The 144,179-nt window shown below is 53.6% G+C and overlaps 1 protein-coding gene across 4 annotated transcripts; it reads left to right on the top strand.

Annotated features, from left to right (window-relative positions):
* Positions 1–75,417: 75,417 nt before the first annotated feature.
* On the top strand, positions 75,418–133,803 carry ONECUT1 (one cut homeobox 1). 4 transcript variants are annotated; one of them, XM_061553879.1, is made up of 3 exons: positions 75,418–76,785; positions 127,405–127,464; positions 131,700–133,803. In XM_061553879.1, the coding sequence occupies exons 1-3, from the start codon at positions 75,600–75,602 to the stop codon at positions 132,005–132,007; spliced, it is 1,554 nt and encodes a 517-aa protein (XP_061409863.1). In that variant the 5' UTR covers positions 75,418–75,599; the 3' UTR covers positions 132,008–133,803. The 4 variants fall into 4 exon arrangements, with proteins under 4 accessions (XP_061409863.1, XP_061409862.1, XP_061409865.1 ...); XM_061553878.1 differs by having other exon boundaries at positions 75,418–76,845; XM_061553881.1 differs by lacking the exon at positions 127,405–127,464.
* Positions 133,804–144,179: the final 10,376 nt, after the last annotated feature.

Raw genomic sequence — 144,179 nt, 5'->3', positions numbered from 1 at the left:
CTGTGTCGACATCGCCACCGGGGAGGCAAAGGCGGTCGGATGTTGTGTTGGCCACCCACCCCCTCGTGTGCCGTGCCGGCCTTCGCAGGTGCTCGCTAACAGCACTTGCCCCACCGACTCTAAGGGGGGGGGGGGGTGGGGGGTGGTCTTTGTCGTCGTCTTTTGTGTGAGTATTCTAGCCGACGACTGCAGTGTACCAGCAGTGTCAAGATCGGCCTCTGTGGAGGAGGAGGAGGAGGCAGTCGCCCTACAGCAACGAGGGCGCGTTGCGGTGTGGCGACTCCGCTCACAAACAAACGCAGCGGTGGAGGGCACCGGTGGTGGGTGGGGGGCACTGCCGGATGAAGCGAGTGCGGGGCCTGTTGCATATGTTATAAAGGGGGCCCTATAATAAAAATAAAAAGGTTAATATTAAAACACGTACATTTTTAACTTGCATAATAAAGCAATTGTTATTTGTTTTCATTTGCTATACAGCCAGATAATGCGACAAATCGCTAACCTTAAACACCCAGTCGTTCGTAAAAATGTAAGGCAATATAGTACTATAGTATTAGAGCAAGTGCTGGTCCGTAGCACATGTAGCAACTAGGATAATCCTGCACTGGGTGGGCGGTGCATCGGCCAGTCGTCTCAGTGAGTCGTCTCAGTCAGTCGACCCATGGCACCTGGGTCCGTCCCGTGACCTCCAAGCTAGCAGCGAGCCTTCGACACTTCGCGTGGCCTCAAGGTGAACCTAGCCTGGCACAAGCGGTGTGGTGACGTCACTGTGGCTGAGTGACGACCGGCTGCTGTTGTTGTTGTTGTTTTTGCGCGAGTGACACGGTACGTCACACCTGTGCGTGTGAGCACGAACGCGGCTCTTGTGTAAGAGGGTTTGGGGGCGAGGAGGGGGAGGGGTCGATTGGGGGGGTGTAGGTGGTCACCACCCCCCCCCCCCCCCCCGTGCATTCATCTCGTGGAACTTTTTTTGGGATTTGGACTGAGCCCAGCTGCGCCGTGCTGATGAGATGATCCGTGAAGTCTCATCACGGAAGGAGCCTTCACGTGGCGACTCTCATCCTCGCCGCGTCTCGAACTGCGCGCCCCTGCACCTGAGTCTGTGCCGTGGCCTGCCGCACGCGAGCCTTTCGACACTGCATGCGCCCTCAAGGTGCACCTAGCCTGGCACACGCGTCGTAGTGACGTCGCCGTCGCTAAGTGACGAACGGCGGTTGTTGTTGTTGTGTTTGTCTGTGCGCGTGTGCGGCATCGCGCTGCAAAGCCGACTCTACGTGTGAAGCCCCTTGCCTTGGCTAAGAGCGGTGGCGAGGTGATACCAGAGCCCGACTTGGACTTCCCCTGGTCGGTCTTCCCCGCGCCTCCGATGAGCACGGTTGGCTACGTGCGGTGCAAAAGAAGTTCAACGTGCATGCAAAACGTCAGCTACCGGGGGAGACAAAGGTGGACGGGGAATGGTGATGAGCGCCCCGCCCCTTCCTGCTCACTGACAGCGCTTGCCCCAATAGGCCTCTGCGGAATACAGCGGGGGGGGGTCTTCTTCGGAGGGGGGTTCGATCGCGTAAATATAAATGTCTCGTTAAACCCGCCACCACCCGACACAACCAATTAGTAAGGTTCATATTCACGTGATATAACCCCAAAAAAAACCTCTATTATGGATAATATTGGACGCGAAAGCCTGAACACTCACACACTCGCACACACTGAACGGCCTGTTCAGGCTACACAGGTGACCTTCGTGAGTGTGTGTGCGAGTGTGCCTGAAGAGACTGAACAGTCTTGGACATTCTGTTCAGGCTATACGAAGGGGGATCTTTGTTTTTGTTGAGTGCGCACGCACGCGACCTAGACCGGTGTCGCACCCAACTGCAGTACAGGCAGCGGTCAGCACGTGGCGAGGAGGAGGAGGGGGACGAGGAGGGGGACGAGGGGGCTGCGGGGTTTGTCTTCCGAAGTGCGCCCCGCGCGCCTTGAAGGCGGCGACCGCGTGCCCCAGAAATGTACCCCGTGGGTTCATCGATCGGCCGAGCTGATTAGAAACGAGAAGCGGTGGGGCCCAATGCTCCGGCTCTCTGCTGGAGCACGGCTCCGAGGTGGCCACGCCGCGAGGAAGTGAGAATAAGCAAGGAGCACGGAAGCACTTTACGCAGCGGGACACAAGTGCGCGCTGCAGCGAGGGAAGAGAGAGAGAGAGCGATAGAGAGGGAGAGAGACAAAGAGAGTTCGCGTGGTGACCACTTACCGCGCCACTTGAGAAGTCCTTTCTAGTCGAAGTTACTCACAAAAAACAAAGTCAAGGAATTCTCCGCGCTCTTCGGAAATCAGCCCCCCCACCCCCCCCCCCCCCCCGGCGAGCACTCGCTGATTGCTTTTGTACTTCCCGTTTCGTGTTCTGCCCCCCCCCCCCCGCGTGCACGAGGCTGGAGCTGCGGTGGCGCTGTGGTGAACGCGCTCGTGCCTCGTGAGTCCCGGCCGGGCGAGTTCGGCTCGCGACGACGGCCGCTCCAACGCGAGCTGCGAGCTGCGAGCGATATCGGAACTCCCCCTGGGCCCATCACCTCCTCCTCCTACTCCAAATACACGGAACCAATATAGCACGAGACGATCACGTCAAGCGAGGCAGTGGGGTTTGTTGACACCAGGTGAGGGCTCCCCAGGTGAGAACTCGCCACGAGGAGGAGTCTCATTGGCTGAACTGGGTTGAGGTCATTTGGCAGCCGCTGCGATGCAGTCTCTTCATCGCAAACGAGGTAACGGATTTCAAAGGACCCTTACCTGGATAAATTAAGGGCAATGATCAATGCATTGGTGAATTGATTGACATAACAAATAAGTGGGAAATTAATGAATGACTAAATAAATCAATTGGACATCGATCGAATGCATGCAGACAAAAAATCACATCGGGTCAGAATAACGTCCCAGCTCATGGCAAAGAAACGTTCCAATAATAAAAAAAATCATACAAATTTAAATTTTTAAAGCGGCCTTAAACAATCGTTCTCAGGGCGTTTTGCACGTCAAAGTGGAAAATAGTTTAACAACAACCAAGAGGAGAAGAGGTGAGACTGACGGTTAGATAATAAATAACTAGAGAGAGAGAACGCACCGTGTCCTGCCCGGTGATTGCTTCACGTATGCGCGTTGAACATCTTTCGCGCCGTACGTTAGCCAGGACCGTTGGCGCGGTGAGATCAAGCTTGGGTATAGCAGCGAGACGGATCGTTACATCGCTGGACGGCCACGAGAGACGTCAAACGGCTTTGTTTGGGAGGCCTTCATCAAACAGTGGAGAGTTCATAATCTTGGTTCTTTCGGTAAAGTCACGTAGAAGGGAAATAACAAAATAATGCATTTTTTTTATTCTCACGACGTTTCGATTGCACAATCAATTAAGACCCGAAATATTCTCGCTTACGGTGACTTTCAGACCGCATTCCATTCTCTTTCTCTCCTCACTCATCCGTCCCGAGCATAGATGGACTCATCCGTCTGAACAACCGCAAGTCGCTGTCCGTGGTGCTGACGTTAAGAAAAAACCGCCACTTTTTTCAAATTTTCTTGCCGTGGTTTTCACACCTGATGATGAGTTGCTTGTGTTGCAATCGAAACGTCGTGAGAATGTTATTGTTTTATTTTTATTATTTTATTATTTCCCTTCTAACGTGACTTTATCGAAAGAACCAAGAATATGAATCCCTGCAGTCGCGAAAGCTTTCAATCGAAAAGTAGAGAGATCATGGCTGATGATGATGACGACGACGACGAATGTGATATTTGTATGGAGGTGTTCCTGTCTGAGAAGCAACGTTCACCATCCCAGTGCCACTGCGATAAAGCACTCCCGCCCACAAATAATCGCGCAGCCGCGAGTTCAATCGATCTCGGTTTGGGCGAACTGTCCCTGTCACAGGAACGTCCAATTTCCAGCACTGGCTAAGGATGGGCAACCAGATGAGCACGTGCCGAGCGCGCTCGAGCATCACGGGGGCTGTGACGTTTTGGGTCGTGGCTTCATATTTTGTTGTCATTAATTTGAATCATTCTTAAAGGAACACATGCCCTGGCCACGATTGAAAAACGTTCAAATAAACTCTGTCGGTGTTTTCGCGCCGTGTATTTTAGTCTCTAAGCTGCGTACGCGACGACAGAGGTGAAAAGTCATCACCTCCATCATTATCCTCGGACAGCGATGCGCTTCTCAATGTGACGTGGACGGCGCCGTTCAACGAGCGAGAGCGACCATTGGACGCTCCCGGTCCAATCGGAAAGGGTGAACACGAGACGCATTCGTCTCGAGCACTTGGGCCGCAAAAGGAAATGTATCGTTAGGGGCCGTCCATAAATGACGTCAAGCATCTGGGAGGGGGGGGGGGGTCAGACATTTGTGACGATGTGTGACGAGGGGGGGAGGGGTTGAGAGATGTAACGTTACATCAAAATGCGCAACTTTAAATTAATATAGACAACACCTTCTACTTAATAAAATATACATTTTTTATAAATGTTTTCTCCTACAACATCAGAGTGCAGCGCCACATTAAATACGCACTACAATGACAATAGTTTAAAGCGATTTGAAGCATGTTTTATTTGGGGGGGGGGGGCAGAGCTTTGTGACGTCATATGTAGTATATATGTAGTATATGTAGTAGCTACGGGCCCCGCACTTTCAAGGGCCCCGCGCTAAATACTTTCAGGCTATCAATTCCGGTTCAGTGATTCTGCATTTGCTCTATTAGCTATAGTACTATACTGCCTTCAACTTTTATGAACGTCTGGGTGTTTAAGGTTAGCAATTTGTCGTATTATTTGGCTGTATAGCAAATTAAAAAAAAATCACTTCACTATGCAAGTTAAAAACGAGTGTGTTTTCATATTTATGTGTTTTTTTTATCTAAGGCCCCTTTATAACATCATGCTTTAGGCCCCCGCACGAGCTTCATCCGGTACTGGGTGGTGGTGGTGTGATGATTCATTAAGAGTGGGTTTTGATTGACTGCGGTCAACATTATCACACCGTCCACGTACTCCAGACTTCCTCGCTCGTGGCTGAGCAATGGTCACGGCACGGCGCGAGAGGGAGGGAGGTAGAGAGGGAGGCAGGGAGGGAGGCAGGGAGGGAGGGACGGAGGGAGACGAGCCCTCGTCTCGCGGAGAAATCTATGCAGCGGGACGTTTTCATTTTGCTTCTAGATTAATTGCCCGCTGCAATAAATTTGGAGAGATTTATACGCGCGTATATATTGCCCAAATAAAATACAAAATTAAATCAAGTAAACTATCCAATGCGGTGGGTGGTGGTGGGAGGCTGTGATTGCGGCTTTCACAAAATGTGCACTCGGTTTAAAATGTGTACTCTTTGTTTCTAATATAACACATACAACACACACGAGTACTCAACGCGCAAGTGTGGACTGCCCATTCACAGCGTGTCGACGGAAAACGATTGTGAATCATTTATCCCGGTGAGGTTCTGATAACGAACAAATAATTCACGGAACATGTGTCTATCCACTGCTGGACGAGAGGCCTCTCTCTTCACGCCGTGTCGGCCATGCTGGTGGTTTGACCATACTTCACCCTTCCTGGTTCGTGAAGGCATGGACGGCCCAGGACCGGTTCCGACATTACTCGCCATTGATGTTAGCCGTGACCGGGCATCGAACTCGCGCCGCCGATTTTGTTTGGCGGTGTGCTAATCACTGCTCCACCACGACACCCACCCCAAGTGAGATCTTCATCATTGACGAACGTATGGCGATTACTGTGTGCTAGCTAATGCAGGCTAGGATACGCACAAGCTCGAGTGAGCTTTTCACAGCCACCGCAGGAGATGGAGCGATGCGATCAGCTTTGGGAGCAGGTGCCGAGTGGATCGCAAGATCGTGAGAGATGGCGGCGGCTCGCGGAGAGAGGCCTTCATCCAGCAGTGGATTGCCCATGGCTAATACGCACATGTCTAGGACTGTGTATATATGTAGACGTGTGTGTGTGTAAATATATATGTACACACACGCGCGTGTACATGCAGATTTCATATTCCCGTGCGCGTTATTTAATGCGACGCATTAAGTCTCTGTGAGAGTGTGTGTGTGTAACGGTGAGTGTGTGTGTGTAACTGTGAGTGTGTGTGTAACGATGAGTGAGTGTGTGTGTAGCGGTGAGTGTGCGTGTAACGGTGAGTGTGCGTGTGTGTAACGGTGAGTGAGCGTGTGTGTGTAACGGTGAGTGTGTGTGTGTAACGATGAGTGAGTGTGTGTGTAACGGTGAGTGTGCGTGTGTGTAATGGTGAGTGAGTTTGTAACGGGGCGTGTGTGTGTAACGGTGAGTGTGCGTGTGTGTAACGGTGAGTGAGCGTGTGTGTATAACGGTGAGTGTGTGTAAAGGTGAGTGTGTGTGTATAACGGTGAGTGTGCGTGTATGTAACGGTGGGTGCGTGTGTGTGTAATGGTGAGTGTGCGTGTGTGTAACGGTGAGGGTGCGTGTGTGTGTAACGGTGAGTGAGTGTGTGTAACGGTGAGTATGTGTGTAACTGTGAGTGTGCGAGCGTGTGTGTAACGGTGAGTGTGTAACGGTGAGTGTGTGTAACGGTGAGTGAGTGCGTGTGTGTAACGCTGAGTGTGTGTGTGTAACGGTGAGTGAGTGTGTGTAACGATGAGTGTGTGTAACGGTGAGTGAGTGTGTGTAACGGTGAGTGTGTGTGTGTAACGGTTAGTGAGTGTGTGTGTGTGTAACGATGAGTGTGTGTAACGGTGAGTGAGTGTGTGTAACGGTGAGTGTGTGTGTGTAACGGTTAGTGAGTGTGTGTGTGTGTAACGATGAGTGTGTGTAACGGTGAGTGAGTGTGTGTAACGGTGAGTGTGTGTGTGTAACGGTTAGTGAGTGTGTGTGTGTGTAACGATGAGTGTGTGTAACGGTGAGTGAGTGTGTGTAACGGTGAGTGTGTGTGTGTAACGGTTAGTGAGTGTGTGTGTGTGTAACGATGAGTGTGTGTAACGGTGAGTGAGTGTGTGTAACGGTGAGTGTGTGTGTGTAACGGTGAGTGAGTGTGTGTGTGTGTAACGATGAGTGTGTGTAACGGTGAGCGTGCATGCACTCCCTCGCCTCCTTTGTTGTGAGCGGCCGCGTGTCCTCGCGTGAGTACACATGCGTGTGTGTGTGCGTGTGTGTGTGCGTGTGTGTGTGCGTGTGTGTGTGCGTGCGCGTGTGGGTATCGATCCGCTCCAGAGAGAGAAAGCGAGTGAGTGAGCGAGCGAGAGAGACACGAGTCTGATGCAGCTTCCAAGTGGCTCATCAAAGGGGAGGCAAGGGCTGCGCCATGCAGCCTCCAAAAGCCCTCCACCCCTACCCCCTCCATCCCTCCCCCCACCCAACTCAGCCCCCCCCCCCCCGATCCCCCCCTTCCCTCTTCTCCCCATCGCGGCCCATTTGCAGCAATAAACGGCGACCGTGAACAGCAGCACTTGCCAGCCTCATTAGTGTAATACACAATCAACTTTACAGCACACTTCAATCTTATGGCCTCTGCCGGCACAGGAGGCGAGATGAAGGCGGTGGTGGCGAGGGTGGAGTGCGGGGGTCGTGTCCAGGAGGAGGAGGAGGAGGCGATCCCGGACCGCCCGCATCTCGCACCTTTGCGCCTCGCCCTCCCGGGCCGCTCGCTCGCTGCTCGCAGCCGCCGGCAGAGCAGCCGTGAGCGGCGGGATCCACACCGCGAGGTCTCGTCGCGCAGCGCGCTAACCACTGCGCCACCGCTCCATGAAGACAAATACAATGATCCCCCACCACCTCCATCCACCAACTCCAAAAAGAAATAGCCGTAGGCTGTTGGGGCACGTGCTCTTTGCGAGCACTTGCTCACCGCCAACAACAGCGGTGATGATTGTCTGAACCCTTCCTGGGTCTCTCCTAGGTCGACTCAACCTCAAATGAGTACCTGGTGCGATGTGTAAACGTCGTCACTGGGGAGACAAAGGCGGCCGGGCGTGGTGCTGGCCACTCCACTCGCTCGTGTGCCGTGCTGGCCTACATAGGTGCTACTCGCTAACAGCACTTGCCCCGAAAATATATGAAGGGTTCAGGGGGAATCTTTGCATTTGTATATCTATATATAACTTGACTATACCACTACACACACACGCACCTTCTCAAATAACGACACAATCTGACGGGGTCTGGTTTAATATCTCTAAACACTCATCTCTGGATGTGAATGCTGTTATATCTGTGCGTCTATCCTTTTTTTACGATTTTTTACCGCAGTATCTGCGGGGTTTCAGCGCTCCATACGAGAGAGACGGAGACACAGGGGGAGAGAGAGGGAGAGAGACAAGATCACTGTTGGACCCCACGCGTCTCCCTGTAGTGCTCAGCCATATACTGTGACCGCTGTGTCGCCCAAAGCCGCTGATATGCCCCATCCTCGCGCTACGGATGCATCTCCACGCCACGCGTTGTCACAGCACAAAGCCACTGCAGGAGAAACATTGAAACAACTCCCAATGTCGCTGTGGTCTGCCTGCCTACCTGCCGATGGCCCTGCATGTTCGTACGTTTCACTCCCCTCGCAATATCACCCACCACCGCCCAGCAAGTACGGTCACGGCCAAGCCAGCGCGTGCCAAGCGACATGCAGTTGCCATAAAACGACGCGCACGTGAGACGCCGACACCGAACAACTTGGATTTTGATCAACGTTCACATGTACATGTTTGTGAACACACGTGTGCGTAAGCGCGTTGAACTTCTTTCGCACCGTACGTAGCAGCCAACCGGGGAAGGACAACAAACGCGAGACACAAACGAGCACTGCCTCTCGGGGGGAGCTCTGAAACGTCGTTCACTGAACCGAGTCGCCCCGTGTGCCGGCATCCATCCGATCGGCCTCGCCACGCAGGCTTAACCAAAGCGCGTGGAGCCGACGTTAAAGACCCCGGTCGCGTCATTGTGCGTATATACCGTTTAGCACTGTTGGCCACGTGCAGTGCGAATGAAGTTCAACACAACAGACACAAAGGTTTGAAAGGAGCGGTGACTTCATTAAGTCAGAGTATGTAATTATCGCCGTTGTGTACTCGGGAAATCGACTTCTGATTCTAAAGAAGCAGCGAGTGCGCGCATCGCAGAGGCGACGCGGCACTGGTGGCAGTGCACGTGTGGCTGATGAGATGCGTGAACCCATGGTTACATTTGTTCTCGCGGCGCGAAATGAGAGACCTGTGCAGGAGGAATGCGGCCCGGTGTGATTATTGATTTCGCCACCGATATTTTACGCGCCGTGTATTGCTCGAGAGAGTTCTGCGTCGGGCCACAAAGACAAAGATCCCCCCGATAGCCTTGACCGACTATAGAGGACAAGTGCTGCAAGCGAGCACCTACAGAATGAAGGCCGACACGGGCCACGCGAGAAATTATCGAACCCCGGCGACCCGAGTTCGATCCCCGCTCACGGCAATTTTAAATATTTAACAACAAAAACAACTCACTCCGGATGATATCCCAACCGTTACGATGGCCGTTCAAGAATGAATGTTTAGTGTCCATATTTGCGCGTTTGACTTGCGTGTAACGCTCATAGTATGAACGCATTATCTGTATAAGTGATAGATTTGCATGTAGTTGTGTTCGTGTCAATCGGAACCGGGACATCCTTGCAAACGAGATCTTCCGTCTCAAGGGGGTTTTCCGAGGTGAAATATTTTAATTAATTAGAAGGAAAAAAAATAAAAAAATAAAAAGTAATTAAAGACGCTGTCCGGAAACCGTGAGCATGTTTATTGCAAAGAGAAAAAAGGCGGTCATAGGAGACCCACGTAACAAAGACAAAGATCCCCCGTATAGCCTTAACAGACTGTTGGGGCAAGTGCTGTTAGTGAGTAGCACCTATGAAAGCCAACTCATGGAGACAAAGATCCCCGTACAGCCCCCCTTCTCCCCCCCACTCTCAGGTTGAAACGGGGACGGGTTTCCGGAGCTCAGCCCCGGCCAGCTCCTTCTGAAATGAATCCCTGCACGTAAGTAACCCGAGGCACGCCGCTCATCCGCTGCTGCTCAGAGGCTGGATGTGTGTCTACATCGGTCGCGCGCGCCGAGCAGCCGCTCGACGCGCTATCGGTTTCCCGTAAATGCGAAAGATTAACTCGGCCAAACGAACGCCTCCTCAACCTCGTGCCAATTACCGGAGCGCCCCCCCCCCCCCCCCCCCCCCCTTGGTTCACGTGCACGGGGCAGCGGTGATCTCTCTCTCTCTCTGTCTCTCTGTCTCTATCTCTTTGTATCTCTCTGTCTCTATCTCTTTGTCTCTCTCTGTCTCTATCTCTTTGTCTCTCTCTCTGTCTCTATCGCTCTGTCTCTCTCTGTCCCTCTGTGTCTCTCTGTGTGTCTCTGTCTCTCTCTATCCTCTCTGTCTCTCTCTCTCTCTCTGTCTCTCTGTCTCTCTCCGGCAAGCTACTGAAGCTCCGAGGCTGCAGGAACGTGCCCCTGAAGAGTGCCCCGAACACAGCGCTCTACACGTGCTGCGTCAAGGCGCTATACACGTGCTGTGTCAAGGCGCTCTACACGTGGCTGCGTCAAGGCGCTGCATTCCCGGGACCTGGCCGACCTACCGGACACAAAATGGAGAGACCATTTCTCTCCCCTCATTGCGGCCCCCCTTCAGTGGAAACAAATGTACAAGTCTTCCGTAGCCAAACGCTGCGGTGACCTCCAGTGGAGGTTGGCACACTGCACGTTGCCATCGGCCGTGTGGCTCAGCCGAATCTCGCCAGGGGTAACAGACTTTGTGCATTTCCTGCGGTGCCAGGGAGGATCTGCCCCACCGGTACTTACGCTGCCAGCAGCTCAAATCAATGTTCCGACTTTTGGGGGACATCTTCAGGAAACTGTGGGTACCCTTCTACAGCAGCAGCTTCGTATATGGGGTGGTGCCTTACCTGGCTAACAAGCGCCATGACCTCGCCAACTTCGCCTGTGTTCAGGCGAAGATGGCGGTGTACAGAATGAGGAATAAGATGCTGCAAGGTGACACTGACGGCTGCTCTGTGCTGCTTCCAGTGTTCAGGGGCCTGCCCAAGGCGCGGCTCTGGCTGGAGCACGCGTACCACACACATGTCGGTGATGTGCGCGTATTCTTCGAACGCTGGGGAGCCGGAAAAGCCCCTCTCTGTACCAGCGTGGACGGCACCCTCGTGTTCACCTTCTGAAGCGCTCGCTAGTCGCCGTGTCGCGCGTGATGACCACCACCACCATGCGACTTTTCTTTCGTGTTGTGCGCGATGCATTTAGCGCCACAGCGCGTGGATTTATAGTGTTGGTTATTTGCCTGCTGGTTGCTGCTGGCGGCAATAAAAGTAAAAAAAGTAAAAAAAAGTATCTGTCTCTATCTCGTGGGGGATGAATCGGCGGCGCTGTGAGCACGGGACGAGGTCGCACGGGGTGGAGTGAAAGTGTAAAGTGGGCAAAGAATCACGGAGCGAGAGAGATGCCTTCTCGGAAGTGGCACCCAGAGACGGCACTCGGAGCACGCAGGATTCGAGAGGTGCGCGCGGGGGGTTTAGACTGAACATCGTTCAAACACCGGGAGGGCTGAGCGGGCTCGGAGTGAGAGGACAGCTTCGTCGGAAGGGGCCATGGCCGAGACACGACGCGTCCCCGTGGAAGCTCGTCGCCGAGGAGAGGAAGCGATGGAGTCAACTTCATCCAGCAGTGGATTAGACAACGGTTCATGATGGTGATGATGGCGATGACGGTGATGACGGTGATGATGGTGATGACGGTGATGATGGTGATGACGGTGATGATGGTGATGACGGTGATGACGGTGATGATGGTGATGACGGTGATGACGGTGATGATGGTGATGACAGGTGATGATGGTGATGACGGTGATGACGGTGATGATGGTGATGACGGTGATGATGGTGATGATGGTCTTCGCGGAAGTCCGCATTCTCGTGCTTGGCGAGATGTTAACTACCTCGCCTGGTATGAAGGACGTCGTGGGTTCGATCCCGATACTGACGCCTGCTGTATATTTGGAGTTTGCGTGTCTCTCTCTCATCATCACCACGGTGGCTAGGAGATGCTAACTACCTCGCCTGGTATGCAGGGGGTCGTGGGTTTGATCCCGACACTGACGCCCGCTGCTGTATATTTGGAGTGTGTTTGTCTGCTATAAATATCCACGCGACGATAAGCCCACGTCGTTGAGCTATCATTTTTAATCGCCACCTCGCCTTTGAGAAAAGAGCTGCATTGCTCAGTCGGTCTCACCTGGTAAAGTAAAAGAAAAATTGTTACTAATTTGAGTTGTACACGCGTGAGGAGGACGCGTTTTTCCAGTCGTGTCATCTCCGCCTGCGCATGCATCACGCAACCTCGGGTGACGCCTATAATGTGATCACGGGTAATCGGGGAGCGCGGTATCGGAAGCCGCTGTCCAGAAACGCGATCCGCCCAGCTCGGAGCCGCCATTAACGGGGCGCGCGATCCGACGACGCCGCCGCCGCCGCTTAAGTGGCCTCTGACAATGCGGCCCCTTGTTTTTCACGCGCCCGTGGTGGTGGCGGTGGTGGTGGCGGTGGTGGCGGTGGTGGCGGTGGTGGTGGCGGTGGCGGTGGCGGTGGCGGTGGTGGCGGCGGTGGCGGTGGCGGTGGTGGTGGCGGTGGCGGTGGTGGTGGTGGCGGTGGTGGCGGTGGTGGTGGCTGTGGCTGTGGGTGCCCACACCGCACCGTGCCTCGAGCTCCCGTTCGGCCGCAACTCTCTCGGCAATGATATATCAGCGCGTCGCGTTCATCTCTACGTTGCTGGAATGTCGTAGAGACGGGTGCATGGGGATCTACGGGTGAAATGCGCCTTTCGAATGTAAATTATTATTTTATGTAGTTATATGAATATCAATTGGTACAAATAACAGTGTAGGGTTGTTATACATACTGTAAGCGCTACCACCAGAAATATCTGGCACCTTTCCGAAGGCTGGCAAAAGCGATCTCACGACTAAAAATCTATTACGAAATCATAACATTGGTGGCCTAAAGCCCACCAACGTGTTAAATCGTTCACCGTTTGTTTAAAGTTTAACAGAAACTTGGCACCGTTACCCCCTCCCCCTCCTCCTTTCTCTTTCTCTCTCTGCGCAGCGGGGCATTGAGCCCCGAGAAGAAGAAGACGAGATGACGTCACGCCACGAAAGCAATGTCCGTGGGCCATGAGCGGTGGCGCGTGCCGCGCTTCGTGCCCGGGGTCAATGGGGTCACGGCTCGGGGTCACGGCGCGGGGTCACGGCTCGGGGTCACGGCGCGGGGGTGGCGGAGAAGTCCCTCGCGATGCCCTCCCCGTGCCACGGTGGCGAGGAGAATGTTAACTACCTCGCCTGGTATACAGGAGATTGTGGACTCGATCCCGACCTTGACGCCTGTTGTGTATGTGGAGTTTTGCGGTATTTCTCTCCCTGTGATCGTGTGGATTTTTTTCCGGGTCACCGGGTTTTTCCCTCCAGGTTTAGAATGAACATCGTGCGTTTAGAGTATTTGGCTGCTATAAATGTCCACACGATAAGCCACTTCGTTGAGATTTCATTGTGGCCAGGCCGCTTCTACAAAAAAACAATATCGCTCAGTGGACCTCACCTGGTAAGATTTTAAAAAATAGTTTAGTTTCGTTTACAGAGCTCCGTCTTTCCATCCCCGCACCTTCGATTAGCACAATTGGCTACGTACGGTGCGAAGGAAGTCCAGCGTACATGCATACACCTCAGCCTGGGACAGTGCGGAAACGCTGCCCCGAGGATTATCTCTCTGCTTGCCTACGATGGCAGCAGCGCTGCGTTCTCGAGGAGCGCGACGATAATGTTGAGATGTGCTGCTGGCCACGACGAGAGAGGGCTTCAGCAGAGGGAGAGAGTTCGAGTCGCTGCTAAATCCTCCTCTTCCATTGAAGGAGCGCAGACCACAGCGGGTTCGTTATAGGTCCATGATTTGGATTGCATGACCACAATCGCACTACTGTGGCTTGTCTTCGATGTATCTCTACGAGTCTTCATGCATCCCTGTGTGTCTCTGTGTATCCCATTGCGTGCCTATGGGTTTACTTTCCGGCCCCGTGGTTTGGGTGGCATTGACACAACCGCACTGCGACCGTGGCTTGCGTCTTTGATTTTCCTATTTACGGATGAGATGTGGCTCATTGGCCTGTTGTTGGTGATGTCCTGGTGCGGTTGATGGTTACACCAAATATCTTCGAGGGTCGCCGTGGCATTCCACAACCACCTCGCCATATCGTGTCTGCGTGATCTCTAGCCACGTGAATGCGTGTCTATGTTTGCAGAGTTGAACACGAGTTCAGAGACCGCCCACACCCCCCCGCAGTAACTAAGGTGGACCCAGCAACAGCAGCACTATTCAAGCAGCAAAAGATCGGAGCGAGGTTATGCGAGCTCCGTGCTTCCGGCGGCACGCGGAGCGAAACGTCGGAACGGCGCAGCGGCGCAAGCCGAACACGCATGGGAGGGATTTGCGTTGTGCACCACGACCGCGAAAAAAAACCACTGGTGACACAAAACGAATGGGCGTAATTGTTTATTCAATCGCATTAACACCACCTCGTGTTTTGTGAAACGCAAGGCCAACATTCTATGCTATCATCAGTGAGATGTTTGGATGGACAATTCCTGCGTGTGATAACGAGTCACATGAACTCGTTTGAAATCAGTCACACGCGTATATGTGAGTCGCGTGTACATGTGTACACATGTACATGTGAGTCACATGTACATATGTACGCATGTGTATATGAGTCACATATGTATATGTGAGTCACATGTACACATGTGGGTCACGTGTAGACATGTTTATGTGAGTCACATGTACACATGTGGGTCACGCGTAGACATGTATATGTGAGTCACATGTACACATGTGGGTCACGTGTAGACATGTATATGTGAGTCACATGTACACATGTGGGTCACGTGTAGACATGTATATGTGAGTCACATGTACACATGTGGGTCACGTGTAGACATGTATATGTGAGTCACATGTACACATGTGGGTCACGTGTAGACATGTATATGTGAGTCACATGTACACATGTGGATCACGTGTAGACATGTATATGTGAGTCACATGTACATATGTGAGTCACGCGTGTGCCTCATTATTTGCTGCTGCCGTTGCTTTGGCAGTGATGCACACGCGCAGAAAACTTCACAGCCGCACACATTCGTCAATAACCCCGTGGTCTTAATGTAAACATACAATTTACGAACAATGATTCATAGCACTGCGGAGAAAGGAGGTGCTATGAAGAAGGACAATTGCACGAACCGTCGCCTATTGTATATTTGACTTGTAAGGCCACACACACGCGGTGGAATATGTTGTTTCCTTTTGTTGTGCATACGTAGTAGACACTGAGAGAGAGACACGGAGAGGGAGAGACACGGAGAGAGGGACACGGAGAGAGAGACACGGAGAGAGAGACACGGAGAGGGAGAGACACGGAGAGAGGGACACGGAGAGAGAGACACGGAGAGAGAGAGATAGACAGCCATTGATTGAGTTTCACGGTTTTTTCCAAAAATATATTTATTGGAAGAAGGCACCTAGGCACGGGAGGATCTCAGCATTAATGAAGACGCAGTCATTAAGATGCAGTACGGGCGTGGGTACGCGGTAGACAGACCCCACACCCACCCATCCCCAAGTGGAATACCCTTGTTGCATTCACGTGGCTTCACGTTTAATATTTAAAACCCGACTGGGCACGTGCACCTACCAATGTTCAAATATGGATGAGGAGCGCCCGCTCATTACACGGCGACCTGCTCCGCTCTGGAAACGCTGCGCGATTATGACCGGGAGCTAAAACTGGCCCCGGCGACAAGACGTCACCTCCCTCGCCTCGCACGCAGGAGGTCCGTCGGTTCGATCCCGACCCCTTAAACATTGGAACGCGCCCGAGAGGACGGCCCACCGAGGAGGAGAGGGAACGATGAAAATGAGTTTACGTGCAAGGGCTGGGTGCGTTGTCAAATCACGCGACCGCGATAAGCGGCGGCGGCTGTGGTGACACCTTAATCCAATTGATCATGGCTCATGATGATGATGATGGTTACCAGACGTCTCTATGGAGAACCTGTTGCCCACTGGTGCCACAGCTTGCGACCCGCTCGCGTGCGACCTCTGTCACAAGCGCTGCTCGCTCAAAGCACTTGCCCCGACAGTCTGTTGAGGCTATACGGGCGATCTTTGTCTTCTGTCGTCAGGCGCGGCATTGCAGCACCGCTCCGGGTGATGCTGACGGGTCGACTCCTCCGCCACCGCTGGGCCCCTCGCTCCAAGACGCCAAGTTTCGCCTCTCGCCGTCGTCAGTTCCTGCGCAGAAGACGACGGCCACAACAGCAACATTCTCGGCAGCGGTGACGAATCATGAACCACGTGTCGGGGCTCCGTCGCAGCCGGAGCTGTCCGGGGCTGAGCTCCGGATAATAATTGTGGTGCCTTCCCCGCCTCGTCTCTTATTGAGGGATGAGATCCGGGAGATTGGGGGGTGGGGGGGGGCACGTCGGGAGCGGGGGTCCGAAAAATGTTCCACGGTCAACGGTGCCGAGGTGATGCGCGTCTCTGCTGCCCGCGCGTCTCTGCTGGCACCTGAACGCGCGCGTTGCGAGAGTCGTCACTGGGCTCCACGGGACGTGCCGGGGCTGTAACCCGCGGAGATTAGGCTAGAGCTTACGCGTATCGATACATCGATTTCATATTGATCGACACCTCTATCGGCTATAATTAAAACGGCTCCGAAACCCGCGTCTCCAGAGTGTTGAAACGCGTGCGGCTGCGTGGCCTACGCTGGCAGGTGCGGTGGGAGAAAAACACAAGTCAAACCATAGTCAACATTGCGGATGTCATTCTCACGGTGACAATAGAATTTGCTCATCCCGTGAGCGTCTTTCCGTGAGACGTGGCCACCACTCTGTGAGTACCGATGGAGCCGCCGCTGCCGCCGCTAGGTTTTTTTTTGGGGGGGCGAGGCCCAGGACCGGGTCAGATAATCGTCACTGGGTGTTGGACGTGAACGGAAATCGAACTCGGGTCGCGGGTTTGTAGCGCACACACGCGCACACACACACGCGCGCACACACACACGCACGCACACACACACGTCCACATACCTGATTATAAGACGCACCCAACGTCTGCTGTAGTATATATACAGGGAGAAAATGTGCACCGTATAATCCGGAGAACACGGGTGGTGAGTGTGTTTGTAAACAAAACAATTCACAAGCCTTCGTTAATCCACTATACTGGTCTTCTTGGTTCTTTCGGTAAAGTCACGTAGAAGGGAAGTAATAAAATAATAAAAATAAAACATAATAAAATTATTCTCACGACGTTTCGGCCACAACGCAAGCAGCCGTCCTCAGGTGAAAACCTTCAGACTCTGTCGCCTCGACGGACCTGGTTTTCACCTGAGGACGGCTGCTTGCGTTGTGGCCGAAACGTCGTGAGAATAATTTTATTATGTTTTATTTTTATTATTTTATTATTTCCCTTCTATGTGACTTTACCCAAAGAACCAAGAAGATGAATCCCTGCAGTCACGAAAGCTTTAAACCACTATACTGGCTTTAGTCCGCCCCGTGCCGTGGTTGACCTTGGTTGTTGTTGTTGTTGTTTAACCATACTTCACCACGCTTGTTCATGCGGATTGACAAAACGAGAGGGCGGATCACGCTAGAATTATTCAGATTAAAAAAACAAAGTCGCAGCTGATGATGTTCGAGCCGTATCGGGGAATCGAACTCAGGTGACCTGGTTAATATCATCGAGCGCACGCCTGCAAAATTAAATAGCGAGTTGATTACGTGGCGTATAAGATTCATTGTGATGCACCTGCGGGTGGAGCGGTGGCGCAGTGGTTAGCGATCAGAGGCCGATTCCCGACCACAGCTAACATCAGTGGCGAGTGATATCTGAACCGGTCCTGCCCGCCCTTCCCTTTACAACCCATACTGACCAGCGTGGTGAAGTATGGTCAAACAAACCCCTCTAACCGGCACGGCGTCGCTCGGACTAACAGTAGATTAGCCAAAGAGATGTAAATTACTAGAATTAAAATAAATAGCGTTTCAAATATTTTTTTTTTGTTTAAGAAATATGACGCGTACATTCCATCACAGCCGCAATCATCTTCGTTTATCGGGCTGCGTATCGCATTCCCAGTGTCGATACACGCACATTTTTAATTGCAACCGTGCACATTTAACGCGTGGTAGTCGTTGGCGAGGGAGCGAGTGGCCGTGGTGACCACGCTCTGAACATGCTCGAGATGACGCTCCAATTCGGCACAACGTTACATCCCAGCCTTATGATCGTACCCACCGGTGTATGGATACAAAAACAAATCCGATAACCTGCATCTCTGAATCAGAATCACGAAAACAACGAGCAGCATCAGACAGCTGTTTATTGACGTTTTATTGTTGTTGTTGTTGTGTGTGTATGTGTAGTGCAGCGGTTAGCGCGCTGCGCTACGAACCTGGCCACGCGAGTTCGATTCCCACTCACGGCCAACACCAGTGACGATTATGTGAACCGGTCCTGGGCCTCCCCTAGGTCGACTCAGCATCAAATGAGTACCTGGTGCGGTGCGTAATAACATCGCCACTAGGGAGACAAAGGCGGCCGGGCGTGGTGCTGGCCACCCACCCCATCGTGTGCCGTTCTGGCCTTCATAGGTGCTCGCTTAACAGCACTTTCCCCAACAGTCTGTTGAAGGCTATACGGGGGATCTTTGTCTTTTATTGTATGCGTGCCGATCCAACACGTACTTCGAACCTGCAGATTTAAATCAGCACCTCGCACAGTCTAGAGATTAACTATTACAGAAGAGCCATCGCCCGAAACGTCGCCTATCGTTTATTGTTTCCTTGTAGGGCAACGCTTGCCATGGATGATGCGTTGGGATGGAGCATTCTGCGTAACGAGGGGAGGCTCCCCGGGTCCCCGCGACTCCGCAAGGCCTCCGTGTGGGCTTCCCAAGACGCTCGTTCATCATCATCAGCAACATCATCAGCAACAGCATCATCATCATCAGCAGCAGCAGCCGTCATCATTCCACTGCTGGATGAATGCTTCCCCAAGTCGCCAACAAGGCACCCTCCCAGTAAATCATTGCGACGTCTTCCCCAATGTTTTCCCGATGACCGAAAATATCCATAATGGAGGTTTTTGGGTTAGATCGCATGAATATAAATGTGTCGTTAAACCCGCCACCACCCGATACAGCAAAATTAGTAAGGTGTGTCACTTAAATAGAACGTGCCAATTCGTTACAAGTACAGCCACAACATTTACAATACGAGTACGACGTATCACCAGTAATTACAACGTTGGGTACGTCAGTCCAACGTTGGGTCAACGTTAGAGTCTAACGTAGGACCAACGTTGGACCCACGCGGTTCGCTGGGCCCGGCGAATCTCGCGGCTCCGTGGCGAGGATTTGGCGGCGCGTGGAGCCGGGGAATGTCCCGGGTTGGGGGCGCAAAACATCGCGGAGTCGAGCTCGGACTTCGAGTGCCGATTCCCAGACGCGCGCGCAGAGTGAGAGAGTGAGAGAGAGAGTGAGAGTGTGAGTTAGAGAGTAAGTGAGAGAGTGAGAGTGTGAGTGAGAGAGTGAGTGAGAGAGTGAGTGAGAGAGTGAGTGAGAGAGTGAGAGAGAGGGTGAGTAAGAGAGTGAGAGAGGGAGTGAGAGAGTGAGAGAGTGAGTGACAGATTTGCCGGCGAACAGCAATTTGCGTGCTCCATTCCACTTCCGTCGATCGGCGTGACGGCTCCGGTGATTACTCGGTTTTGCTCTGCTGCGGAAGTAGGAAACGCCGTGACACGGTGAAAAACCGAGAGTTTCGGCTTCGTCCGTGCGTGTGGACGATCCACGATCCACTGCTGGATGATGGAAGGGGGGGGGGCTCGTCTCGCATCGCGCGCGTCACGTCGCGGGCTTGAACATTCGTCGGCTCGTTCGCGATGACCATTCAGCGCCAAGGTCTCACTTTCTACACCCCAATGCCACAAGACTCGAATATGCCCGATTCGTGTGGTTGGCTACCCGCGGCGCGAAACAAGTTCGACATGCCGACAAATAGTTAATTCATTGTGTGAAATCACGGTATTGTGGAATATATTTTTTTAAATAAACATTTTGAAACCCCGACGTTTCGGTCGAATGACCTTCGTCAGAAACGATCATCGTTCGGTGAGATCTTCACAATGACGTCATGTCGTGTACGCTCGTGTTTGTCTGGGTTGGAGACAGCACCCATTTGTGTATTCGGCACAAATCATCGCCCTGCACACTGTATGTATGTTGTGTGTAAAGCCTGGCATCAGTACACGTATGTTGTTACATGTACAGGTGTGTGTCCATCCACTGCTGGATGAAGGCCCTCGCGCGCTGTGTCGGCCACGGACAGCTGTCTGGCCATACTTCACCACGCTGGTGGTGCGAGCAGCCGTGATGCACATCCAGCTGTCTGGCCATACTTCACCACGCTGGTGGTGCGAGCAGCGTGATGCACATCCAGCTGCGCCACCGCTCCACCTCCACCTGCGTGAGAGGATGTGGCGCGTTACAGGTGTGTCGTGTGTGTAGTGTAGTGTGTAGTGTAGTGTGTAGTGTAGTGTGTCGTGTAGTGTGTCGTGTGTGTAGTGTAGTGTGTAGTGTAGTGTGTCGTGTGTGTAGTGTAGTGTGTAGAGTGTAGTGTGAGTGTAGTGTGGTGTGTGTGTGTAGTAGTGTGTAGTGTGTGTAGTGTAGTGTGTAGAGTGTAGTGTGAGTGTAGTGTGGTGTGTGTGTGTAGAGTGTAGTGTGTAGAGTGTAGTGTGAGTGTAGTGTGGTGTGTGTGTGTAGTAGTGTGTAGTGTGTAATATGCGTGTGTAGTAGTGTGCGTGTGTGGTGTGTAGTAGTGTGCGTGTGTAGTGTGTGTGTGTAGTGTGTAATATGCGTGTTTAGTAGTGTGCGTGTGTAGAAGTGTGCGTGTGTGGTGTCGAACCCGTGTGTGTTCCCTGCGACTTGGTGCCCCACCAACCGTTGGAGCCACCCGGCCACCACTCCTTGCTTTCGTTTCCAACAAATTCGGCTTTCCACCTTCGGGCAGCGCCCCCCTTAGAATAGGGGCCCGGGGCGCCCTCCCCCCTCCCCACGACCTTGCTACTGCAGCGCGTGTATGTAGTAGATGTGTCTGTGTGTGTGTGTTAAAGACCGTGGTTTATCTGCAGATCATATACCTGCTTATGTGTGGGTGTACTTTGCCTGTGTGTTGAACGTACGCATGTACGCGTGGTGTTGGCCACCCACCGCCTCGTGTGCAGTGCCGGCTTTCATAGGTGCTCGCTAACAGCACTTGCCCCTACAGTATGTTAAGGCTATACGGGGGATCGTTGTATTTGTTTGTGTATATGGGGAGCGGTGGTGTAGCGGTCAGCGCGTTGTGTTTACTAACCCGGCTACCCGAGTTCGATTCCCGGTCACGGCCTAAACCAGAAACAATTATTTTAACCGGTCCTGGGCCTCCCCTAGGTCGACTCAGCCTCAAATGATTGAGTACCTGGTGCGATGTGTAAACATCACCACTAGGGAGACAAAGGCGGCCGGACGTGGTGTTGGCCACCTACACACCCGACCTTCATAGGTGCTACTCGCTAACAGCACTTGCTCCAGAAGTCTGTTAAAGGCTATACGAGGGATCTTTGTCTTTGTGTGCGCGTGTACGTGCACGCATCTATCTCGCGTGCACGTTGGGGGGGGGGCGTAGCGCGACATTTAAAACGCGCAAGTCTCGCTAATAAGAAAACAGCTCTACATCATTGACTCGTCACGTGCCGACAGATTAAAGAATCGACTGATTGATCCATTAAGAGACACTTTGCAAGTATCAGTTAATAAAGGCCCTGCGTGTGACCCACCACCGCCGCCGCCGCCGCTGCTGCTGCTGCACAAGCAACTTCTGTCCACAGACATCGACAAAGACAAAGATCCCCCGTACAGCCTGAACAGACTGTTGGGGCAAGTGCCGTTATCGAGTAGCACCTTTGAAGGCCGGCACGGCACACGAGGAGGTGGGTGGCCAGCACCACGCCCGGCCGCCTTTGTCTCCCATGGTGGCGATGTTTACACATCGCACCAAGTACTCATTTGAGGCTGAGTCGACCTAGGGGAGGCCCAGGAAACGGTTCAGATAATCGTCACCGGCGTTGGTGGCCCTGAGCGGGAATCGAACCCGGGCCGCCGGGGTCTATGTTATGGGTCTCTTAGTTTATTTCTGACTGGGGAGTGGTCGTGTAGCGGTTAAGACCGGCGGCCCGGTCTTTCGGTTTACAAGGGTGCCATGGGCTGGCACCGCGAGTGTAGAATGTTAACAATGTATAACTACGGCTCTGGAGAGAGGCGTGTTGCTACTATCTGTGTGTACCTTCGTGATCATATTGTTTAGTCGCACGCACTCACCTGGCCCTGGTGTGGTGCGGCGTCACGGTTCGACTCCCGTCACCTGCTGGGGTTCGAAACAAACGCAGAGTTCCAGGGAAAGTGACCAAGTTTTGTTTGAATTTCCCCCATCCATGCCGCTGAGCGCTGCCTCTAAACGTCCCCAACACGCCAAGCGGCCAGCAGCAAACAGCGCGATTGGAGGTGTCAATAGACGCGCGCCTTGCGACGCGTCTCGATTCGAGCGAAGGGTTTGCACAGCACTCTGGGAAGAGAGACAGTGCGAGCGGAGTGACAAGAACTGTTCCTGAACAAAAGGCTGCCGGCGGCAAGTGTAGCGAAACGTCGGACATCGTGCCGAAAAACATCCCGTAAACTCATAGTACAGTATATATATGTACGTTCCTATTGTTTACTTTTTTTGCACCGTACGTAGCCAACCGCGCTAATCGGAGGCTCGGGCGAGGGACGACAGCACTAAACACAGAACAATGGCTCTCAAGAAATTCGCTTTTCGACCGAGATGATTCCACAGGGCCCGGCTCCGGCGACCTCCAAACATCGGACGGAAGAGCGTTCCTAGACGGCCGCTGAAGCAGCACCCCGAGCGCGCGCGACGAGGGGGTGGTCGTGGAGTTTCGCGTGAGCGACGATTTCTGTTGCTCCGCGGCTCAAGGCGAGTCGCCGGTGGTTCAGTGTCCCCCGCTGCTCTTCTCGAACAAAAGTGTCCGACTCGAGCCGCTGAGGCACGCGGCCTGAACGCGTCCGCCGGGAAGACGCGCGGCGTTGCGTTCATCCCCGATCCTCGCAAAACGGACGGCGCGACTCCACGCCGTGCATGTGACACCACAGGCGTGAGTTGGCGTTGTAGATGCGAGTTTCGCACGGATGGGGGGGTGAGTCGGTGACGCTGTGGTTTTGCCGGCTACCCGAGTTCTATTCCGTTCGCGACTATCATTAGCGCAGAGCGATACCTCGAGCTGTGCTGGGCCTAGCTCTCCTTCAGAAAATTCGCATTGACCATCGTGGTGAAGTATGGTTGATCACCCCTGTCCCACATCACCCCGCCATGAGCAACACCGCGTGGAGAGAGAGAAGAGAAACCCATAATCCTGTTTGGGATTGACACGAAGCATTTTAAATGATGTATCATCATTATCATATTATTGCATTAACGCATATTGTTCGGGCACAAGGCACGAGTGATGGTGAACGCGGAAGAGGGGGTGAAGAGCTAGTTCTCACGGAGTGCACGCACGCCCGGGTGACGATCTTCTCGTCGTCTCGGACTCGAGTCACTGACAGCGAGGTCCGCTGTTGGCCTCGCTGGAATAAAGCCCCCGCTGGGGTTGGTTGTTAGGGGTTTCTTCAAAGTTAAATTTCGATTTAAAGCTTTCGTGACTGCAGAGATTCATCTTCTTGGTTCTTTCGGTAAAGTCACGTAGAAGGGAAGTCATAAAATATTAAAAATAAAACATAATAAAATAATTCTCACGACGTTTCGGCCACAACGCAAGCAGCCGTCCTCAGGTGGAGATCAGCTCTTCTCCTTCCAACCCAGCTTAAATATACGCTCCAAGCGTGGTGGTGTTTCATTCAGACGCTGTCTCCCCGACAGACCTGGTCTTCACCTGAGGACGTCTGCTTGCGTTGTGGCCGAAACTTCGTGAGAATTATTTTATTATGTTTTATTTTTATTATTTTATTATTTCCCTTCTACGTGAATTTACCGAAAGAACCAAGACGATTCTTCAAAGTTGTTGTTTTGTTTCCTGACGAAGGCCGGCTAGTCGAAACGTCGAAGCTGTTCTGTAGAGAAATTTACGAAAGGGTGTGGGGCGTGAACGATGAATCGATTAATATCGATTATAAAGGCTCGCCATATCACGCGCGTTGACGGTCGACGTTTCTCACTGATCGCGCAAATGCACGTGCGAGTGATCTAGTGAGGCGCACGCGAGTGATGTGCTAAGTGCGACGTGCAGGCCTCGTGGGTGGGACACAGCTGAACTATCGAGAGAGGCAAACAAGCGAGAAGCAATACAAACGAGACTGGGGAAAAGCGAGACGCGACGAGAACAATCAATGCTCGATTCCACCTTGCACCTCCTGGATTTGGGCCAGTGATCCGGATCGTCGGGGATTGGGCGCGGCGGTTGGGGGCAGGGTCGTGCGTGTGAATCGTTCCGATGAGAACGCACGTGGCCCTGTTCCCCACGGTTCTCTCCTTCATTCATTCATTCGCGCGCGGACTGTACGTGTACTGTACGTGTACTGTACGTGTACTGTACGTGTACTGTACGTGTACTGTACGTGTACTGTACGTGTACTGTACGCGTACTGTACGTGTACTGCAGTGCGCTCAGCGACCGCGTTCGAGGGGCCGCGTGCCGCCCCGAATGGGCACCGCGCGAGCCGTCGGTGGCCATCGCGACTGCTTTTGAAGTTTTGGACAAGATGCCTCCAATTGCGTCTCTCACGTGGCTGGTCGCGAGTGTTCGAGTGTGAGTGTCACCCGGTACGCGACCTCCCGGCGCGGACATGAGGCCTCCCGCTGCAGTGTACGTGCGCGTCTGACACATTCGCCGCTCTGTGTCATGACGATGGTGGTGATGGTGGTGATGATAATGATAATGATGGTGGTGGTGGTGATGATGATAATGATGGTGGTGATGATGATGATGGTGGTGGTGGTGATGCTGGTGGTGGTGATGGTGGTGGTGATGGTAATGGTGATGATGATGGTGGTGATGATGATGGTGCTGGTGGTGGTGCTGGTGGTGGTGATGATGATGGTGGTGGTGATGGTGATGCTGGTGGTGCTGGTGGTGATGGTGGTGATGGTGGTGATGGTAGTGGTGATGATGGTGGTGGTGATGATGGTGGTGGTAGTGATGATGATGCTGGTGGTGATGGTGGTGATGATGATGGTGGTGGTGGTGATGGTGGTGATGCTGGTGGGGATGATGATGGTGGTGATGGTGGTGCACTTATCCCGCTCTTTACCCGCTTTAGCGTCGCACTCCTTACGAATCGTGCCCGATAATTGAACGTTCATTAGTCAAACGTCGCGTTTGAAATGAGCGCCGTCACAAAACACAAAAACAAAGAAACGTCATTTAAACTCTCACTTTCGTAGGCCGAGTGCGCACAAGCAAAGAAGCTTTAACACATTTTCTGCCCCACTCCTGTCGGAGGCAAAATCTGAATTGTTGTTAGTTCTATTTGTTGTTGTTGCGAGCGTAGTCCTACGGCTATCGTTGTGTCGTCAAACGTCACCTCCCTCTCGCTCTCTCGCCCTTCTACAACAGCAGCATTGGAGTCGCTCGCGACCAGCCGCGTGAGAGATACAATCGCACCCACCCATGTCACTTCGAAAGTGCACGCAACTTTAATCACGCACTGCCAGTGTGTGCTACGCGTGTACTGTCAGAGTCCTGTGTGTGCAGCGTACTGTCAGTGTAGACACGAGGCGTGTAACCCCATCGAGTGCCGCCGAGGGCAAGCGCTGAGTTAAAGTCCAGGTCGTGGCCACTCGACGCATTTTGACCTCCTGTGGTCGATAAAAGGGGAACTACTTTGCTGACGAATCGTCCGGTGGTTCGAGCGATCTGCGATCATTGTTTTTTATTTTCCAGCAATGCCGCAAAAACCCGACACGAAAACACAAGGGTTTATATTTAAATCAGGACACGCGTCACCGCTGCATGAAGAAGGCCAGTTTCCCGAAACGTCGACTTACATTCTCCCAGTATAAATACATGTTGAAGCAATGTGCACGTACCGACCGTGTTAACATACCTACATATCGGTAAATTTTATGCATAACAATAACCCGGTTCTATATATATGCAGATGCATTCATTTATACATAAACATATATGTACGTGTGCCATGCGTTTCGTGCTGTGTCTGTGTGCTGTGTTATACGCGGGTGAAGCCCTCCGTGCAGGTAAGGAAACTTCGTCCGGATTTATAATCTATTTACTTTGTCGGAGTTTCTTTTGTTATCTAACCGTCGAAGTTAATTATCTTAAACTCCGCGTGTATTGTAGAGCCACGTGTTGTAGTAGACCCACACACGCGTGTGTAGTAGACACACACACGTGTGTGTAGTAGAGCCAGAGCCACGCGTGTGTGTAGTAGACACTACTACACACACGTAGTAGACCCACACGCGTGTTCGTACGGCGCATGTCGTGTTTACTGACGGGCACTGCACCAGACTGGCCGCCCTCTTTTAACGCCTCGGTCTACGGCATATTAACGCTCTTTCTGTACGTGCATTAACAACGCTGGTGTATTCATTATCTTGATTACATTTGCATGTCGGCGCATGTACATCCACATATACGCAATTGTATGTGTGCGCACATTCAATTGTGTGTGTGTGCGCACATTCACGGGGCTTACGTTTCTCCTTCGATATTTTGCCCAAACTTGGCTGGGTTCCTTTGAAAGTGCGGACTTTTGGCGTAAGGCACTACCACTAGAGTATTAAGGTACGTATATCCACAATAATCCTGTTTTGTTGTACCCCATCTCTTTTCATATCATCGTCATATGAGGATGACACATTTAACGTGAGCACAGAACACGAGCAGGTGCATGGAGCGAAGTTCCCGCATTATTTCTGGAGCAGCGGTACGGACTGTTTCGGCTGAAATTGAGCACTGCACATTCATTCGACTCGCGTAGCAGCCTTTCACAGCCGATGTTGTGACTCGTAATTAGAGTTTTTTGGGGGGGGGCGGTGGCGGGGGGTGTCAGATCGCCTAACTAAAATGTGTGTCGTAATTCTTCCTCCACCCGACACGGCGAATTCATCCATTTGGCACGTGATGAACAAAGTTTTAACAGCTTCGGCAGCACCGCCGGTAGTAGCGTTAATAAACAATGTGTGCCAATCTTCTTGGTTCTTTCGGTAAAGTCACGTAGAAGGGAAATAGTAAAATAATAAAAATAAAACATAATAAAATAATTCTCACGAGGTTTCGGCCACAACGCAAGCAGCCATCCTCAGGTGAAAACCAGGTCTGTCGAGGCGACAGCGCTGTTTTCCCTTCTACGTGACTTTACCGAAAGAACCAAGAAGATGAATCCCTGCAGTCACGAAAGCTTTAAATCGAAATTTAATGTGTGCCAAATTGTGGAATGTTGCGAATTGCTCTCCAACACGCCAGTGTGCTGTGTCGGGTGGTGGAGGGGTTTACGGCGCACATTTTGACTTACGCTTTCTTACGCAAAAAAACTACAATATATTACGAATAATTAATAGTAATTTTTACGGGAAAAAATTCATTTCTATTGTATTCTTTGTGAAATAATGCATAACGACTGCGTGAGTTATTAGTCGTGGGTGCGAGCTAATTTGTGGAGTTCAGTGTCCGGGGCGTGAGTCGCCCATCTCGCCACCGCCAAACGGCTCCTTACAGTGCTCGGAGAAAATGTCTCAGGTAAAACTGGTAAAAAAAAGTCACAGGTGAAATTGGTTTACAAAGTCTTAGATAAAACTGGTAAAAATGGTACAGGTAAAACAGCTAAAAATGGCACAGGTAAAACAGGTAAAATGTCACAGGTAAAACTGGTTAAAATGTCACAGGTAAAACTGGTTTAAAAGTCACAGGTAAAACTGGTAAAAATGTCACAGGTAAAATTGGTAAAAACGTCACAGGTAAAATTGGTAAAATGACACAGATAACACAGGTAAAATGTCACAGGTAAAACTGGTAAAAATGTCACAGGTAAAACTGGTAAAAATGTCACAGGTAAAACAGGTAAAAATGTCTCAGGTAAAACTGGTAAAATGTCACAGGTAAAACTGGTTAAAATGTCACAGGTAAAACTGGTTTAAAAGTCACAGGTAAAACTGGTAAAAATGTCACAGGTAAAATTGGTAAAAACGACACAGGTAAAATTGGTAAAATGACACAGATAACACAGGTAAAATGTCACAGGTAAAACTGGTAAAAATGTCACAGGTAAAACTGGTAAAAATGTCACAGGTAAAACAGGTAAAAATGTCACAGGTAACACAGGTAAAATGTCACAGGTAAAACTGGTAAAAATGTCACAGGTAAAACAAGTAAAAATGTCACAGGTAACACAGGTAAAATGTCACAGGTAAAACAGGTAAAATGTCACAGGTAAAACTGGTAAAATGTCACAGGTAAAACTGGTAAAATCTCACAGGTAAAACTGGTAAAAATGTCACAGGTAAAACTAGTAAAAATGTCACAGGTAAAACTGGTTTAAAAGTCACAGGTAAAACTGGTAAAAACGTCACAGGTAAAATTTGTAAAATTACACAGATAACACAGGTAAAATGTCACAGATAAAACTGGTCAAAATTTCATAGGTAAAACTGGTAAAAATGTCACAGGTTAAACAAGTCAAAATTTCACATGTAACACAGGTTAAATGTCACAGGTAAAACAGGTAAAATGTCATAGGTAAAACTGGTCAAATGTCACAGGTAAAACTGGTAAAATCTCACAGGTAAAACTGGTAAAAATGTCACGGGTAAAACTGGTAAAAATGCCACAGGTAAAACAGGTTAAAATGGCACAGGTAAAACTGGTAAAGGAAGTAAAAATGGCACGGGTGATAAATTCGGGAGAGAAAGAACGCACAATGAAATGGGTTCGGGGTTTGGGGTGAATCATCTCTTTCATTCCGATCTGTATACAACTGTCAGTACAGTACTTATAACTGTTAGCACAACACTTTAAACTGTTAGTAGAGTTCCGTTTCATTGCGCATTTTTTTCTCCCGGTGTTCACTTGTGCCATTTGTTCCCGTGCCATGTTTACCAAAGGTCGGCTACTTACACCCCTCGCTTATGTGTCTCCGCACACGAGCATCGAAGCGAGCACGCCACAACTTTCGTCCAACACGGGAGACCCTGGGCCCGACCCGAGCGCTGTTGCGAAATCGCTTCGGAGTTTCGCGCTCGGCCCACTGCACAACTGCGCAGGCGTTCACGTTTCATTCCTTCCCCGTGCCCACGTAGCGGAGGCCTTTGGCTATTGCTTCGCCATCCTCCCCGTATCACACGCTGCCAGTGCACGCGGGTGGGCGAGGCACAGCGCGTGCAAGATGTCACGCCCTTGTCCAGCTGATGTTCCAGTTCGGGAAATCGAACTCGGCTCTCCGGGTCCAGAACGCAAATGCGCTGAAACCACGGCGCCACCGCTCCACCGACGCCCGAACACTTTAAACAGGTGTCTGTGTAGAGCGGCGTTCATCGTGGAGAGGAGCGGTGGTGCAGTGGTTGGCAGGGTGCGCCATGAACCCCGCCGAGTTACGGGTTCGAATCCCGGCCACGCTCGATATGAACGGCGAGTGGCTGCCTGCAGCGACGCTGGCTCCGGGTCCCCCTAACCCGCCACTACCAGCGTGGTGAAGTATGGTCAAACAATCATCCCGGTCAACGACGCGAAGTGGCGAGCACCCCCCCCCCCCCTATCTAGCAGTGGATCGGCAGAGAACCGTGACTGTAATCTTAATTTGATCGTCATTCATATCTGTAGCGTGACGACTTTTAATGAAAAGCAACTGTTTAACATATGCATTTCGCGTATGCCGACGCATGTGTGTACGTATGTATATGTATATCTATTAATTTTGAATACACTGATGTGTTTACGACTATACACCGAGACGTTTAAATTGTACACGTACGGTCGCAGGCTCTGTAATAATGCAAGCGAACATGACACAAGCACGCGTGTGAGACTGGAACAAAGTGTCAATCCACTGCTGGATGAAAACCTCTCCCAACACCGCGTCGATCCGTGCAGTTTGTTTGGCTGTACTTCACCGAGATTTTTCGACGCGTGTTGATGGATATACATTGGCCTGCGTATTATTTCTGCATCGCACGGATACACGGGGGAGCATCAGACATCATCGCCGTGATGGACAGCCGCTCATCATCATGTGTGCGTGTGTGAGAGTCCTATGCCCGACGCTGCAGCAATACCGCGGCGTGCGCAGACTTTCTCACTGCACTGACTGACGGAGGGCACTAACTTAGGTGTGCGGACGTCGTTACGCCGTGGACTAACTTACTGGGCGTGCGACCGACCAAACAGCCCCCCCCCCACCCCCGTGCCCGTGTGCGACTCAACACGTCCGTCTGGAATGACAGCGGTCAACCCCGCCGCTCGCAAGCAGGCGACCGCTCTCGTGCCGTGTACGTTCTGCGTTATAATGCGTTCAGAACACTTGCCCCAACAGTCTGTTACAGGCTATGCGGGGGATCTTTGTCTTTGTTTGGTACATAACGCGTTGCGCTACTAACCAGACGAACCGAGTTCGATTCCCGCTCACGGCCAACACAAGTAGCGATTAACCGAACCGGTCCTGGGCCTTAATGAGTACCTGGTTGCGTCGTCTAAGCGTCAGTATTAAGGAGACAAAGGCGGCCGGGCGTGGTGCTGGCCACCCATCCCCTCGTGTGCCGTGCCGGGATTAATAGGAGTGCTGTGAACAGCACTTTCCCCAACAGTTTGTGAAGGCTACACGGAGCATGTGTGCACTGGTATGCAATGGTATGTTCGCATTTAGCATATATGTACATATCTACGCAGGGATATAATGCGTTGTAGGCACGAGTTTATATCGACAGATCCACACATATTTACCCGCATCAGAGCTGATATTAGAGTAATTACAAGTGATATTCTACACTTATATAAATATTAATAGGCGTGTACATACACTTACAAAAATGCCCGTGTATGTATGTATGCGAATATGCACACATCCCATTAGAAATACACGAGCAGAGTCCAGCGTTTCACTCTACCACCCTGGCCCCTCCACGTGCCGTGAAGGAGGACCATCACCCGAAACGTCGCATATTATTTATTTACATGTTTAGGGGCACAAACCACACGGAGTTGTTGTTGTTTGTGCTTTGTGCACAGCTGCCAACGTAGCAGCAGCAGCGGCAGCATCGCCAGGCTGTGCACGTGTGTTACAGTGCTCTCGCTTGACGCGTGCGATTTCGCGCATATGCGGCTCGACAATACCCACCCAGAATTCGCTTCATGCGGTTCTAATTCACTCTCGGTGCGTCGCGGCGCTCCTCGGCCGGCAGCTGTCTGCTCGTGCTGGGTTCGCTTTGTGCGACTTTTTTGTTGGGACGCGTCGACTACTGCTACCGCTGCTGCCGCATAAAGCGAGGGAGACCTCGACTCTAGGCGATGGAGCTTGCAAAACCGGCGACTTACATTTGATTCCTGACCGCGGTTAACATATCTGAACCACTCCTGGGGGACTCGATTTCATCACGACGACCAGAGTGGTGAAGTATGGTCAAACAACATGACCGATATGTCGTGGATAGGTCTGAATCCACGTTTTGACATTTATAATAAATATATGTATTTACATACATGTAATATAAACCTATTTTATATGTGAACACGTAGACGTGTTACGATGCATAAGCACCACATCACCATTCCGCGGAATGTACACACATATATGTTTATTTGCATAGGTATAGCATGTGCGGCATTCAATAACATGCGCAAAAATGCGCGAATTCCTGAACCCACAAATTACAAATCCCCATTTATTCGCGTGAACTTCCAGCTGTACGTCCTATCCGAGCCTGTCCCTGGGCCTCCTCTAGGTCCACTCAGCCTTAAATTATTCAAACCATACCGGGAGACGCGGCGTGTGAACACCGTCACTTGGGGGAGGTGAAGGCGGTCCGGTGTGGTGGTGGTGGTGGTGTTGGTGGTGGTGGTTGCATCACAACTTATGAGATCGCACTCATCACACAGAGCGCTTGCCACACATGAACCACAATACCTTGCTGATCTCGTCAAAGAGCATGAACCATCACGCCAACTCCGGTCAATCTGGCAGCAGCATCAGCAGCGGCTTTTGGCTAAGCATTCGAACAAAGACGGCCACTGCATCGCGCGCTTTCAGATGCACTTCTGCGGCCGTCTGGAACGCTCTTCTTTCCGATATTAGGAAGCCACTGGAGCTATCCACTTTTAAATCATCGTCTAGATTAAAAGCTCCTTTCTTTAGAACTCCTTTTGTGTTTAGTTTGTTGTCTTTCCTCCACACCTCCAATTAGCGCAGTAGGTCACGTATTGTGCAAAGGAAGTTCAACACACACACACTCTCTCGTTTTACGTGCCAGCATTAATAGGCTATCGCTAACTGCACTTTGCTCGACGCCTGTAGGACTTCACTCACTGCCTGTGTGTCAGCAGCGACCCACCACGTGGGCCACTCACACGGAGTAAACTCAAACTTTATCCACGAACACGTGTGTGCTTGTTTGCAAGTGGAAAGAATACGTAAACATACTTCTCCAGTGTGTTTTTGAGTCGTGTACCGCATGTTCTACGGCATTAATGTCCGACGTTTCGCACCACGTGCTGCGAGATTCTTCCAGTTTCTGAAGATCCACAGCACGATCGCGAAAGGCCACGCAGTTAAAGTGACACGTTGCTTTACTTACGCGACCCATTCTCAAGAGAATTGTTTAATCACAATTTATAAATGAAATATATATAGTGGGAGAGAGAGACGGAATGGTCGGAGAAAAGCCACACACGTGGAGGGGCTTAGACGTCAGAAATGTCTACAGATCGGTCAGCAACCTCCTTCCTCTAGTGCACGCTGAAGGCCACCGCTGCTTTGATGGAGTTAACGTTTAACAAGCGTGGAACAATAGACGGTCTAAGCCACACACATTGTAATTAGCAGTGTAATTAGCATGCTGGGTAACACCTTAAATGAACTACTTCCCTGTCCATATCGACGATTACAATATCACTTTATGTTTCGTCTCTATCGACCAATTGGCCTATTCGGACTTTTGTTGACCATGCAGCCGAAATTATTGAAACACGCAAACTCGTGACCGGTTTCGTCCATCTCGGGCTCATCTGCAGTGCTAAGCTGCATGTGTGAATCGTCAATGCTCACGGACCTGTATGGTTCGTAGCGAGAGTGCACTTACCCGCTGACGCAACACGTTTTAGTTCTTGCTTTATTTAATGCGCCTGACTCTGCTGATGAGCACTGGAAGGGTGAAACCAGTCCGGAGTTTGTGAGCTTAAAGCGAAAGAGGCTGCTTGATGCGATTCTGCAAGGCTGCAAGGCTGATGGACTTGACGAGGAACTGGGTGTTGGTGGCACGGTTTCGCCTTGTTTACTGTGGAAACGGACTCGCTGGGACTCTTCCAAACTCGATGTGCTACTCACAATCGTCACGGTGGCTAGGAGATGTTAACTACCTCGCCTGGTATACAGGAGGTCATGGGTTCGATCCCGACTTTAACGCCTGTTGTATATTTGGAGTTTCCATGTCTCTCTCTCTCATCATCATCACGGTGGCTAGGAGATGTTAACTACCTCGCCTGGTATACAGGAGGTCGTGGGTTCGATCCCGACCTTGACGCCTGTTGTATATTTGGAGTTTGCATGTCTCTCTCTTTCTCTCTCCGTGATCGCGTGGGTTTTTTTCTGCGGGTCTGCCGGGTTTCCCCTCCACATTTAGGATCAACATCATCACCACGCGTTTAGAGTATTTGGCTGCTAGACATCTCCACGTGATGAGCCACTTCGTTGAGCTTTCATTTGTCGCCAGGTCCCTTCCAAACAAGAGCTATATAGCTCAGTGGGCCTTAGCTGGTAAAAACATATTTTTAAATCGAGCGAGCCAGATGTATCTAATGGCCCCTCTCTTTCCGAATCTCTCTCGTGTCTTCTTTACATTCTTTATATTTTGTCTGCATGCGTTTTATGTATTTAAAAAAGTCCTTCATAGACTCACACTATCGGTTACAAAGAATAATACCGTGTAGCTTTATAATCGGGAAGCTTGCTTCGTAGAGGTCGACCTCTAGTTGTAGTGCCTTACGCCGCCGATAACCTCCGACCCCAAGGCAGCCTTGGCAGCGTTCCGGAAAATATTGGTTGATATATATCGGTTGATAAATGTCTAAATATTAATATCGGTTGATTCATATCAGTTGATAAATATCGGGTGATAAATGTATCTTGATAAATATAGGTTGATGAATATCGGTTGATTCGTATAGGTCGATAAATATCGATTGATTAATATCGGTTGATTCATATCGGTTGATAAATATCGGTGAATAAATATCGGTTGATAAAATGAAGCCCGGTTGATGGTGGGAGGGCCAGCCGAGAACGATTTTTCAAGAGGGGGTGGGGTGGGGGGTGATTTATTTACCGAATCTAAAAGATAAAATCTTATGAATAGTGTCACATTGCGTTGTCGTATCGTATGTGAATCGCATCGCACACTCGCTGAGCGGGAACCACGGGCACGAGCTGGAAAGTTGCCAGCCGGCGAGGCGACGCCACCAACACCTCGCTCATAGAGTCAGCGCCACGTTTAAGGCGCGTTCGGTCAACTCTAGTGAGCGTTCGTCAAACACGTGGGAGGAAAGTGGTGAACCCGGAGGAAGCGCCGCACGCACGCGAGAGGGACAACACTCTATCCCCGTACAGAGAGGGGGGGGGCAGATGATGTGAGCGTAGCCCAACGGCGGGTTCGGTCGTAACGGGCGTCCTCGTTGGTGGCGCTCGGAGGTTCGTGAAGGACGCTGCTGGGCAATCGAGGGCAGTCGCCCTCCAACAACATCCGAGGGCAGAGGAGCGACGCTCACGACAACGCAGCACAGATGGCGCATCTGCCAGGCATCTCATCCTCGCAGCAGCGGCTTTTGGCTAAGCCATCGAACAAAGACGACGATCACCGCATCACGCGCTTTTGAATGCGTTTCCGTGGTCGTCTGGAACGCTCTTTCTTCCGATATTAGGAAGCCATTGTAACTGTGCACTTTGAAATCATCACGTAGATTGAGAACCCATTTCTTTACCACTGCTGTTTGGTGTTTAGTTTGTTGTGCTTGCGGAAGAAGTTCAACAGACATATGTCTCAGCGAGTCACGCCAGGGCACCTGGGCCCGTCCCGTGACCTCGTGCCAGCATCGAACCATCGAACCATAGCGGCCCGAGCTCCGCGTCGGCGTCACCGCAATCTTCGTGGCGAACCTGCGGTTAGTTTGTTGTTGTTGCTGCTGTTGTTGACACGATCGCAAGGGCGCTCATGTTGTTAGTATGGATGTAAGCGAGCGCGCGAGCGACGAGGCGAGTTGACGAGCGAGGTGGTGGGGGGGGGGGGTGAGGAGGGTCCCTCACGCCCGGCCGCGCGAGTCTCGATAAATCGTGGGTGGCGTGGCATGGCGAGAGAGCGATTGATCCTCGCGCGCTCGCGACGACTCGCGCACTTGCGTTCGTCCATCCTCCATCCACCATCCTACCCCCCCCCCCTACTCAACACAACGCACACACACACTGACACACACACACTGACACACACACTGACACACACACACTGACACACACACACAATGTCTGTGGCAATGTCACTCGAGCTCACCTTGCCGGGAGGGCTTCTCTAACCCGGCCCCCAAAACAAACGTAGCACAAATAAAAGATACTACAACAACAACAACTGCGGTGGTTAGTGGTGGTAGTGGTGGTTGTGCACGCGCTTATTGTGTGGTGTGTCTCACCCCCCCCCCCCCCGATACTACGAGGGTTGAACACACGCGCGCACATACTCCACAAACGCACACACACCCCATGAACACATACATACCTCCACAAATACACACATACACTTCGCAAACACACACGCACATACTCCACAAACGCACACAAACCCCATGAACACATACATACCTCCACAAATACACACATACACTTCGCAAACACACACGCACATACTCCACAAACGCACACACACCCCATGAACGCATACATACCTCCACAAATACACACATACACTTCGCAAACACACACGCACGTACTCCACAAACGCACACAAACCCCATGAACACATACATACCTCCACAAATACACACATACACTTCGCAAACACACACGCACATACTCCACAAACGCACACAAACCCCATGAACACATACATACCTCCACAAATACACACATACACTTCGCAAACACACACGCACATACTCCACAAACGCACACACACCCCATGAACGCATACATACCTCCACAAATACACACATACACTTCGCAAACACACACGCACGTACTCCACAAACGCACACAAACCCCATGAACACATACATACCTCCACAAATACACACATACACTTCGCAAACACACACGCACATACTCCACAAACGCACACACACCCCATGAACGCATACATACCTCCACAAATACACACATACACTTCGCAAACACACACGCACGTACTCCACAAATGAACAAGTACTCCACAAACATAAACATACTACACGCGCATACTCCACACACACACACACATACTCTGAAACACACACTAACTCACACCACACACATGCTCCACACACACACACATACTCCGGAAACCACACATTCTCCACCACACACATGCTCCACAACACACATACTCCGGAACACACAAACTCCACACACACATTAATCACCCATTTCACACACACACACATTAACTCCACACACACACATGCTCCACACACACACACATACTCCGGAAACACACATTAACTCCACACACACACATGCTCCACACACACACATACGCCGGAAACACACATTAACTCCACACACATACTCCACAAACACACATATCCATACCCACAAATACACACATACTCTACAAACTCCGCACACATATAATCCACAAACACACAGACACATTCACAATCCACAGACACACAAGTAACACTTTCTCAACAAAAATACACACACAGACTCATACGATAAATCCACACACACATACTTTATAAATACGCACATATGCTCCGAAAACATCAACGCACGTGTTCATAAACGTTGTACACACAAACTTATACGCATACAGAAGTATGTAAATATACCATGTAAAAAGTACACGCATATGCAAATGACAAATGTATACACCGAGACACACGCGATTGTCAAACATATACACGTGCACGTACGCGCTCGTTCCCCAAGTACGTACACACTCCACAAATACACACGAGTATCAATGCTAACGCGCATGCACGCATTTTATTCACACACATTTTATATGTACATATATACACACATATACACACACACGTTTTATAACGACAAAGCAAAGACAAAGATTCAAACAGACTGTTGGGGCAAGTGCTGTTAGCGGCAGGGCGCGCGTTGAGTTTTGCCTGGACAAGTCAGGGAGCGATCGCGAAGCGAAACTTTAAAAACTAAAATCAGTAACAGGTCCACGCGGCAAGAGCGAGTGTGTGAGTAGGAGCGGTGGCGCAGCAGTTAGCGCACTGCTCCGTGAACCCGGCCGCCTCGGTGCAGCTCCAAGGCGTCGGTCATCCGGCACTGACCAGCGGGGTGAAGTATGGCTAAACGATCCCATGGGGAGGGTAGGGCATCCGTCCATTCGTGAGTGGACGGGTGAAAAGGCTATGCATTATAATGAGCACGGATAACCCACTTGCGATCTCGATACAATATCACGGAGATAGAAGACAATTCGGTTAAATTCAAATTTCATTATTCAGCCAAGCTACAACCGATCGACGTTCGATACCAACGCCAAATAATAAACTCGTTCCCGCGTAAAGCGATTGTGATATTAGCGTTATCGTCATCAGACATTGTCTATTCACTGCTGGATGAAGGTCCATCTCACTCCTGCACGTGGGGTAATTTCTGGCTCCATCTATTAAACTGTGAAACTCTTTTTTTTAAACTATTTAATTGTACCAGGTAAGACCCCACTGAGCTGCATAGCTCTTTTTCAGAAGCGAACTGGCTATCAAAATTGATAGCTCAACAAAGTGGCTTTTCATCACGTGGACATTTATAGCAGCCAAATACTCTAAAATGCACGTTCATTCTAAATGCGGAAGAAAACACCAAAGGACCCGGAGAAAAATCCACGCGACCACGTCGAGAATACGCAAACTTCAAGCATACAGCAGACAGGCGTCAGGGTCGGGATAGAACCCACGACCTCCTGCATACCCGGCGAGGTAGTTAACATCTCCTCGCCCCCGTGAGTCGAGATAGAACCCACGACCTCCTGCACACCCGGCGAGGTAGTCAACATCTCCTCGCCACCGTGAGTCGGGATAGAACCCACGACCTCCTGCATACCCGGCGAGGTAGTCAACATCTCCTCGCCACCGTGAGTCGGGATAGAACCCACGACCTCCTGCACACCCGGCGAGGTAGTCAACATCTCATAGCCACCGTGAGTCGGGATAGAACCCACGACCTCCTGTATACCCGGCGAGGTAGTCAACATCTCATAGCCACCGTGAGTCGGGATAGAACCCACGACCTCCTGTATACCCGGCGAGGTAGTCAACATCTCATAGCCACCGTGAGTCGGGATAGAACCCACGACCTCCTGCACACCCGGCGAGGTAGTCAACATCTCCTCGCCACCGCGACGTGCTTCACGTTGGTCGAGGAGAGCGCTGCTCGAGTCGAGGGGCGACTTTGAAGATGTCGCGGGTGTCTTGTACGTATGGTGAACTTCTTTCGCACCGTACGTAGCCAATCGTGCTCGTCGCAGGTGCGGGAGAAGGACATCAAACTTGAGCACGCGAGTGGCTGGCGAGAGAATGAGTGCTCAGGCGAAGTCGCTCGTGTTGTTGTTGTTGTTTACACACGCGGTGTGGCGCCTCACTGGCACAAGTCCGCCACTCAGAGAATCGCCATCACCGCAACATTCATGCCCCGACACAAACTGAGAAAATTCTAAACAACGGTAAAATATTTGTGTGTATATATAGTTACAAACTATCCACAGTCGTCGCTGTGAGTTACTCGTCGTTGTCGTCGTTGTTGTGTTCAAAGTGCAAAGAGCTGTGTTGCTGTTGTTGTTGTTGAGTTGTGATCGTAGTGATGTTGATGATGATGGAGTCGGTGTGCGGATTGCCTCGGTGCACGATGTTCCAGCCGTTGTGGCGCTGCAGGCGACAGCGACTGCTCCGTTGCCCCGTGGCTTGTGGTGCCTTTGGTTGTCGGCGATTTGAGGAGTTCAACGCGTCGGTATTTCTCGACCTATACTGTTCATCCTGAAGGGGGTTGTTTCGAGCAGTGCCGGATTATCCTAGTAGTAAAAGTAGCTACATATGTAGCTACGGGCCCCGCACTTTTAAGGGCCCCGCGCTAAATGCTTTCAAGCTATCAATTCCGGTTCAGTGATTCTGAACTTGCTCTATTGCTATAGTACGAAACCGCCTTCGACTTTTATGAACGACTGGATATTTAAGGTTCGCGATTTATCGTACTATCTGGCCTTGTAGCAAATGAAAAAAATACAATAACTTTACTATGCAAGTAAAAAAATTGTGTTTTAATATTTAAGTGTTTTTTTTTGTTTATTTAGGGCCCCTTTATAACATATGCTACAGGCCCCGCACTCGCTAAATCCGGCACTGGTTTTGGGTTAGACATCAATGTCATGGGGGAGCTTTGGTCCAGGAGTAGATTGGTGAAACGTGACTGTGGTAGAAGTAGATACATGTTAGCATCGAGCCTCGTGTGCCGCTGTAGGCCTTGTCAGAAGCCTTGTCGACTCGCTCCAATGACAACTCGCTCCGATGCACCATCACTTCCGATTAGCGCGGTTGACTACGTACGGCGCGAAAGAAGTTCTCCATACGGCACTGACATACACGCAACACACCACGACACATGAAGCCCCGTTCTGAGGTTGGGACGTCACCACGCAGGCGATGCCAGACGCGCACTTATTAAGGTCACAGTGCGACCTTTAGAGATGTTTCAAATCACGTTACTTCCACACGCTGCTTCAGTGCCTCTATGCATCACTTTAGATGGTAATCAAAACAATCATCGTCATATACAGCCCATTGCCAATCCACTGCTGGATGAAGGCCTCGCGTGTCAGTCATGGGGGGGGGGACGGGGGGTTGTTTGACCGTACTTCACCACGCCGGTCAGTGCACGTTTGCAAAGAAGAGGCGGGACAGGGCCAGTTGAGGAATTACTCGCCACTGACGTTCGCCGTCGTCATACTTCACAGGGCAGTGTCTACAACCGCGGCGTCACCGCTCCTCCGTCGATGTATTCATCATCAGCAGCAGGAGCAGCAGCCATGGTCAGTCCGCTGCTGTATGAACGCGTCCCTAATCCGCCGCCATCTCCCACGGATCAAAACAAAAACTACCCACGTCCCGTGGGACGCGTTCAGTGCCTCGTCTGTGTGTGTGTAGTGTGACCTCGAATCGCTGGGGTTGTGTGTGTGTGTTGTGTATAGACGCGTGGCCAGTCACCGCATGCCCAAGCAGCTTTTGTTTGGGCGGATCGAGGAGGTTAAACGGGCGCGCAACGGGCTAGAGAAGAGAAGGGGCTAATGGATGAGTGAGTGGCATGGGCTAGAGAAGAGATGGAGTGATGTGGTACAAGAGGACGTGGAGCTGAGTGGACTTGCCCCAGACCGCTGCCGGCGGTGTCAACATCGGCCTCTGCGGAGGAGGCTCGTGAAGGACGCTGCTACTGGGCAGTTGGAGGCAGTCGCCCTCCAACAACAGCAGAGGAGCAACGCTCACAACAACGAGCGGATAAAACGCAGCGAGTTGGCACCGTGAGCACCACAGATGGTGGTACATCTGCCGCCAGCGAGTCATCCCATGGCAGCTGGGCCTGTTCCGTGACCTGTGAGCAGCGCGACTACGACACTTCACGTGGCCGTCAGGTGCACCTAGCCTGGCACGCGCGCTGTGGTTACGTCACTCCCCCCACTTAGCGGCGAGACGCGGTTGTTGTTGTTGTGCAGCTGCAGTAGCTGCTGCTGCTGTTCCGAGCCTTCATGTAAGTAACGCACGGCAGCACGTTTAGGCTAGATGAATGGAAACGCTCCTCCATTCTTTACTTCTATTGACAGCCCGCTTCGCTGGCGTGGTGTAAGCTATTGCGTATCTTTCCAAATAAATCACTGCTTCCCCCCCCCCCCCCCCCAACATTAACGTTCTCTCGCCTGATCGCAGACTCGCGCGTTGCCTCTGAAGCCGAAGGGACCCTCTCGGTGTCTCTAGAGGTCTTCATCATCATCAGCAGCAGCATCAGCAGGGAAGAGGAGGAGTCGTCGCGTTTGCAGCAGTGGCTCGGTGGTGGACCTCGGCTGGCAGGCTTCGTGAGACGGAGTCTGCGAAGCTTCACGGAACTGGGGCACCCAAGGATCAGCGACCGACCCACGGGAATACGTTAAGGCAAGCTGCTTGGAAGGACTGCAATCCGTCTTTTCCACTGCGTAGCCGAGCCGCGCCGGGGCCGTGTCGTGCCGGTTTGGTGCTGCTCAAGAGGCACGAGCAGTGCGGTTGAACGAGTAGAGATCGACGGCGACGATGTGGGGGCACGGAATCCTCACAGTGTGCCGACTGACGTCACGTGCAATGAAAGCGTCATTAGCCCCCCCCCCTGGCCCTGCTTGGCACCGAGCCTCGTTTAGATACCGCGTGAGGACGACGGCTTCGCTGTTTGTTTCTGGCTCGCCTCGGTAATCGTCAGTGGAAAACCATCAGCGCCGTGATGGTGCTCGCGCTGGCTCGGCTCGGATGCGCCAGTGGAAAATGGTCATGAGAGGCAGAAAGGAGACCTTGGAAGTCAGGTGTGGAGCGTGACACATGGCCGCTGCCGAATCTGGCAGAAGGAAGGAGGGAATGGCGCAGAGTGGTGGTGGCTTTGGTTATCAACGGTATTGACGGCGATGACCTCTTGATCTTTGAAACCCGATCAATAAATCAATTCCCGGTGAAATCTCCCAGCGGCGTTCGAGTGTCCGTTGTTGTGAAGTGAAATGCGCCGCCTCTCGTAAAGTGGACGTCGATCACGCGCAACCGCCTGCGTCTGGAACTCTCCACAGCAGCAGCAGCAGCAGCATGAGGAGCGCGACTCAGAACCTCCTCCTCCTCCTCGTCATCGTCTCTACGCCCGGGACCAGCAGGTCCCTGGTCCCTGCCGGGCGTAGAATCTCCGTGGCAACCCCCCGTCGTCTGGAACGCGGCCATCATCATCATCATCAACCCGCTGCTGCTGCACGTTCACATCAGCAGTGTTCGATCCACACCGACTGCTCAGAGGCACTGGAAGATCCCCCGTCCCTCTTGCGGCCGCCTTTCGGGTTCCATAGGCGACCAACACCACAAGGATGGCGACCACGCGCGACGACGACGACGACGCGATCTCCATGCGCCTGCTTGAGGTCTCTGAATGAAGTCTTCGGACCTCTGGAGCCATGCACGAGGATGGTTCGTCCCTTGCCTCCAGCCTCAGGAAAGATGAAGGCAGGCGTGGGGTGTAAGCGAGCGCCTATTAAGGCGAGCACGACACACGATGGGGCCTGACTGGACATCTGCGGACAAAGAGCTTTATAGCTCATCGGATTCCTCCAGTATAAATACATATTGGGATTGTGCACCCTAGCAGGTGGGGTACTCAGTTGAAGACTGGATCAAGGTCGGGGTGGCCGTGAACAGGTAAACACAAAGACAACGATCCCCAAGTAGAGCCTTCAACAGAATATTGGGGCCAGTACCGTAAGCGAATACCTTACGAAGGCCGTCACGGCATACGTACATGTACATGTATATAAATGCTGCACATATTAAAATATATTAACGTCCCTTTATTTTGAAACAACATTTTGGCGGGTGACCAACACCACGCCCGGCCGCCTTTGTCTCCCGAAGTGCTGACGTTCACACAGACAGCGCGCGAGGTATTCATTTGAGGCTGAGTCGATCTAGGCGAGGTACGGGGCCGGTTCAGACATTCGCCGTCAGTGTGGATTTGCAGTGGGCGCGGAATGGGACTCGGGGATCGGAGCGCCGTGGCGCTAACCACCGCGCCACCGCTTCTCACCGGGCATCTCGAACGAGTCTCGCGCCAAGAAACGGCAAGAATTTGACGAGGGAGCGACACGAACGCCGAAGAGCATTGGGACGACGGGAATTGTGATGTCCGTCCATGAAGCGCTCGATGCCCACGTGTGTGCATGTTGTGTATGTACGTGTGTGCACAGCACTTTACACGTTTTACAAATATATATACGTAGTCCTGTATATATTTAAACTCTAACGCCGTATTCTACGCGATGTAAGACGCAGTTCTTCCCCCCTAATTCAAGTAAACCAACACGTGGATGTACGTCTTGTGCTTGTGTGCAGCCGTTAGGGCGCCGCGCTACGAACCCGGCGAGCGATTCTCTGAATCGGTCCCGGGCCACCCCTAGGTCGACTCAGCCTCAAAAGAATAACCCGGTGCGATGTGAAAACGTCATTTACTGGGGAGACAAAGGCGGCCGAGCGCGTGTGCCGTGCCGGCCTTCACAGGGCCTCACTAAACGGCACTTGCCCCAACAGTCTGTTGAGGCTACACACGGGGGCACCTTTGCCTTTGTAAGCTGGCACACGAGTGCCGTGCCTCCAACTCTCCGAGGGGGGGTGAGGCTCTTGCCAAGTCGTGAAACACGACGGCCCCTCATCCGTTGCGTCTACAAAGGTGCTGCTGTGTTTGTGTTTTGTTTGTTTGTTTGTTTTTGCGCGCTGTCCGCTTGCTGTGGTTTTTTTTGTTCGGGTTTAAGAGGCACCGATTTGTGTGTGTGGGGGGGGGGGGTGGGGTGGGGGGCCACCGTGCTCACGCGGCCCGCGTGAGCTGCCACGTGCGAGTCGCCGTGGGTAACCCTCCCCCCCTACCCCTTACCCCACGCCCGTATTCGGATATAGAAACCCAACCTGAGACCGCTTTCTGTCGCCTTTGGCGTCGCACTCCGGGGGCCCGAGGCGAATTATTTGGGGTCGGGGGGGGGGGGGTCGCTCGTGTGCGGGGTGACGGACTCTTCGGGAGGGGCGCTGGGGGGTGAGGGGGGGGGGGGGACGACCCCCCAGGCTGAGCCTCGTGCTGCGGTGCTAAGCGTCGAATCGCCCAGTGCGTGCTGGCTGGGCAGAAGTTCGCCGTGCTCACACCGATCAGAATTTATATCAGTCGCTATCGGGGTTTTTGTTGTTGTTATAAAGTACTGTGTGTGCGTGTGTAGTCAGTGTGTGTGCGTGTGTAGTCAGTGTGTGTGTGTAGTCAGTGTGTGTGTGTGTATGTGTACTCAGTGTGTGCGTGGTGTTGCGGTTAGCGCGCTGCGCTATGAACCCGGCGACCCGAGTTCGATTCCCGATCGCGGCCAACACCAGTGACGATTATATGTGAACCGGTCCCGGGCCTCCCCTAGGTCGACTCAGCCTCATTAAGAGTACCTGGTGAGATGTATAAAAATCGCCACTGGGGAGACAAAGGCGGTCGGGCATGGTGCTGGCCACCCACCCCGTCGTGTGCCGGCCTTCCTAGGCGCTCGCTAACAGCACTTTCCCCAAAAGTAGCCTAAGGCTCTAAGGGGGATCTTTGTCGGTAGGTCAAGTATCGTGGCTAGCGCACTGCGCTCCGAGTTCGACTCCCGCACGCGGTCAACTTCAGTGTAACCGATGGTGAGGAAACACCTTCCAGGCTCGGATGTGCATGCCTACGTTCGACGTGGAGAGATAACGGCAGTAGGCCTGCGTATTTCATTGTCCGTACGCTGAACAGAACAGCGGATCTTGAGACTCACGTTTCAATATTGTCGTATTCGGATATTAAAACCCAACATCGTGAACATGCCACATATGAACTACAGTGTACTTTGTTTTATACATGTATAACATCACTTGTGCATGATGTTGCGAAGCATTTAAATAGCATAACCTTGACAAACACGCAGCAATATTCACTCGCTTCGAGATATACATACAGTATACTTTCAATGAGTTCGATTCCTGACCACGGCTCGAACCGGTGTCCCCTGCGATATTTGAACTGGTCCTGGGCACGCCTCGGCACTGAGCCGCAGTGGACCAGCGTGGTGAAGTATGGTCACACATGCAGCGTGGAATCGACCGAGGGAACTGTAATATTGTGATTATTGCATGCTTAAATAATTCCTGATCCATGCATAGACGAACACGCTACTAACATCGCATAGATTGACTGCTTCGCAAAAAGAAAGTTTACTTTGAGTCGAAACTTGGTAACCAAATCTGTTTGACGAGAAAATATAAAAGTGGCGACGTTTCTGGCTACGGGCCTTCTTCATAGCCATAAAGAAGGAGCATTAGTTGAAACGTAATAGCTATGAAGGAGACGCATTGCCAGACACATCACCGTTACATGTTTGTGCAGTTCCATTATGTTACTGCGCATGGGTAACAATACATTCAGGAGCTCGGTGCCAATGTCGAGGTCTGATCCGCACAACGAGACGTGCTTCAGCAGAGAGAAAGAGAGAGAGAGTTCGTGTCGCTTTGCTCTTCCTCCCCCTCCTCTGTTGAAGGAGGGCAGAGACGTCACCAGCGGTCGCCTTGTGTGGACCACAGTATTGGTTACACGCACGCGCTCTTGGCGAGTGTGTTGAGTGTGTGTGTGTGCCACTCGATTGTGGGCACCGCTGTCAATGCAGCAGCAGCAAGCAGTAGCATCATTCATCCACGCCAGGCTGATTAACACGGGGGCCCTGGTAGCGAGATGTTATTTGCCTCGCCTGGTATACAGGAGGTCGTCGGTTCGATCCCGACCCTTGACGCCTGCTGTAAATGTGGAGTTTACGTGTCTCTCTCATTACCTTCACGGTGGCTAGGAGATGTTAACTACCTCGCCTGGTATACAGGAGGTCGTGGGTTCGATCCCGACCCTGACGATATTTGGAGTTTGAATGTCTGTCTCCACGTGGTCGCGTGGATTTTTCCCCGAGTTTTTGTCCGGTATAAATGTCCACACGACGATAAGTCAATTCGTCGAGCTATCATTTATGGCCAGCTCGCTTTGAGAATAAGAGCTGGATAGCTCCTAAAACAAAATAAAATGTGTTTATAGTTTAACCCAGTCGCTGATGTGTTAATCCGCGCCAGGCTGGTTAACACAGTGGCGGCGAATGCGTTGATGTCATTGGCTGGGCGCGGTCCGGCTGTGTGCACTGACGCGAACAGCTGATTGGCCGGCTCAACGCTGACGTCTAGACGCGATAGACGAAGACGACTTTGATGATGATGACACATTAATTAATGAGCCGCGTGCTAAACCTGACCGAGTTGACAAGGGTTACTTTACTGTCTGAGGAATTCGAGATGTGTGCATGCGTCCCCACGTCAGCGTTTCTCTCCGCGGGTCCACGGAGGAGGTGGAACATCTCTCGCTTGCAGTCGACATGTCCGTATGCAACTAGAATGTTAACAATTAAACGAAGTATTTGGTGGTGCACAAGCACACGTAATAACAACAACAACAACAACGACGACGACGAACAAAACTCAACTCGCTTCTGAATAACACTGTGGCCTTAAAGAGACACCTATACAAGAGGCGACGTTTCGGTCAATTGCCCTTAATCATAGCACGTGGCGGATGTGTCGAGTTGTTTTGTGTCAAATATGAACTCGGATATTCAGCCCCTTTGGCAGTCCATTGCCGGACGAAGGCCTCCCCTCCCCGTGTCGGCCATAGCGGTCGTTGGCCATACTTCATCACGCTGGTCACTTGGCATTGGTGAAAGGTGGAGGCCCAATACGTGGTCGAGGTATCGGCAACCACAGCAGCCATGGTCAGGAATCGATCTCCCGGGTCGGCAGCTTTATTGCACCGATCGGCAACGGTTGGTTACGTACGGTGCGAAAGAGGTTCAACTTGCCCATGGCCACCGTCGGATGGGTCCGCTCACAATTAGAAAGTTAGTGCACGTACTGATCGCAGATGCGTGATCCATTAGTGCGAGCCCCTCTATGGGATCGTCGCGTTAGGGACGCGTGCCATTCCTCGGGCTCCACGGGGGAGTGATGTCACGTGACCGGCCCCAATTCCCCGTAGAACGAGGTCAGGCGATGGCAGCTGCAGCTGGAGAGGGAGTCGAACCGTCGATCCGGTGAACAACTGGCTCAGAAACTACCTGCCCATAATAATAATAAACTGTGTTGCGCCCGAAACGTCGTACTTTATTTATTTTTATACCGACGTGACTTTACCGAAAGAACCAAAGAGTATATGGATTCCTGGCAGTCACGAACGCTTCAAATAATAATCTTAATAATTATAATTATTAAGATTATAATCTTGATAATTATCACTATCCACATGAAACAGCGTCATCGTGGTCAATGCACCGCTGGGTGAATGTCTCTAGAAACCGACTCAATTTCTCACGATCCTGCGATGAAACCTGCAGGTGAAGACACACTACAGGTGAAGACAATTCTAATTCCCGTGGCTTGTTACGAAGTGACAGTGTTCTAGTAACGAGTAGCTGACTCCACTTTTAAACAAATGCTGCTGGGTCGTACGAGTCTACGGGAGGCAGACAAGCCGATAGAATAAAAACAACCATATCGCGTTCTTCCCCGAAGTGCTGTCTTTCAAAGTAGAAATTCCCCGTGCTGTTCGGCGCGATGTCCGACGTTTTGCTTCAGGCCAAGAAGATACCCGCCCAGTGCATGCGGCGAAATGTCGAACAACACGCGGCTGCAACTCCGCGTTGTGGTTTCTTGAGGAGTAGGTACGGAAGAGAATGTGATTTATTGATATCATTTTATTAACTCGATATGGCTGGTGATACGTGATATCGTCCATACCGCATGCATATTATAAACATACACATATATACATACACACACATTCGCAGTAGTGCATTATGCAATTCCACCATAAGTCACTACAACATTGTCACTGATAGCAAGCAACTAGAGTATGCGGTTTATGATTACATTTCACTTCATATCAACTCGGAACTAAGTTAGATCATGAATACGCAAGCAGATTTTCAAAGTTGTTTAGTGATGGGGCTCGCATGCAAAGACAAAGATCCCCCGTGTAGCCTTTAAAGACTGTCGGGGCAAGTGCTGTCAGGGAGCACCTATGAATGTCGGAACGGCACACGAGGGGGTGGGTGGCCATCACGATGCCCGGCCACCTTTGTCTCCCCAATACTGATGCTTACGCACCGCGCCATGTTAAGGCTGAGTCGACCTAGGCGCGGTTCGGATCATCGTCACCGATGTTTAACTCGAGTCGCGGGGTTCGTAGAGTCGTCAGCCACTGCAACAGAGCACACGCGTACGCACGCGTGCACAATTAAGTGCACGTGTACACACAGACAAAGATCCCCCGTGTAGCCTTGACAGACTGTCGGGGCAAGTGCTGTGAACGAGTAGCACCTATGAAGGCCGGCAAGGCGCACGAGGGAGGGCGGTGGCCAACGCCACGCTCGGCCGCCTTTGTCTCCCCAGCGGCGGTGTTCACACACCCGCACCACGTACTCATTATCAACACGGCAGCCCAAGCGAGGAGCGTCCACTCACTCTGGTCCACACATTCGTCGCTTCTACCGCATACGAACTTTGCGGAGAATTTGTACAGCGGCATTGTCATCTTTAAAGTACAAAGATCTCCCGTGTAGCCTTAACAGATGTCTGGGGGCCATTGCTTGTGAGCGAGTAAAACCTGCGAAGGCTGGCATGGCACACGAGTGAGTGAGTGGGTGGGTGGTCAGTACCACGCCCGGCCGCCTTTGTCTCCCGAGTGGCGATGTCAACACATCGCACCGTTCGCAGGTAAGTTGCATGTGCACATAGACTGTATGCACCCGCGTGAACATCTCTCGTCGCTTGCGTAATCGCGCATTGCCCCGGCAAATTTATGGTGTGACAGTTGGACGATCGTTCGGCCTGGTGTGAGACGCGCAGAGAATAACAAACTTAAAGCGACAATAACAACAATAACAACAACAACAACAAATGATGCACGGCTGCAAATTGCGCGGAAAGAAAGGCGATCGATTCCCGAACGTAAACACGGATCCCAGGCCCCCTTCGTGCCAGAGAGAGAGGGGACGTCAGTGTGCCCTCACCTGGTTAACTAAAGGACGCCAATCAATCAATCAATCCATACGTGGACACGCGGGGTAATGCTATTACACGCGTGATCCGATATGCGCATTATTTTGATGGACCATCTTCCTGCCGTTTCATTACCCCCCCTCCCCACCCGCCCCCACCCCGCAGCACGTCGCGAGATGGTCGCAGTCACGTGGTGGTCACGTGGCGGTCACGTCATAGGTGTGGTGGTGGTGGGGGTGGTGGTTGTGATGATGGGGGTGGTATGTGGTGGTGGGGGTGGTGGTGGTGGGGGTGGTGGTGGTGAGGGTTGTGGTGGTGATGGTGATGGGGGTGGTATGTGGTGGTGGAGGTGGTGGTGGTGGGGGTGGTGGTGGTGGTGGGGGCGGTGGTGGTGGTGGTGGGAGTGGTGGTGGGGGTGATTGTGGTGGGAGTGGAGATGGTGGTGGTGGTGGGGGTGGTGGTGGTGGTGGGGGCGGTGGTGGTGGTGGTGGTGGTGGGAGTGGTGGTGGGGGTGATTGTGGTGGGGGTGGAGGTGGTGGGGGTGGTGGTGGGGGTGGTGGTGGTGGGGGTGGTGATGCTGGAGGTGGAGGTAGTGGTGGGGGTGGTGATGGTGGTGGGGGTGGAGGTGGTGGTGGTTGGTGGGGGTGGTGGTGGGGGTGGAGGTGGTGGTGGGGGTGGTGAAGGTGGTGGTGGTGGGGGTGGTGGTGGGGATGGTGAAGGTGGTGGTGGTAGTGGTGGGGGTGGTGGTGGGGGTGGTGGTGGTGGAGCTGGTGGTGGTGGTGGGGGTGGTGGTGGTGGAGCTGGTGGTGGTGGTGTTGAGTGGTGGTGGTGGCGTGGTTGTGGTTGTCGCATTTTAGCTGTGTAGCGTGTGGTAGATGCACATTCCAACAACATTCATATAATCAAATTGAACTCGCCTTTACGAAATACTGCAGCGTGTTTTATTATTGTTGTTTACCCATGGCAGCCTCATTTCGTCTCATACATAAAATAGTGATACATGTTATGATCACGTTAGAAGTCTGGTAGTGTACACGTAGGCCTATACACAAACACAAGATTTCATTTCTCACTCGATAGTTCCCTGAACTCTGCTATAGGCTGTTATCTTAGGTCGAGTTGGGATCATCGGCATAAGGCACTACCACTGGAGTACAAGGTCCGCCTATCCATCATCATAATAACAATAATAACAATATATTGTTGTGCCCTATAGTGGTATACACTTCGAACAGGTTTCGAACGTTGCGTGACCATAATAATCAATCTCGTAGCCCCGTTCCGCCTTGTCCCAACTGGCACGCAGCCCCAGATTCTAGAGTTCGCGTGACACCTCCGCCGTGGTGCCGAGGCATCCGTGGTGGCTTCGTGCCCTGCGTTTTGGGGTGGGGGGGGGGCTCGATTTATCACAAGCGGCCGCCACGCGAGCGAGTGAGAGAGCGAGAGAGAGTAAATCCCTTCTACATAGCCACACAGTAAAACGGCGATTTGCCTTCCCATTGATAATGGCTCGGCCGAGCGACTAAACACCTCGCTGCTGGACAATTCTGTCGATAGCCAAGCTCTTCATTTGTCCGACACGCTCACACGCACTGACACACACCCATTGACACGCGCGTACACGCAACGCGCACATGCACACGCGCGCATTGACACGCACGCGCGCTCGCCCACATGCACGCGCGCGCGCGCGTGCCATTGTTGGAGCGCGTCGCCTTACGCGTTAAAAAAAGGGGACAAAGCGGCATCTGAACAATGCGGCAACTGGCGGCTTCTTGCGCGGCTGCATTGTAAACACAAACAAAGAGCGGAGGGGTCCGTGCCCAGCCACCAGGCGCGCCCCCCCCCCCCCTCCACTGCACCGCTCTGGGGGGCACCTGGCGGTGCGGGGCCGCGTGCGCATCGAGCGCATCGCTGCCGCAGCGAGTGTCCACCACTTCCTCCTCCTCCTCGTCGTCGTCGTCGTCGTCGTCGCCGCTGCTGCTGCTGCTGCGTGGTTCCAATCGCGGTGCCCCGCACCGCACTCTGCGTCTTGTGATTACGACGAGCAGAGTCAGAGGCAGTGCCAGGGACGTTCGCGTGGATGCCAGCAATGGTGCAGTGTTGTATCGAGCCTAGGGCTAGAGCGTCACGCGTGGAGGGAGGGTATACTCTTCACCAAACCGCATTGACCAGCGTGGTGAAGTATGGTCACACCCCCCCCCCCCCCCACTCACACTCGTCTTGGGGAATCTCTCAAACGGCAGTGGATCGGCAGAGTGGGTGTACGCGTGGGTGCGCCGTGGCACCTCTGTGTGTGTGCGCGCTGGGATGGCGCCCTTAGCGAGCACCCCCACCACGTGTGCACACAGGCGGGGAAATTTACCCACGCGTTACACGGTACACACAATCTCACACACACACACACACCTCGTATTATATATACATATATATATATATACACGTGTGTAAAGCTACACATTCGGCATGTACGTACTTTTACACAGGGAAATCAGATTGATACGCATACCACGCGTATCGTGTAGGTGTATACCGTACACTATACATTCACAGACAGCGGGTACTCGTACATACAGCACGCTAATTCATGGATGGGCATATCGGTGAATACGAACAACACCACCACCTCCCACAACAACAACAACAACAAGGACGTTCCACTCCCCAAACGGATTGATTCGCGCAAAGCGTCGTCTGCTTGTTCTTCCTTAAGCCGAGTTGATTGCATTTTTTAATTGTTGTTAAAACTTCACCACGCGGCACGAACGCGACGTTTGCGAACCGGGGACGCGAACCGAAGCGCTCGAGGTCGACGCGAGGATTGACGCCACCCCCCCCCCCCCCGCGAATGGCATCGCCCAGCGCGGCCACTCAGGAAAGGCCCTTCTCGTGCAATTATTATTATTCGACTACAATTACTGCTAAAAGGTATCCCACCACCACCCCCCACCCACCCACGCATCCGCTCTCCCCTTCATCCTGTGCGTCGCAAAGCTAAGCTACATTTAGGCAAATCAAATAAGTTGTGATCGCGTTATATGTAACTGAGAGCTTGAGCAGCATTAGATAAAGACGATAATCGCGTTAACAGCTCACACGGGCAGGTCTCAGGGTGTGAAGGAGACGTGATCTTTAGCCCGGAGATTACGTGCGCGTGTGAACGTGAGTGCTATTTGTATATATGTAAGTGACGGGAGTGGTGGCGCTGTGGTTGACGCATCGCACTCGCCCTGCTATTCAAGCGCTCGAGCGGAAATCGGGCATCAGAACGCGACCCGCGACGTCTCTCTGAAGCATAACAAGAATGACAATCGCCGCGGTGATTCTCCCATCGCGTCCCGCCGGCTTGTTGGGCCGTCCTGGATGCCGCCTGGCGCTCACTGCTGCTTGTGTAAACTCGACCGCACTTCGCTCCCCCCCCCCCGTGCGCTCTCTCCACTTGCGCCCAAACCGACGACCTCGACTCTCTAAGCGCAGCGTGCTGCGGTGGCCTTGCCGTCTCTAGCCCTGTCAAACAGGGAGGCCAAAGACCCCCCCCCCCCCCCCGTTTCAGATGTCACCCACTGCGGACGTCAGCCGGGCTCTGCAAGCGGGACCCGTGTCGCCGGGGTTCGTGGCGAAGCGCTCGCTCCCCTCTCGCTTCGCTGGGCAATCGCAACGAAATAACGACCCGGCTGCAGCGGCGTTAGTGTCCCATCGTTGTCGTCGGCTGGCCGTGATTAAGTCCACCGATGGGCGAATGCCTCCACGAGGTCGCTGCCGCCGCCACCGCGGTCGCGCGCTGCGAAAAATCCGCATCGCCTTTAGATTGGCGATCACCAACAAAGCGCAGCCCAGCAGAAGTGTCCATGAGCGAAGGCGTTGGTTGGGGGGGGGGTTTGTCCACACGTACACGGTGCCGTGTACTGCGACGTGACTCTCTGTGTGTGTGTGCTGCTCCTGATGTGTGGCGACACAAGCGGCCTGCTCCGTGTGTGCCCCAAGCAATCCGCTCCGCGTCGAGACACCGACTGGCAAAGAGGCGCCACTCAGGAGGAGCCTGACTCTGCTGATGGGCCGATGCGCGTCGAAACCTTCTCGCGATGTGTTGTTTGTGTTGGATGAACGCGGCTGAGATTGTTCACCCGCAGAAGGCCGCGGGGCCGTTCGCTTGTGTGAAGGTGAATTATTTATTTGTAATACCAGCCGAGAAGTAGTCGTCGTTTTGCAACTGAAAATCAGAGCTGACATTTGCATGCTCCTCTCACGATCCGGTAATCGGAAAACTATTTTTTTTATGTAATAAAATGGAAAGATGGTGCTTATAGTGAGGTTTGGGTTATATTGTCGAAAATTTTAAGAAAATTCTAGCGACAGAATGACATTAATAGGAGCATAAATAGAAAGATTAGAGCGATGTCAAATGAACCTTGTGGTCAGTTTTCTGAATCCATTCCTCTACGCATTATTTTTATTTTTTTATGATTAAAATGTCTCTTCTGACATTTCAATGCAACTGAATGTTTATTGTTTACACGAGAGAAAACAAAACTATCTCGTGTAGCCAGTCACCCAGCTAGTTTCGGAGGCTACGACCAGCAGCAGCCTCTAACTACAGAGTTAGTGTTGCGGTGGAGAGTAGCCCAGCCAGTAGGCAGCCACGGGACTCGAGGCATGGATTGTGTTTAAAACCAAACTAAAACGCGTGGGTAGTATGTGTACGTGAAGGAGAAGTAATGTCTGCTTATCCACGAGGATGACGAAATGCAGACTGCACTGTCAAGCGCGTACCTGAGCGCGCGCGCGCGTGCGTGCACGTGGGGAGCGGTGGTGCAGTGGTTAGCGCGAGCGGTGGTGCAGTGGTTAGCACGTAGCGATACGAACCCGGTGACCCGAGTCCCGCTCACGGCCGAAATCGGTGACGAATATCTAAACCGTTGCTGGGCTTCCCCTAGGTCGACTCAGACGTAAATGATTACCTGGTGCGGTAGTGTAAATTGTCAGGATTGGGGAGACAAAGGCGGCCGGGCGTCGTTGCTGCCCGCTCACCCCCTCGTGTGCCGTGCTGGCCTGCACAAGTGCTGCTCGCTAACAGCACTTTCCCCAACAGTCTGTTCAAGGCAATACGGGGCATCTTTGTCGCATGTGTATAACTGGAGTCTTTGCATGTGTAGTGCATGTGCATAGACAAGTATGCGTGATTGTGTGTGTGTGTAAGTGCGTGATTGTGTGTGTGTGTAAAAGTGATTGTGTGTGTGTGTAAGTGCGTGATTGTGTGTGCACACGTGTAAGTGCGTGATTGTGTGTGTGTGTAAGTGCGTGATTGTGTGTGTGTGTAAAAGTGATTGTGTGTGTGTGTAAGTGCGTGATTGTGTGTGCACAAGTGTAAGTGCGTGATTGTGTGTGTGTGTAAGTGCGTGATTGTGTGTGTGTGTAAGTGCGTGATTGTGTGTGTGTGTAAGTGCGTGATTGTGTGTGTGTGTAAGTGCGTGATTGTGTGTACACACGTGTAAGTGCGTGATTGTGTGTACACACGTGTAAGTGCGTGATTGTGTGTGTGTGTAAAAGTGATTGTGTGTGTGTGTGTAAGTGCGTGATTGTGTGTGCGTGTACGTACGCGTGTGTGTACCTCTACGCGTTCAGCTTGTCCGCCTGTATATTTGTATATGCGTATATGTAAGCCTGTGTGTATACGTGTGCGTGCACATAATGCATTCTTAACTGTGTGCGTGTATATGATTGTATTATCTTTGCTGTGTGTGTAAACATCAGCCCTGGGAAGACAAAGGCGGCCGGGCGTGGTGCTAATCCGACCACCCCCTCGTGTGCCGTTAACCCGCCTTCATAGGCGCTACTCGCTAACAGCACTTGCCCCAACAGTCTGTTAAGGCTACACGGGGGATCTTTGTCTGTGTGTACACGTGCACTTAATTGTGCACGCGTGCGTACGCGTGTGCTATGTTGCGACGGCTGGCGACTCTACGAACCCCGCGACTCGAGTTAAACATCGGTGACGATGATCTGAACCGCGCCTAGGTCGACTCAGCCTTAACATGGCGCGGTGCGTAAGCATCAGTATTGGGGAGACAAAGGCGGCCGGGCGTGGTGATGGCCACCCACCCCCTCGTGTGCCGTTCCGACCTTCATAGGTGCTCGCTAACAGCACTTGCTCCGACAGTCTGTTAAGGCTATACGGGGGGGGGGGGTAGATGTCTTACGTGTGTGTACGTGTGCGGTGTCTACGTAGCGTGCGGTGGTGTACGTGGTGTGCGGTGTGTACACACGTGTGGTATGTACATACGTGTGCGCGTATGTGCGTGTAATGAATCACGCCAGCTGAGTATACAAACAGAGCTCTCGCACGCGTCGCCTGGCTGTGCGTGTGTTCATCCACACGTCGAGAGCGCAGAGTCCCACACCCATCTCGCGAATACCTCCAGAGCAGAGCCAACTTACTCAGACATACACACAACCTACACAGACATACACACAACTTACTCAGACATACACACAACTTACGCAGACATACACACAACTTACTCAGACATACACACAGCTTACTCAGACATACACACAACTTACTCAGACATACACACAACCTACTCAGACATACACACAACTTACTCAGACATACACACAACTTACGCAGACATACACACAACTTACTCAGACATACACACAACTTACTCAGACATACACACAGCTTACTTAGACATACACACAGCTTACTCAGACATACACACAGCTTACTCAGACATACACACAACTTACTCAGACATACACACAACTTACTCAGACATACACACAACTTACTCAGACATACACACAGCTTACTCAGACATACACACAACCTACTCAGACATACACACAACTTACTCAGACATACACACAACTTACTCAGACATACACACAACTTACTCAGACATACACACAACTTACTCAGACATACACACAATTTACTCAGACATACACACAACTTACTCAGACATACAAACAACTTACTCAGACATACACACAACTTACTCAGACATACACACAACTTACTCAGACATACACACAACTTACTCAGACATACACACGACTTACTCAGACATACACACGACTTACTCAGACATACAAACACATCATCGCCCCACCCCCCGCCTCTACCTCCCCAGCCTCCCTCCAGTCGACGCGCTGAGCTCATCCCCGTGTGCGCCGCACAGAGACAGCTGCCACTTTGGGGGCGCCCTTTGTGATGGGGAGGGAACTCTGTCGGACACCGCCACCATCGCAATCGTCGAATCCAAAAAAACACTTTCGCTTGGCCGCCCCTCGTAATCACGAGATATGTAATAATTATTATTACAAAAATTATATTATAATAATTTTAATAGGGGGGGATTTGTGGATGTGCACGGCTTGCCGATGATCGCTAACGAAAGCGAAGCTTGTCCGCGTATCCCGAGTGTGGAGAAGCGCATTACCCTCATAACTCGCTTCTCAGAGACCTCTTGGCAGAGCCAACGAGTCTGGTGCGGGCGAGTGAAATGCAACGACATTCAGTTGAACACTCCGAAGTATAAACCCACTTCACTCGCGTTCTCGGTCACGGCTAACATCAGTGGCCTCGTAATATATTAACCGATCTTACCCGATCCATCCACCAAGTCGCACTGACCAGCGTGGTGAAGTATGGTCAAGCACCCAATGTGACCGAACGGCTTATGGATGCCTTCATCGATGAATGTTTGGACACAGGGCTAAGTTACAATTACGTATTTAATTCTCATCCAGCAGTGGAGCGACATTAGTACGGTTTTCTCTTGATTATAAGACGCACTCGTTTTTCCTGTGACCTAAAGAACACGTTGGAAGGTGCGTCTTATAATCCAACAGGTGTGCGTATGTGACCATATCCCTGTACATGCGTTAACATCGGGCACGCGTTCCTCTTACTTGCAGGGACCGTGTTATAATCCGCAGAATGCGGTGATGTAATTTTTTTTGTACATTTCAATAGGTACCATATGAGTATACCGGCCTTTTGTTAGCTGTTGTAATAATAACTTAGATGTAGAAGCCGCACTCAGACAATGACATCTCAGAGAGCGCCGTCTGAGATGATCTGGCGATGCTGCTGCTGCTCTGGCAGTAATGCACAATCACAATAAACAACAACAACAACAAAAACACCCCAACCACATTCATTATTCACCCTGTAAGCCTCGAAAAGAAACACATATATGTATAAAAGAGACGACGTTTCGGGAAGTGGCCCTTGCGCAGCGATAAAGGGTCATTGCTCGAAACGTCGCGCGCCGTGCCCGGGGAGGAGGAATCGCCCCCCCCCCCCCCCCCCCCACTCCTCGCTGGGCCGGCGGTGCCCGTGGCGAGGCGGCACAGATGCCCACGACTCTCGCGGCCGAGCCGACCACGAGGAACTCACCACGTTGGCACGATGCCACAATTACAAAGCAAGGCGTAAATGCTGGCATCGTAAAAGTTGCGCGGTTACGTTAAAAAAAAACGCAAATTCTAAAATGAATTTTTTTAAATATATATAATAAAGGAATTCCAATGTCTAGCAATTGTTTACGTGTTTTGCGAACGTTTTATCAGTGCGCATCGCTTCGTGTGAGTGCGTGGAGGGTTCCTGGTTGAGATATTGGCCAAGCGGTGGTGGGGGGGGGGGGTGGTGGGGTATTTTTGGGTGGTGGATAAACATTCAAAATCGTGTTTAAGGCTATAAGAAAAGCATTTGCCTTTGTATCCATGCTTGATACGTTAATCGAGGCCACATCTTTAATATGCGTTTCTCTTTCCAATAACATCCGGTAATCCAGCAACATTTGTTTAACTCTGCCGACGATCTCCAAAATGTCGAAAGTGGCCACGGAATATTTGATCGCTTAAACAAATGCTGCTCGATAGTAAAATATTTGGCCTGGGAACGCCGGTGGTAGGCTCATTGACTACAACACACACACACATATGTGTATTTATATACGTGAAGTAACAGAATATAGTTGTATATATCTCTGTGTTTATACGAGCTGTGTGTACATGTACACAGACGCAGCAAACAGACCTCGCCTGCGTTCTCGCCGCGCGATCAATTCATTGATGCAGCGATGCCAGCCGGGGCCTGGGGGTGCACGGAGCGCCGCGCGTTACGACGACGGCGGCGCGGGGACAGTTTGGGGAGCACAACAACAAAGACGCCGCGCACTGCCGCTGCTGCTGCTGCCGCTGCTGCTACTGCTGCCACTGCTGCACTGACAGCATTCACAGCTTTCAGGGTGTGTGGGGGGGGGACAACGCGGCTCGACTCCCGGCGACTCTCTTTATCCATTGACTCATCCCCCCCCTCCCCTCCTCCCCGACAAAGGAGGCCATTTGTGCGTACACGGCGCAGGCGACAGCGCAGCACGGCTCGCGAGTGGCCACGCGGGTTGCCTGCCAGGAGTCGGAGCCGCCACGGACGGTCACGGGGGGGGGGGTGCCGTCACGCCAGGGGGGAGAGCGACGTGGCTCTTGCGGAGACGTTGGGGAGACGTTGGGTTAGTGGAGGTGTACACCACCCTCACCAACCTCACCTCCAGCCCCACACCACCGCCATCGGCGTGACACGAGAGACTGGCGTGTGAGTCGTGTGCTGGGTCGAGGCACCCCCGGCACACGACGCGCCCGCTCTTGGCAACGGCGTCACGGCGTCGCCAACGGCCGCGACGTTTGAGCGCGGACAGCGCATGCAGCCACAACGAGACGAGTGGAGATCGGGCAGAGGATGGGAGGGGAGAGTCTAGCCGGGGAGTCCGTGCGAGGCGGCTCAGGGGCGAGCGCTTGGAGCCAGGCACAACACCCCCCCCCCCACACACACACACACCCCACACACTCCTCACACCCCCACACCCCCCACATCCCCCCACACACCCCCCACACCCCCCACACCCCCCCACACTCCCCACACACCACACACACCCCCACACCCCCCACACACCCCCCCCCCCCACACTCAACACACACCACATGCCCCCCACACACACTCCCCACACATCCCCCACACCCCCCACACACCCCCTATCGCTGCGTGGACTCAGTCGGGGTGGCCCTGCTGGGGTGTAACGATGACACGCGATGTAACGTTGACGAATCTGCCCAACGTGACCACGTAACAAGTGTGAGTTGCGTGTTCACGCGCCCGTGTGTGCGCCCGTGTGTTCACGCGCGCGTGCGTGCGCATGCGCCCGTGTGTGTGTACGTGTGTGTGCGTGTGTGTGTGTGTGTACGTGTGCGTGCGTGTGTCTGTGCGTGTGCGCGTGTGCGTGTGTACGTGTGTGTGCGTGTGTGTGTGTGTACGTGTGTGTGTGCGTGTGTCTGTGCGTGTGTACGTGTGCGTGCGTGTGTCTGTGCGTGTGCGCGTGTGTGTGCGTGTGTGTGTGCGTGCGCCCGTGTGTGCGCCCGTGTGTGTGTGCGTGTGTGTGTGCGTGCGTGTCTGTGCGTGTGTCTGTGCGTGTGTGTGCGTACGTGCGTGTGCGCGTGTGTACGTGTGTGTGCGTGTGTGTGTGTACGCGTGTGTGCGTGTGCGTCTGTCTAATGACGGGACGCACGAATCCGCTTCTCTCCGCCGAGCTTCCGTGTGTCCACGGCCACCGCCATTCGCGCGTCAAGGCGACAGCGGCCGCCGTCGGCGTGAGCGTCGCGGCGTTCCCCGCTCGCAATGAGCGCGAGGCGCCGACGAGTTCCGTTCTTGTGCTGCGTGAGTGCACGCACGTGAGTGCACGCGCGCACGATCTGGTGGAGGCGAACAGGACTCATCCAGCCCTTGATGCTGACTGACCACCCACAGCAATTGCTGTGAGCGAGCACCTTCTAAGGCCCGAATGATGCAATTGGAGGTGGTGTGTAAGTCATGTACTCATCATGCGCTGTGCTCACCATTGCGCCCAGCCTCATTCGCCCCCACCCCCCACCACCAAGTCCAGATGTTCACACAACGCACCGTGCACACATTTAAGTTCGAGTCGACCTAGGGAGGATTCCCAGGACAGGTTCAGAAACTGCTCGCCACCGATGTTTGTGCACGGCCGGAGAGGGAATCGATCCGTAGGTCGCCGGGTTCGCGGTGCGCTAACCGCAGCGCCACGGCTCCCCGCTGCATGTGTATGTATACTGTATAATACACACACACGCGCGCTCAATGTGATCGAGTCGCTGGATTATAAACGCGCGTGTGAGTCACGAATCAATTCTAGATTTGAAGCTTTCGTGACGGCAAGGATTCATACTCTTAGGTTTTTTCGGTAAAGTCACGTAGGTAAAATAATTAATAAATAATAATAAATTAAGAATAAAAATAATAATATAAATAAAATAATAAATCACAAGAGTATAGTCACGAATCACACCGCGTGGAAGCAGGCTGTGTGTTCACCGCGTGTGTGTGTGTTGTTCAGGCGAACCGTTGTGAGGAGCGGTGGCGTAACGGTTAGCGCGTTCTGCTACGGAACCGGCGACCCGAGTTCAATTCCCGCTCACGGCCAACACCGGTGACGATTATGTGAGCCGGTCCTGGGCCTCCCCTAGGTTGACTCAGCCTCAAATGAGTACCTGGTGCCACGCGTAGTAAAACACACCCGGGATACAAAGACGGCCGGGCGTGGTTCTGGCCACCCCCACCCCCTCGTGTGCCTTGTCGGCCTTCACAGGTGCTACTCGCTATACGGGAGAGAGAGGGGGGTGGTCTTTGTTTCTGTGTCATCCACATGGCATGGACATATACAACGCGGGGTGAAGAGAGCCAGCGGCGGATACATCGATAATTCTGCTCTCTGCTCAAACACAGCAGAAGCAACAGCAGAGAGAGAGAGAGGAGTGGGGGGGGGGGTGCAATCCAATTCGCGATGTCGCGGTGAGACCGTGATGGACTCGTTGGGTTTCGCGAGTTAAACGAGATGAGTTTATTACACGAGAAAAAATATTTTTGTATGTTTAAAAAATGATGTCAGCAATTTTTTTTTTCATTGTTCAACACGTTAACAATAGGTGCGTGTCTCTGTGTGCACCTGCTAAGTGTATGTATTTACATCGACGGAGGGAGTGGTGTTTTCTTAAGATATATATTTTACGTAACAATTATACTGACGGAGGCCAGCCGACCGAAACGTCCAGTTCCTTCACGGCGGTGCTGTTTATGAATATTATCACACGGTACCGGCGGAGTGAAGCATGGTCAAATATCCCCCATTCGCTCCATCACGGACACGATACACGGGGCAGACTTGATTCAGAAGTGGCTTAACATTAGACTTGCAACGCGTTTGTATAATTTCACTAGAACTACTTTTTTTTCGTAAGTCTTGCGATGCAGTTGCATTTCGACCACTATATAATGATAGTATGTATCGTGATGTACCCATAGCTATAATAAAAAAACACTGTACATGTGCACATATACCACGTGCGTGCAATAAGTAAATGCACGTGAACATCTGGAACAACCAGGAGACTGCGTGAACAAGAGCGCATGTCCGCACCAAAGGCAACTCCTACCGACAGAGCAGAAACTATCACGACAAATACAATTGGCAGCCTTCGTCAATCGACTTCTGGGTAGAGGCTCTTCACGCCGCGTCATTCATGCACGTGGCCGCTTTGACCATACTTCACCACGCTCGTCAAAATAACAACAACGCCTCCCACAGCGCCGCGTAGGCCCAGCCGTGCCTGTTTGAGAGACCGGCCTGCGCTGTTGTTCGCCGTGGCCCGAGGTTGAACTCGGGTCACCGGGTTCAGAGCTAAGCTCGCTCGCTAATGACCGACTCACAATCGCGCACGCGCGCACTGCACCAGACACTAAAGCGTATACAGTACACGTGTGTGTGTGTATATATATACCGTGCATGGAGGATGAAAATTGCCCGAAACGTCGATTTCCTGTGTCACTCAACAACACGTTTTTGGCAGATCGTCCGGTGCGGCCTCAACCCCACGACGCAGTGTGCACAGGCGGTGCAACTGCGTGGGGGGCCCGCGCGGTCAGGAGAGGCGCAGGGCATAGAGCCAGGGGATTGGAGAGAGAGGAGTGGGGGGGGAGCATTGAATTCGTGGTCGCATGGATTTTTCTCCGGGTCCTCCTCGGTCCCCCCCCTGCACGTTCAGAATCAACGTCGCGCATTCAGAGCGCCTTGGCTGCGATGAATGTCCACTCGATGAGAAGCCACTCCATTGAGCCATCATTCGTGGCCAGATCGCTTCTAAAAGAGAGAGAGAGCTGTGTAGTAGCTCAGTGGGCCTTACCTGCTCAAATACAACAAATCGTTAGTTTGTTGTTGTTGTTGTTTAAATTCATCGCGCTACCTTGGCCCAATGCGAACCGCGCTACGGCCACCGGATAGAGAACCAAGCCAGCCAAGCCAAGCCAGCGCCACGCTGGTGCATGCAGTGATGGGCCCGTGCGCAGGGGCCGCCTTTTCTACTCGGGGGAGGGGATGCCGAGCTGAGGTTGGGGGGGGAGGGTCCCGTTACGAGCCCCCTCTGAGTGGTGGGGTCCTTTCTCTTAGCGGCCGCGAGAACAAAGTGACGAGGCACGCTCCTATTCACTCGGCTTGTCGCGTGTGCGCTGGGGGTGGGCGGTGCGTGTCCGGGGTGGGTGTGAAGGCTGCGGCGATGGGGATATCGCAGCAGCGGCGGCGGTGGTGGTGGTGGTTGAAGGAGGAGGCGGGGGATGGAGAGAGAGGATGAGGAGGGCTGCTAAGGAGAGAGTGCCTGTGTGTGTGTGCGTGTTGCACTGCGCGGGTTGGGGTTAGCGGGGTGCGAGGGGAGGGAGGGGTGTGAGTGGGGGAGGGAGGAGGGGGTCCAACTCGCTTGATTGCGCGCCGACAAAAGGGCGACCTCGGCGAGCCCCGGAGAGAGAGAGGGGGGGGCGGGGGGGCCCGCGAGGCTGGGCCCGGCTATCGACCCGGCCTCAGAGAACGCGAGCATCTGGAGCCTCACGGCCAGGACCCCCCCCCCCCAGGACCCCCCCCCCCCCTGTGAGGAGCTGACAGACACGCGGCGGTTGCGGCGGCACGGGCACACTCACACACTCACTCACACACACACACTCACACACACACTCACACACACACTCACTCACACACACTCACTCACACACACACTCACTCACACACTCACTCACACACATACTCACTCACACAAACACTCACACACATACACACTCACTCACACACACACTCACACACACACACGTTCACTCACACAGTCACTCACACTCACACACACTCACACACACACTCACTCACACTAACTCACTCACACACATTCACACACACTCACACACACTCACACACACGCACACACACACGCACACTCACTCACTCACACACACACGCACACTCACTCACACACACTCACACACGCACACACACACACACACCCCGTATAGCATTAACAGACTGTAGGGGCAAGTGCTGCTAGCGAGCACCTATGAAGGCCGGAACGGTACACGAAGGGGTGGGTGGCCAGCACCACGCCAGTGGCGATGTTTACTACACACTGCACCAGGTACTTATTTGAGGTTGAGTCGACCTAGGGGAGGCCCATGGACCGGTTCAGATATTCGCCACTGGGTGTTGGCGGTGAACGGGAATCGAACTCGGGTCGCCGGGTTCGTAGCACAGCGTAGCGCGAACCGCTACACTACGCATAAGCACACACGCGCACGTAAAGAACAGGACAAAAGATAAAGGTTCCCCGTGTAGCCCGAACAGTCTGTCGGGGCAAGTGTTGTTAGCGAGCCCCTATTAAGGCCGGCGCGGCACACCAAGGCAGGGAACGGTCAGTAACCACGCCGGGCCGCCTAATTCGGATCTCTGCAGGGCAAATACAGATTCCGCTTTTGTCTCGTCAGTCCTAACGTTTACAAACAGCACCAGGTACTCATTTAATGCCGAGTCGACCTAGGAGAACACCGGGACCGGTTCAGATATTCCTCACCGATGTTGGCCCACTGAGGACGCAGCGCGCTAGGAACTGTCACAAAGACAAAGATCCCCCGTATAGCCTGTTACAGACTGTTGGGGCAAGTGCTGTTAGCGAGCAGTACCTATAAAGGCTGGCACGTCGCACAAGGGGGTGGGTGGCCAGCACCACGCCCGGCCGCCTTTGTCTCCCCAGTGGCGATGTTTACACATCGCACCAGGTACTCATTTGAGGCTGAGTCGACCTAGGGGAGGCCCAGGAACGGATCAGTTAGTCGTCACGCACACTCACTCTCGCTCACTCATACTCACCCACTCAGCACAAACACTCGATATAACACACACACACTTACACGTATTCACACCGCACACAAAGACAAAGATCCCCCCTATAGCCTGAACCGACTGTCGGGCAAGTGGTGTTAGCGAGCACCTATGAAGGCCGCCACGGCACACGAGGGGGTGGGTGGCCATCACCACGACCGCCTTTGTCTCACTAGTGGCGATATTTACACACAAAGCCAGAGATACTCAGTCAATTGAGGCTGAGTCGACCTAGGGGAGGCCCAGGAACGGTTCAGATAATCGTCACTGGATGTTGGCCGTGAGCTGCAATCGAACTCGGGTCGCCGGATTCGTAGCGCCGCGCGCTAACCGCTGCGCCACCGCTCCCCAGACACCGCACACACATCCACACTAACAGACAATAACAACGCACGGGGCCTACTGAGCACCGCGCATGCAATACGCACTGGCACACTCGTCTACTGTGGCTCACGTATTGAGTCCTCAGAGCATGAATCCGATTCGAGTCGTTCGGAGCAATTTGTAAGCGCGATTAGTGCATTTTATACCTTAATTTTTCTTTTTTCTCTGAAATAACATTTTAGGGAATGCATCGCAATATCGTTTTTTTTCTCGTAACTGGCAGATGCACAGTACAGTAGTAGTAACATCATCGTAATGCGCCGTGAAGCTAGCCGCCTGAGTTTAATTCCCGGGCACGGCTAACATCAGTGGCTTAGTGGTACTTCTTGCATCCGGAAGTCAGCCAAAAAGCCCGATTCCCCCTAGAACGTCATCGCTCCTTCACGCACCCTCACTCACCAGCGGAGTCAAGTCTGGTCAAACACCCAAACGACCCAATGCGTCATGCGTGGGTAGGCCTTTATCCAGCAGCGGATCGACCAAAGGCCTCGCGTCACGTGGTGTGCGTGCTTCGGATCGTGCTGGAGACACGTCACGTTTTCTCGCTTTGTGACGGGCGTGTTCTGTATACACCTATAATGTAGAGAGCTATAATGTAGAGAGCTACAATGTAGAGAACGATCATGTATAAAACTATAATGTATAGAAGTATAATGTATAGAAATATAATGTATAGAACTATAATGTATAGAACTACAATGAATAAAACTATAATGTATAGAACTATCATCTATAGAACTATAATGAATACAACTATAATGTATAGAAATATAATCTATAGAACTATAACGTATATAACTACAATGTATAAAACTATAATGTATAGAACTATAATCTATAGAACTATAATGTATACAACTATAATTTATAGAACTATAACGTATAGAACTACAATGTATAAAACTATAACGGCAGTATTTGATGTGGGTTCGTGACAAAGCTGTGAATGTAATGTGCACGCAGCACCAAAGAAAGTCTGGCTGGAATCTTCAGGCTCGTTGTCGGAAGGGTTCGTTCGGGCAAGCTGATGCGTACATTTATTTATTTACATTGAGAGACAGAAAACGGAGGGGGGTGGGTGGGTGGGGGGGTAACGCGTGGATTGGAGAACGTCGGGCGGAGTTAAAGACGGCGCGGTGATGAGTCTCGTCTCTACGAGCGGTTTAAGTGGGGGGGGGGGGGGCATGGAGCCGGATGCGCCGCGGCTCGAAGGTGCCGCGATGCTCGAGGGTGACGAGAGAGCGGCACCCGCGGGACGAACGGCGTTCGAGAGAGAGAGAGAGATGGAGAGAGGGCCGAGGGGAGCGTTCTCCGTGGAGACGGAGCGATTTATGACATCGGCAGTGGATCGGTGACATCGCAGGAATCGCGAGAGGTGACGACGAGGGGGGGAGGGGCTTGGGGAGGCCTTCATCCAGCAGTGGAATGACCACGACTGATGATGATGATGGTGACGACGATGATGTTTGGACATTTCCATTCACGAGGTTTTTGTTGGCTGCCGAGAGACGCCGGCAATGCCGATCAATGTCATTGATACTCGATGGCCAATCAGCGCGCTGATGCGGGTCGGAGAAGGCCGGCTCGGGTTGGGCAGGGGGGGGATAGACGTCGCAACAAAGTACGGTACAACAATTTATATTGTTCAGCTGTACGTACGACTTCTTCCCGGCTCACAACGCAACCCCACGGCAGCCGATGCCACCTGCGGTTTTGTGTGTGTGGTGGTGGCCAAATGAGTAACTGGTGTGGTGTGTCAAAACATCGCCACTGGGGAGACAAAGGCGGTGGGGCGTTGTATGCTGGCCACCCACCCCCTCGTGTGCCATCCCGGCCTTCATAATTGCTCGCGAACAGCACTTGCCCCAACAGTCTGTTAAGGTTACACGGGGGGATCTTAGGTGGACACCTACTCGGCTAGCCAGGCTCAACCACCTGCTTAGCTTGCGAGATGTCACAGGAGCGGGCGCTGAGTGTGATGTACCCGAGCAAATCAGCAGCAGCAACGCCTGTACCATCATCAACAACATCAACAACATCAACAGCAATGTCAACACCATCATCCACAACATCAACAACATGAAGAAACAACAGCAGGCCGGGGCGATGACTCGTGTGGGGGGGGGGGGGTCCCTGCCCTGTGTTTGTTGTTGTTGTTGTGTTTGTTGTTGTTGTTGTTTGTGCGTTGTTGATGCGCCCTGTGATGGCGTGTGTACTCTGGACGTCATCTGATTCCGACGATTCTGAATCTCGTCTCGTGCGAGTTCGCTGATCGCGCTGCTGGGAATGTCGCACACACATGTATACACACGTGTGTTTGTGTGTTTGTGTGTGTATATATACATGGATTTTGTTTACAAAGCAGGTATGCAAACCAAAAAAAACAAAGATCTCCCCTATAGCCGTCACAGACTGTTGGGGCAAGTGCTGTTTGCGAGTAGCACGGCACGCGACGGAGCGGGTGGCCGGAAAAAACGCTCCCTGGTGGCGATGTTTACACACCGCGCGGGTACTCATTTGAGGCTGAGTCGACCTAGGGGGAGGCCCAGGACCGGTTCAGATAATCGTCGCGCGTGTTGGCCGTGGGCGGGAATCGAACTCGCGTCGCCGGGTTCGTAGCGCAGCGCAGCGCTGACCCATCAGCGTGATGACGATCCCATTAGCGAGTGTTTTGCTGCTGTGAAACACTCATCACGAGGTCGTCACGGGCACCCCGCGTGTGCGTGTGTACACGTGCTCACGTTCACACACGCACACGGTATGTGTGTATATACACAGTATACACATGCACAAACACACGTTGTGTGTGTGTATATATACACAGTGTATACACACACAGACGGTATGTGCGAATGTACACAGTAAATACATACACACACACGGTATGTGTAAATATACATACACACACGGTATGTGTATATACACACAGTATATACATGCACACACATACACGTATGTGTATATATACAGTATACACACGCGCACACGGTATGTGTGTATGTACACACACACGGTATGTGTATATATACATACACACATACACACGGTATGTGTGTACACAGTATATACACATACGGTATGTGTGTATGTACACACAGTATACACATGCACACGTACACGCCCCAATGATACACGCTCACAACTAACAAAAATCACACACGCGCACGTACACACCACGCTTATACACACACGCGCACGTACACACCACTATTATACACACACACACACGCGCGCGCCCTACCAGTATACGTGCACGAATTCGCACGGCAATCGTACATTGCACACACACGTGGGCCGCAATTAGACGCAGAGATAAAGATCACCCGTATAGCCTGAACAGACTGTTGGGGCAAGTGCTGTTAGCGAGTAGCACCTATGAAGGCCGGCACGGCACACACGAGCGAGTACGTGGCCAGCAACACGCCCGGACGAGTCGACCTCGGGGAGGCCCAAACCCGGGTTAGTTCCTGGTCAGTGGAATTGACCGTGAACGGGAATCGAACCCGGGTCCGTAGCGCAGCGCGCTAACCGCTGCATGACCGCAGTGACACACACACACACACGCGTACACACGAGCCACAGAGTTTGTTTTTTTAATCGACAAAATCTTCATCACCATCCCAATCGGTGTCAGCCCATAATGATTCCATTCCACTGCTGGATGATGATGATGATGATCGCCCGTGATCTCAACAGGCGCGACGTAGGAAGCGGCCGCCGTCTCTTTTTCGGCTCCACGTGTCGAGCCGAGCGGGCGGGCCGCGTCCTCCGCTCGCGATGAGCCCTGGGCGCTCGTCCCGGACACAAACTGCGGATGTCGGAGGTTGACTGCGAACTACGCCCCGGCGATATTCACTGAACGAGAAGAATGTAGAATTATAGATCGTTTGGTGGGATTCATTTGAGAAAGCCTCCTCGCTGAACACACGCCTCCACACGATGTGTCAGTCACGACGGGGGGGGTGTCGTGGTGTAACCATACTTCACCACGCTGGTCAGTGCGTGTCGGTGAAGAGCAGCGGCATGGTGGGAGGGAGGGAGGGGGTGGGTCAGATCGGTTCAACTATCTGTCGCCACTGATGTGACAGCCGCAGCCGAGACTCTAACTCACGTGCAACGTGGAGTCGAAGCGCAGTGCGCTAACCACCGCGTCACCGTTCTCCATCCCCCCCCCCCCACCACCCTTCGCACTCCCTGCCTTTAGATGTGAAGCAGGGAGAAGACGTCTGAAATATATGGGCAGCACGGGGGGGGGGGCGATACAGACAATGGGCACAGCACATGCGAGGGAAGGACCTCCGTTGGTGCGACGATGGCTAATGGGAGGTTGATAGAGAAGGGCGCGTTTGCTCGGGGGTGGAGGGAGCGAGGGAGGGAGCGGGAAGGAGGAGACACGTGTGTGCGCGCGTGATTAGAGACACGTTATAACTGCCTCCATCAAGTGGAGTTGCACGCGTGACACACGCGTGACACACGCGTTGTCTTCATCGCACGAGGTGACCAGGCCGCGGAGTGACTACGAAGCGGTCTCCAGACACGTGGAGTTGAACTCATCAGCTCCGGGATGGGGTGGGGGGCGGGTAGCCGGATTTCATTTGCGTCCAAATGGGTAAAAAAATGCATCCGTGTCGACCCTATGCGTTTTATTGACGATGTCATCAAATATGAATAAATGATCGCGTATGCACGCCGCGATGTGCCCTCTGTACGCACATCAGCCCACATTCTGCATCGTCACCATTCGGGCCGCGTCGATGGCTCGCGAGCGCTGCTGCCCGCGCGCGCGCGGCGCCTGCGTGGAGCGCGGAGCGCTTCGGTCCTCGCGACTCGGAGCGGGACGCGTCACGCGCCGGCCTCGTTGACGCCCCGAGGCGACGCAGCAGGCAGCGTGCGGGTGACGACGCCACGGGGTCGAGCAGCCGCGCGGCTACGGGGGCTCGTGGCGCGGGGCCACGCTTCCAGCAGCGAGTCGCACTCGGCCTCTGCGCCCTATCGGGTCTGCTTCGTTGTGCCTAAAGCGTAACAACAGTGTGTGCATACCCCCCCCCCCCCACCACCACCAACTCCCCGACTGTGCGGCTATCACGCAACAAGCAATTTACAACAGCAGCCATTCGACACGGAATGGCGGCGGTGACGGCGCTGCGGTACGTGTGCCAGGCTAGGTGCACAGCACAGGCAGACGCACCGACAAACGCCGTGGGTGGCTGCGGGACGCGCGCGGTGCGTCGTGGGTCACACCGCTGCTGCCGCTGCTGCTCCTGCTACCCCGCGCCGCCTCTTTTGTTCGCGCGCAACGAGAGACGGACGGGGAGGGCGAGGGGGACGCGACTCGGGATGGACGAGCGGTGAACGCGGCGCTCGCTCGCTCGCTCGCTCCCTCACCTCCCGTCTCTCTCACCCACCTGCTCCTTCACCAATAGCCACGCGCGCGCTCGCACGCGTATACAGACGGCCGCGTGTGCACGGCTTCGCGGGCCCGAGCTATTGCGCATCGGCGGGTTGATACGCCCCGGAGCGAGGAGAGAGAGAGAGAGGCATGAATCGCAGCAACATTACCGACGATGTTGGGGGTAATACCGAAGATAAGACGATGAGCATCGTTTACTGTAGACTCTCGCGTGCGTGTGGGTGTACGTGTGTGTGGGTGTACGTATGGGTGGTGTGTATAGAATAATCGCTCGCACACACTCTCGCTCTCTCGCTCTCTCTCTCGCATCGCCCTTACCCCGCACTCTCCGGGAGCAGCCCCAGCGGCCGCATCGCAGCGGCGCCATCCCCGCTGCGCCTCTCGCCCTTCCGCGGGAGCACCCCGCGATCGCCACGGGGCCGAGGCGGAGGCCAGATGGGGGCCGAGGGCACCGCAGCCGCAGCCGCCTCAAATCCGGCCACGATTCGCGAGGATGGAGGAGAAAATGGGAAAAGGGCTGCGAGCCATATGCGCGGTTCCGAGGGAGGCACATTTGTGTTTAGCCCTCTCACTCTTAGCGTTCGCTGGTAATGCAGATGTATGTAAAGCGTGGAAATCGATAGCGCTGTCAATAGTATTGCTCGGGAAATATCGGATCTCATCGAGGCAGGCACTGCTTTATCTATAGGCGATCAATTTCCCTTCCTGTTGACACAGCCACTCCAGCCAAAACAACATGCGTTTCCCAGGTTGTTGTTGTTGGGTTTTTTTGTGCATTTTGTACACAAGATGCTAATCGGCGTCTCGCCGCGCGTTACGGGACAGGCACAGGAAATGGATGCGAGGAGAGACCGGGATACGTGCGATGATTGTGCACCCTCTTCTTTTTTTGTCGAGCACCGCTCGATTCCGGGAGATCAACATCGCAGACTCGCACACGAAGACAAAGAGTCCCCCGTGGAGACTCAACAGAGACTGGCTGTCGAGTGCAGTTCGCGAGGAGCGCCTGTGAAGGCCAACACGGCACACGAGAGAGATGGTAGCCAGCACCACGCCCGGCCGCCTTTGTATCCCGAGTGGCGATGCTTACACACCGCACCAGGTTACTTATTTGAGGCTGAGTCGACCTAGGGGAGGCCCAGGGCCGGTTGGGACAAGCGTGACTCGTGATGTTGGCTGCAAACGGCAATCGAACTCGGGTGGCCGGGTTCGATGCACGAACCGCTACACCACCCGCCCCACGACACACACTGACACACACTCACACGCTACTCAACCCGTCCTGATGTTTTCTTAGGGGAAGGAAATCGGCGCCTGGCACTGGCTACGAGGCGCTGTGAGGGCCGCTCGATGTCTCCGTGAAGCTGGCCGCGTAACGCAGGCGGCTCGCGGGCCTCGTGATGCGTCACGACGCGCGGCTCGGACAGAGTTCGCGAGTCGCGCCAAGCGACTCTGGGTGACTCTCCGTCAAGGGGAGCCGTTGGAAGAGGCGTGGTGCGTTCGCGTTCACGTCAAATTGCGTGACAGAGGACACACAGTGGGGCCCGCCGTGCTTGCGTGTGGCACGCGGGCCCTTCACCGCGTGGACAGAGAGAGAAAGAGACCGGGGTTGGGGGGGGTGAGTCCAATCTATCACAAAATGTGGTCGCTAGCAAGTGACCGCTCGCTCTCTTCGGAACGAGTCCGCCGCGTGAGACACGAGTGGTCCCGGTGATTGACTCAAGCGGCAGATCTTCGCTTCCGTGATTGCGGCTCTTTCCTGCATGGGCTGCTCACGAATGGCAACTTGCACCCGACAGTATCGTGTGTCCTGGTACCAATGAAGACACGTGCCACCGTTCTGTGTACCATTCCGCACACAAAGACAGACGGTTTGGGACACGTGCTGTTAGCGAGTGACACCTACGAAGGCTGGCACGGCACACTCGGGGGTGGGTTCAGCCAGTACGACGCCCGGCCGCCTTTGTCTCCCTAGCGGCAATGTTAACCGTACACCGCACCAGGTACTCATTGAGGCGGAGTAGACACACACACACATTCGTGGTCATTCTCCCGTCTTGTTTTCCCATGAAGCGGAACGCTCGACTACTAAGCATCACTTTGATAAGCGCGGCATCCCGGCCACCGCTTTTTTTAAAAAGAAAAACCCCTCCAAGTTTATTTTTCTTCCCTCCATTCTCCCTTTCCTATTGTCAGCCCCCCCCCCCCCAACCGCCACCATCCAACAAAATGTGTTAAGGTCTCTTGACAGGGAAAGGCCACTCGCCTCTCCTTTTCACACGGCGTGAAAGCGCTGCACCCTGGGCTGAAGTGGCCTCTCCACGCTCGCCCCCTCGAGCAGCGGTTCCGGGACCGTAGCGCAGTTGATCAAATAGGCTAATTGGAGATGATGTAAACAACACCCATCGCCCTGCTCGAGGCCGGTCGCATCCACGACGAAGAGCGCGAGATCGCTCCGTTCTAAGACGATCGCTCCAGCGTCTCGCAGCGCGATGATATCATAACACGCGCCGAGATCTTGCACCCCCCACCCCACACCGCTCCTCTCTCTCTCTCTCTCTGTGCGGACCACGGCGGCGCGAATTGTTTCGCAGGCGAGAGAGAGCGAGAGAGAGGCAGAACATCTATCGCTTTTGTTTGCGCGGTGCTCGTCTCTCCGTCCCTTCACGCGAAGATGGACATCGACCACCGAGCACGAGGCAACGCGCTGTTAGCGAGCGCCTATTAAGGCTCAATTGGTACACGGTTGGGGCTTGGGTGTGACCGTCATCGCCGCCACCACCACCACAACGCCCGGGCTGCCTTTGTCCCCAGACCCCCCGGTCACGCCACCACCCCCTAGTGCTGATGTTTTACAAACCGCAGCTGCTACCAATTTTCAAGGCTGAGTCGACCTGCTCAAGAGGACATCCGCGTGGCACAGATTGGGAGACCGCTTGCCACTCACTTCATCCATGGACGGAAATCCCACCCATGTCACTGGGAATCGCTCCGTCTCACACGCACGTACACAGATGGACGAATCTGCTGCTGCTGCTCCTGCTGCTGCTGTTGTTGTTGTAGGGAATTCGTGTGCGTGTCTGCATCTGTCTCGCACGCAGCCGCGTGCAGCAGGATGCGTGCACAAAGGGCTGCTTAGCCGCCGCTACAGGCCCCTTCTCGGCAGCCGTGGCCCTTATAACCGCTCCACTAGAGAAGGCATCGATTCTAAGTGGCTGACAAGCAACATCTGCTAAATACCAAAAATCAATATTAATAGAATATGTACTGGCTGGGGCTAAATGTGTGCCATCAAAGTTTATAATTAACCAAATTACAGCAATAGTCCTCAGCACGGACCTCTCTCTCAAACACACACACACACACGCGCACGCTCTCCCTGTGAATAAGCCCACGTATATGGATCATTGGTGACGACTCTTAAACACGGGGCGCAGAGGTTACGGAAGAGTCAGAGTTCGACACGGCAATAGCGTCGCACGCGTGTGCACGACAATGGGCTTTGGCTGCACACGGATGGACCCTGAACGCACGGGGAGAGCGACACGGACGACAGACGCAGTACGGACAGCGAAAGAGGGGGCAGTGCGTCAAGTAGGTAGTTTTACACGGGGTTAGACATTGAGCTTGAGATGCGACGGTGCAAGTGAAATGGGAGCTAAGTGTTCAATTCGGCTGGAGATGGTGACAAAAAAAATTATATAATTTTTTTTCTTTTGCTGTTTGAGTGAAAGAAAAAAAATGCGCTGAGCAGGACTAATCAAAGTGCGTTCCTAATCGTTGGTTGTTGTGTGTTGACCTTTCAAAGCAGAGGTTTCTATTAGGGGGAAAAGGCACTTGATTGTGAGAGAGACAGGAGGATGTCAAGACAACACTGCCATGTCACAGGCACCACACTTGGGCATTGTGTGTACAAAGCCTTCTTCATATTTATTATAATGTTTTTCTATGTTAGTTGCTTTTATTATTACAAAGTATTATTTTACACAACGCGGAACGCTCGAGCAAAATGCGTTCACGATCACAAACAAATAAACGACACCAACAAAAACCCTCAGCAAAAAAATCACGAAAAATCAAAACGCCACCCAAAAACATATCAAAAATCTCAGTTTTTGGCCTCACGTGCCCCCCACCCTCCCATCCACCCCCGCCCCCCCTTTCAGAGATATATAATAAACATCTCCCCCCCCCCACCACGAGCACCACCACCAACCACCCCCCCCCCTTGTCCTTCTATAGAGCAGCAGCACCCGGAAGTCTCCATCACAATCCGTGTGTGCACGCTGACGTCAGGCCGTGCGAGGCGGTGCGCAGTGCGCGACCACGCAGCTCACAATCTGCCGCGACTGCTTCTCGCCCACGGCGGCTGCGCTGCTGCCGCCGCCGCCGCCGTCGTCGCCGCCGCCGCCGCTGCTGCTGCTGCCGCTGAGCGGGCATGGCTCACACGGCCACATCGTCATCGTCGTCGTCGTCATCATCGTGCTGCCCCTCCTCCTCCTCCCGCCGCTGCCGCCTCTTCTTCTTCTCCGGCTCCTGCTGCCCCCGCTCCGCCTCGCTGCTCCACTGCTGCTACCAGCAGGAGCGGCGCTACTGACGGGCGGACGCGTTCCCCGTGTGTCACAGCGACGACATTAGAACAGCGGCGGCGGCGGCAGCAACCGAAGAAGCGGCAGCAGTAGCAGCAGCAGCAGGAGCAGCAGCAGCAGCAGGAGGAGTAAAACGCGCGACGACTGCCGTGACCGACCGACCGAGCTGCATCCGATACAAATAAAAAATAACAAAAAACGCGGCGGCGACGGACGCGCGCACGCACGGACGCACGCGAGGTGGGGCGGGTTTGTCTTGTGCGGTGCGGGGGGGGGGTGGTGGTGGGGGGGGGGGCAGAGGGTGGGGGGAGTGGTGGTGGTGGGGAGGAAGAGGGAGAGAGGGAGACAGACAGACCGAGACAGCAGCAAGAGCCACGGGGAAACAAGAGAAGAAGAAGAAGAACAAGACGAGGAAATTACAGCAACAGCAACAACAACAAGAAGAATACAAAGTGAATAGTGCCCGGCGAGACGAGATAGATGAGTAATCAGGCCGCTCTTAGGCGGAATGAATCCAGAGCTGACGATGGAAAATATGGGAGATCTGCACGGCGCGAGTCATGAACAAGTACAGCAGCAGCAGAACGACCTCATGAGCACCCACAGCCCACACCTTCGCCACCCGCACTACGAGATCCAGACGCACTCACGGCCACCGATGGTGTCCAACATGACCTCCATTCTGGACGGCGGCGACTACCGAGCGGACCACTCGCTGGCCGGCTCCCTGCACCCGGCCATCACCATGACCTGCGACTCGCCGACAGGCATGAGCATGAGCAGCACCTACACGACGCTCACGCCGCTGCAGCCGCTGCCTCCCATCTCGACCGTGTCGGATAAATTCCACCATCACCACCACCATCACCACCACCACCAGCGCCTCGCGGGCAACGTGAGCGGCAGCTTCACGCTCATGCGGGACGAGCGGGCGCTGTCCACGGTCAACAGCCTCTACAGCCCCTACCACAAGGAGATGTCGGGCATGGGCCAGGGGCTCTCCTCCCTCTCGTGCTCCACGCTCACCAACGGCCTGAGCGCGATCCACAACTCGCAGCAGGGCCTCGCCACCTACGGACACCACCACCACCATCACCACGGGCCCATGGGCAACGACAAAATGCTCGCGGCGGCCGCGGCGGCCGCGGCGCACAACGGCTTCGACGCGCACTCGGCGATGTTGGCACGCGGCGGCGGCGGCGAGCAGCACTTGGGCCGCGGTCTCACGCCCCCGTCGGCCGCGGGGATGATGCCCTCCCTCAACGGCATGCACCCGCAAGCTCACCACCCGCACCACCCGCACCACCCGCCCCACCACGGCCAGCAGCAGCCGCACGGAGGGGGCGCGATGCTCCACGCCGGAGGGGGGTGCCGCGAGCGGGGGGTGGCCGCCGGTCTCGTGGCGCAGTCGGCGGGGGGCCCGCACGGCGCGGGGCCCCCCGGGGCCGCGCAGGCCGAGGAGATCAACACGAGGGAGGTGGCGCAGCGGATCAGCACGGAGCTGAAGCGGTACAGCATTCCGCAGGCTATCTTTGCGCAGCGCGTACTGTGCCGCTCACAAGGCACGCTGTCCGACTTGCTGCGCAACCCCAAGCCGTGGAGTAAGCTCAAGTCGGGCCGTGAGACCTTCCGACGCATGTGGAAGTGGCTCCAGGAGCCCGAGTTCCAACGCATGTCGGCTCTGCGGCTGGCCGGTAAGGTCCCCTGCAAGCCAGCACTGTCTGCCGCCTACAATGCGACATCTTCGGCACTTAGTAAGCACCGTTTGCTTATTACACGCGCACAGCAAGGGCGGGCGTGCGGTTCGGGTGCGTGTCGTCTTTGTCTGTGCATCGCTCTGTCTCTCTGTCTGTCTATCGGTCTGTCTGTCTATCGGTCTGTGTGTGTATCGGTCTGCCTGTCTGTCGGGGGTCTGTATGTGCATCTGTCTGTCTGTGTATCGCGTTGTCTGTATGTATATCGGTCTGTCTGTCTATCGGTCTGTCTGTCTGTGTATCTGTGAATCTGTCTGTCTATCGGTCTGTCTGTCTATCGGTCTGTCTATCGGTCTGTTTGTATGTCTATCGGTCTGTGTGTGTATCGGTCTGCCTGCCTGCTTGTGTGTTGTGTGTGTGTGTGTGTTGCCTCTGCCCGTGTGTGTCTGCGTCTGAGTCTGCGTGGCTGTGTGCGAGTGCGCGCGTATCGTGCGTGGCCGTGCCGCTCCACGCATTGTTGTTGCTGCTGGATGCGCGGCCGTGCTCACCATAATGAGATTGTCTGTCGTGCACTCTACCGGACCCTACAATGCGTGGGCACTGCTGGTGTGAGTGTCCCTGTGCTTGTCAATCACCCCGTGCCGTGTGAGTGTGTGAGCGTGCATGCTCACACGCGTATTGTTGTCTGTGAGTGAGTGAGTGAGAGCCCCTTTCATGAACTGCTTTGTGCTCCGTGTTTCGTGGCTTCGAACGCGTCGCGTGCATTGCGGCGCGCCTGCGTGCCGGAGCGATGCGCATCGTGTTGTCAATGTGCCACGATCGCCGTGTGTGTGTCGGTGCCCATGTGGGGCACTGTGTGTCCCTGGGTGAGACTGTGCGTGGTGAGGCCACACGGGGTATCTTTGTCTTTAGTGAGGGGGGGGTGCGCTATGAAACCCATTGACCCGGGTTCGATTCCCGCTCACGGCCAACACCAGTGACGATTATCTGAACCGGTCCTGGGCCTCCCTTAGAGCGCCACTGGGGAGACAAAGGCGGCCGGGCGTGGTGCTAGCCACCCCTAACCCCCTAGTGTGCAGCGTCGGCCTTCATAAGTGCTCGCGAACAGCACTTGACCCAAGAGCCTGATAAGCCTATACGGGGGATCTTTGTCTTGCCGTGTGTGCTCTTTGTGTTCTTTGTGTTGCGCCGTCTGTGCATGTGCCGCTGTGTGGGTTGTTGTGAGTGCGGAGTGCGACGTGGAGTTGTCTTTGTGCATCTTCGCGACGCGTGCGGTGTGTGTCAAGTGGGGCTGCGTTTTGGTGTCATCTGTGTCCGAGCAAAGTGTGCGGTGTGCGCTTGCTGCCATTGCGTCGTGGGTACCGCGGTGTGGGTTAGGGTGGCGTGTGTTCGTGCACCGCGTGTGGGTGTGCGAGTGTGTTTGCGTGTGCGTGCCATTGTGTCAGTGCGAGTGTGTGTGTGTGTGTGTTCGTGATGTGATTGTGCGTGTGCGTGTGCTCGTGATGTGATTGTGTGTCAGCGTGATCGCGCGCGCGTGTGCGCGTGTGTCAGCGTGACGGTCATTAGTAGGATAAGTGTGCTGGTCCGTGCGATATACGGACACGTGTGTGTGTGTGAGGATGATTGTGAGTGCGTTAATGACGCGGGGCTCGTGTATAGTGGGCGCGTGCGTGTGTGTGGTGGTGGTGTCTGTGTGTGTGTGTGGTGTGTGTGTGTGGTGTCTGTGTTTGGTGTGTGTGAGTGGTGTCTGTGTGGTGGTATGTGTGGTGTCTGTGTGTGTGTGGTGTGTCTGTGTGGTGGTGTGTGTATGTGGTAGTGTCTGTGTGTGTGTGTGTGGTGTCTCTGTCTGTGTGTGTGTGGTGTGTGTGTGTGTGTGGTGTCTGTGTGTGTGTGGTAGTGTCTCTGTGTGTGTGGTGGTGTCTGTGTGTGTGGTGTGTGTGTCTCTGTGTGTGGGTATGTGTGTGGTGGTGTGTGTGTGTCTGTGTGTGGTGTGTGTGTGGTGTGTGTGTCTGTGTGTGGTGTGTGTGTGGTGTTTGTGTGGTGTCTGTGTGTGTGTGTGGTGTCTCTGTGTGTCTGTGTGGTGTATGTGTGTGTGTCTCTGTGTGTGTGTCTGTGTGTGTGTCTGTGTGTGTGGTGTGTGTGTGGTGTCTCTGTGTGTGTGGTGTGTGTGTCTGTGTGTGTGCCTGTGTGTGTGTGTGGGGAGCGGTAGTGTAGCGGTTAGCGCGCTGAGCTATGAACCTGGCGACCCGGGTTCGATTCCCGCTCACGGCTAACACCAGTGACGATTATCTGAACCGGTCCTGGGCCTCCCCTAGGTCGACTCAGCCTTAAATGAGTACCTGGTGCGGTGTGTAAACATCGCCACTAGGGAGACAAAGGCGGTCGGGCGTGGTGCTGGCCACCCACCCCCTCGTGTACCGTTCCGGCCTTCATAGGTGCTCGCTAACAGCACTTGCCCCTACAGTCTGTTCAGGCTATACGGGGGATCTTTGTCTTTGTTTTTTGTCTGTGTGTGTGTGTCTGTGTGTGTGTGGCTGGTGTCTGATGGTCGTGGAGGTTGCGAGAGCTGCGCCACGCGCGCGCCCTCGTGGCCGCGACTGCGTCGCGTTGTTTGCGTTTTGTTGTCTTCTGCCTCCTGCCGCCGTGACTTATCGATTTTATTTAAATCGTTGTTTTGAGGTCGCGACAGACGCTGAATTTCCCCACCCCCCCCCCCCCCCCCTCTGTAATCGGTGTTTCCCGCTGCATTGTGCGACCCGTCCCGCCGTCGCAGTGACAACTTTGTGATGAGCACGCATCGTGGCTAATGTCGTGGACTGTTCTCTCACGTGGGGGGGGGGGGGGGCTCGTGCTGAGCGATGGCCACGTGGTGGGGGAGCTGCCCAGTGTCCCCACCCTTGGGCCCCTTATGACCCCCCCACCCCAGACCAGCGTGCGCGTGTGTGTGTGATTGTGTGTGTGATTGTGTGTGTGTGATTGTGTGTGTGAGTGTGTCTGTGTGAGTGTGTGTGATTGTGTGTGTGTGTGATTGTGTGTGTGAGTGTGTCTGTGTGAGTGTGTGTGATTGTGTGTGTGAGTGTGTGACTGTGTGTGTTATTGTGTGTGTGTCAGTGATTGTGTGTGTGTGTGATTGTGTGATTGAGTGTGTGTGTGATTGTGTGTGTGTGATTGTGTGTGTGACTGTCTATTACACCTGTGTGTGAGTGTGTGTGTGATTGTGTTATTGTGTGTGTGAGAGATTGTGTGTGTGTGTGATTGTGTGATTGAGTGTGTGTGAGATTGTGTGTGTGTGAATGTCTATTACACCTGTGTGTGTGTGTGCAGGTACAGCAACGCGCGTTGCGTGTCTGCAGGTATTAATGTGCGTAGTGATTGCGTGCTTGTACGTGGTGGGGTGCCGTGAGTGAACCGCGTTGGTAAACGCGCAGATGCAGAAATGTGGGCTCGTGTGTTCTGTGCGCATATTACGTGCGGTGCACCAAAGCGTGACACTTCAAATGCACCGCGCGTACCCGGTGTGTGACGATACAACAACGTGTCCTTTCACACACACACACACAGCTTGTAGTTAGCACACAAAGAAACCCGGAGAGAGAGAGCGAACTCCAGTGCGTTGTGGCGTAGCGAGCGAGTTCATCTCTGATGAGCACTCGGCGCACGGCGAATTCATCGACGAAATGGCTCACGAAGACAAACTTTCAAACTTCGAGTCTGGGCGCCCCCCCACCCACCGTCCCCTCCCGTGATTGGCTCCTTGCTGATTGGCTCTGTGACGTCACGAGGCATATGCTAATTGCCGCCACTGTACATCGCCTCCCTGATTGAGATCAAAGCCGCGCGGCTCGCAGCTCCTCGCCGGGGCTGACGAGGAGCGGCCGCCCGACCGGGGCCACGCGCCTCGAGACGGCGACGTTTCGCAACAAGCAGCAGCAGCAGCAGCTGTGTGTTGTCTGCCCGCGGGGGGTGCTCGCGCGATGAGCCAAGGCAGAGCCCTAAATGCGTCCTTGCCGACCCACGTGACCTCGCACGATTTAGCACGCGTCTATGAGGTTGTTGTTGTTTTGGGATTTTTTTTTGGGGTGGTGGTGGGGGAGCGGTTCTGTGAAGATTTTTTTTATTTTTACGACGTCGGCGCCTCGGCCGCACGCCGCGGCGAATCGCAACCGAGCGCACGCGGCTCCGCCTGCACCGTTAACGGATACAGCAGTGGAGTGGGCAGCTTAAAAGCAGTCACCACAATAGCCCCCCCCCCCCGTCTTGCTTAGAGGTCAGCCTGCACTGGAAGTGAAGGTTCGACTCCCGGGTTACCGCCGGGTGAATTTGTGTGCGCGCGATTTAAATTTATGTTCGCTTTCAAAGCGAAGCCGTTCCGTCGGCTCTAAACATTTAAGGGCTCTCTCTCTCTCTCCTCCTCTGACATCGATCGAAGGCCCGCAGTGGCATCGTTCGCGGCGGTGGCCGCGGCACTCGTTCGCGTGCCGATCTCACAGCCCCCAATGAATCCCCAACGATAGCGCAGAACGTCTCTTCTCAGCTCCCCCGTAGCGTGTGCTCGCCGATGGAGGCGATTGCTCTTGGCGCATGGACCACCCCCGCCACCACTACTACTACCACCAACCCTCCTCTCGCGGAATAAGGAACTCCAATCAATGCGCGTGCACACCGCGCGTGCGGGGATGTGTGTTGTGCGTGCGGGGATGTGTGTTTGTGCGTGCGTGTGCGCGCGGGTGTACACACACACACACGCGCGCGTGCGCGAGATGCAGCAGCAACACCCCAGGGTAGCGAGACCGCGCTCGTCCTCGGCGAGGCAGCGCCCGGCCGCTGTCACGCGTGCATATGCACACGTGTGTCTACACACGTGTGCGTCTACACACGTGTGCGTCTACACGCGTGCATATGCACGTGTAGGGAGAGAGTCCCGAATGCCACGCTGCGCTCGCACACGCGCGCGGGGTTTGCCGTGCGGCCGAATCCTTTGTTCCGTTCGCGCAGTCATCAAAAGATTGATCTCCTCCTTACATCTGGGGGTCAAACAAAGCGCCTCGACGCCGCGGAGGAGGAGGAGGGAGGAGGAGGAGCAGGTGGCGCGCACTCTCCGCGGGGTCGGCTCCCACTCGACACGCGCCGAGTCGGCGAAACCGACTTGGGCATCGGCCGCGCAGTCTCCCGCTGTGGAGAGCGGAGAGCGCCCGGTTGTTCCTGATGCTCTCTCCTCCTACTCGCTGTGACGTTACCATCATCTCTCGAGTTAGCCGCGTCTCCGCAGCGCTATCCTAATCGTCGTTACGTTATCCCCAATAGCTGCTCTCCGACTCGCGGCCTGCTACTCTTGTGCGAGTTGTAAACGGCGGCGCTAGACGCGCGGCAACTGCCTTGAGGTTGTGTCCGTGAATATTTGCGTGCGGGGCCTGTGTGTGTGCGCGTGTTTGCGTATATGAATGTTGTACTATTATCTATGAATGTTGTACAATTGTCTATGAATGTTGTACTATACTTGTGTGTACTTCGGCTGCCGCAGTGCGTGCGGTGCGTGACCTGCGCGTGGACGTGTTTGTGCAAGAACGAGACGTGACACGGGAGCTTCACTCGGCGATGATTGCGTGACTTGTGCACAACGTGATTGATTGTGTAGAAGCCACGTTTGTGTGTTACCTGTATAACACAATGGCGTGTGTACAGGGGCAACAGACATACACGTGTACATTGACGATTGGTATGCACAATGCCTGTGGAGACATACACACAAGCAGGCATGTGCATGATTTTACATGCGAATAGGTTTCTATACGCGGAGCAATGTCTGGTACAATTACGGTTTTAAGCGTGCGTGAATATCCTTACACGTGCACATTGAAGCCACCTATAGAGTCTCCACCCACGGCGTATGCACACACCCGCATCACGCGTGTGTGCGTACGTGCGCGCGCGTGTGTGTGCGTGTGTGCGTGCGCGTGTGTGCGTATGTGTGTGCGTGTGTGCGCGCGCGTGCGTGCACGCGTGTGTGTGTGTGCGCGTGTGTGTGTGCGCGCGCGTGCGTGCACGCGTGTGTGTGTGTGCGCGTGTGTGTGCGTGTGTGTGCGCGCGTGTGTGTGTGTGCGTGCGCTCGCTAACAGCACATGCCCCAACAGTCGGCCCAAGCTAAACGGGGAATCGTCGTCCTTGTTTACGCGGCGTGGAGCTCGCAAGCGGCGACGTCTCCGCTCGCCTTGCAGGCCGAGCGGAGAGTCAGTCGCGGTGAGGTTTAGGGGATTGCTACCACAGCCGTCGACGGTTGTTGGGTTGTTGTTGGGTGGTTGTTGGGTGGTTGTTGGGTGGTTGTTGGGTTGTTGTTGGGTGGTTGTTGGGTGGTTGTTGGGTGCAGAGCCGCGTAAGATGGAGGGGAGGGGTACGGGGGGGTGTCGTCTCCCTCCTCGCTACACGCAGCGGTCTCTATGGACAGGTGGAGTGAGTGGCGGGAGGGTTGGTGGCAGTGTGAGGATGCGAGATTTGTTTTTTTTAGTGGGGGGGGGATATGGGTGGTGGGGTGGCCCCGTGATTGCAAATACGGTGGCGGGGGGAGGGGGTACGAGAGAGGGGAGGGGGGGGTAATACCCCCCTCGCGCGAACCTATTAAGTTAATAGGCGAAAGTATTTAAGGCAGTGGCTGTCACGAGCCCCGCTTATTTGCAGACACTTATGACGGGAGGCGGACCACGTGATCAAGACGCGTTGGGTGGCGTCGACGTGGCGCCTCGGAGCTCCGCATTAATTGCGCGACGGCCCGGCGACTGTGCTGTGGGGGGGTGGGGTGGGGGGTGATGGGGGTGGGGGGTGATGGGGGTGGGGGGGTGATGAGGGTGGGGGGGTGATTGGGGGTGGGGGGGAGGTTAGCAATGTGGGGTGCGTCCACGTGCGCGTCCGTCGAGGGGGGGGGGCTCGGGTCGCCCACACGTAGCGACGACGACGACGAGGAGATGATGATGAAGGTGGTGGTGGAGGAGAATGATGATGAAGGTGGTGGAGGAGGATGATGATGATGAAGGTGGTGGTGGAGGAGGAGGTAGAGGAGAATGATGAAGGTGGTGGAGGAGGAGGGTGAGGTGGGCGGCATCGTCCGAGGCGCCAGTGCGCGCGGCGGCCACTCGGCCCTGGCCCCCGCGCGGTGCCGCGCCCGACGCGTGACGGCGGATCTCGGCGGGGCCCCTCCGCTGTTCCGTCTCCACGCGTTTATGTAAAATAAAATTAAAATTCCCATCGACGATCCAGCCGCGTTATTGGCTTTCTAGACTAATAATTTTCAAGCGGAATACCGAGGGCGATCCATTTACAGATACCCCCCCCCCGATGTTATAATGATACTCTTCTCTACAGCCGGTGTGTATATTGTGAAAGCGTTGGCTCCGTAGTGTACAACCGAGCAGCGTCAAATTAATTGATGATACTGCCGAGCTTGGCGGAGAGACGTGCAGAGTGGATTTTTGTAAAAAAAATTGAGACACGACGCTGACTGCCTTTGCCCTCCCAGCAATTCTATTGTGGGGGTGGTCGGTTACGTGTTGGGGGGGGGGGGGTTAGTGGGGTATCTATAAATGGATCGCCGGCAGGGTTCGATTCGCGAGTGGCCGCTGCGCCGCTTGCCGCCGAGGCTGTTTCACGGGCATGAGTTGGAAGGGCATGAGTTGGACTCCCGGCCACGTCGTCTTTTCATCATCCCCGTGGGCCGCAGTGGCTGTCTAGGGGGTCGCGTGCCGTCTCTTGCAAACGGGTCCCCATAGAACCCCAACGATATTTTTTTAATTACCCCTAAAATATATTCAATGTTAACCAATCACATCGCGGTCCAACGACGCCTATGCATCCGCGTGTGCGTGCATGCACGTATTTATGTTTGTTCACTGAAATGAAAGTCACCGGTGTTGCGTTAGGCTGCATTATAATTGACGTTGATTAATCCCGTTCGTTTATTGATACGTTAGGCGCGTTCAATTCGCCCCGATCCCGATCTCACTGATGATGATGATAGTGGTGGTGGTGGTGGTGTTGATGGCCCGGGATTACTGATGGCATCCGATCCCACCCATCTCTACTGCTGGATGAAGACATCCCTACACCGTGACATTCATGTGGGGGGGGGGCGGGGGAGTTGTCTTACCATACTTCACCACGCTGAATAGTGCGGGTCGGTGAAGGATGTCTCACTCCGCCGCTGATCGCCACCTCGCAGCCCTTACCACTGCGTCACGATTCCACGTGCGCTCTGACCGAATGCTCCGGGACTATAAGGCGCTCCGGAATGTAAGACGCACTCGGATTCTGCTGGTTACACACGCGCACGTGTGCCGGATTGTAAGACGCACTCGGATTCTGCTGGTTACACACGCGCACGTGTGTCGGATTGTAAGACGCACTCGGATTCTGCTGGTTACACACGCGCACGTGTGCCGGATTGTAAGACGCACTCGGATTCTGCTGGTTACACACGTGCACGTGTGCCGGATTGAAAGACGCACTCGGATTCTGCTGGTTACACACGCGCACGTGTGCCGGATTGTAAGACGCGCTCGGATTCTGCTGGTTACACACGCGCACGTGTGCCGGGTTGTAAGACGCGCCCTCAACTTTAGCTTTGGAATCTATTGCTTGGTAGGGGGGGGGGGCATCTTATAATCCCAAAAATACGGCAATGGTCGCCAGAGTTGGTGACGGCAGGGAGTTTGTCGGTGATGATATCGGGAGACGGATCGGTCCCGTCAGTTCGCGATGTTCTAATCTCGGTGCAGGGAAGATTGGAGCGCCCTGACTTCGCCGTGTGAACACAACGCCCAACACATTCACCAGCTAACACGGTGTGCGTGTGTGTGTGGCCTTAACGGAAAAGATATATATAGTAGGCGACGTTTCTGGCAATGGCCCTTTTTCATGGCTCGCAGTGTTTTGGATCGCTGGCGCGTGTTTCGTCTGAGATTGGTTGTTGCGATTATTATTTTTGTTGTTTGTGTTTGTGGTGTTGTTGATTAATGCACGCGTGACGGGCCCGCAGTGTCGTTTATATTTGTACATCAATTATTCACGCGTGTGTGTGTGTCTTTGTTTGGTGTGTAGTTGTGCGTGTGTGTGTGTGGGGGTGTAGTTATGTGTGTGTGTGTGTTATACTAGGGGAGCGGTAGTGTCGTGGTTAGCGCTACGCTGCACTCTGAACCCGGGCGACCCGAGTTCGATTCCCGCTCACGGATAACACCGACGACGATTATCTGAACCGGTCTTCGGCCTCCTGGTGCGGTGTGTAAACATCGCCACTAGAGAGACAAAGGCGGCCGAGCGTGGCTCTGACCACCCACCACCCTCGTGTGCTCGCTAACGACACTTGCCCCAAAAGTTGGTTAGGGCTATAGGGGGATCTTTGTCTATGTGTACGTGCGTGTGTGTGTGCAATTCAAGCGCCGTGCGAATGTTGGAGATTATTAACCTTAGCTGACTGTTCACATCACCATACATTTTTACTTAACTTATTATAAATAGTACATTCCTGTTACATATACGAATGTTATGTAGGCCGAAGTATACGTACAGTATATTGTATGCGTATACGTGTAGTCGCGATTTAATTAGTTACAAATGGATTAACTAACAAACACAAGTCTTGTAAATATTTACATAAACCTACAAAATTACCAATCTGAAGATAAAGAAAATAAACCGCTGTGACAAACCGAATTTGAAAACTACTGTCTATTTATCGCGTATTGTCCGTAATATAAGACGCCCCCCCTCCTGTCCGCGTCACGTGTAACACATACAGACACACACGTGTAACACGTGTACACACACGTGTACACACACAGATACACGTGTGACCCGTGTACACACACACGTATAACACACGTGTACACACACGTGTACACACACACGTGTACACACACACGTGTACACACAAGTGTACACACACACGTGTAACACACCCACGTGTAACACACAGATACACGTGTGACCCGTGTACACACACACACACTGAGCTCTCAATCTTAACGTGAATCTGCTTGTATGCAGCGCACACCGCGTTAATTGCTCAGCGCGTCACGTGGGACGCGTTTAACAATCATCAGGCGCGCGCAGCGAGGGACGAGTTGATTTGGACGCAGCGAATCCACACTCAGCAGCAGCAACAACAACAACAACACAGTCGTAACCCTCTAGTCTTGTAACGATACGCATTAAAGTGTTTCTATATATCTATGAACTTAAACAGAATTTCGCTATCTCTCCATTAAACAATTTATAAATTAATAAAATATATTTATATTATTTTTGGCCGACGGTGGAATTTCGTTTTAGCGGAGAAAACTCGGGACCGGGTTCAATGTTCTCGATATTACCCGGATAATATATATATATGTATAATAAAAATGTATAATAGAAATGTTTAATATAAATGTATAATATATGCTATGAAGAAGGGCTATTGCCCAGAACGTTGCCGATATGTGTTCGTTTTAAGGCCACACTGTTGACGAATGAGTGTATATACACACACACATGTTCTGTTTCGATTGAAACAACGCAATCAGCGGCTGCTTGCATTGTGGCCGAAACGTCGTGAGAAATTATTATGCTTTATTTTTATTATTTTATTATTTCCCTTCTACGTGACTTTACCGAAAGAACCAATAATATGAACACATGTTCTGCACACAAATGTGTAAATAACGTAAATTGAAGTGTACGCCCTCTGTATGTTCACATTTGGTTAACGACTATCCGAAAGTAGCATTCGCGCAAACACATAGACTGCGTGTGTAGGCCACAGTATATGTACCATTACGTACTCTTTTACATACATACATACAAATATACATATACAAATTGATACACATATGCGCATAAGTATATATATATATATACAATTATTAGTATTTTTTAAATACATATAATGTACACCTACGTATATACACACCGAAAAATCATAGCTGAAGGAATCATGGCTTACGATGATGTCGTCACAATTTATTGTGATTCGAAATTTTAATATTGTAGTTATAAAACCGCTGGTACGAACTAAAATATTTCTCTTCCCCCGATTTTATTAATACCGAATTTAAGGGCACAACTGCCGTTCGCGAGACACCTATTAACAAGGCGAGCGTACGGCACAACAGGCGTGCTATGGTGTGGCACGCGATAGGTACGAATTTAAGTCTGAGTAGACCTAGGGGAGGCAGAGGACAAGGTTAGATGAAACCCTGGGTATATACATACACACACGTGCATAACACATGTCAGCATAGTAGCACAGTGCGCTGATAACCAAGCCACCACTTTACATTATACACAAGACAAAGATCCCCCGTATAGCCTGGACGCACTGTTGGGGCAAGTGCTGTTAGCGAGCACCTATGAAGGCCGGAACGGCACACGAGGGGGTGGGTGGCCAGCACCACGCCCAACCGCCTTTGTCTCCCGAGTGGCGATGTTTTTGTTTACGCACAGCACCAGCTACTCATTTGAGGCTGAGTTGACCTAGGGGAGGCCCAGGACCGGTTCAAATAATCGTCACTGGTGTTGGCCGTGAGCGGGAATCGAACCCGGGTCGCCCAGTTCGTAGCGCAGCTCGTTAACCGCTCCACTACCGCTCACCACACACACACCACACACACCACCACACAGACCACCACGCACACACCACCACCACCACCACACACACCACCACACACACCGCCATACACACACCGCCACACACACACACTGCACACACACACCACACACACCGCCACACACCACTACACACACTACCACACTACCACACACACCACCACACACACTACCACACACACCACACACACCACCACACACACCACACACACCACCACACACACCACACACACACCCCACACACTACCACACACACACCACACACACCCCACACACTACCACACACACCACACACACACCACACACACACTGCCGAGTTTACGCGTCTGCGTAATCGCCGCCCGCGCGCTCCCGCGGCATCTGCCGGGTCCCGTCCCCCGTGATGGACGCGACGCGACGCGGGGCTCAGCGCACGCGGCGCGCGGCCCCGCTAATGAATCCCCCGTTCGGAGCGCGACGAATGCGTCTCGCCGAGACGTCGTGGCCTCGTAAGCGGCGAGACGGAGCCGATTTCACGGCGCTCGCTTCCTGCTGATGCCCCCCCCCACCCCCACACTCCCCACACACCCCTCACACTCCCCCCACACACACTCCTCCACACTCCCCCCCACACTCCCCCCCACCCACACTCCCCCCCACCACACTCCTCCACACTCCCCCCATCACTCCTCCCACACTCCCCCCCACACACACTCCCCCCCACACTCCCCCCCACACTCCTCCCCACACTCCCCCACACTCCCCCCACCCACACTCCCCCCCACCACACACCCCCCACACTCCCCCCCACCACAATCCCCCACACACCCCTCACACTCCCCCCACACTCCTCCACACACTCCCCCCCACACCCCCCCCCCCAACACTCCTCCACGCAACGTCCGCAGCTGCGCCACCAGCGCCCCGGTTCGATTCCCGCAGCCGCCTTCGCAACCGTCGCTCGATAATTTAGAAGAAGACGACTAAGAATCAGAATAATCAGAATCAACGCATTACGCGAAATCTTGTCAGCATCCTGCGTTACGAGCGTTGCACGAAGATACACAAGAAGTCGAGCAGAGCGTTCGTCAGTAACAATGCCCTCAAAGAAATGCAAATGCAGTAAGTATAATGAAACGTTTAGGGATACGGGGCACCTCTTCTGAACGGAGAGATCGATAATCTGTTCAAGAGTCCTTAATAGACGGGGTTATTACTTCTTTTTTTTGCAGCCAGGATCTTGCCCAGGTCAGCAACCCGGACAAAAAAAAAGCCCCAATCCAGACCCGGCACACGACATCCAGAATACCACTCGCTGTGGCCGTGGGTACCGAGTCGCGTGCCACACCAACACAGCCCCACCAGCCACCCAGAAACGATGTTCAGCGAGGTGTTATAGACACCCCCCTCCCCACGCTCCCCCCGCTTCATAACAGCAAGCACGCAATCGATGTGCCTCCGTGTGCTGCAGAACGCACGTGGAATAGCCCAACGGTTCGGCTCGCGACCCTCACTCGGGGTCGTCACGCTGCCACGCGCCAGGGTCACCACGTGGGCAATTCGCGCGCGACCCATTTGGATAAACGACGCAGATCGAACGCGCGCGCTCGTTGTGCCGCCGTGGCCCTGGCGGCGAGGCGGCTCGCAGCCTCGTGCTGCGCAGCGAACTCGCGGTGTCAACACGCAGAGCGCGGGCGACGAGTTGTATTGCGCGTCTTCGAAAAAATAAATTAAAACAACAACAATCTCACCAAGCCAGCCAACACCAAGGTGGTGCGATCTCGCGCGCACAAGGAGGTCCGATAACGTCGCATTTTGCAGATTGTAAGACGCACTTTGTTTATTTGGCGGGGTGTGCGGCTGATAATCCCGTAGGTGCGTGCTGGCGCGTGTTGTACAACCAGATTTGTGTATACACGTATTGACAGTGGGGGCGAGGGGGGGTGAGGCACACACTTTTTTTTCATTATTTTGTTGTTGTTGTTGTCATGGGTGCGTCTTACTTTTCCGCGTCATCTTCGAATGAATGCGGGCGGGAGGGAGAAGACGGTGGCGACATGGCGATACGCTGCAATGACGACGTTAATAATTAATTAATGCGCGCGCGCGCGCGAGCCCGTGACTGACAGACGGACGGTGACTGCCGCTGTCTGTGGATCATCATTGCACTCGCCAAGCTCTGGACGCGTGGCGCGTGGCGCGGGTAATTAACTCGCGGGTCTCCGTTGAGCGAGAGGCGAGCGCCGCTCTTTCAAACGCGCAGTCGACAATGGGCGCGGGTTCGAGGGAGTGGTGGTGGTGGAGCTGGCCCCTTCCCCTCCTCTTTGCATCATCCTCCGTTCCCTGATGAGTTAGCGCCATCGAGAGTATCTCTCCGCTGTAAAGAAGAGCCATTATCGGCCCTCACTCACTGTATCTCAACGCCGTTGGATAACGTGCCGAGTTTGTGTTGTGTGTTGCTCGTGTACCGTTGCCAATGCAGCGTCAAAGGCAAAGATCCCCCGTGTAGCCTTGGCAGGATTTTTGGGGCAAGTGCTTTTCGTAGCGAGCACCACCTATGAAGCGCACATCACACACTAACTCGCACACACACACAATGTATTGGGGATACATGACCAATCGCAATTATGACAATGTTTGGTTCACGATGTCCGAGTTAGGCGGCCGTATGTGTGTGAGTGTTGTTTTTATTGATTATTTCCTGTTTTGTTTTCCTATGGATGTGTTGAGACACGTGCACTGAATTCCGTTATCTCGCTGTATAAATACCACGCGTGTGCGATAGCGTACAAAATGCACGGTCGGTGCAGAGACAAAGATCCCCCGTGTAGCCTTTCACGGGCTGTTGGGGCAAGCGCTGTCAGCGAGTGGCGCCTGTGTAGGCCGGCACGGCGCACGAGGGGTGGCCAGAACCACGCCCGGCCGCCTTTGTCTCCCCGATGACGATTTTGTTCGTGTACACATCCACGTGCCAGGCACTCTGAGTCGACACAGGGGAGGCCCAGGGCCCGTTTGTATCATCGCTGTCACCGATGTTGATCGTGAGCCAGAGTCGGAGCTCGGCTCTCCAAGCTCAAAGCGCAATGCGCTCACCACTGCGCCACCGCTCCCCACACACACGCGCGCGCGTCAACACAGAGGCTGCATCACATACTTGCATAATGTACGCACGTGCAGTTATGTGCAATATGGTTATATACTTATGCACGTACGCACATATACGAACGCGGGTATTTACTGACTGTTCGTAAATGGTGCCAATTACAATTGACTCACACATTTGTACTGGGGACATTAAACATAACATCGCATTACCAATTAAATATTCCCCATCAGTCCACAAAGCGTCCTTGCTAATGTTCCACGAACCCAACACATCCGTCAAATGCACTGCTCTAAAAAGAAACGATGTATAAATAGGCGACGTTTCATGCTAGGGCCCTTCTTTTCGTAGCAAAGGAGCGGTGTTATGAACGAACAAGCGATGGGACACGCGTGTACGTTTGAGATGCTCGATCCGCAAGCTTCGCTCCGTGTTCCTCGGAGACTTTTGTCAATTTTAGTCGTCTTTTATTTGTTGTTCGCACCATGCCGTTCATTTGCCCATGAACGGCTGTGTATATATATATATTACATACATACGTGCGGGAAATGTATTGCACACACATACGCTTATATCAAGTACGCATTTGATATTGCATTGTGAATTTACATGGTAATATCAAATAGTTGGGGTTTGTTTTTACATACGTGTTTTATACACGCGTGTATGTATATAGATATATATATACAGGTTCGCGTGTGTATATATATAACCGCTACACGACCGTTCCCCACTAAGTGTCCTCTACACACACGCTGATAGGCGGCGTGCACTCACACGTATGCGTGCAGGGAGATGGCCGGCGAATTGTAAGCTCATGAACACGACGACGACGGTGATGGTGATGATGATCGTTGCAGTGAGGTGCAATTGTCAATGCTGGGTGGGTGGGGGAGGTGGTGATTTATGGAAATGATCGAAACTCGCGTAGGCGGCTCCCTCCCACGGCGTCCCCGCAATGTACGCGCGGTGCTGGCGGCGTTAATTACGGGGCTGTCGTGACATCGCCGCACGGATGTCTCCTCCTCATCATCATCACCATCCTGCTGCTGCTGCTCTTCGCGTGCGTTGAGTGAGCTGCGTCTCGCCATCAATAACCATCACGGAGACGACGGCGCGCACAGACACGCCCGCCCGACGCTTCGGCCCACGATGAACGACGCGGCGCAGACGGCAGACTCACACGCGGTGGTCTTCGCGAGTCGTCGACGCGTTACAAACAATGACACGTAATCAGCGGCACGGAAACCGGGACGGGGAGCTGCCGGGGCGCGTTGGGCAATTCGTCGGCATTGTATCGGCTGCCGCTCGATGAGTCTCATGGGCGACGTTTTCTTCTTCGTTTCTCGTGGGCCGCTTTTTACCCGGGACGATGTTTCCCTTCCAACTTTTTGTTTAAAAAAATAAAAGAATGTGCGTCTTATAATCCGGACAACGCCGCAACGCCGCGCTCGCTCGCGAATAACGCGACGCAGTGAGTCCCCAGTCAACCACGTGCCTCAGCGTTGCCCGAACGTTGGGCCAACGTTGCCCGAACGTTGGGCCAACGTTGCCCGAACGTTGGGCCAACGTTGCCCGAACGTTGTGTTTCCTCGAGTGTCTCTGAGCGCACACCCCCTCTCGAATTCGCGACGTGGCGGGCGACGAAGAGGACTATTAATTATTTATTATTTATTCACCGTAAACTTTTTTTTTGTCGTCTAATTGGACCTTGCCCCGGGGCAGGGCTGATGTGTGGTGGGGGAGGGGGGGGGCACTGGGGGAGGGGGGGCACTGGGGGAGGGGGGCACTGGGGGAGGTTGGAGGGGGGTGGGGGAGGGGGGGCACTGGGAGGGGAGGCACTGGGAGGGGGTCACTGGAGGAGGTTGGAGGTGGGTGGGGGAGGGGGGGCACTGGGGGAGGTTGGAGGGGGGTGGGGGATGGAGGGGAGGGTGGTGGTGGGGGAGGGGGGGGGCACTGGGGGAGGTTGGAGGGGAGGGTGGTGGTGGGGGAGGGGGGGGCACTGGGGGAGGTTGGAGGGGAGGGTGGGGGTGGGGTGGGGGGAGGAGGAGGAGGGAGAGATCCAACGCCGCCATCTTGAGTCGTCATCCCTCTCTGCTCCCAGCGTCTCCCCGCACGCAGACGCAGCGGCAACAGCAGCAGCACAGCAGCACAACAGCAATAGCAGCAGCAGCAGCAAAAATGGGAACAACTGCAAACACAACAACGGCATCAACGATAATTCGTGAATAGCAACAGCAGCAACACGCTAACAATGGCATTGAAACGGCAGCAGCAGCAATGGCAGTAGCGCCACCACCACTAGCAGCAGCACCTGCACCACCTGCACCACCAGCACCACCTGCACCAACACCACCACCAGCACCAACACCACCACCTGCATGCACCACCTGCACCAGCAGCGGCAGGGCGAGTCGCAGTGGTGGCGCCCTGACCACGCCGCTGTGCGAGTTGGCGCGTGGAGCAGGCGGCTTAGCGAGGCTCGCGTGGCTCCTCCGGGTGCGAACTTTGACCCGGGGAGTCCACCCACCCACCCACCCGGCACGCGCCTCGTCACCGGAATCGTCAGCCGTGCTCGATCCACTGCTGGTGGGTGAAGGCAATTCTCTCTCTCTCAGCATTGGGCACCGACCGCTCGCCGAGTTCAAAGGGCACAGGCCGGAACGCGGCTCCCGGATTTGATGATTTGGCGCTCCACATCCACCTCGCTTTTCCCAATTCATGGCACGATAATATAGGATAATAATAGATAGACTACATTGAACTCTAGTGGTAGTGCCTTACGCCGCTAAATCCTCGCTAAAAACCGGTCTATAGGCGTTCCTTAAAATCCCGATTGAGGAATTGAACCCGGCTTTGTAGGGGCGGTGGGGGCGGTGGGGGCAGAACTATTCCGACTTGCGTGGGATATCTCACTGTGTGTGTGTGTGTGGGTTATCTGTGTGTGTGTGTGTGTGTGTGTGGGATATCTCTCTGTGTGTGCATAAGATATCTGTGTGTGTGTGTGTGTGGATATCCGTGTGTGTGTGTGTGGGTTATCTCACTGTGTGTGTGTGCGTGGGTTATCTGTGTGTGTGTGGGATATCTGTGTGTGTGTGTGGGATGTGTGTGCTTGGGATATCTGTGTGTGTGTGGGATGCGTGTGTGTGGGGGGGGGGTTATCTGTGTGTGTGTGTGTGCGTGGGATATCTCACTGTGTGTGCGTGGGATATCTCTGTGTGTGTGCGTGGGATGTGTGCGCGTGTGCGTTTACTACGTTCGCGGCCTTCGGGGTTGTTCAGGAGCCATCTGTGGCCACGTCCGTGTGCAGGGAATCAACCCGCGACGCGTGGCCGGCCGCAGTCCGCGCGTCGTCCGTTCGATGCTGTAAACAGTGTAAGTAGGAGAGCCATTGATCAATCAATCAAAATATTTTATTTAACAGCGAGCGAGGGTCCAGCGGGAGCGGCGTGCGCGCTATTTCCCCAGAATATATATGGAGGCGGGGTAGGGGAGTAGGAAAATACCAATGAAATTAAATCTATTTACAAATTAAACAAAAAACACACCGATGGAAGAATTTAATGTAAAATGTTGATATGAATAGTGCTCGAAATGTGCAGGTTAGTCACAACCACGCGCAGCCCTCAAGGTGTGTATAGGATGTGTAATCGTCGACGTTTCTTCGTACCGTGGAGATACGTGCTGATCCACCACCGCCAACACAGCATCACGCAAACTCAGAGTGCAGTCTGAACAGCAAAGCCTGCACCACGCGAGGGCATCTCCACAGAACGTGGGGGCTGCATCAGACGGAGAATATCGACTGGGGGATGCCAACGCGTGGTGGCATTGCCCCCGCCAATAAAAAAAAACCCACGTAATTTACAAACAGAGCCACCAAATGAAGAAGTCGGGAGCGACAACATCCACTGCCGCGCCTGCTTTGATGTTCTCGCTCGCACGGCGGCACCGCCTTGAACCGCCACTGAACCGGCGTGGTGAAGTATGGTCAAATCACGCGTGCATAACCCGCACGGCGTCGAGAGACGCTCTCGCCGTGACAGCAGCGGATTGAAAATCAGTGGCTGCAGCGTGCGCACGACGATTACCATCGCACTGCGCGTGTAATGGGAGCGATTAATAATTCACGTGCTCGATTTCATCTCGTCGTATGTTGTGCACACAATGGGTACACAATGTGTACACAGCACACGCGGCGTGTGTGTGTGTGCGATGACACAGCCCCGTGACGCGAGCGTTGGTTGAGAGGTGTGGGGTGGAACTTCGAGCAAATAAAACGTGAGATTCCACGCGGAGTGCGGTTGAGTGACGCTAATCAGCTGATGCATTTAAACACATTCGTTGGCGATGCTGCTGCTGCTGCATTGGCAGTGATGCACAAGCTTAATAAACAACAACAAAAACATTTCAAAACTCATGATTTACGCCATTTGAGGAAGGACCATTGTCCGAAACGTCGCCTACTTTTCATTCTAACGACACTGAGTTATTGACCGAATTAGTATCGTGTGTGTGTGTGTGCATCAGCCGGTAACATCACTTCATGTCCCAGCTGCTCGATGGATTATAACGCTGCGAGAGCGCGGCGAACCCCGAGATCGTGGCCGACTGCCTTCATCCAGCAGTGGAATGAGCATGGCTGATGGCTGATGACGACGACGATCATGTGATACGTGGGCCCCGCGCGTGGGTGCTTAGGGCGGCACGTGACCGGTGGCTACGGCAGTGACGCGTTCGCTCGCACGCGCTCGCACGCGCGCGCTGGAAACAAGTGGCAGATAACGCGCCACATTAATATTAACGAGGCCATTAGCGCTGCACTAATGTTCACTTCCACAACAGCTTCCCTTTGTTGAACAGCGCGACATGCGGAGTGCTGCTCATTTAAATGCACTTATTCTCACGCGGATCCCAAGTTTAGCAGGGTCGAGGCCCCGCGGGTGGAGGTGGGATGCAGGCCAGGACTTGGCCCAGAGGGCAGCAGCAAATGTGATCAGAGTAAACAAAAAGCATTTTTTATTTATTAAAAATATTGTTATTACTTCTGTGTACGCTTCATTGCTTATTTACGCCCTCAATTGGCATTAAGTCCCCACATATTCAGCAGCGCCAGAAGATTCTTCCTCATCGGTCCCAGTTGTTTTTTTTGACCCAGCCCCACATGAGCCAATGAGATCGCGCGGCAAAATCACACTAATAGCGTCGCCACATTGCAAATCTATCTACGAGTAGTACACCGTTTGTCATCCCACAACAAGCATTTACAAAACAAATGCTTATTACCGGATATTGGCCCGGTGTGTTTACAAATGCATTGGCCGGTTTTTTTTTTATCTCAGTCCATCACTGGTCGGATGGGTGAGTGACCAACCTCTCCTCCGCCTTCATCCAGCAGTGGATTGTATCCTGGCTAATGACGACGACGATGATAATTAATAGCCGGGCGGCGTGGCACACGGCGCTTTGTAGGGAGGGGTTAGTGGATCACGTAGAGAGTTGTGAAACACCCGAGCCCGCTGAAGCTGCAAGCGAGGTGGCCAAGAGATGGCAGTAAAGCAAGTGGGTTGATGAAGCTGCCACACTGCAACGTGTGAGGTGGTCGTCTTCCTTCTGATGTGGCGTTTCTCCAGATATCCCTCCCACGTTTAATGCCCGGGATTGGCCAAATGTTACAATCGATGCAGAACCATCGTGAAAAAGAGTATTGATGCTCATTGATACTTAGCGATTACTTATTCCAGAATTCATAGTCACCGTGTTCATTTTGTATGGAATTAGTCCTTAACGATTGCACCTCCAATGAGCACGGTTGGATACATACGGTGCGAAAGAAGTTCAACATACATTCATTCACAAAAGTGCGCAGATGGACGTTAAATACCCCGTGATAGTATTACTATTACAAACGCGCATTCAGAGAGCCGGCCTCGGTGTCACAGAGAGAAACCGTAAAGTTTACTTGTGAGAATTGGTCTCAATCACGCGAAGACCGTCTGCCCCGATCGCGACAACGCAGGCCCAGGGAGCCTTGCTAACGAGCCTCGCCCCAACACAGACTCCGTCATTCAAGAGTTCAGATGTTTAACTTAAAACGCATTTAAACAAAAAGGGAAATAGCAAATTTTAAACGTTCATATACTCGAGTGGCTCGTGAGCTGCAGAGAGAGAGAGACGGGGCTCGCATCGTTAGCTCGTGGTGGACATTCCACATTACTATGACGGACGGCAGTCTGTCTGCTGGACATTTACCGTTGGATTTCCACAAATCAGTGCCTAATTTAACGATCTCAGGAAGGATGGTGGGCTTAGTCGATCTCCGGTCAAAAAAATCATTGCTGTACTCAATAAATGGTTCACAGCTTTAGGCCCATTGCAAATCAACTGCTGGATGAAAGCGTCGCCAGAATATGTTGGCGATGAGGGTCTTACTTCACCGCGCTGGTCAGCGTGAGGCGGTGACACAATTACGGGGACGTGGGGGAGCGGACCGATGAATGTATCGCTGCTGGTCGCTGTAGAAGCAAACTCAAGTTAGGCGGGTTCTGAGCGCGGTGCGCTAATCACTGCGCCACCACTCCACCCCATCCAATAACACACACACACTAATATACGCGCGTGTGTGTGTGTCTCTCTAGTGAGCGTTATCCGTAAAGAGTTCCCTATCCAGCGTAGTCGATGCACGATCACAATAGTAGTAATCTACTTTATCCACGATAGGACTATTTTTCGCAGGAATTGTCCTGCTGTTGTCCCCATTTGAAGGATGTGTGCAGCCAATGATTGACCAAGAAGGTTGTGATCGTTATCCACGTTGGGGGGTGGGTGGGGATACGACCGGAGAACACACAAAGCGTCGGCCACCGCGAGCACCCACGGCGCACGTGGGGGGACGCCTCTCGCTCCGTTGTTCACAAGCTTCAACTTCCCGTTTCTAAACGCCGCAAGGCCGGATTGGAGCGAGTGGTAATTATCGGCGTAAGGCACTACCACTACAGCATACGCTACGGCTGCACGCGATTATTCCACGTTCCCCTTTGATCCCATTTGGCCAGGTTAAATGTAAACGTACGCCGCAACAACAACAACGAAAAAATGAGGCGAGATGGATTGTGGCGTGGCAAAAATAATTCCTGGAATCAACGTTCTGGCTGGAATGAATCTCTGCGGGAAGGGTGAGAGGGGGGGTAGCCACAGCTGCCAGACCCAACCCCGCATCCTCTATCCCGGCCCCGACCACCCCCCTCTCCTCCCCTATCGATTGATTGACTCCGTGAATAGTAACCGCGCTGTAATCGGAGGGGGAATAGCAGAACACGCACTTCACTCTCAGCCAAATGAGAAGCGCGCCGTGACAGCTCCCGTGATTCACCCGCGCGAGCTGCGCCTGCCATCGCGGGCAGCGCACGCGGAGGAGCCTGCTGCTGCTGCTGCTACTCGTGCGTGCGTGTGTGTGGTTTTGTATGTGAATATCATTATTTGAACCGGTCCTGGGCCTCCTCCCCTAGGTCGACTCGGCCTCAAATGAGTACCCGGTGCCGCGTGTAAACATCGCCACTGGGGAGACAAAGGCGGCCGGGCGTGGTGCCGGTCACTCACCTGCCATCGTGTGCTGTGTCGGCCTTCGTAGGTGCTGCTCGCTAACAGCACTTGCTCCTGCAGTCTGTTAAAGGCTACACGCGCGCTCATTGGCTTTGTGCGTTTGTGTCAAATTGGTCGACGCCACGGGCAGAACACGAGTTGAGTGTGTTTTTGAATCGCGGCCTTTGGGTGCTGGACGCAGGCGATAATTAATCACATCGATTTCGGAGGCAGCTATGTATCGGGGGGGGGGGGGAGTTTTAAATGAAGGTTAAACCGCGTCATTTTAATCGTTCACGGTCCACGTTGCGTCGTTCTCAAAGCCGCGCGCGTTCAATTTGGACATCAACCGCGTGCGCGTGTGCGTTCACATGCAAATCTCGATAATCAGAAGCGCACACACACATATATGTTTAGTAATGTCGCTCTTTCATAATGAATGGTCCATTGCCGACGTGCCTCTCGTTTGCCCATGAGGCCTGCGACATCGCCCGAACACGAGACCCGTTGTCGGCAGAGTGATGCGCTCGCAACATTCAGCAGAGACGCTCAACGCTCAGGCATGCAGAGCAAGTGTGTAACGCGTCCAACTTCAACACGAACTCGTCCAAGAATATAATAATCATGGTAATTATATCAATAGTGAAACAACTGAACATATTCGTCAATAACACTACCCCGAAGGGAAACTATATGTGACGATATAAATGTATTATTTTAATCGGTAACGCGTGGCGTATCAGGCTACGGACTGCTCTGCAATGAAGAAGGATCCTTGTCCGAAACGTCGATTTAGATCTGTTTTTTTTCTTCTTTCAGGACAACGTTTGAACATCATCGATGTGCTTATTTGTATATTGCCAGCGGGATAAACACGAGCTCTGTGTTTTTATTATTGAATAAAAACGAGTCGCGTGGTGTAGATCGCACGTGTGACCACACGAGTCACCTGTCAGGACTCCATCACCACCGTGCCCGGAACCTGGGCCACCGCCACCTTCACCAACCCGCACTGACACAGCGTGGGGAAGTATGGTCAAACATCCCCCATGATCGATACGTATGAATGTTGAGCTTCTTTCGCACCGTACGTAGCCAACCGTGCTAGTCGCAGGGGAGACCTGGGTAAATTACAATATACATTAATTGATGTCTGCTAGCTCCCGGCATGGAAACGTGGAATCGTTTGAGCGGGGAGAATGGTCGACCGACGATCGCGGACGCTACAATCCGCCACCGTCTTCTCCGACGTCGCCGTGACAGCTCCAATTTTTCAGGTTTAAAAAAAGAAGTGAAATCTATAAATTGCCTTCGAGAAAAAACGGGCATTGGTTGTGGGGTTTTTTTTGGACAACTTATAAACATTTGGACCTGAACTGACGTTCGTAAATTACCACGGGGTGCAGGGTAAATATAGTGCGTCCCTTTTAAGCACGCGCGTGCGGCCCGCAGATAGTCGACCAATTTACATAAATCGATGAGGATTTTGGGTCGGGTTGTCGCTATGGTGACGGGTTTGCGCGAGCCGTTCGGGGAGTGGTGGGATTGTGGTTGGGGTTGCTCGTCTAAGGCAGGGTTCCTCTTGGGGTGGGGGGGGTTTGGGGGGTTGGGGGGTGGGGGGGGGCCTTACCCGAGATGGAGCGGTAGCAGCGGTGGGAGGAGCGGTGGCGCAATGGTTTCGCGCGTGCCGCTCAGTGAACCCGACGACGACACGGGGAGTTCACGGCCCTCACTTCAGTAGCGGACGGCACACAGCCCCGCTCCCTCCGCTACGTCTGACTAACCCAGCGCTGGGTGAAGACGCGACTGGTCACGACGAGAGAGATGGTTGTGGTGACTTGCTAAGTTTAGGATCAGCTCATGTTCTGCAACTGCGTTGTGGTTAGAGTCCGGGTTCACGAATGGGGTCGTGGTGACTGTTGCCGGGTTCGTAGTGGAATGGTTACGGCCAGAGTGTCGGGGTTACTGTTCGTGGTGGTGTAAGGTGATTGCTGTAAGAGACGTTGTAGTGGCTCGAGTTTGATGGTGTCGAGGTTGAGTTTGCAGACTCGCGGTTGGCTTAGGAGGTAACGGGGTTTGTGTCACATGCAAGCCCCGGTAGGGTTGTGCCGAGTGTTGGGGGTTAGGGCTGTCGTGCTGTGACCAGGTTAGCGCTATACGTGTAAGGTTCGTATTAACAATCGTGGTTAGGGTAAGAGTTGTAGTTTAATTTCGATTTAAAGTTTTCGTGACTGCAGGGATTCATCTTCTTGGTTCTTTCGGTAAAGTCACGTAGAATGGAAATAATACAAATAAAACAATAAAATAATTCTCACGACGTTTCGGCCACAACGGCTGCTTGCGTTGTGGTCGAAACGTCGTGAGAATTATTTTATGTTTTATTTTTATTATTTTATTATTTCCATTCTACGTGACTTTACCGAAAGAACCAATCAGTTGTAGTTTCATGTTAGAGTTAGGGCTATACCGGCGCTTGTATATCATTAGGCGTGCGTGAGGTGGTTAACGTGCCCAGGTAGTGGCTACCGTGAGGTTTAGTGATGTGATTAGGGCTGTGGCTCTGTGGTTCAGGCTTGGGGTGGGTGGTGTTGGCTATGGTTGGGCTTCAGTTATGGTTAGACATTAGGTTACGGCCAGTGTTAAGGTTCCGTATATCGAGATGCTGATGGGGTTGGAATTCGTGATTTGGTAATAGACCTGTGTATGGAGTTGTGGGTGAGGGTTATTGGGGCGAGCGAGTGTTTGGAAGGGTTGACTCGTTGTTGTTCAGGGTTGTGATCGGGGTATGCAGTTTGTGGTCTCGTTACGACAATAAGTTTGTCGTCAAGCTGGATTGGACAGTGCTATGGTGTCGGTTAGTGTCAGATATTGACCTACATACATACACACACACGTGACATAAAGACACACGTTACATACATACACACTAACAAAGATCCCCCGTATAGCCGACATAGACAGCTGCGACAAGTGCTGTTAGCGAGTAGCACTCACGAGGCCCCGGCAGGTCAACACGGACGAGTTCGCGAGGCCCGCAGCTCCCACGCGCGGCCGCCTTTGTCTCCCCCAGTGTTCATATTGTACGCACCACACACCCAGGTAGGTACAGGAACTACTTTCTGTGTTAAAGACGTGAGTCGTCTTAGTGTGGGAGATGGGGGCCGGCGGGGGTGGTGTAGCGAGGGGGGTGTGGTGGTTAGCGCTACGCCGCGCTACGAACCCGGTGGCCCGAGTTCGATTCCCGCTCACGGCCAACACCGGTGGTGACGATTATCTTAACCGGTGCCTGGGCCTCACCTAGATAGACTCAGCCTCAAACGAGGACCTGGTGCGATGTGAACATTGATCACGAGGGAGACAAAGGCGGCTGGGAGTGGTGGACGGGCCGACCTTCATTGGTGCTACTCGCTAACAGCGCTTGCACACAAAATATGTTCAGGCATTTGTTGTGTAAGAAGGCGCCGCGTGATTTTAGAAATGAGTTCAATTGCGAGCTCAGAGCTGCCGTACCCTCGCTAAACGTGCACGTCTCATCATCATCTTGATGATTATTTAACAAATTCTATTTTGTTTTCGCTCAGATCGCGAACGTAAAACATGGACAGACATATTGGTCTCACGTGGCAGCTTGATTCGTTGGCTGCGTCGGGTGGAGGAGGGGTTACGACACACATTTTACCCAAAACATGAATTATCATTGTCAGTCCACTGCTGGATGAGGGCCTCCACGCACGCCCGTGCAGCTCGTCGCGGTCGTTCGGCCACACTTCGCCACGCTGGTCAGCGCCCGTTTGGTGAAGGCGTGAATCATCATCGTCATCGTCGTCATTATTACTGTGAAGCTGCTAAGCTCGCGAGCTCTGGCGAAGTCGGCCTCGTACCCAACGTGCTTTGGGTTCGAGGCGACATTCTGAGTGTCCCACTCGGTGGGAGACAGCCGCTCAACCTCGAATCGTGAGCTCGTGGTCGAAAATTCCACGTTCCCATGGCAAGGGTCAGTTCATCAACAGAACGACCACACAGCGTGTTCTATCTATAGGCCGTGTTTTAAGAAGACGTAGTGTATATATTACCGTTAACATGACGTGGGGATTCTTTAGAGAGCGGTGGCGCAGTGGTTAGTCGCCCGAGTTCGATTCCCGGCCACGTGTAACGTCAGTGGCGAGTTCTTTGCCTCCGAATCTACCGCACCAATTGCCCAGCGTGGTGTGGTATGGTCAAACAACCTCCACGATCGATACGGGCGTGGGGAGGCCTCCATTATAAATTCAGTTAAATTGTTCCGACTGTAAATTTTACCGTAGAATTATTGATAATCAGTTTCATTTTTTATTTATTTCTCATGTTCATTTATTTGGAATAACCCTGTGAGCCATTCGGCTCTTTATTCTGTGAATTCCACCCGGTGAGATTGAGCCGGGCGCCGGCTTTCGGTCCAGCAGTGGAGTGACCATGGCCGTTGATGATGACGACGACGACGTTGGATGGAGACTTCCAACGTTACGCACCGCGGCGCGTGGCACGTGCGGGCCCGCGTGAGTCGTTCCGTCGGGCGCGCGACGGAACTTTTGCGGGCTGTGTCTGCGGGCTGTGTCTGCGGGCTGTGTCTGCGGGCTGTGTCTGTGGGCTGTGTCTGTGGGCTGTCTGTGGGCTGTCTGTGGGCTGTGTCTGTGGGCTGTGTCTGTGGGCTGTGTCTGTGGGCTGTGTCTGCGGGCTGTGTCTGCGGTCTGTGTCTGTGGGCTGTGTCTGTGGGCTGTGTCTGCGGGCTGTGTCTGTGGGCTGTCTGTGGGCTGTGTCTGCGGGCTGTGTCTGTGGGCTGTGTATGCGAGCTGTGTCTGTGGGCTGTGTCTGTGGGCTGTGTCTGCGGGCTGTGTCTGCGGGCTGTGTCTGCGGGCTGTGTCTGTGGGCTGTGTCTGTGGGCTGTGTCTGCGGGCTGTGTCTGTGGGCTGTGTCTGTGAGCTGTGTCTGCAGGCTGTGTCTGTGGGCTGTGTCTGTGGGCTGTGTCTGTGAGCTGTGTCTGCAGGCTGTGTCTGTGGGCTGTGTCTGGCGCAGTGCATTGGTCTGGCGGGGCGTGAGTCGCCTGTGGATTCTGTGCGCAGGCGAGCGCTTGGCGAGGTCGTGTTTGTGCCAAGGGAGGGGGGGAGGTGGGATGGAGGGAGGGGGGAGAGACTCCCGACCCTTTCATTGTCACAGCTCGCAACGACGCAAGAGAAGAGCACGCACCACCACGCTGCTACCGCGTTCCGTGCGTGGCTCCTCCGACGCAATCGGTGCCATTGAGCGGCGCGAGGCGCGTCCCATTAGCCCACATTCACCATCGCCGAGTCGAGCTCCCCTATAAGTGCACCCGCCTTCGATTTTTTTCCCCCCTGTTTTTGCGAGGACGCAATTCAGTTCAATACCCTTTATTTAACCACCGAAATCCCGTCGGGGAGTCATTAACTCATTTGCATGGAAGACCGGAACGGCCGCGTGGGTTGGTTAGAGTCGACTCCAGCAGGAGCGTGCTGCTGCTGTTGTTGTTGTTCCACAGGGGGTCTCTAAACTCGTCTCACCTGGGTTACACAGTCACAAATAGCGATGATGGTGATGATCATAATCATAAACACGAAATGACAAGCCAATGTACCATCGGCAATTTACTGTTGGAGGTCTGTCTCTCTCTCTCTCCCCACGCGGTAACGATCGCGGGGTTGTTTGTTTGAACATACTTCACCACGCGGGTCATTGCGCGTCGGCTAAGAGGCTGGGGAGACGGAAGAGCCACTGATGTTAGCCGTGGCCCCGGGAGTCGAACCCAAGTGGCTGTGATCCACGGTGCAGTGTGCTAACCACTGCGCCACCGTGCCACCCTCCTTGATTGTAGAGAACCGTCAAAACGAGAGTAAACAAATCTCCATCGTTAATAATTTCATCATCAATTATAATTACCGGCGTAGTAGAATGGCGTGACGAGGGCCAGAGCACCGCGCTGCTGTTCACCATTCAGACACGTCACGTCACGGGGTCTTTAACGTCCAATTCGCATCACGGGGAGGAGGCGCGCTTTGGCCAGAGCGTGCGATTACAGACAATCGATCAGTAGCAGGGATCGAGCCGGTAGTTCTCCGCCTCGCAGGCTCAGGCTATAACCCTCCCAGCGATATAATAACAATAATACTATTATAATAATACTATTATAATAATACTATTATAATACTATTATTGTTACCAGTAACACACTTTTTTTGTTGTTGCAAAACCGAAAGTAACAAACGGACTAAACCTCCCGCAGGCCCAGATGTGAGCGCGAGTCGGATGTCAACATCGGTGACGAACATCCGAACCGCTCCTTGAGCCTCCCCTAGGCCAACGCGGCGGCCTTCGCCCCGTGGCACTCATACGCCCGATTCGCGAACACGAAGAAGGCATCGCCGCTCCGCTCCTCCTGGCGCAGTCCTCTGGTTCAACCGCCTCGAGTGGGGGGGGGGGCCTCCACGTCGACATCGGCGCATGCCCAGAGCAAGGAGATGAATCCAGCCCTTGACGAAGTCAGTCGTGTAGCTGGTGCGGTTTTGTAAACATGAACACTGGGGGAGACAAAGGCGGCCGGGTTTTTTTTGCTGGCCACGCTTATTAATCTTCGTGCTGCCTTGCCGGCCTTCGTACGTGTATTGAACTTTTTTCGCACCGTACGTAGCCAACCGTGCTGATCGCAAGGTGCTCGCTAACAGCGCTGCGTCGGATGCACGGGGGATCTTCGTGTGCAGTGTCAGCCTTCGTCGGTGCTGGCGGACAGTCATTGCCCCAGCCACGTCGCGAAGGATATGCTGGAGGGGGGGGGGGGGTCTGTAACCTTCATCGCTTGATAATTATCAAACACAAGGGGTTTCTCGACCACGCGATACGACCAGCCAGCCCGGCAAAGTTTTCCCCACTTGGGAGCCGAGTCGCCGACTGAACGGGCAGAGCTCTGCCCGTTCGTGGTGTTTCGTGACATTTCTTGGCGAAACCCACTCGCGCTGCACTTTGACCTCCCGCGCGCGCTGTCCGTCCGTCCCCAGTGAGACAACGATCCTACAAAACATCACCCAATAATGAAGACGCCGAGGGCATTGGACGCACTTGCAGGTATACATGTATGTGATACTGCAGATGGATTACACCATAAGCGTTATGCCATTGCATGCTATATATCACTTATTATGCACAAATATTTTATGGGGGGAAAAATATATTTCTACGATCCCCCGTCTAGCCTTAACAGACTGTTGGGGCAAGTGCTGTTAGCGAGCACCTATGAAGGCCGGAACGGTACACGACGGGGTGGGTGGCCAGCACCACGCCCGACCGCCTTTGTCTCCCCAGTGGCGATGTTTACACACCGCACCAGGTACTCATTTCAGGCTGAGTCGACCTAGGGGAGGCCCAGGACCGGTTCAGATAATCGTCACCGGTGTTGGCCGTGAGCGGGAATCGAACCCGGGTCGCCAGGTTCATAGCGCAGCGCGCTAACCGCTGCACCACCGCACCCCGCTACTACAACACACACAGGGTCACCTCTCGACACACACGCACGCTGTCACGGTGATTCCCTCTCTACCACGTGACATCACCACCATCATCACCATCAGCCACGGTCGGTCAATCGATCCACTGCTGGATGAACGCCTCCCCAGAGCGCCGTCACCCCCAGCCCGCTCCGAGCGCGCTGACTCCATCGCTTCACTCTCGGGACGCGTCGCGCGCCGTCGCATCGCCATGCCGCGTGCGTCGCGCGCGCACCAACAAAGAAGCCCCCCCTCGGCCCCCTCCCTCGTCCCCCCCCCTCACTCGAGGCCCCTCCCCCTCGTCCCCCCCTCTCACTCGACGCCCCTCCCCCTCGCCCCCTCTCGCTCAACGCCCCGCCCTTCGCTCGACGCCCCCCCCCCCCCCGCGCTCAACGCCCCCGAGTCTACGTTGTGGCCAATTAGCGGTCACGTGGGGGAATCGGCACCGCCAATCAGGGCACGCGGAGTGAGAGGAACCACTTAAGACAACCCCCCCCCCCCATTGCCCCCTCCCCCCTTTCCCCCCTCCCCCACCTCACAGTGGACACATCCCCCACTCGATATTTCAGATGCAATTACGATCGATGCACACTGCAACCGCCCGATGATTGGTAAACGCGAAAAATAACCAGCGTGTTGATTTGGAAACAGTCGTTTAACAACAACGACAACAACAAGAGTCGCCTCTCCCAAACGAGCCTTAAATACCGCGAGTGGAAATTCGACATTCCTATGCCAAGTAACGGTATATCCACATCCAGCTGGGGTGTGCCGCTGCGGCCGTCTCGCCAAGTCGCCACTCATTGTTAGCCGTGAGCAGGAGTCGAACTCGGTTCGCCGGGTGTCATAACGCAGTGCGCTTACCATTGTCCCACCGCTCCACCCCAATCATATTTCCCAAGCTAATTGCGTTGGTCACGCGGCCGGTCGATTCGTTTGGTTCGAGTGGAGCGCTGTAGGTGGACACGGGGACGAGTGACGTTTGCGATGTCCGCCGAGTTTTGTGCCGCGTTAAAGAGGCGGACAGACGCGTTTGGGGGAAGAGCCTCTGACGATGGACGCTTGTGTTGCGCCCGAAACGTCGTCATTTATTTTATTTTATTTTCTACCTACCGAAAGAACCAAAGAGTATGAACTCCTGCAGTCACGAAAGCTTCAAATCAAGAGGGAAGAGTCTCTTCGTTTCGCTAGAACATGAAGTGCAAAGCAGCGCTTTGGAGAGAGGCGTGTGCACGATGGCATCAATCGATATTCAGTTTGTTTAATTTATCCTGGGGCTTTTGATTGACGGACAGACGGATAAGGCATACGTACAATGTACGAGCGTAGTAGACTAACGGTTTCGTTCACACTACAACCGCAGATTATTTTGCTTGTTGAAATTATTTTTTTTATAAAACTTCTTACGTGGCATCAAATTTAAGTCGGTTTTTTTTTCTCCCTCCGTGTCATTTGAAACATTTGAGTTACTAAACGCCCGCGCGCTTGCAGCGGTCACGTCAGATGAGACCGTGACGCACGAACGCTGCGTTACGGATTCACCGTTCGCTTGCGCCTACATATATATGTGTGTGTCTATCCGTCGCATTGAGGGCGAATGTTCGTGACACGACGTTCAACTATGATGATCTTATATTCTTGGTTCTTTCGGTAAAGTCACGTAGAAGGGAAATAATAAAATAATATTTATATTACTTTATTTTTTGATGATCTTATATTCTTGGTTCTTTCGGTAAAGTCACGTAGAGGGAAATAATAAAAGAATATATTTAAAAACTATTATTTCCCTTACCGAAAGAACCAAGTATATGAATCCCTGCGGTCACGAAAGCTTTAAATCAAAATTTGATTATCTTTCCCACTCAACTGCGCCAACCTCGACGTCTGTTCATGCGCATCATCATCATCATGCGCATCATCATCATCAGTCATCATCATCATCAGTCATCAGCCATGATCGATCCACTGCTGGATGAAAGCCTCCCCGTCTTTTCCCAAGCTGACACCATTTCTCGCGATGCACGCTGTGCTCCTTCTCCTGCACACACGAGCCGCTTTCATCGCTCCGTCTCCCTGGTGGACGTGCCTCTCGACACCGCACCTAGGAGGAGATGGAGCGATCGAAGCGGGCGCGTTCCATCCCTGCGCTGCCGCCCGTCGTTAGTCTCGACCACGAGCGCAATCGCCGACCTCTGTGCGTGTGTACGTAGCGACACGCACGTGTGTGTACACACACGTGCACGTGTGTGTGTGTGTATACGCGCACGCGATGTTTACACACAGCACCTGGCATTCATTTGAGGCCGAATCGACCCATATATGTCGTGATAAATATACATATATACACACTCACATATATAGTTTTATATATAGGTGTGTATAGTATATATAGTATATATATGTGTATTGTATATATGTGTGTATAGTGTATATAGTGTGTATTTATAGTGTATATATATTTGTGTATATAGTGTATATATATAATGTGTGTGTACTTATAGTATTAGATATAACAAATGCGACAGAGGCGTGGATCGTGTTATCCATGAGTACAGAGCTGCGCGGAGCGTAAACGACACGTCTCCACTGGGGAGACAAAGGCGGCTTTGCGTGGTGACTGCCACAACGCCACGTGCAGTGCTCGACAATAGGAGCTTGCCAACCAGCACTCGTATCTCTGCGTGTGCATGCGCAGTGCGCCTACTACACACGGCATGTATATACAGTACTTCTATAAGTGCCGTGTACATTTCAGTTTTTATTTATACAAACATGGGCAACGTCGACACAACAGAAACAACACTGATCAGCACGTTGGGTTCTTACTCATGACGACATCAATTCACGGTATCGCCGCTTTGTAGATCCACTGCTGGATGAAGCGCTGTATCCGAACCCGGGTTCGCCGGGTGTGTTGCGAGCGCAGGTCCGCTAACCACTGCGCCACCGCTCCCCCACCACACACACACACGCGTCTATGTATATAACTGTGTAGACACCACACACACGCACGCACGTCTCTATGTATATACTGTAACTGCATAATAGAAATGCACGAGGCACGCATTGTAACAATGAGGGACACCGTCGATCCGCGTGTTAGACCCCGCCGCGTGTGTTGGGTTCCTCGTCTCGAGATTCTCCGCGACAATTCTGGCAGGTTTGGAGAGTGCTGTGGGTGGGTGGGTGGCACCAGTTGGTGGGGTGCGTGGGTGGCATCAGTGGGTGGGTGGCACCAGTTGGTGGGGTGTGCCACTGCAATGGTATGTGGCTGTACAGTATGTACATACAACACACCCGGGACGATATCAGCAGCAGCAGCAGCAAACAACAACAGCAAATAGCTGCACGCTCGCCAGTGTAATGTGATTTTGACAAACGCATACATTAGCTCGCAATCGATAGGGCGACCCGCGCTCGCGGCAGACGGAGGAGGAGGATGCGGAGGAGAGGGGGATTCCTGGCATGGCCGACAAAACGACAGCTGCACGTGGCGCACGCGCGCAGGTGACAGCGGCAGCCGCAAAGAAGCCGCGCAGAAAAACATCCACGGACCCCGGTTCGATCCAGACCCCAGGCGATCCGCTCGTTCCGCTCGTTTTCATTTCGATGAGATACAGCAAAAAAATGAGAATCAGGCCGTAACGTTTCTGGCGATAAAACAGGAGTTGTGTTAAGGTGTTCAAACACCGAATAGAGATGACCTTTTGCGAGACATCAAGTCTGTGAGAAAACATGCAAAGAAACATGCTCTTGTAATGTACGGCATTGTCTCTGAAACTGATTGGCCTCCACCAGAGACAACTTTCGTCATGGCCTCGTCTCACCAATGTTAGGCCAGAGTACAACGCCAAAAGGCGAAGGTCTTAACACCCGTTTTTTTTATTCCTAGAAAGGATAAGGCCTATTGTTATTGTTCATCATTTTTATACTGGCAAAAAGGTCCCATAGACATATTTTCATGTAATTGTTCGTTAACGCAATGGGGGGCGGGGCGCGGGGATAATTACGGTGGCGAGATGTTAACTACCTCGCCTGGTATACAGGAGGTCGTGGGTTCGATCCCGGCCCTGACGATGCCTGCTGTATATTTGGAGTTTGCGTGTCTGTCTCCCCGTGGTCACGTGGATTTTTCTCCGGTTTTTCCCTCCACGTTTAGAAAAAAACGCGTTTAGAGTATTTAGCTGCTATAAATTCCCATGTGATAAGCCACTTCGTTGACCTATAAATTGTCATAATCAGTTCGCTTCTGAAAAACAGCTATACACATCTCAGTGAGCCTTACCTGTTAGGGAAAAACAACTGTTTATTTTAGTTGAATTACAAACGAGCGTCGCTGTTTCGGTCGCCGCGCTGATGAATGCGATCCGCGGACCGCACGAAGTGGATTTCTCAATCGGGGCGACAATCCGACCGGCACGTGGCGCGTGAGTGGATCCACAACGGAAGACAACAAACAGCTGCGTCAACCTCGCCAGGCAAATTGGCACTCGGACTCTCGCCCGATGACCTCCCCACGCGGAAGGAGAGAAGATGTCTCGGGCTCGACTCCGAGCCCCCTTTCGCGCTGTCGATCGACAACCTTCGCCGCCATTTTTCTCTCTGGGTAGCGGCCATTTTACCGGGAGGAGGAGGAGGAGGAGCAGCAGCAGCGTCAGCTGACGAGACAAGACATTGTGTGTTGGCGTTGATGATGATTATTGACGCGATACGCCTACACGGACATTAGCCCAGGCGACATCATCAAATTATATAAGTAAATCGGACCGGTGCTACGCTTCGCGACGGGGAAGGTGGTGGATAGCGTCGCATAGGGCGAGGCATTTGGATGGAAATCCGGGCGCATGAACGGAGCGGAGAGGCCACCACGGACTCATCCGCAACAACGAAGCGCCAAAGGGCCCCTTCTCGACGGGGGTCAACTTTTGTTGCGGTCAATTCGGCCGCGTCGCAATTAGTCGGAGTTGACGTGGGGTTGTTGTTGTTGTTGCCGAAGAGATAAAAGCAAATCCGCGGCGGATGTTTGCAACTTAGGGGGAGGGGGGTTGGGGGAGGGGTTATTTGCACGACATGGGACGTGACATCAACTTGCAGAGACACACACACACGGGGGAGGCGCGGAGTTAGAGGGCGACTGTTGGCGAGACGAGTTGGTGGGTGAGCGCATTGTGGGGGGCATTGTAGGCGGGCACGTTGCGTGTATTTGACATCTAAAGTGAAATTACATAAACCGCGACTTCAATCCTTTGAGATGCGTCCTTCGCCTGGCACAACAACAAGCTCGCGCCCCGTGTAGACCGTCGTGGTTCTACAAACAATGCATAATTGCCATGATAATGCTACAGCCATTTGCCAACCCACACACGCCACACGCCGTTCCTTCACTGCGGGCCGGCGGTTATGACCCAGGCTCAGGACCGGCTGAGATGTTGCCCGCCACTTGCTCGATGCGCCTCGATACGGGCAACATGACTCAGCCGGGTTCATAGAGCGCAGTGCGCCAGCAGCTATCGCGCCACGAAACCCCCTATCGAACCACCTCATCGCTTGCCTCGATTTAAGAAGGCACGGTTTGACTCAATATCGCAAAGGACAAATCGGAACGGTACCGATTATCTGGGCCGGTTCTGTGCTTCCCCTAGGTCGACTCGAGACTCAAATGAGTGCGGGTGTGGTGTGTGGTGCGTGTGTAGTGTGTGGTGAGTGTGTGTGTGTGGTGCGTGTGTAGTGTGTGTGTGGTGTGTAGTGTAGTGTGTGTGGTGCATTCACATAAACGCCGCCTTGTCGCGTCCTCATTACCGTGTCAAACGCCTCGCTCCCTTCACAAAGGGTGCGCGCAGTGCGTACATATCAATCAGTCAATTAATCAGCAAATCAATCAAGCCAGCAGTGTCCTCTCGCTGGAGCAGGTGGGAGCCCTTCCAGAGTCATTACCCCGAATACGAGACAGCAGTGGCACATTCGCGGTTATAGACGTGGGGAGGTGGGTGGGGAGGTGGGGGGTAGGGAGGTGGGTGGGGAGGTGGGAGGTGGGTGGAGAAGTGGGTATGGTGGGTGGGGAGGTGGGTATTGGGTGGGTGGGTGGCGAGGTGGGTGTGGGTGGGTATGGGTGGGTGGGGAGGTGGTTAGGTGGGGAGGTGGGGAGGTGGGTGAGTTGGTGGAGGGAGGTTACATTTGTATTGACAAAGACCCCCTCCCCCCTTGCCTGTCTGTAGCCTGCGCAGACTGTAGGGGCAAGTGCTCGGCCACCCGCGATTAAAACCGCGGTCGAAGCCGTGCCGAGGTGACGGTCTCGGACCGGTCACCAACGACGGCGTTTTGCAAAAAAATAATATTTTTTGTTTATTGTTTTAAACTTACAATTGCCGACATTGATTTCTTTTGCAAGGCTTGTTTTCCTTGTTCCGAATACATTTGGTTCACACATTTGACGCAAGCCCGTTTCGTGAAGACACACACACACACACGGGGGAGCGGCACATGGCGCTTTGAGATGTCCGCATGGATTCGTTCGTCTCACTGCGAGAGCGCTTTTGGCAATCAACGAAAGCGCATCAACCCGAAACGTCGCTCACTCCGCGTGTGCGTCTGTCCGTCGAACTTCTGTCGCGCCGTACGTAGCCAACCGTGCCAATCGCCACACAGCCTCCCATTACAGCAACGTGGCGTCCAGACGGATTGTGTAAAAACGTTGATTTGCCTTATTATATTAATCCCCAGTATGTCCTGCGGTTTGTTCACACACAGATCGACCGACGGCTTTGGCACAGAACGATAGATCGACGCGTCTAAGCGACTCTGTGTGCAGTGTTCACGCAGCACACGGCACGGAAGCAAAGGCGCATCGTGTCCATACCCTGACTCCGTTCGTGTCAGCAATGCTCTTCCCTATGCAAGCCACACATTCATTGCCCAAGTCAATACGGCGCCAATTGAGATACAAAGACAAGAACAAAAAAGCCCCCCCCCCCCCGTGTAGGCTTGACAGACTGTTGGGTCAAGTGCTCTTAGCGAGCACCTTTTAAGGCCTACACGCCCCAGCCGCCTTTGTCTCCCCAGTAGTGATGTTTACACACTACAACAGCTACTCGCATTTGCGGCTGTATCGACCTAGGGGAAGCGTGCAGGATCGGAACCCGTTCAGATAATCGTCACCCGCGTTGGCCGTGAGCAGGAATCGAACTCAGGTCGCCGGGTTCGCAGCGCATGCGCGAAAACGCGGCGTTCCCCACGTGTACACACGCACGCACGCGCACATTGAGAAATAAATCTCGATGTGAATATTTAACGCAGAGAGCGTTCATTTCTTAGCGCGTCGCGTGTAACAACCATCGGGCGCGTGCAGCGTGGAACGTGTTAATTTGAATGGGGGAGGATGAAATTGGTAAACGCGGAAAGACGGGAGCGTGGTGGTGGTGGTGGTGATGGGAGGGGGGCGAGGACGGGCACTGATGAATCGTCACAATGGTTTCGTCACAATAGAATCGTCACAATAGTTTCGTCACAATAGAATCGTAACAATAGAATCGTAACAATAGAATCGTAACAATAGAATTGCTGGCGAGCACGGGGTGGAGAGGTGGGGGGGTGAGCGACGTTATACCGGATTACGACTTGATGCTGGATTACGAAATGGATAAGCAGACTGTGTCTCGCGTCCATTAATGATTTATATTTTCTACACCAATGGCTAATGATTATTGGGTGATGCGAAACGGAAGCTGTTTATGCGGGTCTGTACCACAGACAGTGAAAATTCACTGTACCACACACACAGTGAAACTCACACACAGTGCATATTCACATGTACCACACACACAGTGAGACTCACACACAGTGCATATTCACTGTACCATACACACTGCGAGACTCGCACACAGTGAATATTCACAGTGACACAGTGAGACTCACACACAGTGAGACTCACACACAGCGAATATTCACTGTGAATATTCGCTGTGTGTGGTGCACACACTGGTGAGAGCGGTGGCGAAGTAGTTAGCGTACGAACACGGCGATCCGAGTTCCATTCCCGCTCACGACCATTAACATATTTGAAGCGGTCCTGGGTTTCCGCAAAGGAGGACTCGGCCCTACGTGAGTGCTGGGCCCTGGTGCAGTCAAAGGCGGTCACGCGTCTTGCAACAACAACAACACGAACCCGATAACGAACGAGACGGGTTCAACAACGAGATAATTATAATCGATTATCGACTCGCCATCCTCCCACCGCGACAATGAAATCGCTGGCGTGGTGGTAGTTGGAGGAGGAGGGGGTGGGGGGGGCGAGTCACTGCGCGTTCGCGGCGTCGCTGCTGCACGCGTGACGGTGCTTGAGGATTTTACCGCCGACATTAGAGATCTCTACGACCTTTAGATTGCAAGGTCCAGTAGCCGAAACGTCTGGGGTTTTTTTTTTATCTTTTCAGGGCTTATCCGTCACTGCCACTGCCAGCACAGTTATCACAAACGCGTATAATTGTTGATTGTCGATGCACCGCTTCCTAAACGTTGCGCATAGCAAACACTCGAACCCTGGCACGTGGCCACCCATCGCGAACCCCACACGAGTCGCACTCGCCGCATGTGTAAGGGTACAGGAGCTTGTGGAATCAGCCACGTGGACGTAGCGCACAGCGCACAACGCGCGCGTGTGTGTGTGTGTGACTACCGTAGCGTTGGATGCAAAGACCGCCCGTGTAGCCTACGGGTGAACCGTTGTCGTGGCAAGTGCTGTTAGCGAGCACCAGTGAAGGCCGGGCACGGGTGCACGAGGTGGTGGGTTTTGTGTGACCAGCAACACGCCCGGCCGCCTTTGTCTCCCGAGTGCCGCTGTAAGGGACTCTGTTTCAGGCTGATTCGACCTCTGGTACCGGCTCGGATATCGCTCGCCACCGATGTTCCGCCGAGAGCGGGGGAACCTTGATTTCGGCAGCCGTGCACCGACCAGACCACTACGCCACCGCTCCCCCTGAATGCAAATCGCAAAAAACACAGAGACACGCGCGATGTCTGCTTTACGGGCTTGGCGCACACAAAGGCGCGCGGCTCCTTGCGCCCCCCCCCCTCTCTCCTTCCCCCCCGTCCCCACCCACACCACCACCCACACCACCACCACCACCCACACCACCACCCACACCACCACCTCCTACGTGGACTTCGCGCCTTGCATTCCAGCAGCAGCGGCGGCGGCGGCTCAGTGGCGTAATTGGTATCAGCGCGCGCTGATTGCCCTGCGGTCTCTGCGCGCTCTCTCGCTGCGTCGTAAAGATTCGAGATAGGGCGCCAGCCACTCGGCTGCTGCTGCTGCTGTCGTGTGCAGGGGGCAGCGGGGATGTTGATGGGGGGGGGTAGCGGTTTAGCGCGGTGCGCTACTGAACCCGGCGACCCAAGTTCGATCCCTCGCTCGCGTGGCCACCGACACCCGTGGCGATTATCTGAACCGGTCCTGGGCCCCTCCCCTAGGTCGACTCAGCCTCAAATGAGTATCCGGTGCCGTGCGTAGACATCGGTGACTCGGGAGGCACCCACCCCCTCGTGTGCCGTGCCGGCTTGCATCGGTGCTGCTCGCTAACCGCACTTTCCCCATCGGTCTGCCCGAGGCTATGTGGGTGATCTTTGTCTCGCTCGCTCGCCCATGCACCGTGCAGTCTGTGCTGCCGACACTCACGCCCCGCCCCTCTCCCCCTGCCGCACCTATACACACACGCACCTATACACACCCGCACCTACACACACACGCACCTACACACGCACGCACCTACACACACACGCACCTACACACACACGCACCTACACACACGCACCTACACACACACGCACCTACACACACACCCACCTACACACACACGCACCTATAAACACACGCACCTATACACACACGCACCTTGGTCTGTTTTTACAAGGAGCAGCTAGTCCGTCTGGACGTCACCGTCCCTGCGAACGGTGACGTCCAGCCAGCCAGCCAGCCGGCAAACCTATTTGTTAGAACATAGAATACAATCCACGCAGTGTGGATGGACTGCCCCCCCCCCCCCGTCATATGAACGAGGACATTCCACCGCTTGCTCAGGATCACCGCCGCCACGGCTTCGTTTTTAAGTCGGGAGGAGCCGCTCTCGAAACGTCTGGCAGGTCTCCATCCACTGCTGGATGAGGGCCTCCCAACGCCGAGCCAACCGCGGCCTCTTGTTTAACCATACTTCACCACGCCCGGTCCTCCACACTGCGCGTTGCTCAAGGCGCCGATTGGCCACGAATATAATTCAGGAACTGCGGATTGAGAGCGCGCCGCTGGCTGCTGACCCCTGCTCCGCAGCTGCAGCCGTGCGCGTCCACGTGTGGAACTTCTTTCGCGTCGTACGTCACCAGCCGCGGTGCGCAATGCGGGCCCGGGGGCAGGAGGGGGTGGGGTGGGTGGATCACGCGGAGATTACCACGAGCGCGAGGCCACCCGCTTGCAAGGGAACGCGCGATTTGGCCGGCAGGTGTCAGCACAGCAAGTGGGTTGTTGACCCACGAACCCGGCGCGAGTGGCACGAGATGCAGGCACTCGTGTGGGTGCCCCATGTCCTGGAATTAAACAGGACGCGAAACAGGCCCTAGATAAATCTAGCAGGCGTAGCGGTGGCGCAGTGGGTTGACGCGCTCCGGCTGCACTACGAACCAGGCAAACCCGAGTTCGAACCCTGCACCACCACGGCTGCACGAGCAGAAAGTTGGTTAAACCTATGGTTTAAAAAAAAGCGGATGGTTAAACCTCCCTGAAGTCGGCTCGGCCTTAAACCATTATAGGCAACCGGTGCGATGTGTAAACATCATCACTTTCCCCAACCAACAGTCTATAAAGTCTACACGAGGGTGGTTGGGTGGAGGGAGTCTTTATCTGTGTGGGCAGTAGCCGGCTCTGGCTGGTGTGTGCGCGTGTGTGGGTTCACGCGCACAGGGGCCTCTGTGTTTATGGCGGGGAGGGCGCGAGATAGGGCCGCTGTGTTTGTTTGGTTTTACGGAGGGCGTCTCGAACCCCACGTGGGCGCCCGTAGGCACCGCGGTGGCGAGGCGCTTCGCCCCGCAGCGTAGCGACTTTCTGTGGCATCCGTGGGGTTCCATTCACGGCGTCCCGGGTGGGGTGGGGTGGGAGGGGGAGGGATACAATCACCGAACGAAGAGACTCCCTCTGAGGTGTGATTCGTCATCATCATCGTCGTCGTTGATTGCTGGGGGCCAGATCGCCGCGTAAGCAAGATGTGTGTGTGTGTGTGGTGTCGTAAACCCTCCTCCACCCGACGCGGCCAATGAGTAAAGCTGCCACGTGAGACCAAGACGTGTTCAGTGTCGTGACATCGCCACCCGCGACAGCGACACCCGCGGTGCCGCTAATCGCGCGGCAGCTTTTTTATTAATTGGCTGTGCCGGGTGGCGCAGAACTTACGACACACATTTTTGCTTACGCGATTTGGCCGCCCCCCTCCCCTCCTCCAAAAGAATCAGTGATGAATCTTGCGAGTGGTCGCGAACGCCGGCTGCTACACTGTTCGATGCACAGGTGTGAGAGTGAGTGAGCCGAGTATCAATCTACGGCGGAGGAGTTTTGCGATCATTTTACCGCCAGACGTTCGACTCTTCCGCCAACGGACTATTTCTTTAATCGTGTGCATGTACTGCACTGCGCATCCATTTTTGTTTTGCCAATCTACTGCCTCGCCGCCCCTTCATATCTCGAGGAATGACAAACACGTTACATCACAAAGACAAATATCCCTCGTATAGCCTCCAACAGACTGTTGGGGCAAGTGCTGTTAGCGAGCAGCACCCGTGAAGGCCGGCACCGCGGCACACGAGGGAGGGGGTGGGGTGTCAAGCAAACACGCCCGGCCACCTTTGTCTTCCCAGTGCTGGTGTTGATTATGCATCTCACCAGTTGAGGCTGAGGTGTTGGGGGGCCTGAAGCGGGAATCGAACTCGGGTCGCCCGGTGCGTTTCGTCCCCTGCACTGGCGACCCGTGGCGTGTCCATGCAGAGCAGCAGCATCTCGCAGGCCACGCGGGAGTTGGTGTTGGCCGCGCCCGACTCTGCCGATGAGCTCCAGAATGGGGCAAAACCGGGCTGCTGGTTCACGTAAACTCCGCAGCGCCGTTACGCCGACAAAATGCAAACGCGCTTTGGGTCTGCGTGGAAAATGCGGAACGGAAAGACGGAATGTGATTTATTGAATTTAGGGCCAGGTTATTGCTGTAGTTGTGTGTCTATTTATAAGCCTCACCTGGACAGTACTGGAGTTGTGTGTGTTCGTATCGACACGTTGTGTAAGTATACGTAATTATGTAATTGGTTGTTAAATGTTCAGAGTAAATAATAGAAATGTTCATATACCTCCTCGACCATTTGCCACTCAACGATGCGTTACTGCACCACAGTCCATCGAATGTTGGCAGTGATAGGTGAACACTTTTTTCTTAGTGTGGAGGGGTGGCGCAGTGGTTAGCGCGCCGTGCTTCGGACCCGAGTTCGATTGCCGGCCACGGATGACATCAGTGGCGAGTGATATCTGAACCGGTCCCGGGAACCCCCTCCCCCCCCTCCACTTCACCGACCCGCACTGACCAGCGTGGTGAAGTATGGCCAAAACAAACCCCCATCCGTGGCGTGCGGAGGTCCCAGTCACCCAGCAGTGGTTTGACCAAATGGCTGCAAGCGGTGCACGAATGCAGCGGGGCTCAACCCGGGGACGGGACGTCAACTCAAATGTGAACCACGTCGCCGGTTGTGTTATCTGACGCCGGGTCCACGCGTGAGCCGACAATTGAGCCGACCAATTGAGCCGACCAATTCTCTCGCAGCGCCGTCACCGTGGGACGAGTCGTGCCTCTGCTTGCGTGAGCGCCAACACGCGCGCGCTTTGAAACAATTCCAGTTGCACGCAAAAACCAACGTGGCGCGCAACTGCTCGCTCAGGTGCGGACCCGGCTTCGTTCACTGATTGGTGTGTCCCCTCCCCCCGTATGATAAGCAGGCGAGAAACGTCGCACGCCACAATCGTCCTGAGTGCGTCTCGCCATCTCCCCTGGATCTCGGACGCCAAGCAGGGCCGAGGATCTGGTCAGTGCGTTGGGTGTGGGGGTGACCGCCAGTGCCTTGCCTGGTGTTGTCGTGCATGGCGCTGCGAGAGCCCGCGAGGGTTGGCCAGAGAATTGAGACTTTGGAGTGAATCTGGGTGCATAATTCGCATGACCGGCACGCCGTGGTCCGCCCTCGCAGATGTCACGATTGGGTTGTTTGACTCTACTTGGTTAAGCTAGAGGAGGGCACGTCACTAATGGGGCAGGTAATCAGACGCATGTGTCCGGGTTAATAGATACAGTATGTCGGCGGGAACTCACCGTTACACTGATCGCCAGCTACCTCGTAATCAATTACGAGGCGCCTGTAGCGGGAATCGAACCATCGCGAAAGTGCAAACCGGCTCAGTGGCGAGCGAGCTGACCACCACCGCACCATTCTGGAATTCCAACTCCTGAGTTTCCCACTTCCCCAGCCGTTCAGCTCCCTGGCCCCGTTCAGCTCCCTGGCCCCGTTCAGCTCCAAGTCTGGACACCTTGAATCTTGACTTAAAGCTTTCATGACTGCAGGAATTCATATTCTTTGGGTCTTTCGGTAAAGTCACTTAGATAGGTTCCCCCCTTTTCCTCCTGATGATGATCGCTTGTGTTGCGATCGAAACCTCGTAGTTTTTTGTTTACTTTAGTATTTTTGTTTTACCTATCTACGTGAATTTACCGAAAGACCCAAAGAATATGGACACCTTGCTCGCCCGCTCCGTCTAGTGGCCATCTGTTAAAGAAGAAAAGAGCTTTTCAACTCATCGGATTTCCCCCAGTATAAATACATCCTCTGATTGTGTAAGAGCCCTCGCGACACGCACCGCGTGGGCTGTTACACGGACACGTTCTGGAGGGGAGGGTGGGGGGTGTGTGAGGCGAGGAGTGGTGAGTGAGTGTGGGGGGGGGGGGGGGGGCTCCCATCCTCAGTCTCCGTGTGCACTCAGAAGCAGGGGGGGGCGGGGGGGGGAGTGGAATCGCCTCCACCGCCTCGCGAACGAGTGTCGCTGTGGTGGTGACGCAAGTCCCGCCTGCCCGCGGTGGCCGCGTCTGGAGGAGCGGTGGGGAGCAGCGCCACGAGGGGGGATGAGGAGGTGTGGGTGGGTGTGGGTGGGTGTGGGTGGGTGTGGGTGTCGGTGGGTGTCGGTGGATGTGGATGGGTGGGTGGGGGTGGGTGGGTGTGGGTTGGTTTTTTTATCCGCAGTGCCCCCCCTCTGGCAAAAGCGTCGGCACCTAAATAACCCAAAAGGGTTTATACACAAAAACGTCGGGCTAGATCAAGTACACATATATACAGCTCGAATTCAAATACCTCATAAACACAAGCAGCTAATTAATATATAAAGACAATTGTTAATCCGTCTCGTCTCTTATCTTGTCGGCATCTATTTCCATCCCGAATTGTGTTCCATTTCTCTAATCTCGCTATCTCACTCACTCTCGCCTATAACCCCTTCTGCCATCTCACCACACGGCTCTGTCGCGCGTCTACATTTCTCCCTCATCTCGCCCCCATCTCGCCCCAATCTCTTATCTCTCGTCCACATCTCTTCCGTTATCGCAAACCAGGAGTGATCAATTGAAATTGGACGGGAAGGCGCAGCTCATTTCTCATGAAGGTTCTATCAATTGGCGAGCGCCTCTCACCGAGAACGGGACAAAGAGGAGGGAGGATGAGGAGGGTGGATGAGGAGGGTGGATGAGGAGGGTGGATTAGAAAGGTAGCGGAGGAGGAGGGTGTGGAGCGAGGCACTGCGAACTCGCACCATTGTATCAGAAAAATCGTGGTCGCATCGTCTCGCTTTCTGATTTCTCTCGTCTGGCTCGGGGAGGCGGCGGGCGGGTGGGGGGGGGGGACATTGGAGAGACACCGGAGAGAGAGATACGGTCACTGCGGCAAATCCATATGTATGGGGGGGGAGTGGGTGCGCAGAGCGAGGAGGATGAGGATGGCGCTGGTTCCACGCGCCGCGTGTCCCCTCTGCTGCCCGATGTCCGTCACTACAGCGCAGAGCGCGCGCCGCAGAGAGCACGCGCGCGGAGCCCCCACTACACACACGCAGCACACACACACCACACACACACACCACACACACACCACACACACCACACACACCACACACACACCACACACACACCCCACACACACCACACACACACACCACACACCACACACACACACCACACACACACACACACACACACACACCACACACACCACACACACACACCACACACACACACCACACACACACACCACACACCACACACACCACACACACCACACACACCACACACACACCACACACACACACACCACACACACACCACACACACCACACACCACCCACACCACACACACACACCACACACACCACACACACCACACACACCACACACACCACACACCACACGCACACACCACACGCACACACCACACACACACACACCACACACACACCCCACACACACCACACACACACACCACACACGCACACCACACACACGTGGTTCCCCCGAGGGAGACTCTGCAGGGGTGAGCATTAGTGACGGTCAGCAGCGTAGCGAGCGTGGGGGGCATGCAGGGGGTGCTTTGTCCCCCCCTCCCCCCCCCCCGTGGCCGAAGCTACGAATTGGGGCCCCCTTGACAACCACCAACAGTAGTGACAAAGAACAAAAAAATGTAAACACGGTTTACATTTTAATTTGTTTTTTTTCTTCAAGAAATCGCTTTCATTCACGTCCCACGTTTTATTTTAATCTAATTAGGGCGGTAACGTTTGGCTTCCGCAAATAGCGCAAAGTCAAATCTTGTTGCTCCACCTGACATCAACGCTTATGGTCTGGTGCCAACCCCCTCGATTTGTAGACAATATCCACATTGGACCCCCCCCCCGCCTATTCTTTACACGCCCCCACAATGCGCACGTGCCATCTCTTTGAAACGTGCAAATTGAAAAAAAATCGGGCGCCGGTCGGTGGCGGTGCGTCTCGTAGCCCAGCGCGCGTGCGCTGACCTCTCCGGCGAGCCTCCGACACTTTTCACACGTGGCCGCAAAAGGTGGCGAACGGCGGCGGTTGTCGTTCTGGGACGTACTTTTTCCAGAATCGACCCGAGCTATAAACGCTCCGATGCGTGCAAAGGGGTTGCGCTGTTCGCCTTTTGGCGTCGTTCTCTGGTCTGACACTGGTGGTGAGACTGACCGTGAAGAAGGCCGCTGCTGTCGCTGGAGTAGGCCAATCAGTTTACAGTACAATGCGTAATAACATGATACAGGTAGTCCCCGACTTACGATGGAGATGCGTTACGACGACTCCATCGTAAGTCGAAAATATCGTAAGTCGAAAATGGCCTCGCCTACCCAAGAGTTTTACAGAATGGTGATAATTTAGCAAAACAGAGCAATTTATAGTACCGTACTGTATAAACTATATTCGTACAGTACATCCCGGCAGCGTCCCAATGTACAGTATCGTACCTCGTTCACTGGACTCCCATGGTAAACTGGACTCCCATGGTAAATTGAAATCCCATGGTAATCTGGACTTCCGTGGTCAGGGGTCGGCAAGCAAAAGCAACAAGAAGAGCCATTTTATTTTGTTGGTATCGAATTCCAGGAGCTGCGCTGCGGTCCTCCAAGAGCCGCCGCCTGCAGTTGGCCCGGAGCCGCAGCAGGTTGCAGGGCCCTCCCAGGTGGTCACGAGCCCTCCCAGGTGGTCACGAGCCCTCCCAGGTGGTCACGAGCCCTCCCAGGTGGTCACGAGCCCTCCCAGGTCACGAGCCCTCCCAGGTGGTCACGAGCCCTCCCAGGTCACGAGCCCTCCCAGGTCACGAGCCCTCCCAGGTGGTCACGAGCCCTCCCAGGTGGTCACGAGCCCTCCCAGGTGGTCACGAGCCCTCCCAGGTCACGAGCCCTCCCAGGTGGTCACGAGCCCTCCCAGGTCACGAGCCCTCCCAGGTGGTCACGAGCCCTCCCAGGTGGTCACGAGCCCTCCCAGGTGGTCACGAGCCCTCCCAGGTGGTCACGAGCCCTCCCAGGTCACGAGCCCTCCCAGGTGGTCACGAGCCCTCCCAGGTCACGAGCCCTCCCAGGTCACGAGCCCTCCCAGGTGGTCACGAGCCCTCCCAGGTGGTCACGAGCCCTCCCAGGTGGTCACGAGCCCTCCCAGGTCACGAGCCCTCCCAGGTCACGAGCCCTCCCAGGTGGTCACGAGCCCTCCCAGGTGGTCACGAGCCCTCCCAGGTGGTCACGAGCCCTCCCAGGTGGTCACGAGCCCTCCCAGGTCACGAGCCCTCCCAGGTGGTCACGAGCCCTCCCATGTCACGAGCCCTCCCAGGTGGTCACGAGCCCTCCCAGGTGGTCACGAGCCCTCCCAGGTCACGAGCCCTCCCAGGTGGTCACGAGCCCTCCCAGGTCACGAGCCCTCCCAGGTCACGAGCCCTCCCAGGTCACGAGCCCTCCCAGGTGGTCACGAGCCCTCCCAGGTGGTCACGAGCCCTCCCAGGTGGTCACGAGCCCTCCCAGGTGGTCACGAGCCCTCTCAGGTGGTCACGAGCCCTCCCAGGTGGTCACGAGCCCTCCCAGGTGGTCACGAGCCCTCCCAGGTCACGAGCCCTCCCAGGTGGTCACGAGCCCTCCCAGGTGGTCACGAGCCCTCCCAGGTGGTCACGAGCCCTCCCAGGTGGTCACGAGCCCTCCCAGGTCACGAGCCCTCCCATGTGGTCACGAGCCCTCCCAGGTCACGAGCCCTGACGATTGCTTTGCCGATCGATGATTCGACGCGGACGCTCGGAACGTCGGGGAGCCCCAGGAGCCGCATCACCCATGCATGCAATCCCAGGGCTTTGGCTTTCAATTTGGAGGGGGCTTTGAGGGTTGCTGAGTGGCTGAGACGGGGGGGGGGTGGGTTTGGGAGGTCTCCCGTGGTGTCAATGTCGGAGCACTGAGCCATCACGGCTGAAATCCCGCATTTAAATCCCCGTGCTCCCACCCGGGATTAAACTGGGCTCTCGGCTGTGCTGAGTGCTGATGGCCTCGGCACGGTCGACGATGACTGCAAACACACAAAACAGCAGCAGCAGCAACAACAACAACAACCCCATTGCATAGATTAGCGCTCTCGACTTAAGCTCAGTTGAACACGGCCCCGCTGCGTTACGCTGCTGCTGCTGGTGCTGCTGGTGCTGCTGCTGCTGCTGGTGCTGCTGGTGCTGCTGCTGGTGTAGTTGTACTGTACGGTTCGATGTTGGACGGTACTGGTCTCGACTCGTAAGACTCTCGGATAGAGAGAGCGGCGATGTTTCGTTTTTGGCATTCCGATGGTTTACCCGGCAAGAGACTCGCTCTGTGAGTTCCGTGGCTTTCCTTCGGGAGGGCACTGCTAAGTGTTCGCTGGACGTTGTTTTGTGTGTGTGTGGTTTGTCATCGCCCCCCATCTCCGATTAGCGCGGTTAGCTACGTACGGTGCGAAAGAAGTTCAACATACGTACGATGAGTAATTTGCGGAGAGGTTTTTTTTTTGGGGGGGGTGGAGGAGAGGTTGGTGGGGGGAGTTTCAAACTTTGGTACAACAACAAAAACATTGGGGCCGTGACACCGGGCATGCAATGGCCCCTACGGCTCTTGCCGGTGACTGCACGGGGATCTTTAACGTCCGCCGTGGACGCCCCAGAGTCACGCCCCCCCCCCCCCCCGCACCGCAGGTCGCCTCGAGATTCCCTCCTCCTGGACCCTCGCCCCGGGGTTCCCGTGAACGAAATGGAACCAGCAACTGGCCCGTCGACGATCCGCATGGCACTTTGGCCCTGCCATCGAGGAGGGTTTCATAGTTTACAAGCCAAAGAAATACAACTTATTAATAAAATATCTTGTAATTGTTCGCAATTACAATAGAGATGTTTTTCATGTTGTATTTCTGCAATTGCAACAGTGGTGTGCAACTGTGGCTCATCCAGAACAGACCACATGCAACGTCTCACGTCGCAATGCCCCGAACCAAACAAACGAAGGAGAAGTCACAGCGATGATGAAGACGATGACGATACCCTCTGTTGCTCCTGGCGCGGCTATCTCGCCTTTACCGCCAGACGGTGAAATTGTAAGTTGGTGGTCCCGCAAGCTCCGTCAACAGCCGCACGCTCACAAGAAGTTCCCGCACCGAGTCCTCTCGCATGCCCTCTCGTGGCCGCCGTGCCTCATTGGTCCGTTGACGAGCTCGACTCGCTAGAGGCGATGCTTGAGATGCTTTTGCATTTTCAACTTCAGCGCCAGCTGTAACCAATCCACTGCTGGATGAAGTCCTCCCTCCCCATGCAGTCGCTCAGGGTCTCGCGATCCCAGCCACCACCTGGCGTGTGGAGACGGTGGCTACCCTGTGTGCAGGTGCCAGCCGGGTTGTTAACTTCGCAAGGGAGCGCGAGGCGGCAGTTGGCTCGAGGAGGCGTTCATCCAGCAGTGGAGTGGCAGTGGCTGATGACGGCGGTGGAGGCAGGAGGCAAAGCCGACCACGCGCGTGGCCGCACCTCCGACTAGCACGGTTGGCTACGTGCGGTGCGAAAGAAGTTCAACACACACGGGCGCGTGCTGGAGTACAGAGTCCACTGGCCCATCTCCCTCTCTCTTGGCTACTGGGCATGCCGAGAGAGTGGTGGGTGGGTGCGTGGGTGGGGGGGTTGTGACCAGTGACGTGCGGTGAGGTCAATGGCTGGGGAGGCAATGGCTAGTGTCAGAGCCAGATTCACACACTGAGGGGTGTGTGTTAGACACGTCCCCCTCAGTGAGGCAGATGTCATAGCTGCCTCCCCTGCTGCTTTTTCATTGCAGTTTCACGACGAGACCAGCGAGCCTAAATATCTTTATACACATACAGTACGTGAAATAAGTTACCTGTAGTATGGAAGGCGAGGACATGAAATGAAGGGGTCTACAAACATTACATTGGTGACATACTGAGATAGTAACAGGCACGCGCTTATTGCCCGCGCTCCATCCAGTTACTGAGGGGTTGCGCAATCAGAGGGGAGGCTGAGCTCGTCGCTGCCTCACCTCTCGTCTCTCCCTGTATTTGCAGCAGAGCTCCGCAAATTTGGCGATTTTCACTATAAAAATTATCGGAATCGTACAGAAATGACATTTATAACACAGATCAGTGGGAAAATCTTAATATTTATTTTACTTGATTTTTTTTTACTTTTCGTAATAGCTATTTTCATTGGAGTATAACAGGTGAGGCTCTGCCTCCCCTGCCTCCCCTGCCTCCCCTGACCGCCCGTCCCTGGCTGTGACCCTTTTGGACAACAGGACCCGCGAACGGAACGACGGACGAGCGGCCGCGTGACCGACGTCCTCATCGGCGCGCAAGCGGCACCCCCCCCCCCCCCAACTGCGAGACGTGGACCCGACATTCGGTGGCGGCACGAAAACTTTGCCCAAACCTGAAACGTGCTTCGAATGACACCGACGAGAGGAGCGCGCGCGTGGGTCGTTCAACCCCTAGGTTTGCTCGGCCTTGAAATGTTCTCTTTGATGCGGTGTGCGCGAAGCTTTGGCAGTGGGGAGACGGAGCCGTGTCCCGGGCCGCGCGGTGTCGTCGCGATGACGTCGCTGTTGTGTCATGCCGCCGTCACCCGGCGCTCGGTGTGCGAGGCTAAAACGTGGGATGTGTGCGCGTGTGTTTGTCCCTGTGCGTGTGTGTGCGTTAGACTTTATAGAGAGCACTGCTGGAATGGCCCAGTATCCATCGCCAGTCATCAGCGCACAAAGTAAGGTCTACAGACCAGGGGGACGTAGATTCACCCACGGGCTTGTCATCCGACAGCTGCAAACTTTCGCACACAATGTCACCGTTTCGCTTCCACTGCCTCTGACTTTCTGGGCTTGCAAACCACTCTCTTGGCTGCTCTCCTCCCGCATGTCCACCTCTGTGTGTCCACCTCTGTGTGTCCACCGCTGTGTGTCCACCTCTGTGTGTCGTCTGCCTCTGCGTGTCTAACTCTGCGTGTTTAACTCTGTCTAACTATGTGTGTATAACTCTGTGTCTAACTCTGTGTATCTACCTCTGCGTGTCTAACTATGTGTGTCTAACTCTGCGTGTCTAACTCTGCGTTCTAACTCTGTGTGTCTAACTCTGTGTGTCTACCTCTGTGTGTCTACCTATGTGTGTCTAACTCTGTGTGTCTAACTCTGCGTGTCTAACTCTGTGTGTCCCACTCTGCGTGTCTAACTTTGCGTTCTAACTCTGTGTGTCTAACTCTGTGTCTCTACCTCTGCGTTCTAACTCTGCGTGTCTAACTCTGTGTGTCTAACTCTTTGTGTCTACCTCTGCGTGTCTAACTCTGCGTATCTAACTCTGTGTGTCTAACTCTGTGTGTCTACCTCTGTGTGTCTACCTATGTGTGTCTAACTCTGTGTGTCTAACTCTGCGTGTCTAACTCTGTGTGTCCCACTCTGCGTGTCTAACTCTGCGTTCTAACTCTGTGTGTCTAACTCTGTGTGTCTACCTCTGCGTTCTAACTCTGCGTGTCTAACTCTGTGTGTCTAACTCTTTGTGTCTACCTCTTCGTGTCTAACTCTGCGTGTCTAACTCTGTGTGTCTACCTCTGTGTGTCTACCTATGTGTGTCTAACTCTGTGTGTCTAACTCTGTGTGTCTCACTCTGTGTGTCTAACTCTGTGTGTCTAACTCTGCGTGTTTAACTCTGTGTGTCTAACTCTGTGTGTCTACCTCTGTGTCTACCTATGTGTGTCTAACTCTGTGTGTCTAACTCTGCGTGTCTAACTCTGTGTGTCTAACTCTGCATGTCTAACTCTGCGTGTCTCACTCTGTGTGTCTAACTCTGTGTGTCTAACTCTGTGTGCCTAACTCTGTGTGTCTAACTTTGCGTGTCTCACTCTGCGTGTCTAACTCTGTGTATCTACCTCTGTGTGTCTAACTCTGTGTGTCTAACTCTGTGTGTCTCACTCTGTGTGTCTACCTCTGTGTGTCTACCTCTTCGTGTCTAACTCTGTGTATTTAACTCTGCGTGTCTAACTCTGTGTGTCTAACTCTGTGTGTCTAACTCTGCGTGTCTAACTCTGCGTGTCTAACTCTGTGTGTCTAACTCTGGGTGTCTAACTCTGTGTGTCTCACTCTGCGTGTCTAACTCTGTGTGTCTCACTCTGTGTGTCTCACTCTGTGTGTCTACCTCTGCGTTCTAACTCTGCGTGTCTAACTCTGTGTCTCTAACTCTTTGTGTCTACCTCTTCGTGTCTAACTCTGCGTGTCTAACTCTGTGTGTCTACCTCTGTGTGTCTACCTATGTGTGTCTAACTCTGTGTGTCTAACTCTGTGTGTCTCACTCTGTGTGTCTAACTCTGTGTGTCTAACTCTGTGTGTCTCACTCTGTGTGTCTCACTCTGTGTGTCTACCTCTGCGTTCTAACTCTGCGTGTCTAACTCTGTGTCTCTAACTCTTTGTGTCTACCTCTTCGTGTCTAACTCTGCGTGTCTAACTCTGTGTGTCTACCTCTGTGTGTCTACCTATGTGTGTCTAACTCTGTGTGTCTAACTCTGTGTGTCTCACTCTGTGTGTCTAACTCTGTGTGTCTAACTCTGCGTGTCTAACTCTGTGTGTCTAACTCTGTGTGTCTACCTCTGTGTCTACCTATGTGTGGCTAACTCTGTGTGTCTAACTCTGCGTGTCTAACTCTGTGTGTCTAACTCTGCATGTCTAACTCTCTGCGTGTCTCACTCTGTGTGTCTAACTCTGTGTGTCTAACTCTGTGTGCCTAACTCTGTGTGTCTAACTTTGCGTGTCTCACTCTGCGTGTCTAACTCTGTGTATCTACCTCTGTGTGTCTAACTCTGTGTGTCTAACTCTGTGTGTCTCACTCTGTGTGTCTAACTCTGCGTGTCTAACTCTGTGTGTCCCACTCTGTGTGTCTAACTCTGCGTGTCTAACTCTGCGTTCTAACTCTGTGTGTCTAACTCTGTGTGTCTACCTCTTCGTGTCTAACTCTGTGTGTCTCACTCTGTGTGTCTACCTCTGTGTGTCTACCTCTTCGTGTCTAACTCTGTGTATTTAACTCTGCGTGTCTAACTCTGTGTGTCTAACTCTGTGTGTCTAACTCTGCGTGTCTAACTCTGCGTGTCTAACTCTGTGTGTCTAACTCTGGGTGTCTAACTCTGTGTGTCTCACTCTGCGTGTCTAACTCTGTGTGTCTCACTCTGTGTGTCTAACTCTGTGTGTCTAACTCTGTGTGTCTCACTCTGTGTGTCTAACTCTGCGTGTCTAACTCTGTGTGTCTCACTCTGTGTGTCTAACTATGTTGTATGACTTGCAGGCAGACATGTTCACCGTGCACCGTGTTCTCCCCATCGTCAGATGCTTTCCCCCCAACCCCAACCCCCTCTGTGTTTCAAAGCGAAGCGTGAGGAGTGAGGGGTGTGGAGTGAGGGTGAGACGTGACCCCCACACCAGAGGAGAGAGAACGCACGCCACCAGATACTAAGAACCACCTCCCAGCAGATAGCCCCCTCTCCTCTCTCTATTTATATTTCTTACTAAGCGGCGAGTGTCAACAACTCATCTCCTGGGCCCGCAGTGTCCTTCGTTGTGAGGCCCCAGCGGGCCGCTGGGGCCTCCTGGTGCCCCCCTCCCACCCCTGGCAGGCCACGCCGTATCTCGGAATCAGCACATTTATTGACACTGCAGGAGAAACACGAATAGCTGCAAAGCTCTCTTTCTCACAGATGTCCAGTAGGTCACGTGGGGTCAGCAAGGCTCAGGGTCGCCCTCTTGAGGTCATCGAAACCTTTCGTCGATCGTCCTCCACCCCCCCCCCCCGCTGTCCCCTTCGCCTGCAGCTCCCTGACCAGCCCAGCGATCCGTGCTGTCGGCTCCCTCTCCCTGTCCAAGTCCCGTCTCAGCATCGTCTTCCTCTCCTCCTCTTCCGCCTACGGCTTGCTGGCGTCTCTGTCTCTCTGTCTCTCCATGACACCACGACGCCCGCTGTCTCCGTGTGCAATGTTGCTGATGTGTGATGTCATGTTGACGCTCTACAAGTCCACTTTGCATGCTCGCGTCTTCTACCCCAGTGAGGGTTGTGACATTCCGTAAGGGCCCTGTACGCCTTGCTCTGCGATATTGACATTGGTGTTGTTGTTGTTGTTGTTGCTGTTGTTGTTGTTGCTGTTGTTGTTGTTGCTCATGCAGCGCCACGGATCTGCCGTGTAAAATAGCCGGGCAAAAACTGGCTTCACGGAACCATCATCCGTGTAAAAAATCTAAATGAACTTAATCTTGAATCCCACACTCGTTAACGTCAGCTCAATGAACGTGGGATAGAGCTCATCCCTGTTTGTGATCTTCTTAAGGCAGTGGTGGAAATTCCACGTTCATATGCCGCGGAGGAGGATATTCAGAGGACGCTTATTGTTAAACCTCCTACAGAGTTTAACTTTTTTCTCCCAATATTGGAGGGATGATAGGCCGAGTGCGACGCTAATGGGGATTCAAACTCACGCCCTTCTTGACTTTGAGTCGAGTCCTGTCAAGCTGCTGCACTCACCGTGGCAGATTTGGTGAATTTTCGCTAATGAGCAGCGAGAAACGCGCATGCCTTCCTGTCCCACATGAGCTAGTGAGTGAGTGTGATGGAGAGTGAGTGAGAGTGAGTGTGTGTGATAGATAATGAGTGAATGTGATAGTGAGTGAGTGTGTGTGATAGAGAGTGAGTGTGAAAACGAGCGTGAGAACGAGCTAAACTATTACATGTGAGTGTGAGCACGTGTGTACTCGCGAGCGAGTAAGCGAGGGTGCAGGTGCATCTCCTGCGCGTGCGTGGGTACGTGCGTGGGTACGTGCGTGGGTACGTGCGTGGGTACGTGCGTGGGCACGTGCGTGGGCACGTGCGTGGGCACGTGCGTGGGCACGTGCGTGGGTACGTGCGTGGGCACGTGCGCGAGCCGCGGTCCACCGTCGCCGCCCTGACGCCCGGCCTCCCTCCCTCTGTCCGCAGCGTGCAAGCGGAAGGAGCAGGAGCAGGGACGCGACAAGGGCAGCCAACCAAAGAAGCAGCGCCTGGTGTTCACGGACGTGCAGCGCCGGACTCTGTTCGCCATCTTCAAGGAGAATAAGCGTCCGTCCAAGGAGATGCAGATCACCATCGCGCAGCAGCTGGGCCTGGAGCTCAGCACGGTGAGCAACTTCTTCATGAACGCACGCCGCCGCAGCCTCGACAAGTGGTCGGACGAGGGGGGTCCCGGCGCCAATTCGGGAGCCTCCTCGGGCGCCGGCTCGGTCCACGGCACCTGCACCAAAGCCTGAGTTGGGGGAGATGGGGGGGGAGGCGGAGGGAGAAGACAGAGCAACGCCGCCGGGTCTCCGTTGGCGGCGCTGTGGCACGGAGGCCGGTGCCGGAGGAGTTTTACACAACGGCGGTCGTCGCTGGTTTGGAGCCAGGGAGGGGGAGCGGGTTGCCGGGGTCGGCCTGGGTGAGCGGTGGAGGTGCCGCCGCCGCCGCCGCCGCTGCTGCTGCTGCTGATGGTGGTGCTGGTGGTGGTGCTGGTGGGAAAACAGAGGAGGCCGCGTGGAGTTGTGAGCGGGAGACGCGCACGAGGGCGCGGGCGGAGGAGGAGGAGGTGTGCGAGGGGCGACTCGTCAGTGGCGGCGTGGAAGAGCTCGCAGGGCCCCCCCGCCCCCCACGCCTCTCTCTCTCTCTGCCGAGCGGTCTCTGGGCCTTAACCCTCGGCCCGCCGCACACGACGAAGATTGCGAGCCAAAGTCTGACGGCCTCCTCTTTCTTCCCGCGCCCCCCCCCCCCCCCCCCCCTCTGCAACTGTTTGGATCGTCTGGCACAAAGCAGTTTCCTCTGCTACTACTTCACTCTACAGCTTTATTGTTATTGTTTATTTTTCGAGCTCCAAATATCTACGTGCGAAACCAAAGACTCACCCCCCCACCCCAACCCCAACCCCACACCCCCACCACACTCTGTTGTTGTTGTTGTTTTTATATATACACACGAAGAAGGAGAAAGAGGAAGAAGACGACGACGACGAAGAAACAAACAGACAAAGGCTTGGTGATGCAAACGGCCTCGCGCGCAGATCCCCTCTAGGAACTGGAGGGACGTGGGAAGCGCGCGGCGAGCAAACGGCACTTGGCGTGGAGACCCCCTCCTCCCCCAAAACACACAAAAAGATGAACTCTGTCTCGACGTCGTTCGATGCTTTGATGTTGTAGGTGGAAATATGTTGAACGGGAGTACGGTTTAAAAGCTTTAACCTGCCACTTAAAGCAAGATAATCGCTTTAAAGTGGCGGAACAGCCTGCTTATTGTGGAAAAAAAACGCGTTTCCAATTCTCAGATACGGGAAGGCGAATTTTACACGTGAAATAAGACGGGGAATCGAAATGACGTGGTGGTGATGGTGGTGGATGGTGGTGGTGGACTACTCTACGGCGAGGCGCGGCGGGATCCCGTCGAGGGGGCCGCGTGGAGCGCGAGATGAAGATTCTGGGCGACGTCCGGGATGTAACCCCGGCGGTCGCAGGGAAAATGAAAAAAGAAAAAAAACGACGACGGGCGTTGATGAGGTGGTTATTCTGTATGCTTGGTGAAGCCTATACACAAGAGCAGGCAAACATCCACGGAATGCATGAACTTAGATGCGGTTCCCATTTTGCAAACAACAACAACATTCAGAATCACCGTTTTTGGGTTTTTTTTTGCTTGCTGCGCCGTTGCCCAAATGTGGGAATTTGAGCCACGCACGCACAGCACCACCACACAGCACCACCACACACACACAGCACCTCCACACAGCACCACCACCACACAGCACCTCCACCACACAGCACCTCCACACACAGCCACCTCCACACAGCACCTCCACACAGCACCACCACACAGCACCTCCACACAGCACCTCCACACAGCACCACCACACAGCACCTCCACACAGCACCACCACACAGCACCACCACACAGCACCTCCACACAGCACCTCCACACAGCACCACCACACAGCACCACCACACAGCACCTCCACACACAGCACCTCCACACAGCACCACCACACAGCACCTCCACACAGCACCTCCACCACACAGCACCACCACACAGCACCTCCACACAGCACCACCACACAGCACCACCACACAGCACCTCCACACACAGCACCTCCACACAGCACCACCACACAGCACCTCCACCACACAGCACCTCCACACAGCACCACCACACAGCACCACCACACAGCACCACCACACAGCACCACCACACAGCACCACCACACAGCACCACCACACAGCACCTCCACACAGCACCACCACACAGCACCACCACACAGCACCTCCACACAGCACCACCACACACAGCACCTCCACACAGCACCTCCACACAGCACCACCACACAGCACCACCACACAGCACCACCACACAGCACCACCACACAGCACCTCCACACAGCACCTCCACACAGCACCACCACCACACAGCACCACCACACAGCACCACCACACAGCACCACCACCACACACAGCACCACCACACACAGCACCACCACACACAGCACCACCACCACACAGCACCACCACCACACACAGCACCTCCACACAGCACCACCACCACACAGCACCATCACACAGCACCACTCACCACACACAGCACCACCACACAGCACCACCACACACAGCACCACCACACAGCACCTCCACACAGCACCTCCACACAGCACCTCCACACAGCACCACCACCACACAGCACCACCACACAGCACCACCACACAGCACCACCACACAGCGCCTCCACACAGCACCACCACCACACAGCACCACCACACAGCACCACCACACAGCACCACCACACAGCACCTCCACACAGCACCACCACACAGCACCACCACACAGCACCACCACCACACAGCACCACCACACAGCACCACCACACAGCACCACCACACAGCACCACCACCCCACACAGCACCACTCACCCCACACAGCACCACTCACCTCCACACAGCACCACTCACCTACACACAGCACCTCCACACAGCACCTCCACACAGCACCACCACACAGCACCTCCACACACACACAGCACCACCACACAGCACCACCACACAGCACCTCCACACAGCACCACCACACAGCACCACCACACAGCACCACCACACAGCACCACCACCCCACACAGCACCACCACCCCACACAGCACCACTCACCTCCACACAGCACCACTCACCTACACACAGCACCTCCACACAGCACCTCCACACAGCACCACCACACAGCACCTCCACACAGCACCTCCACACAGCACCACTCACCGTCACACAGCACCACTCACACACACACAGCACCACCACACAGCACCACCACCACACAGCACCACCACACAGCACCACCACCACACAGCACCACCACACAGCACCACCACCACACACAGCACCACCACACAGCACCACCACACAGCACCTCCACCCCACACACCACCCCACAGCACCACCACCACACAGCACCACCACACAGCACCACCACCACACAGCACCACCACCACACACAGCACCACCACACACACACAGCACCACCACACAGCACCACCACCACACAGCACCACCACACAACACCACCACCACACAGCACCACCACACAGCACCACCACCACACAACACCACCACCACACACAGCACCTCCACACAGCACCTCTACACAGCACCTCCACACAGCACCTCCACACAGCACCTCCACACAGCACCACACACAGCACCACCACACAGCACCACACACAGCGCCACCACACCACCCAGTGAGCACCCACCGCTTTACTAAACAGCCGATTGGGAACTCCCCACGTTATCTTTGCGCAATTAAGATCCTAAATTGACAACAACAATAATATAAAGTAACAAAAACACCCAGAAGAACCGAAACGCACACGAACAACACGCACGCACGCACGTACACACACACACACCGGGCAGAAATTGAGTTGCTTTACCGCACGGGTAAGTTCATGCATTCGCAATGTTTGTCAGCCCTGTCTATAATCCAAAGGAAATAAATTATACACAGTCAACCAAAGATACGAGCCAGTTGAATGCACGGTACTTGTGATGATATTTTCCCCCAAAGACTCACATTTTAATCATACTTTCTTTTGTTCATCCTTTAGCATATATACCTTCGAATGATATACACTTGTCGATTAGTGTACGTGTATATATATACTTAGCACACGAAACACGTGGTAGTAACGTGTCAGGTCGCGACAATTCGATGTCCACAATTTGGCGTCCAAAGGACAAAAAGAAAATTTAAAATCCAAATTTTACAACCGGTTCGGGGGCAATCGCCAAAAAAAATTTTTTTTTTGCATTTTCACTCTCGCCTACCGATTCCCGTGGCCCCTTCCGCCCCCCGTCGTGAGCGAGCGACACGTGTCAACTCGAGCCGACTCGAGTCGACACGAAGTCAACTCGAGCCGACTCGAGTCGACACGAAGTCAACTCGAGCCGACTCGAGTCGACACGAAGTCAACTCGAGCCGACTCGAGTCGACACGAAGTCAACTCGAGCCGACTCGAGTCGACACGAAGTCAACTCGAGCCGACTCGAGTCGACACGAAGTCAACTCGAGCCGACTCGAGTCGACACAAAGTCAACTCGAGCCGACTCGAGCCGACACGAAGTCAACTCGAGCCGACTCGAGTCGACACGAAGTCAACTCAGCTGACCGGCGCTGGTCAGCGGCGCGTTCGCTGCCACGCGGGAGGGGTGGGGGGGGCGGCGGATCTCTCCCCGGACAATTCCGACCTCCAAATTTTTAATCAACGACAACGACAACAAGGAACAAACAAACGAAAAACAAAACTCCACTCGGACAAAGCGACCGCAAATCGTTCAATTAGTCACGGTCTGATTATTAGGTCATCATCATCGTCGTCGTCATCGTCATCCACATCGTCATCCACATCGTCTGGTGTTCCTTTCTTAGTTACCCCCACCCCCTAAACCCGTCGCCCCCTGCTTGGGAAAGCGATGTGGACAGAACAAAAACAACCTCTTCCTCGAATCCTTTCACCGAAGAGGAGGAGGATGAGGAGGAGGAGGAGGATGAGGAGGTGGCGGCCGAAGTTTACGATCGCTGCCTCTCCCTGTCGATGTGGACGTTTGTCGTTGTTGTCGTTTGTGTTTCTCGATTCGTTCATTCTTTCACCTGTAACCAAAATTCCACCCTATCCCCCCCCCCCCCCCCCCGTTATTCTGTTGTATATTGCATCGCAACCTTATATATATAGCTTCTTCCGAGCTCTTAAACCAAGCGCAACGACCTATTTATATAGTCTGAACCAAAGACGCTACCTCAATTGTTTTTTTTTCATTCGTGATTCTAATCACACTAATACCAAAGAAAACCAAAGACTTCGTCTTCGCCATGCCTGTGTGTCGGCTCAGCTTTGAAGTCGTTCGATTGCATTATGACTCCCCAGGTATTACGACCCTTTTACTGCTACTACTACGACGACTACTTACGACCTACGACGACTACTGCTGGAGTGTCGCTTTATCGTTTCGAAATGTTTTCTTTTCGTCGGCGTGTCCTTTCACGCGACGTCACACACACACACACAAATTAAAAAAAAAACATTACCTAGGGGATCGCTCTCTCAATACGTTGCTGTAGGCAAGGGCGCAGTAGCTGTGCAGGAAGTGCTCTAAGCCAGCTGATGAACGGACGAGTGCCTTGTATGAACCAAAGTAAATAACCGCTGACAACCTCCTCAAGAAGAAGAAGAAGACGCAATGACGGCACGCGCGCGTGTGTGTTTGTGTTTTCCACGACGACATTGGCGTATACCTCAGCCGCTCGGACTGGACACAACAAACCCCCCCCCCCCACCCCCCTCTTCTTTCTCTCCCGTTTGACGTTTCGGCAGGTCGCACAGCAGCATTCATTTGGGGGGGGGTAGGGGGGGGGAGGTCCCCCCCCCAACACCAACACCCCCACCCCCGCTGTGTCACGACACAAGAAGAGTTAAAAGAGAAAAAAAAATATTAAGCGTAATTAAACAAATGCTACGAATAATGATTATGATGATGATATTAAAAAAACACACGAAAAAAAATACCAAAAAAAAATAATCACACCTTGGGGGTTTTTTTGTTCCTTTCACAATTTTCCAAGACGTACGTTTTAAACAAAATACAAAAAAAACTTTTACAAATAAATACTGTTATGATATTAATAATAATAATGAAAGCTCATATACCAAAGGAATTAGCTGAGAAGGAGAAGAAGAAATGAAAAAAAAATCGCTAAATCTTTCACTTCCTACGGATACACCAAAAAAGGTCCCCGTGACGATGATGATGATGCTGATGACAGCGCTGACTTGCGAGGTGGACGCTCTCCAAATCTCAGCTCCACACAGGCCGGGCGAAAATTCTTTTTACCGCGAGATATCGGAAATACCTCATAGATAGATGTCTAGTGTGTGACGTTCTCTTAGAGTTGTACTGTGTGCTACGACGTATTAACTAGTTTGGTAATTGTTAGTGTTGCCCAATGCTTTATAAATACATTGCTCACCTAGAGAGAGACGAGAGAGAGAGACACACACACGCGCACGCGGACAATGGTGCAGTGGGAGGTTTGACGGTGTCGCTCCGATGGTTGCTCATGTGTCAAAGAGAGCTTCGTCGAGTGGTCAGGGGGGCTTTGTCTCTCTCTCTTTTTTGAGTGGCGGTGGCCCACGAAGTTGACTTTTGATGCTTTTTTTTCGCTGTGTGACATGTATCGAGTTGGTTGTAATTTGTCTTAATTTATAGTCGGTGTTAATTTAAGTAAACTTTAAAAAAAAATACTCCCCGTACCAAAGAAAGCAGAATTGCAAAAATATTGTCGTTCCTAGAACATAGAATAATAATAATATATGTGATATTTAATTTAAAAGAATTTTGTGAACGCACACACACACACGCGCACGCACTCACGTATGAACACAACCGATGATTGTTTTGTAGATTTCCGTGTACAGTGTGATTCCTTTAAGACGTTAGACGTTCTCTCTTATTTTTTATTTTGTATATTTTTTAGTCTGGTGTATTTAAAAGAAACACACAAAAAAACGACAACTTTTGTAGACTGTTAGAGAATCAGTTGTTATTTTTGTTATCGCGTTTTGTTTTTTGTCAGGGTAGTTCACGCGATGGGGTTTTGTTACTCGTAGTAGCGAGGGGGACACTGCCACTGAGTGATATTTTTTTATTTCGTCAAAAAATCTCTTGGCCTCGGCCATCAAGAGAGACGCGATGTTTACTTTGCAGATTGGGGTAAATAGAAAGCTCTTAGTAAAGCTGAGGCTGCTCACGACGCTCGCACACACGCTGCCACAGACGTCCAAGGCAGGTCCCCCTCGGGCTACAATTTCGCTGTCAGTAACGGGGGGAGGGAGGGGGGGGAGAGAAAAAACAAACACGCAAAACGCATGCCCTCCTTAGACGTCGCGAGAAATCGTCACGGCCAATTTCCGCGCAGGCAGTGTGTGTGGTGTGTTGACGACCATCTCAGACGAGGGCCTTTGCTGTGCACACACACCGCACCACACACACACACATGAGCAGGACGTGGCGTGTGTCACCATCACGGCTGTGACTGTGCTGTATTTGCATGCAAAAACACACGTGTGTAGAGACATGGCATATATGGGGGGGGGGGGGGTTTAAACAAAATAAGCAAGCTTCGTTTCTGTTCGGTTTTGCGTTTTTATTGTCCGGTGATGCCCGCACATGCCACCCTAAACCAAACAAAGCGATAAGGCGGTGTGTGTGTGGGGGTTGTTTTTGAGTTTACTCCCTGCGTGTTATCGTTGTTCCGGCTTTTAAAGAGGTGAAACAAGGTGAATACTTTGCTATCGTATTTAAAAATATCTTAAGACAATTTCCAAAGATGGTGGGTTTAAAGTAAACTTTCAAGTGACGTTATTTGTTCGGCTTATGTTACGGCTGAAGTTACGATGTTTGTACGCCCGTGCGTCGGATAAATCATCACCCTCCCCGGTCCCCCCACCCCCCCTCACTTTGTCCCCCTCCTCCCACCAGTAATAACAACTCCAGTCACCAAAGATGATGGGCAACTCGGCGTTACGTGACCGTGACCCCCACTCCCTCCTCCATAGCGGGTAGACGCCCCCCCCCCCCCCCCCCCCCGCAACGCAAAGTCTCTTACGGCTTGCCCCGTGCGAACACGCGAGGTTTTGGTCAACGGGTATTTAAGATGAACAATCGCCAACAAGAGAGACAAATTTACGGAACTTATGCAATAGTTGAGTGTGGGTTGGGAGGGGGGGCATTTTTGAGGATCGATTCAACGGGCGGACCCACGAGCGAAATTATTTTAAGCCAAAGCAAATCGCCCACGTTGAATAACCCTCTCGCTTCTTTGCAATCGGCGGATTGGCCACGGCCAGTGCCATTAATCCCCCCCTCCCACCCATCCATGCCTGTGCCCGCGGTGCGCGTGAACGTGTCGCCAAGGGTACGCGCGCGTGAACGTGTCGCCACGGGTACGCGCAGGACGCACCGCGAGACGACGCCGCCTTCAGCGATCGATCTGCGTCGAGTTTGCGCCGCTGCGCGCTGCGAGCTTCCTCGGGCAACCGAAAGCCAAATCGCAATCCTGAAAAGGAGCCCCCCCCCCCACTCTCCCGCCGCCGCAGCGGGCGGTGCGAAACGTCGGACGCCGAGCGCTCGAAGAACGCGCGGCGGTTGCACGACGCGATGAGGAATCGTCGAGACGCGCGATCGCCACGCGCCTCGGGGTGGTGGCTACCAAACGATTTGTCGGGAATCCACCGATTGAATCTGTCGCTCGCACGGCACCCTCGCATATTGCCGCGTAGCTAAGGGCCAAGGGCCGCGTTTCGTCAGTGCGATCGTCCGATCGTTTCCGCTTTTACAAACCTCGCCCCCCGATCCACCTCGCAATCTCCCCCCCCCCCCACCCCCCTCCTGCACATGATGAGCGGGGTGACACTTGAGGAGGAGGAGGGAGCACGTGGCATCATCGTCATCATCAGAGATGCGTTACGGGAACAGCGGGGTGATGATGATGATGATGTCGTCGTTGTCGATGTTGCTGTCTGGCCGTCGTTGGCTGTGCGGCGCGCGCGCAAAAGCCAAAACGCGAGGGCGTGAAACGAGAAACCTCCTGCACTTAAATCGTGAAAGCCTCGCTCGGACTCGGCAGCGCAACGGTGTTGGCGCGCTACTGTTTGTATTCGCAATCCGCGATGTTTTTAACTGACCCAGGTGCATAACAACAACAACAATAATAATATCATTATCCCTTACTCGTGTTGGGGTTGCCCCCCCCCCCCTTGTCTCACGGCCAGTCAGCGCCACGAGCTCGTCTCCCTTACCCGCGGCGCGTGGTGTGGAGGGGGAGGTTGCCGTGAGGTTGCCGTGAGGTTGCCGTGCCGATGTTTCACTTTCGTCTAGCCCGAGATACGCAGCTAAAGCGGGCGGGGGGGGTGGTGGTCCGGCGGCCAAAATAACATATTTGTCGAATTCGGTACAACAGCGAAAAAGTTAGGGTGAGTAGTAATCGAGGTAACTATGGGAGTCAGGCTAATACTCTCGGGCAGGGGTCGGTATCCAAATCAACAAGACGTAAAAACAATTCGAATGCGGTACAAAAAAAAAACCTCAGTATTTCAAGAGCCACAATGCACCCTGGTGATGGTGAATACACGAGGCGGGTGTCGCCCTGAATAAACGTCGTCACGAATTTTGTCCTCAAAGAGCCGAATGCCGCTTCGGAGCCGCAGATGATCGACCACCTTTGGGCTAAAGCAAGGCCGGTTAAAAGATTCTAAAACGTCTCCGTTGTGTTTTTACCGGCCTGGCTCTTCCCAACGGAATCGCCACCAAGCTGTGCCGCTGCTCGTGTCGGTAAGACGTCTCGAAGACGTCTCTAAGATGCCAGGGCACTGGGCAACAGCGAGAGAGAGAGAGAGAGGCGGGCCAAGATGCCCGCAATGGGAAGAGTCACGTTGGGGGGGCACTTTGGTGGCAATGTGTGGGTCACGTGTGCGGCCCTGCCACGTGCTCTGCCCCTGCGTGGGTCGAGACCTCGCCCTCTGTCTCTCTCTCGCTTGGCTCTCAGACTTGATATTAAATGCGTAAATTAAAACTATTGGAGGAATTGATTTGTTTAAGCAACAAAACAAACCAAAAAAAACCCCGTGTGAAAATTGTACAGCAGCAAGCCCCTTCACGTTGAGTGAAATTGCCCCGCGACTTTCGCTTCAGATTGATCCATGCGACACGTGCCATACAATGAGCAGACTGCGGGATACATCGATGCTGTGGTGCGACTATGGCACGGGCTTGTGGCGCGGGCTGTGGTGAGACGATGGTACGGGTGTGGTACGGGCTGTGGTACGGGTTGTGGTACGAGCTGTGGTGCGATTATGGTACGGGCTGTGGTACGGGCTATGGTGCGATTATAGTACGGGCTGTGGTACGGGTTGTGGTGCGATTATGGTACGGGCTTTGGTACGGGTTGTGGTACGGGCTGTGGTGCGATTATGGTACGGGCTGTGATACGGGCTGTGGTGCCGCTGTGGTCGGGATGTTGTTGGCCCACGCACAACCAGAACAACAACAACAACAACAACAACTCCCGTGGCCACGTGGAAGAGGGGCGCGCCGCACTGCGGAACGACACAACCCGTCACGAGGACGTCCTGCGCTGCGTGTGTGCACGTGTCTGTGCGTCGTGGTGTGTGTGTCTTTGTGTGTGAGTGTGTGTGTGTCTTTGTGTGTATGTGGGTGTCTGTGCGTCGTGGTGTGTCTTTGTGTGAGTGTGTCTTTGTGTGTGTATGGGAGTGTGTATTTGTGTGTGTCTTTGTGTGTGTATGAGAGTGTGTATTTGTGTGTCTTTGTGTCTCATGAGTGTTTGTGTACGAGTGGGGCTTTGTGTGTGACTGTGTGTACGAGTGTGACACTGTGAGTGCGATGTGTGTTGATGCAGGTCAGTGTGCGCGTGTGTGTGTGTCAGTGTTGGGAGCGGTGGCGCAGTGGTTAGCGCGCCGCGCTACGAACCCGGTGACCCCAATTTGATTCCCGCTCACGGACAACATCAGTGACGATCATCTGAACCGGTCCTGGGCCTTCCTTAGGTCGACTCAGCCCCAAATGGGTACCTGATGCGGTGTGTTAACATCGCCACTGGGGAGACAAAGGCGACCGGGCGTGGTGCTGGCCACCCACCCCCTCGCGTGCCGTTCCGGCCTTCATAGGTGCTCGCTAACAGCACTTGCCCCTGCTGTCCGTGATGGGTATACTGGGGGATCTTTGTTTTCATTCGTAGCTCTGTTTTTGTGGCCCTGTATGTTTCTCGGTGTGTGTGGTGTGTGTTGGATGTTTGCGCGTCTTCGTGTGGCAATGTCCTGGTGGTTGTGTGTCCATGTCTGCCTGTCTGTATGTATGTACGTGTGTGTGTATACGTGTGTACGTGTCTGTGTGTACGCGTGTACGTGTGTGTCTGTGTGTACGTGTGTGTGTATACGTGTGTACGTGTGTGTACGTGTGTGTGTGTGACTGAACTTCACGAAACAGATACGGGTTTATAATGCAGCCAGGTTCCGTGCAACTCGAATTAAAATGCGCCCATCGATGCCATTTGAATAACATACTAAACGCGTAACAAAGGAAAACACACACACACACGTGTCACGCGTGACACGTGTGTGTGTGTTTGCACACTGATGCCGCAGCCTCGGGTCCGTGAGCGGCGATGTGACCCAGACGGGAGCCGTCACGGCCTCGCAGACGATGGCTCAGGGCACGAGTGGCAGCCAGCCCCCAGTGCGCTCTGCCCCGCGATCGCCACGGGGAGGTACATTCATGTGTCTGTGGGCTACTCCCGGCGAGATCCGCACGCACTGCGTGAGGGTTGTAACATCAGGGGGAGGGGAATCGCCAACCCCCTTGTACGGAGGGCCGAGTGAGGCTGTAATCCAGGCAGGCGTCCCCCTCGCTTTACGCGGCAGTAGCAGTAGTAGTAGATGCGTTCCACAACAGCAACAGGCGCACAAAGCGAAACCGCACGAGACAACTGCCTGCAGAGTAGCGAACACAGTACACACACAGTACACACACACAGTACACACACAGTACACACACACAGTACACACACACAGTACACACACAGTACACACACACAGTACACACACAGTACACACACACAGTACACACACACAATACACACACAGTACACACACACAGTACACACACACAGTACACACACAGAGTACACACACACAGTACACACACAGTACACACACACAGTACACACACACAGTACACACACACAGTACACACACACAGTACACACACACAGTACACACACAGTACACACACACAGTACACACACACAATACACACACAGTACACACACACAGTACACACACACAGTGCACACACAGTAC

The sequence above is a fragment of the Lethenteron reissneri genome, chromosome 18 (assembly GCF_015708825.2).
Source record: "Lethenteron reissneri isolate LAM-NWPU_2019-01 chromosome 18, ASM1570882v1, whole genome shotgun sequence".
Classification (NCBI taxonomy): Eukaryota; Metazoa; Chordata; class Hyperoartia; order Petromyzontiformes; family Petromyzontidae; genus Lethenteron; species Lethenteron reissneri.
Note: the sequence above shows the minus strand (reverse complement) of the source record. Positions and strands in the feature narration are given on the sequence as shown.

Excerpts from the sequence above, each read along its gene's own strand:
- ONECUT1 (XM_061553878.1), top strand. The coding sequence starts at position 75,600 with ATGAATCCAGAGCTGACGATGGAAAATATGGGAGATCTGCACGGCGCG. Across the intron at positions 76,846-127,404 it reads TGCGACATCTTCGGCACTTA|ACTTTATAGAGAGCACTGCT; the intron begins GTAAGCACCGTT and ends TGTGTGCGTTAG. Across the intron at positions 127,465-131,699 it reads GCCAGTCATCAGCGCACAAA|CGTGCAAGCGGAAGGAGCAG; the intron begins GTAAGGTCTACA and ends CTCTGTCCGCAG.